This window comes from Megascapheus bottae, chromosome 13, assembly GCF_031878675.1.
Source record: "Megascapheus bottae isolate mThoBot1 chromosome 13, mThoBot2.hap1, whole genome shotgun sequence".
Lineage (NCBI taxonomy): Eukaryota > Metazoa > Chordata > Mammalia > Rodentia > Geomyidae > Megascapheus > Megascapheus bottae.
The window spans coordinates 21,774,925-21,881,280 of NC_143521.1; the positions used below are offsets into that span (position 1 = coordinate 21,774,925).

Sequence of the window (106,356 nt, forward strand, 5' to 3'; positions counted from 1 at the left end):
TTATATCTGAATGAAAAGTGTAGCTCACAGATTAAGTATCTTGCAAGAAATAAAACTCAAAGTATAGCTTTAAATTAATAAATTAATAAACTTGACATAATTATTAGAATGTAACATAATTTTGCAGAGAGAATTTCAACACAACTACTGAACTACTGAACATTGTGAGAAAAATCCAGAGAAGAATGAAGTGTAGCTTGTATTGTAAAGAAAAGGGAGTGCTAGGTGCCAGTGGCTCACACCTGTAATGCTGACTACCCAGGAGGCTGAGATCTGAGAAATGTGGTTTGAAGCCAGCCCAGTCAGGAAAGACTGTTACTTCCAATTAACCATAAGAAAACTGGAGTGGATCTGTGGTTCAAGTGATAGAAAGCTAAACTTGAACAGTGCCCAGGTCCTGAGTTCAAGTACAGTAAGGGAAGGGTAGAGAAAGGAAGGGAAGGGAAGTGGGGGGAGGGGAGAGAGAAAAACCCAGTTAAATTTTTGCTACATGATGTTAAACAACTACATTAATTTGTTACTCCCACTTATATGGACTTTTTTCTTATCCTAAACCAATATTACAATATTATCTTTAAGTAGCTGGATAAAGGGAGTTGCTGTTTAACAAAAGAGTTTATGAATACAATGCATCTTAATTGATATTGCCCCTTTCAACATTCTCATCCATCCCTCCCAACTCACACTTTCCCTTACTTTTCTTAATTTTGTAGGATGTACATTAATGTCTTGACTACATTCCATTCTCGCTTTTCCCCTTCATTTGTCTATCCCTCTCCCCTTAACCCATACTTGCAAGTACCCATTTTCTGGAATTTATTTTGTTGAAATTTCTTTTGTTTGTTTTTGTTTTTGCCATTCCTGGGGCTTGAACTCAGGGTTGGGCATTGTCTTTGGACACTTTTTGCTCAAGAATAGTGCTCTGCCACTTGAGCCACAGAACCACTTCTGGCTTTTTCTGAATATGTGGTACTGAGAAATCAAACCCAGGACTTCTAGGCGAGCACTCTACCACTCAGCTTCACTCCTTGCCCTATTTTGTTGAACTTTGAATTGCACTATTTCAGTGAGCTCTCCATTGAGTCTGCCATATTTCAATTAGCACATCTGTGTATACGTGCAACACCCCCCAAAATATTTACATGTAATTTTATAAGCTATACATAACTTTCACATATGAGAAAAGGAATGCAACCCTTGCCTATTTTTCCAAGTCTTTCCATTTTGTACAAATGGTACAATACCAATTTCATTCTAAAGGCTGAATAAAATTTCATTTTCTTGACCTATTAGTCCATCCAGGGACATCTGGCTGATGCCACTGACTATGGTGAACAGTGCTGCAGTGAACATGATTGTGCTGGTGGCTTTACTGTGTTCTGGTTGTAATCTTTTAGATAAATGTTCAGCAAAATAAACCTGCACAGGCATAAATACTCATCTGTATGAAACCATCAGAAAAACAATATGAAGTAAAAGAACCTCTAGCTTCATCTTGATAAAGTGTTTTTAAAATAGATTAAAAATCAGGTCATTTATCATTCTCCCCATTTTTCATCTTCATTGAAGCCACAGCCAAAAACCTAAACAAGTTGGAGTTTGAAACATCAGTGTAGCTACTGCCTTGAAACTAACATCAATGACACCAGCTCAACTCTACTCTCTACTACATCTCTGAAGCATTCCCTGTTCCATAACTCTCCTGTCCTCTCTTCATTCGTTCTTCCACACTCATCTTGCCACTTGGTGACCACTTCCTGATGATTATACCTTCATTTCTAACCTCAATCTTCCCTCTTTACAGTGGTACTGGCCAACCATTTCTGCTATAGAGAGGAAAGATATATATATATATATATATATACATATATATATATATATACATATATTTCAAAGCTTAACTAGCATATCAAGTTTTTAGAAAATACTAATGGGTTATTTTAAGTGAGTATTTGGGATATTACCAGATAATATTTGAATAAGAAAAATATCTTACCCTTTCCACAGAATAAGTAGAATCAGGTCCTCTATGCTTTTATTTATTTATTTTTTGCCCATCCTGGCACTTGAACTTTAGGCCTGGGTGCTGTACTTAAGCTCTTTCTTGCTCAAGGCTAGTGCTCTATCACTTGAGCCACAGGGCTGCTTCTAGCTTTTTCTGTGATTAGTTGGAGATGAGTGTCTCATGGACTTTTCTTCCTGGGCTTGCTTTGAACCATGATCCTTAGATCTTAGCCTTCTGAGTAGCTAGGGTTACAGGTGTTATGCCCAGCTAGAATCATGTCCTCTTTAGAGGAGGAAATGTGTTCTCTTTAGCATGGAGAATAGACTCTCCTTACATATTAATCCTTTTAGCGCCCCATTATTCTTGCTTAGGATTGTTGCTCTATTCTTTGTTCCTTTGCTCAATCAGAGCTGAAAAATATATTCTGTACTACTTCATTGGAATTGACAAAAATTTAATTTATTTCTGTTTTAATTTATTTAACTGGTCATCTGTCACATTTGTGCTGAAAGGCAATTTTTCAAAGAACATTAAACTTGTAACTAAACTAGCAACATGAAGGATAAGGGTTATGAGTGGTTCTCTCCATTCACAAATTTACAGATTTGAGTTGGGCATTTAGTTGCATGTCTATAACTCTTTACAGCATGGAGATTTATTGTTCTCTTTCTTAGGGCTCTCCATTTGTTAGAAATTTAGAGGACTGGGGTTGTAGTTCATTATTTAGAAAGAGTAAAGGACAATCATCGTATTCTTACTTTACTATCCAACGCTATCTGAGTTTACTGTTCAACCCTAACCATCTTCCTACATTTCTATACTCTTTAAAACTGTGCTTTAAAAAATGAATTGGACTATGACATACAAACCCTTAGCCTAATTTTGATTAAGTTCTAAATACGAAGTCCCAGTGATTGTAAATAGAGATTCCCTCCTTGAACACTTGTTTGTTAAACTTGTCATTTAAAATATGATGTAACAATCAACATTAATAAATTCTTTAAAAAATGTATAAAAATGACCACAATTATATGATGCAATTTACAAGGCATCATTACTGAATTAGTATCAATAAGACCATAGCAATGTCACCTTCAGGGGTGAGAACAATTGACACAGGGAGGTGTGAAGTAGGGAAAGGACAAGATTTTTACAACTACGTACCAGTGGAGGTCTAATGGACTTACATCAAAGTCACTGAGCTATTCACACAAAAAAGTATGCATTTTGCCCTTCGGTAACAAATATGGATAAAATTATCCACAAAGTAAAAAAAACCCACAATATTTAGGAATTTACATACACATATCTGTATGTGCATATACACACTTCGCCCTCTACATTGAAAACTACCATTACTGAGATATATTTTAAAGGCCTAAATAAAAGAAGGATATTCCATGTTTATGAACTAGAAGAATCAACATCATAAACTTATTGATTCTCATTAAGTGGAACTCTTTGCTGTTCCAAATCAAATGTTTGGCAATTTCCCTGGATAATTTGATAACTGAATTCCAAATTTCATATAAAAATGCAAAAGGCCCGAGACACTGAAAATAATATTGGAAAAGGAAATGAAAGCTGGACGGCTTCTATTTAAAGTTCTCAAACATCATTATAGGGCTCTAGTAACTAAGAAAATGAGGCACTGACTGAATGCAGAAAAACACATCAAGAAGCTGAATGTAGTACAGAAGTAGATCTGCACATGTAGGTGAACTCATCCAGCCCAGACATTACACCCATCCCTCCATATCCCTGCATCACGCCTGTACAAGTCAGTTCCCATGTGCTAGGAGTAGAAACACCAACACTAAACAACATGGCCTTTGTCAAATTGGCAAGTTTTAAATGAAACACATAACCACAAGCCATAAAAGAGATGACTGACAAACTAGACCAGAAGGGCCTTCCTTGGATGCATACAATGTTTCTTTCCTCCTTACATTTCTCTTTATCTCTTCCTTCCTTTTTCCCTCCCTTCTTGTTTTCTTCCTTTCCTTTCCGTCTCTCCTTCTCTCCCTCCTCCCTCTCTTGCTCCCTTCTTTCCCCCTTCCTCTTTACCTCACTTGCTTTTTCCCTTTTGTTTCATTTTCCTCCCTTCTTTCTTTCCCTCTCTCCTTCCCTCTCTCCCTTCCTCCTTCCCTTCTTCTCTCCTTCCTTCCTTCATTCCTTTCTCCCTTCCTCCCTCCCTTCCTTCTTTTCTTTTGGCCAGTATTAGGCTTTAAACTCAGGGTATCACATTCTAAAATGGTTTTTTCATTAAAGCTGAGCCTCTTCAGTTGAATAACACCCCCACCTCCAGCTTTTTGCTGATTTATTGGAGATACCTAAAAGTTTGACACTGTTTTTCTGCCTCCCCTGGAGTTGCTCATCAGATCTGAGTAGCTAGGATTAGACACGAGCTCCAGCACTCAATATGTACAATGAACTTAAACAAGTCACTCTATTCCATTCTCCGAATCCCCTCCCTCCCTTCCCTGTTTTGAACAGTGTTTGCTGGGTTCCATTGTGCCGCCTTCTTGTATATATACCCTTGTTTTTCAATCTTCTTCAACTTTGGTACTTTCTCTTTTCCCCCTCCCACTGATGCCCCCTGCCCAAGTCCCTGTCTTATATTTCTTTACAACCACATCCTCCTTTTTCTCCACCTCACCTAAAGTCCTTGACTAACACTCATCAGTTATCTAGTCTGAAAATGTGGTCACTTCAAGAAAGATATTACTTGGCCTTTGTGGACTGACTTTTTCCCCTATTCAGTATAATCTATTGGAGATTAAGCGAGGCTGTAGTCGGTATCAATTTCTTCCTTTTTATTGTGAGGTGGTTCCATATGCCATGTAGGAACCCAGTTTTTATAACCACCCACCTGAGGATATCCACCTGGACCAGGCTCTTGGCTGTTACAAATAAAGCTATTTTGAGCCATCAAAAGAAAAATGAATTGGACCAGAAGTTTGGCCTAGTGATAGAGTGCTTGCCTAGCATGCACGAAGACCCAGGTTTGATTCCTTAGTTCCACATACATAGAAAAAAGCTGGAAGTGATGCTGTGGCTCAAGTGGTAGAGTAGCTTTGAGAAAGGCCAAGGACAGCACTCAGGGCATTAGTTCAAGCTCCAGGACTGGCAAAAAAAATTTTTTTTAATGAACTAAGAGGGCTAGGAGTGTATCTAATGGTAAAGTGCTCACTTAGCCTGAAGACCCAGGTTCAACTCTTCAGTACCACATACACAGAAAAGCCAGAAGTGATGCTGAGGCTCAAGTGGTAGAGCTCTACCCTTGAGAAAGCCCAAGGACAGTGCTCAGACCCTGAGTTCTAGCCCCAGGTCTGGCAAAACTAATCATAATAAAATAAAAGAATTCAGAATTGGGGCAGCATTGCGATGTCCACTATGTCTAAACTAATAAGAATGAATATTGTATTTTCTTAATTGTCCTTCTGGGATTGTCTTAACAACTTATAAACAAAATACATAGGCATGTGTTAGGAGTTATTTTGGAAGCTAAAGAACTGGATTAACTGCTTGAATTGTGTTATCTCTGCATTAGAATAATTGACACATTATTTAGAATGGAATCTAATTATCAAATTGCATGTTCTTTGATTCATATGCTAATGTTGAGGGAACTAATGTAGTTATAATGTTTAACTGTTTAATACCATAGAGAGAATATAAAGAACTAGTCTCAAAATCACACAGTGTATTTCATTAAATATGACTGTTTTGCTAATAGGTTTGAAATATTGCTTGGTTTTCAAGGTATAATTCTTTGTGGATTTTATTTGAGCTAAATATAGTAAAGAATTTTAATCAATTACCTGTTGGTTTTGCAGAAATAAAAATAAGTTCTATGAGAATACAAAATGGAAGACTGGGAATTATAGATTTTCTTATACAGGCAAAAATGAAATATTGCATTGCTTTTCTTTGAAAGCAGGAAGTCAAGCTGGGCACCAGTAGTTGTGGCTTATAATCCTAAGAACTCATGAGGTTGCAATCTGGAGGATGGCAGTTCAAAGTCAGTCTTGAAAGAAAAATCTGACAGACTCTGTCTCTAAAATCACTAATAAAAAGCAGGTCTAGATGTGTGGCTTAAGTGCCAGGGTACAAGCCTAGCATGCATGAGGCAATGAGTTCAAATCCTTACGCTGCCTAACTCTTTGACTCTTAGTCTAGAATTAAATGGTATGTAATTGCGAAGCTACTAGCTTGCACTCTGATCCTCAAAAATTATTTTTAGGAAAAAGTATATCTGATAAGGAAGCTTGGGTTGGATGATCTTTTGAATTAGTCACTGATAAGGAAACTTGGCATTTGAAGGGAAAATTACAAGAATGACAAACTCTTAAACTTGGTTGTATGGCACATTCTAACCTACTCATTATCTCTTATGCATAGCCCTTTAGAATGTGATGGAGAGATTCTGGGACATGTTAATTTTGTTTATTTGATATGCAGATCATGTGAGTTGTAAGTGAGAACACAGTTGATCTTCTTTAATCTAGGACATTAATATCTTAATCATAGCTCCTCCCTCTGAACTGGATTTCAAAATAACACTCAAGTACAAACTTTTATGCCAGACAGCTTTATGAGAGGCTAAATGAATAATAAATAACATTCGCTGCTTCCTGAGAACAACTGCTGTGTATTTTAAAATACATATTGACATATTTAGTTATTTGTTTTGTCAGGATCTTCACATGAATGACGCATTCTGTTTGTTTTCTATCTAATATGTATCATGTGTCTTTATGTATATATGTACATACTTATTAAAATAGAGCTGTCATTTCATTACAAGTTAAAAATTCATGGAACTAAAAGCACTATATATAAGTAGCAATTTAACTTTTGAATAAGAAAGAATGGAAAAACTATTGAGGATTTTAGGAATAGAATACAAAAATATTTAACATCAAAATGGCATGTAAATGTTTTTAGAGGAGAGTATGACTAATAGTTTATGAATTATTTTTCAGACTATTTCAGGAGACAAAAACAGAATTAAAATAGTGACTAAAAAGCTAGTTCTAGGCTTTGAACTTAGGGCCTGAGCATTGTCCCTGAGCTTCTGTGCTCAAAGGTAGTGTTCTACAGCTTGAGCTACAGCTTTACTTCTGGCTTTTTGCTGGTTAGCTAGTGATAAGGTTGTCAATGATTTTCCTGTTCTGGCTGGCTTCAAATCTTAATCCTCAGATCTCAGCTATTAACTTTACACATACAAGACCAAGTCATCTAGAAACAATTTTCTTTCTTTATAATTTGAACAGCATTTATTTCTTCATCTTGCCTAATAGTTGTAGCTAAGAAATACGGCAATATATGAATTTGGACAGGTAAGGGTTATCATTCTTCCACTGTCATGAAATTTAAAAGAACCATTTTAAACTTTCTATCAGTGTAATTACTGTAATAAACTATTTTGAATTATTTTGATAACTTATGTCTTGAGGCTTCTTTTTTTTTTCCGGTCCTGGGGCTTGAATTCAGGCCTTGGGTAGTATGCTTGAGACTGTGCACTAAGCCAGTGCTCTACCACTTGACCAACAGAACGATTTCCAGATATTTTTTCTGAGTAGGTTATTGGAGATGGGTCTCATATATTCTCCTCCCTGGGATGGCTTTGAACTGTGATACATAACGCAGTTAGATTTCAGGCATGAGCCATGAGTGCTAGCTCAAGGCTTTTCTTTAAACCATAAGTAGAAATCGATTTTTTTTCCCAGGGCTTTTTTTAAAATTATATATTATTTATCTGTTACTTCTATCATTAATTTGTTTTTGTCACAATTTATTTTATGCTTATTTTATTAGTGTTTTAAACCAGAGACAGGATTATCATGCTTTTGTTTTCAAACATAAGAGATATGAATTTCTTTTATTCTTCATTCAGTTGATATGATCTGTCAAGCCAGGGTAAATTAAACAGCCTTTTAAGGTCATGATCACTATTTAATATGATATTAAGTTACTTGAGGGCAACCCCTTGGAATGAGTTTTATAATATACTAATTATTTTCAGAAATCCTAAAGTTGTCTCAATTTTACTCTCTTAAAAATTTTTAAATTTATTAAACAACTTCTTGGCAATGACACCGTTCAGACTTAATCTTTACAGATTTCCTAAATGTTCATGTTCAAAAGCCCACCTGACCATTCAAATTTATTTTCCTTGTGCTTCCTTTGTATCCCCTAGCAGTTTTATTGGGTACAGACACCAGAATTATGGCTTTATTTGCTTTATGTTCATTAGACTTTCTTTCTTCCTGATTTTCCTTTTTAATAGATTTGCTCCTTTAGGCACCCAGTTCTAAATTTTAACAATTGTGTACAACTGGGAGAAAAACATGAGAAGAGGTAGCAATGTTCAAGAAGCAATGTACCCACTACCTGATGAATGTAACTGTAACCCCTCAGTCAGACAATAAAAATGTGTACAACTACATAAAGTTCCACTACAAGCAAGGTATAGAATTTAGTTTCTTATGTACATTTCTGTTTTTTTCCTATAGTTTTGTCTCTTAACACAATATATCATTGAGATAATACAGTAGGAAGCCTTTCCATAATTTTTTTTATTGTAAGGGTGTGTTAGAAGGGTTACTGTTACATATGTAAAGTAAGGAGTACATTTCTTGTCAAACATTGTTACCTCATTTTCCATTCCCCTCATTCCCCTCCCCCCCAAGTTGTAAAGTTCATTTCCAACATAGTTTCTTGTGAGTATGGGTGTTGCATGGGTTTGCCCTTTGTCCTTTGTATGAAACCTTTAAAAAAAATTTTTTTTAAATAACATGCTTAGCCTAAAGTCACTGCAACTCACCTGTGTGCTTTCCTATGTTGAAAGGGTGTGTTTATTGGAAGGATTGTGCTCTTTATTGGTGAGCATTGCACATGGAACAGAAGGGAATGTGGATCATAGTGTTGCTGGGTGGAGCATTCTTTCCATAAATGACAGGAGAGCAAGCTGCTTGGTAATTTCCCGAGGCATTCTAGTTCCTTATCAATTTGTCTACTTTATCGCTTATTAAGCAAAGGTGTTGATCTGAAACCATATATGTGGATTTGTTTTTTTCTTTATCATTCTTCTATATGTTTCAAGTGAAGTTCTATTGTTAGTTGTGCAGTCACAACTAAGAGTATCATTTTATTGAATTTTTCTCTTTATCAGTATAAATATATGAACATATATATATATATATAGTTTTTCATTGGTACTTAATAGAAATTTGGATTTGAAGGTGATAGTTGTACTAACATACATAGCCACTTTAGTTTTCTTTTGATTCGTGTTGACATTTTATGTTACATATTTAAGTTGTACCTTTGTACTTAAAAGGTGTTGATGAAGTCTTTGTATAATTGGCCTCTTTAATTGGGATTTTTATGACAATTTATTCTTAGTGTAGTTACTATATGTTGGACTAAAATTTAAACTTTTTTCCTAATTGCTTTATATTAATTTCATCAATTTTCTGCCTCCTTTTAATTTTTCCATATCTTTTAAACTTGACATTTTGGATTGACTTAGTTTGGATTGATTCTTCCATTATTGGAGTGTTAGCTATAACTTTAAAAATTATTAAATCTACTCCATACTTGATAATGTACTTTAAATTATTAATAATATGCTTTTTTATTATATTAGGCTGTATACTGCCCAACTTCTCTCACTCCTTGGGCTATTTCTGCCCAATAATTTCAATAATTCAATAAATCCCATGTTCTATAAATATATTACACACTGTGTTGTTAGGAATTTTGCCTAATAAGCTCTATCACTTTTCAAAGCAATTACAAATAATGATGTTGTCCTTTCTGTAGGCCACCTCCTAGTTAGTACAAGTCACACTTCTGCTTCCTCTCATTACACACGATATTGCCTCTCCTCAAAAACCTTTTCCTGCCTTCTGCATGTTTCACTCATTCACTTCCTTATGGTCCTGCTCAGATGTCAACTTCTTAGTGAGAAGTTTATTATTTATTATTATTTTTCTTCCTTTTGAATGATCATTACTTGTCCAGCTATTGGAATTGCATTAAATTTCTAACTGTCTAACTCTACTGGATCCTTCTATGAAGGTGGAATTTTATCTATCATGTTCACTAGCATAGCTTAGACCTAAAGGTATAGTAGGACTAGACTTAATTTCGACTAAAATATTTTAGACCTAAAGCATATAACAAGTGGCTATTTGCTTCTTATATAAAATGTGGATCGTGAAGAAATTTTAATGGGACATTGAGTTAACATTTAAAACTTAATTATTTGTTATTGGCTCACAAAAATGTCTAAGCATCTATGACTCTCCTTCATAAAGTTCCTATGTGAAAATTCTAACCATCAGCGTGATAGCACTCAGTTTGATCTTTTGCAGGTGATTAACTTATAAATATGGAGTTACCCCAAATGTATTGATTGAATTATAAAAGAAACCAAGGGAGCTTTACTAAGCATGTCAGGAGACACATGTGTATTAGAATTCCAAATTAGATTCAGCAGATACTAAATCTGCCAGAATCTCCATGTCGACCTCCCAGCATCCAGATCTGTCAGGAAATAATTTCTGTTGTTTTAAACCACCAATTTTATGGTATTTTCTTTTAGAAGCCTAAACGATAGTGTAATATGTGAGTGCTTTGTTAAATACTTACTCCCCACATACATAGATTTCTTTTAAGTATAAGTAGTTCCTGCATGGAACTCGTTCAACCACTATGGAAAGCAGTATGGCAGTTCCTCAAAAGACTAAACACAGACCTCCCCTATGACCCAGCAATTCCACTATTTGGCATTTACTCACTTGCCCAGAAACAATGACATACTAAATCCATTAGCACAAGGATGTTTATTGCAGCACTATTTACCATAGCAAAGATATGGAACCAACCCAGATGCCCCTTAGTTGATGAGTGGATCAACAAGATGCGGTATTTATACACAATGGAATTCTATGCAGCTGTCAGAAAGAATGACATGGCCCCATTTGTAAGGAAATGGAAAGACTTAGAAAAAATCATATTAAGTGAAATAAGCCAGACTCAAAGGAACATAGGCACAATGGTTTCCCTCATTTGTCAAAGTCAGTAGAAACCTTGGGCTCTCCTAGCAGAGATTTGCAATAGAACAAAACCTAGATACATAAGGCCACATAGTATGATGCTAAATGAAAGGACCTCTAGGACATAGAAACAAAAGCCATATAATGATTGATTGTTGTCCTTAATGTACTATGTTATCTCTCATCTCTTTTGCTGTCCCTTGGTTATCTCATATTGTTATGGTATTTCACCTTGTTATCTGATATATTGGATATATGCGTATTTGGTTATTTGAAATTAGATAGGGAAGGGGGGAAACAAGATCAGGGAGAGGGGTGGGGGGAGGGAAATGGGGTCCAAGACATGAGAAAGGGTATCAATGTGTGTGAAGTAATGCACCTTCTATCTGGTGAATATAATGTAACCCTTCTATTAATTACAATAAAAATATATGGGAAAAAAAGAATTTGCTGCATGGCCCAAATATTGATTTTAATAGTGAAATGTCAGCATAGCAAAAATGAAACTAATAAAGTACCCATTTAATTACTTTTTTTTTTGCCAGTCCTGAGGCTTGAACTCAGGGCCTGATTACTGTCCGTGGACACTTTTTGCTCAAGACTAGTTCTCTGTCACTTGAGTCGCAGTGTAACTTTCAGCTTTTTCTGTGTATGTGGTACCAAGGAATCGAACCCAGGGCTTCATGCATGCTAAGCAAGCATGCTTAATCTCTTGGAATATACATTATTCCTAGAGGGGTAGGAAGCCAATTTGGTAACACATAAAAGGTCACCCAAGAAATTTTGTTGTGAAGTGTAAAAGCTAATTTTATAATTTCACAGCAATTTTTATATTATGCATTTCTATTTGAAAAGTATGCATTCAAATTTGGTTTTTATAAAGTAAGTTTGTAGACAATAAAACTTATATTTATGAACTTCACAAGAGATACACAGAAAACATCAATACCTCTGTTCTTTGAAAACTTACAATTTAAGAATGTGATATAACTATTAATATACTGTAAAAGAAAATTAATTGAGGTATATTTTAATGACCATGTGCTAAATTAAAAAATGAATTTAACAACTACAATGTGTCTGGTGCTGTCGACACAGTGGAGATAAAGCAAGGAGTCACAGCGATACTTTATGTCCTATTAGAAGATTCAACACAAGAGAAAGATTCATTTCAAACCTACAAAACTTAGAAGGTTAAAGATTGTAATTACAAATTATTACCCCTAATGAAAAAAAGTAGATTAGAAAAATAAGGTAAATAAAGATAACATATCTGTGTTTGAGGGGAATGGGGAAGATATTTAATTAACTTCCCACCTGATGGTTAATATAGCATGCATTTATGTAAAAATAGTCTAGTTGGTAGACTTTGACTTAAACAAGACATAAAATAATATGTGATGGAAATTCACTTAATTCTGTGTGTTTGAGAATAGCTACAGTTTTACTCATTATTTGCAACCTTAAATACCTTTTCTACCCACTTTATATTTAAAAGACAAGAAAATTAGTTCATAATGTAGAAAAACATTCCCTTGAAGTGAGAAAAAATCCCAAAGTCATCATACTAAAGAACAAAGATATCTAGATTTGATTATCATAAGAATTCAATATTTAATAGACAGCAATGATTTAATAACATTTTGGCAATGTTAATTACCTTTATTTAATTATGGCTTGGGCCTGTGAGTTTGGTCTAGTAGAAGAGTGCTTGCTTAGTATGTATGAAACCCTAGGTTCCATTCCTCGATACCACACACACACACACACACACACACACACACACACACAAAGCTGGAAGTGGTAGAACACTAGGAGAAAGCTCAGTGACAGTCCCAGGCTCTGAAGAATCATGGCATATTGAATGTATTCTCATTTTCATTTTAAGATTTTTCCCCCTCCTTCCTGGGTCTTGAACTCAGGGCATGGGCACTGTCTTTGAGCACTTTTGCTTAAGGCTAGCACTCTGCCACTTGAGCCACCGAGACACCTTGGGCTTTTCCTGTGTATGTGGTACCAAGGAATTGAACCTAGGGCTTCTCAGCAAACATGCTACCACTAGGTCACACTCCCACCCCTCATTTTAGTTTTATGAAAAACTTGTAAAGTAGGTGCTTTTACACTCATTGGCCAATGAAAATATGATGCATATTGAGATTAAACTTTATCTGAAATCACACAACCAATGCCAGATTTGAAATTTTAAATAGAAAAACTACAGTTTAGAATATATGATTCTAAAACACTATGTTTCTAAAACCACATTACTTCTCAACTCACATTTCTCAGGGCAACCTCTTTGTCTTTTAACTGCCCAACAGAGCAAACAATAAAGATTGCCCGTTGTTTTGGGGCTATTTCCCACTTTTCCATGTGTCTACTGAACCTTGAAGGGGAAGGATTGGAACCTGTGGATTTTGTTAAATTTCACTGCATCCTTTGTACATCTAAAATTACATTTAAAAATGAATATTGTTTGTTCTCTGTTGCTACTCCTCTTCATTAGCAAGTGTGTATCGCTCTGTGTGTGTGTGTGTGTGTGTGTGTGTGTGTGTGCTCAGATGTACTATAAGAGATTATTAACCTTGATTAACCTTGATTAACTCCTGATAAAGAGATGTTATTAATCACAGGCATACCCAGAAATGGAGACTTTTTTGGCAAGAAGTATAGAGGACTATGCCCCGACAAATATCTCATATCTATCTGTGCTCTGTGTTGAATACAAATATGTTAAAACATGTGTATGACCAAAAAAATTCCCTCAGGGATTCTTCTGCGAAAACATGTGCATAAACATTTACACTGTACATAGGATGATATAATGCATTTAGTTTGTATTTGGTTATTTACATTTCTTTGTTTCCAAGGATAGTCACATATCTAAATCCTCATCTTGATGAAATCAGTTATCTGATTGTTTGACTTCATTCAGCTCAAATTAATTTCACAGTGTTTTTGTATAAGATCTTAATGAAATTAGAAACAAACTCAGATATAAACCCAATGAGAAAGTCATGTAAGGGTTATCTTAAAGATCTGAATGACTTTTTCATACTTTATTTTAAAAAAGTAAAGCATTTACAAAATAACTTCTCATCTATACTTAACCTCTTGCCCGATACTTCCTTTTTTCATTTATTTGGTCAAACTAAGTGCTAAATTTATTCAATGCCAACACTTAGCTCTCTCTGTTTCTAATTTTGAGTTGCATCATTTTGTTGATTTTAAAACAATATTAGATTCCTAAATTCTAAATGAGCAAAAACAGACATGTAAAAAGTTCCTAGGGAGCTATGCCTTTTCATTTAGATTTACCTGCAATATTATCCCTATCAATATTTATCAGCTTGTGAAAAATGCTTTGTCAACATGTTTCTGGCATTTCCCCATAGCAGTAAGGCTGTGTAACCCACTGATTTGGTGGCTAGAGAGAGGAACAGTAATTGTACAACTGATTTTTATTTTTTTATAACAAATATCTTGTTTGTTTATTAAAGAGTAGTCTATTTCTAAAAGTGCCAAAATGGCTGGTCAGCATCTATTATAACACATGTAAATGATGGCAATGTGTGCCTAAAAAGCAATACAAGGCTAATCAAAGGTGTGAGAGGCTTTCTTAGGAAGTTAAGGGAAAAATATTTTAATGACTGGAAGTGTGGTTCAGGTGGTAAAGGTAAAACGCCTGCTAAACAAATGCAAGGGTTTGCGTTCAAACTCTAGTACTAGAAAAAATATATTTTAAAAATATAAATAAACATATTTTTAAATGGGTTTTAAAATAGGATGGTGATCTAATAAAGGATTTTTGTCATTACTGATTAAAGCATATGAACTGTAGATTATTTTTAACTCTTAATTCTGTGATTCTATGTAGGTCCTCAGTAAAAGCAATGAGAGTCAATAAATTCACAACCTCCCATGCTTAGAAATACATTTGTATGTTCAACCAACACATAATATGTCGTCTCACAAGGAGCAGGTCTTATCACCAATGACTACCTTGAGTACGTCTCAGTCTTTTCTACCTTCCTCTAGTTTGCGTTTTTGTTTACCTAAAGGCTGAGCTCCCACTTTGACATTATTGGAGGTGATGGAGCTTTGGGAGATGGTGATGGTAAGAGGAATTGTATTATGAGGTGGTGTCTTTAGGTCATCTGCCTCCTCCCCCAAATTAAACAACAAAAAAAAACAGCAAAAAGAAAATTATTAAACAGAGGCTGTTAGGAAAATGGAGGAGAATGGAAGAGGAATAGGCCAGACTCAATTGTCGACAGGTGAGCACTGTTCATTACTAGCTAGAGGCACAGACCTCCCTGGGGGTTTGGTGGCTGTGCAAGGGACTGGATTTGGGGGCCAGGTTTCTATGGGGCTTAACAAGGAAACAAAGGAGGAACAGTCAGGCTGTAATTACTGGGGAGCAAGGGCTGGGTATTTTTGGTTAGTTCCAGAGTGGAATGTCCTTTCTGGGTGATGGGGACTTTCAGCCAGGCCTAGATTAGAATAATCTGCCTGTAGACAGGCATGCTGTCAAGCCTGTTCCTGTGCACCTGGTGTCTGCCTTGGGGAAATAAGGCAGAATCAATCCTTTGGGTTGGGAGGGGAGAGGCAAGTCCTCCATATAGGATATTTGGATACCTAAAATTAATTAGGCTGTGAGGGAGGCCGTGGGGAAGGGACCAGTGGTTGTCTTTTTGGCTACTTACTGCTGACATGGGTGGTCAAGGAGTCATTGGAGTTGGGTTCTTCAGGGTCCAGGGCAGGGTAGTGTAAGCGAAGCCCCTGATTGCCTGCCATAATAGGATGGCCTTGACTTGCTACCAAGTGGCGTCCTGAGTGAGGGCTCTTATCCTATTAAAGAGATATTTGAAAAAGGTGAGATCAGGCAGAAGGCTGACAAGGTGGCAGGACAAGTTGATATGAATGACACAGGAAAACATACTCTAAGCACAAGCCAGAACAGTTCTATTTGGACTGTAATCCTAGTTGTGACCTATTGTGAGGAAGGAAGAATTTTCATATAATTGGACTATAGGTGTCTGGACTATTTAGTATGGATGAAAAATAGAAATAGCAGGTAACAAAAGCAAGAATGTAAGTTCCTGTTTAGTTAGAAGGTAGACAGCTATGGGTATTAGATAGGTATGCTTATTAAGTATTTTTTTTATCTCCCAGCTCTGATTAATTTTGAAAGGGTGACTCCATTTAGGATGTGACATCATCCCTTCTTATTAGAGGACTAACTTTTGTCCCAGGGGTCCAAGTGCTTGTTGCTAGGTGGCTTTTCTTAGTTGTCATCTTCTCTACTCAAGGCTAAAACTATACCATTTTGAGCCACAGTACCACTTCCAGAATTCTGCTAGTTATATATCTATGCTTTCAGCCTGGCTGAAATTCAATCCTCACATTGAACCAGTCTTTTCCACAAAATCCCTTTTTTATTTCCAATTAAAGCAAAAAGGAGACCAAACAGAAATCAAGTTATTTTTCATACAACACTTTAGGATATTAATTGAGGCTAAGACACTGTAGGTGTCGCTAAGCCTTTATGGATACGATTAAGAATGTAGAAGTTAGTGTCCTTTTGGATCTATAAAAAGGCAGTTTATATATTAAACAGGGAAAATGGCATTTGAGTTAAAAGGTCTTCATTTGAGGGACCTTAACATAAACAACACTTATATGAACTTTGGTTTACACAAACAATTGCTTTTATAGATGGATCCTGGGATCCCGATTTTACTTCATTGTATTAATCTTGACCTTATTCCAATCACGGCTAATTTAATTACATACCAACTTTACTCCTAAACTCTATCATTTAAGACACACTCATACCATCTGAGACATACTCAAACTTTCTGGGGTTTGTCCAAAGCTATATGGAGCATACACCCATAGAGCAGACACTTTCCATGTCTCTAAGCAGAGAATGAGAAGCTCTTGCACTGAATCACTATAGTGGTCCAAGCTCTGGAGCCTAAGATCATTCTTCCTTTCCAAATCCTTTCTTATTCAGAGGAAACTATTTTTTGTTTACTCAATTTATTTTCCAAGGTTTTCTTTCCCTCTTTCTTTACATTTTTTCTTAATTTATGTTTTGGATTAATTAACTCCTTTGACACAAGGTTCACATTAGTTATAATTGCAGTGCAAATGCAAATACATTTTACATAATGATGACATTACTTTGAACATGTTCACACACACACACACAACTTCCACACAAAAGCTTTAAGGCATGCTTATATATAAAAAAATGAAAATTGGATGTAAAGTTTTTGGAATTTCAATGACAAAATGGTGAAAGATATTTTTGCCCTCTGTAGAAGAGAACCACATTGTCAATGCTAGAAACACCAAACAAAATAACCAGAAAACCTTTAAGGCAATTTTGGTAAAGTTTGGTGGATGATTCCCAAAGACCAAAAGGATAGGTTTGTTTTGGTCTAACTGCTCCCATTATGGGACTTTGGGGTGGAGAAAAAAGGAGAGAAGAGTAAGAGAGTTACAAATGGAAAAAAAAAGACTTGAGCTTATGGAACCTCTGATCCAGGAGAGCTAGCCTTTAAGAGGGAACTTAGAAGGGGGTCCCTGGGACCCTGCCTGCTTCTCATTCCCAGGGGCAAGAGTCAAAGGGCTGTCAGCAGGAATGATTGTAATGGTGAATGATCTCTGGTCTGAAAGTCCTGGCTGGCAGGGAGCGGAGCGGGGGAGCGGAGATTGCTACAAGGCAAGGAAAGTTACCTTTCTAGAAGAGATAGCTGGGTGGCTTATGGCGAAGAAAAACTTGGTGAGCATGGCAGGAGAGCAGAAGAGGAGGCTCTAGAGCAGAGGTGAGAGAAAGACTTGGTGTACAGAACAGGACAAGCAGAGGGATCTCTGATTGGAGATAGAGGAGGATTTGGGTGTAGGGGTTCTTGGACCCCTCACCATTTCCTTGGAGAATGGTTTAACTCCGTAAGAGTAAAATCCAAAGTTTAAAACTCAGGCCAGTGGTGCTCTCTGCGTACATGACACTGAGGCCAGATTTCAGTAGACAAACGGGTCTGTAAATCAGTCTGCCCCAGACTCGTAAGATTAGACTTCAGGGAAGCCAATGGGCTGTCTCTGCGCCACAGTTTGGAAAATTTGATAGGACTATGGAGAGACCCATCCTGCGGCTTCAGAAATTCCCAGAGGGCGCTGGAAAGGCAAATGAATAGATCCCCCAAATTAGGAGAGGACATCCCCAAAGGTCCTAAGTAAAAGGTTTTAGGGCATCAGCAACGCATGATTGACTTTTGGAGTCTCTGGGGACCCCACAGACAGGAAGAGAGGGGACTCCTGGAGTCTCCAGGTCTGTGTTGGGGTACCTCCGCCACGGACCTGAGCTGGTTACCTTGTTCTGAAGGCTTTTAAGTGGTGGTAGAGTTGATGAAGCACCTGCAGATTGAAAGTCGGAGGGCAGGGTAGGGGAGAGAGAATGGGGGCCTTCTCTAAGTTTACACAGATAACCACTAATACCTTAAGCCACGGGGGTAGCCATCCAGGAGCCATGCACTACTTAATTAGGCAAAGGCCATGAGGTCATTTCAGGTGGCTGGCTAACCCAAAGGGCTCTGCCCTCCCGATGGAGATGGGGAAAGGCCTCCGAAAGAGAAGGTTGGTGAGAGGCAGCCTGGAGATATTTCCTCTCATGGGTCTTCGGCACCATATGTTAGGAAAATGGAAAAAGGAATAGGCCGGACTCAGTCCTGAACAGGGAGGACCAGTCACTGCCAGCGAGGGGCACAGACCTTCTCATAGGTTTGGAGGTTGTGCAAGGGATTGGAATTGGGGCCAACTTTCTATGGGGTTTAACAAGGAAACAGGAATAAAAACAGAGCTGTCATTACTGGGGAGCTAAGGCCAGCTGGGTACTTTTGGTTAGGTCCGGAGTGACTTAACCGGACTTTCACCCGGGCCTCGATTGGAATAATCTGCCTGTGGGTAGCCATGTGGTCAAGCCTGTTCTTGTCTTGTTCGACCTGGGGGAATAAAGCAGGAATCAATCCTTGAGAACCCTCTGTGATAGTGAAGGTTATGATGAGCTTACGCCTGTCCCCAGCCTCCACTTACATTGTTTGTGCTATTTGGGATTCTCACAAAGCCATGAAGGGCTTTCACCTGTCCTTTTAGAATGAGTATATTGAGGTCCAGAATTTTAAATCTCTTCTTTCACCCTATACTCTTCTCTTTTCCCCTCTCCTCTCCCTCATTCCTCCCTTTACCCCCTCTCCCTCCTCCTCTCCCTATCCTATCCCCCAACCCGATAAATCCTAAACTGACTTGTCTGTCTACTTGTCTACCTCATGATGACAGACAACTGTGTGATAATTGTCAACTCAATAACTGACTGAATTCTTTTGGATCCTCACATCCTTCTGGGTGCATTTCCAGCCTCCTCTATGAGCTCAGTCAAGGCACAGCCTTTAACATTGCAGACAACGTGGAAGAAAAAGTTTACAGTCTAAATTTTTTTTTTTGTAGATCATAAATTCTTTGGGGACATAGTCTCATTTTAATTAATTAATTAATATTTATTTATTGCCAGTCCTGGTCTTCTGCTCAGTGTCTGAGCACTGTCCTTGGACTTTCTCAAGGCTAGTGCTCTACCACTTGAGCCACAGCACCACTTCTGGTTTCTTTTCTATGTATGTGGTACCAAGGAATTGAACCCGGGTCTTCGTGCATGCTAGGCAAGTACTCTACCACTAGGCCAAACTCCTGGCCCTCATTTTATTTTAATTTACAGTTTTATTTCCAATAGTTTATTATTACTAATGGATATTTTTTCACATTCTTCCTCCTTCTCCTTCTTTTGGTCTTAGTTTTCATGAACTATTTTCTCTGTATTTCTTTTTCCACCTCACCAGAGTCTTAATAATACCACCTTCTCAGAATATCCTGACAGTCTGTGCCCTTTAAAAAGTGAATTACTCTGACTGCTTGTCTACTAATTTTATCACATTCATTATATTGTAAATAATTCTGTGTTTTTCTCCCTTTTTAAGATGTGAACGTCTTAAAGGCAATGATTATATCTTAAAATATTCACACCCCAGGGATACAGGGTAGTTTCTAAAACACTGTTTTAATATGATAGGCAATGTTCCAGGGGTTTTCTCTGCTTTCATTTAGTGAAAGAAAGTTAATGATCTACATTTGGAATTCGTTTTCCAAACTTCAGATTGCTTGAATGTCATCTGAAAATACAGTGGGGAGAAACCAACACCTACTGACGTGGAATGTCAGCATCAGTAGAGCTTTAAAATTCATGCTGTGATTGTGATGTTGGAGAGGATATACAAATTAAAGCCTAATGTTCTTTTTGCGTTTGCATATGATTTACTAATGGAAATAATACTGATTAAAAAATGTCACAAATAGACACGAAGTATAATTACAAAGAGTATTTTCTTGCACTACTCTTTTCTTTCTTTCTTAACAGACCAGTTAAAATTTTAGAAACTGAGTACCCACGAATTGAATATCAAAGAAGACAACAATTTTGGGACCCTATTCGACTTGCTCTTTTTACACTGGCAATAGCAGCCATCATAGGAATTACAATCGGTATTGTTACCCATTTCGTTGTTGAGGGTAAGTATTCAGATTTTATTTCTATTGCCTGAGTATTCTATAGTTTAGTATCTTCATTTTTATTATAAAACAGTATTTGCATACTATTAGTACTTTAATTATTGATATTTTATTGATGTTAAATTACAGTTTTCTCCTACATGGAGTATTTATCCTTGGTAAAGGTTCATATTTGCACTACCTTTGTAGAAAATCTTAAGAAAATATGAAAGAGAGCTGGGAGGTTGGCCTAGGGGTAGAGTGCTTTCCTAGCATGCATGAAGATCCGGATTTGATTCCTCAGTACCACATACATAGAAAAAAGCTGGAAGTGATGCTGAGGCTCAAGTCGTAGAGCTCTAGACTTGAGAAAGTCCAAGGACAGTGCTCAGGCCCTGAGCTCAAGCCCAGCATTGGCAAAAAAGAAATACAAAAGAGAGAAAAAATAATGAATGAAATTGTCTTAAAGATAAATTTACATGATCTAGGGCCTGGGAGCATGGTCTAGTGGTAGATTGCTTGCATAGCATGTATGATGCCCTGTGTTTGATTCCTCAGTACCACATACCCAGAAAAGACAGGAAATGGTGCTGTGGCTCAAGTGGTAGAGTGCTAGCCAAACAACAGTGCTCAGGCCCTTAGTTCAAGCCTCAGTACTGGCAAAAATAGAAAAAGTTAAATGATTTATTGAATTTAATATACTTTCCTAGCTATTTAGGAGACTGAGATCTGAGGTTTGCAGTTTAAAGCCAGCCCAGGCATGTAAGTCTATGAAACACTTATCTTCAATTAACTACCAAAGAGCTGCAGGTGGAGCTGTGGCTCAAGTGGTACAGGGCTAGTTTGGAACAATGAAGCTCAGGTGCAGAACCCAGGCCTTGCGTTCTAGCACAAGAAAAAGTAGTAGTTTTGATATGGGAAGATCTTTAAGGATTTTCTGGATGGGCCCTACAATTAATTACAATTGTATAATATTATGTCATAATTATAAAAGACAAAAAAGTCAAAGGAAGTGGAATTTAATATGGAGTTATGAGACAAATAATGAGAACAATATTTAGAAAAAGGCAAGATTTTCTCCTTAGACCCTCCAGATGGAACCAACTCTTTCGAACATTGTGATTTTAGCCTTGCCAATCTGACATCCAATTTTTGTAGGAGAATCCATTTAAGTTATTTTAAGCCAATAAACATCATTATTAAGAAATGATTCCAAATATTAAAACTTAAGTACTTGATAAATCTGTCATGAGAAATTCCCAGGAGGATAAGTGAAGAGTTGTTTGAGTAGATTTGCACAGTTAGTAAAGAAACAAGGCAAGCCAGGTACCAGTGGCTCATGCCTGTAATCCTACCTACCTAGGGAGATCTGAGGATCGCAGTTCAAAGTCAGCCAGGACACTAAAGCACTAAAGTTTGTGAAACTCTTCAGCCTCGAGCTGAGGAGCTCAGGGAGAGTGCCCAGGGCCAAGAGTTTAAACCCCACATAAGACCAAAAAAGAAAGAAAGAAGGCAGGATATGAAAAGGAATAAAGTTACAGACAAAAATAACACAGATGCACTTAAGCTAATATCCACAATTATATAAAGAAATAAAGATATTTTCATAATGTGGTAGAGACAGGGAAGAAGATGAAAATTTGTTTTAAAACAGTGCCTTTAAAGATTGTAAATATAAAAGTAGGAAAACTAGTTCAGCTTTGAAATAATTACTATAGAAATGAGAATTTTAGTGTTAGTGGTGAGTTGTGATGGAGTCACTTTGAACTTCAAGATTTTGATAAATATGAATGATCAGCATTCATTGTATTAAATTTTGACCTTGCATTGCCAATTAAAATGGCCTGTTTTAGTTTTGAAATCTGTTTGGCCTATCACTACTGTCTAATAAAAGGTTATAAGAAGTACATTCATGAACAATGGGGGCTCTGGGGCTGCTTATTAAGTGATTATAAGATTTTGCTTCCAGTTGAATGACAGGGAAGAGTTGAAGAAATTAGGTCTTTTCTCTGGTTTGTATCCAGAATGAATTGTAGTTTTGATTTTTTTTGTTGTTTTTTCCTTTATTTTGTTGTTTTAGAATATCTTGTGTTGGCTTTTTTTCTTTCTTTTTCCGTTTTGTTTTGTTTTTGTTTTTGTTTTTGTGTTTGTTATGTTGTTTTTTGTTTTTGGTCAGTTGTGGGACTTGAACTCAGACCTGGGAGCTGTTCCTCAGCTCAAGGCTAGTGTCTATCACTTTAATCCACAGTTCCACTTCCAGTTTTCTGGTGGTTAATTGGAGATAAGCATCTCAGGACTTTCCTGACCAGGCTGGCTTTGAATGGGGATCTTCAGATCTCAGCCTCCTGAGTTGCTAGGATTACAGTCATGAACCACCAGTGTGCAGCTTTGTGTAGTCTTTTAATTCATATTAAGGCGTGGTGTTATGTTTGGTCAGATTTATGTTGATATTTAAAAGAGTGCCAAGACCCATTTAATAATAATAGATAAGTTTCTAAGGGTTTGAGGATTACCTTTTCTCACTCTCTTTCAGGTTTTATACTAATGACTCTTAGAGATCATTTTATGTCATTTTGCTATTGATTTTAAATAATTTGTTAATTACTAAGTTCATAGTTTATTTTACATCACTATAACATAAGATTATACCAAAGGAAATTCCACTTTATAAATAAATACAAGAACATTGAAGGTTCTCTGAGGTTCATACTTGAAATTGTTGCAGAAGTCATTAACTTTGTTGAAGATTACTTGTTTTCATTATTGATAATACCCAGTTGTCTTAAACATGCCATAATTTACTTATGTAGGTATTTGCCTTGCTTTGTACTTTAGAAATTAGACCAGTTAGTCTATCTTCCTATGCGTATAGCTTGCCTAGGAAAGATGCAAACTTCCAATTAATTTTATATTAGTTATAATTCAGTGCTGGATAACTGAACATGTGTTGCTTTTTGATCTTCATGAATAATACCAAACTTTATTTTTTAGCACGTATGGAAATTCTCATTGCTCTGATCACCAACATTTCGTATCGTCAGCTTTGTCTTATATTTGCTAATTGGGTATAGACTAAAGTGCCATCATTGTAAAGTTAATTGTTATTGGCTGGGTAAACAATGATGCTTAAGACTTGTTCATACACATCAGTTGGTCATTTGGGTTTATTACAAAGATTAACTTAGGCAATTGATTTGTAAATTTTTTTTCAATTTTTATTTATTTATTTTTGCCAATCCTCGTGCTTGAACTCAGGGCCTGAGCCTTGTCCTTGGACTTTCTCAAAGTTAGAGTTCCAACACTGAGTCACAGCATCACTTCTGGCTTTTTCTGTGTATATGGTACACAGAACCCAGGTCTTCCTGCATGCTAGGCAAATACTCTACCACTAAACCAAACCCCCAGCCCTGATTTATAATTTTCACAGTGCCCAGAATTTAATAACTTCACACAAATATTTTCCATTGTAAAATTGGATTGTCTATAATGGCTTTATAATTAAGTTTGTATAAAAGCTCATTTTAGTTCAGTTTTCTTTCTGGTGAAATAAACTGAACAAATATAAAAAAGTTCAGCATTACTATAAATATACTTGTCAAAAGATCTTTTAGTATATTTAAGTGTATATTAAATTTTTTTGTGGGTCATGGGGCTTGAACTCTGGGCCTGGGTGCTGTCCCTGAGCTCTTCAACTCAAGGCTACTGTCCTACCCTTGAGCCAAGCCCCACTTCCCATTTTCTAGAGGTTAATTGGAGGTAAGAGTCCTTTTATGCCTGGGCTGGCTTTAAACCTTGATCCTCAGATCTCAGCCTCCTGAATAACTAGGATTACAGGCATGAGGCACCATGCCCAGCTTAAATTACTTATAGATCATTGGATGGATACATTTGTCTAATCAGACAAGTTTTTCTTTTCCTTTCTTTTCCTTTTTGTCAGTTGTGGGGCTTGAACGCAGGGTCTGGTGCTGTCCTTGAACTTTATTTGCTTAAGGCTCGTGTGCTACTACTTTGAGCCACAGTTATACTTCTATTTGTTTGTTTGGTGGTTGATTGGAAATAAGCATCTCTCAGACTTTACTACCTGTGCTGTTATTGAATCATATCCTCAGATCTCAGCCTCCTGACAAGCTAGGATTATAGGCCTGACCTATCAGTGCCTGGCATAATCAAGAAAGGTTTTTTGTTTGTTTTTCATCAGTGTGGGGCTTGAACTCTGCACTTGGGCACTGTTCCTGGACTCTTTAGTTTAAGGCTAGTGCTTTAGGCCACTTCTGGTTCCCTGGTGATTAATTAGAGATAAGAGTCTCCCAGACTTTTGTGCCGAGCCTGGCTTTGAACCGTGATCCTTAGATCTCAGCCTCCTGAGTAGCTAGGATTACAGACATGAGCCACCAGTGTTCGACTAGGAAAGTTGTTTTTTGTTTTGTTTTGTTTTGTTGTTGTTGTTGTTCTTTTTTGGCCAGTCCTGGGATTGAGCTCAGGGCTTGAGCACTATCCTTGGACTTTCTCAAGGCTTTCTCTCTACCACTTGAGCTTCAGCACCACTTCTGGTTTTTTTCTATGTATGCAGCACCAAGGAATTGAACCCAGGTCTTTGTGCATGCTAGGCAAGCAAGCACTCTACCACTAGGCCAAACTCCTGGCCCAAAGGGTTTTTTGTTTTGGGGGGTATTTTTAAGATATGTTACCATAAAAATTTCATTCTGGTTTGTATTTGGGTTGGGATTTGAGGAATGGATTTGAGCAAAACAGCAATCAGGTAATATATATAACACCCAGGTTTGATTTCTCAGTACCACATATATAGAAAAAGCCAAAACTGGTGCTGTGGTTCAGGTGGTAGAGCTCTAGCCTTGAGAAATCCCAAGGACAGTGCCCAGGCCCTGAGTTCAAGCACCAGGGCTGGAAAAAAAAGTAAGTACGGTGGCCAAAGGAGTGGTCAGGTTATCATTTCAGGAGACGTAAGATGACACCTTGTCATTAAGAAAGACATTGCTACTTGGGGATTAATTTTTACTCATATTACAAGGTATTTATCCACAAGCCCTTAGTTCTAAAATCCAAGTTGACCACAGAAGAGAGTGGCTCAGAGCAGAAGAGACAAAGGGAAAATGGAGGCAAAGCATTTGCTGGCCCAACTGAAGAGTTAATGCAAGAGCAATTTCTAAGCAGCTCTTACTAAATCCCAAATCCCCCATACCAAAGAAAAAGGAAATCAGACTAGAAAATGCAAATGAATATAAATAATTTGATGTGATTTCAATATGTATACAACAGAAAATATAATTAAATGAGAAGAAAGTACTTCAGTATGGAGTCTGAACATTAGAGGTTTTAGTTTGGAGGTTATCAGTTTAGTGTAGTGTTCTCCTAAGTTTCAGATTTTAAATAGGTGTCTATACTTTAGAAACGTAAATACATTTAACATGTGATGGAAGCAGCAATAGTTAACATCACAGCTACACACAAGTCTTTTAGTATTAACTTAGATTCTACTTCCAGGTCTTTATTTCAGTAGGATAATAGCTTTATAATACTGGCAAAAGCCAAAGCCTGAGATCTCTTATAACTTTTTGATGGTACTAGTGACCTAAACAAACTTATTCCCTGATATACATTTCAAATATACACGAGCAAAATGCTTATTTCATCAAGGCAAGAAGATATAGACAAGGAAATTCAAAAGGTAGTGTTTATAAAATAGAAATGTTACTAGTTACAAGGAGCAGAAACATCAAAACTCTTTTTGCCCATTTTATTTGGAAGGTCCAGATGCAATATCTATTTATCAAGGGTGAAGCCAATGACAAGATGATTATGTCTAACGCTGGATCTTTCACTTACTTTACCTTTCAGATGATAAGTCATTCTATTACCTTGCCTCTTTTAAAGTCACAAATATCAAATACAAAGAAACTTATGGAATAAAATCCTCCAGAGAGTTTACAGAAAGGAGTCATCAGATTGAGAGAATGGTAAGCTCCACAGAAAATGTTTTATAATCCATGCTTTTGCCATAGTTTGAATGTGGCTTCTATGGGAACTCAGTCTCTCTGTACCTCAATTTCTTTTATAGTAAAATAGATACCATAATTGTGTCATACAGTTACAAGCATAAAATATCACAAAATACTTAGGCTACTGTTCTACACCTTTACCATTGTCTGTATGTCCTAGATGGTCAAAATTGTGGAGTAAAGAACTAATTAGATACTAAAAAATTAAAACAGGTTGCCATGTGTTTAATTCTTTTCTTTTTTTAAATTTAGAACCAGTAATTTTATTTTATTTTTATTTTTCATTTATTTATTTATTTGCCAATCCGGGAACTTGAACTCAAGGCCTACCGTTTGATCCACAGAACCACTCCTTGCTTTTTCCTATGTGTGGAGTGCTGAGGAATTGAACCCAGGGCTTCGTGCATGCTAGGCAAGCACTCTACCACTAGGCCACAATCCTGGCCTTATTCTTTGCCTTTATTGTTTTGGACAGTACTGAGTTTGAATGCAGGTGCAGGGCCGACTCCTTTCTAGGCACTTGAACTGTACTCCCAGATCTTTTTGCTTTAGCTTTGTTGGTTTCTGTTTTGTTTTTCCAGATAGAAGCTTGGTTGGCTTCAAATCACTATCTTCCTATCTATTACTCCATAATGGGATTGTAGATAGGAGCCAGCTTGCTTTTGAGACAGGGCCTAACTGGTTTTGAATTGTCGTCTTTGTCTCTCTTTGTCATCCAACAAGTTGGGATTACAGGTTTGAGTCACAGAATCCTGCCCTGATTTTTTTTTCATATTTTTATTGTAATTAATAGAAGGGTTACATGATATTTGCCAGATAGGAAGTGCATTAATTCACATACATTGATACCCTTTCACATGTCTTGGTCCCCATTTCCCTCCCCCCACCCCCACCCCTCATCTTGTTTTCCCCCCTTCCCTATCCAGTTTCGAATAACCAAATACAAATATATCCGATATATCAGGTAACAAAGTGGGATACTGTAACAATATGAGATAACCAAGGGACAGCAAAAGAGAAGAGAGATAACATAGTATATTAAGGACAACAATCATTCATTATATGTCCTGCCCTGATTTTTAACTCTGGATTTGATCTTCTCTCCTTCCTTCCTGAAAAAAAACAAACACAAACTCTTTATTAGCATTCATTAGTTGTACAAGTTCAATTTCATTGTGGTGTTGCACATGTGGTGTGTAATGCATCCTGATCCGGCTACCACTTCCATCAACTCTCATCCTCCTCAAGCCATTTATTGAAACAATTTCCGCAGGTTTCATAGCCCTGTCTTCAACCATGCAGATCAAGTATTTCAACTTCATTCACCCTCATTCATTCTCTCTGTTGGCCTTCCCCACCCACATTGATGCCTGCTCACTAACAGAGCTATTGTACTTTCCTTTGATATATACTGTTTTTAATTTATATTAATTATTCAACAGGTTTCCATCACAATAGTTCACATGTGTGCAATTTAGTCAGATTAGTTTCATCTTGTTCTCTCTTTCCCATATTCCTCACATACTAATTACTGAGTTTATACTATCTTCATACACAGTATATCATTTGATATTATTCTTCCTCCATGATTCTTTCACTCTTCTTTCCCCTTCTTATTCTTCCTACAATTATAATCTGTGTGTGTGTGTGTGTGTGTGTGTGTGTGTGTGTGTGTGTGGCTTATTTTGCTCAACATGATTATTTTCAGTGCTATTTTCCTGTGAATGACATAACTTCATTTTTGTTTGTGGATGAGTAATATGCCATCCAATTTTTTTTGCCATATTTTCTTTATCTGCTTCATTAATTGTTTGGTTCAATTCTGAAATTTAACTATTGTAAACAGAGCTATAGTAAATATGGATATTCAGGAATTTCCCCTTCTACGTTGGTTTACATAATTTTGGATATATTGCAAGGTGTAATATCACAGGTCCACAATGTGCATTCATCTTAAGTTTTTTGAGGAAGCGCCATACTGATTTGCATACTTGCTGCACAAGTTTACATTTTCACCAGCAGCTTATCTTGGTTTGTTTACCCCTACATCCTTTCTAACATCTGTTATTATTATTTTTTGATGATTGACAATCTGAGTGAGGTCAGATCTTAATGTAGTTTTGATTTGCATTTCCTTTATGACTGAGGACCTTGAACTCTATGTCTGTTAGCCATTTGGATTTATTTTTCTGAGAATTATCTGTTCAATTCATTTGCTATTTTCTAATTGGGTTATTTGTATTCTCATTGTTTAATGTTTTAGGTCTTTGTATAGGCTGCATATTAATCCTTTGTCCATTGAATATCTATTGAAGATTTTTCTCCCATTCTGTAAATTGTTTCTTGATTCCGATAATAGTTTCTTTTGCTGTGCACAAACTTTTAATTTGATGTGTTCCCATTTGTCAACTCTTACTATTATTTTTTCTGGCAATCAAGGTCTTTTTCAGAAAAATAATTACTCATGCTTCTGTTTTCCAGAATTTTCCCTATATTTTTCTACAGTACTTTGAAATGTTTAGAGGTGATTTTATTAACATCTTTGCTCCATTCAGAGTTGGGTTTCATACTAGATAAGAAAGTTAGTTTCCGTATTCTGTATATTGATAATCAGTTCCAGTATCATTTATCAAATAAGCTATCTTTTCTTTAGTTTATGTTTTGGTTCCTTTGTCAAAAAAGTACTGGAGGGGCCAGGAGTTTGGCCTAGTGGTAGAGTGCTTGCCTAGCACGCACAAAGACCCGGGTTCAATTCCTCAGTACCACATACATAGAAAAAAGCCAGAAGTGATGCTGTGGCTCAAGAGGTAGAGCTCTAGTCTTGAGAGAACCCAAGGACAGTGCTCAGGCACTGAGCAAAAAAATACTGGAGCTGTGTGATCTTATTTCTGTATCGTCTGTCCATTTCGGTCAGCTATTTGTTTTGTGTCAGTAGCATGCAATTTTATTACCGTGTCTCAGAAGTCTGGTATTGTGATACATACATCATTGCTCTTTTTGCTCAGTATTCTGTTTGTTATTTGGGATCTTTCATGCTTCCATGTGAGTTTTAGGATTAATTTTTCAATTTCTCCAGAAAAAAATGATCTTAGGATTTTGCTAGGCATTGCATTAAATTGGTGATTTACTTTCAGTAATGTATCCATTTTCGTGATACTAATTCTACCAACCCATAAACATGGGAGATATTTCTGTCTTCTGATGTCTTCTTCAATATATTTCTTCAAGAAATATTTCTTCAAGTTTCCTTTGTAGACATCTTTCATCTACTTAGTGAAGTTGTACCTAGTTTTGTTTCTTTTGTGGCTAATGTAAATGGAATTGTTTTCTTAGTTTCTGTCTAAATCAGCTTTTTGCTGGGATGGATTTGATATTCTCTTCTATCTGAATCCTTTTGAGAGTTATTCTAGAACAAACAGGTAATGGCTATATAAAACAGAGACGGTATTAGTATAATTCTTTATGGTTAGCTATAAGTACTATCTTTTAAAATTAAAAGAAGTATTTATGGGATAACTAATATCCTATAAAATAATGCTTTATTTTTACTATCTGAGAAGAACCTCTTTTCTTATTAATATAAAAGGAGAGATTTTCTCATTCTAATTTTTTTTTTTTTGCCAGTCTTGGGCTTAAGCTCAGGGCCTGAGGACTGTCCTTGAATTTTTCTCAAGGCTAGAACTTTACCACTTGAGCCTCAGCTTTTTCTAAGTATGTGGCACCAAACCTGTGGAATCAAACCCTGGTCCTCATGCATGCTAGGCAAGTACTCTACCACTAGGCCAAACTCCTGGCCAGGCTTTGTCTTGTTTTGTTTTGTTGGGGGCAGGGGTCATAGGGTTTGAACTCTGGACTAGAGCTTTTCAGCTCAAGGCTATCCCTGGGCCTGGGTGTTGTCCCTGAGCTCTTCAGCTCAAGGCTATTGCCCTACCCCTGGAGCCACAGTCCCACTTCCCATTCTCTACTGATTAATTGAAGATAAGAGTCTCAGGTTCTATTGTGCCTGGGCTGGCTTTGAACCCAGCCTTCTGAGTAGCTAGGATTACAGGAAGGAGCCACCATGCCCGCTTCATGCTGATCTTTTTCTCATTGACCTTTTCTTTCTCAGTATGAATAAGGCAGGAAAAAATTTGCATGCATTTTATTCCTATTTACTTCTATATAAGATGTTTCTAAATGCTGAAAAAAAATCAAGGCACAGAATTCTTCTTTCTCACAGTTAATGTGTGATATTAAGAAAGGGTTTGCAATTGTATTACCACAGTTCTTTACCATTCAAAGAATTCCCTAATGTTAAATATGAATAGTTTTTATTGTCTCTCATACTTTGTTTAAAAACACCTATGTGTGAAGACATTTAAATCTTCTGGAAACTTCTTGCTTTCTGCTTCCCACACCCCATCTATCATCTAAGTCTACTTCACAAGGATAAACTGGCCAGGATGGTACTGCCTCATTGGAGAAGTCGCTGATTTTCCTGTTTGTTGTTGTTGTTGTTGTTGTTCTCTGAATTTTAAAATAATTAACGATTATTCTTTGTTAATCAATGCCTTTTATGAATGAGAAACTCTTTTTTTTCTCTAATGCAATTGTTTTCTTAAAAAATCTTGCTTTGGAGCCAGGAGTTTGTCCTAGAGGTAGAGTGCTTACTGAGCATGCACAAAGACCTGGGTTTGATTACTAAGTACCACATACATAGAAAAAGTGGTGTTGTCATTCAAGCGGTAGGTCTCTAGCCTTGAGAAAACCCAAGGACAGTGCTCAGACCCTGAGTTCAAGCACTAGGACTGCAAAAAAAAATTAAAAAAAAAAAAAGCAAACGAAAAGAAAAATCAAGCTTTTGCCTTTTGCATGAAGATAATGCTATGTAAAATATATTTGCATATGCTAACATACATGATAATTTAGAGATTTAATTTTATTTTCCACCTATGTAAGCAGTTTTCTTTGTTCTACAAACTGACTTTCTCCTAAACTGAGATGTCAAACCATCTTGCCACAAATCAGTTTTCGTCTTGTTTTCATTGTGTGAATATCAGCTGTCACACTTTAACCTCTTATTTGACGGTACACATTGGTACCTATTATTTTAATTAGACCTGTGGTAGCAAATTACTACACAATTATGTGGTTGAAAATAGCAAACATCTGATTTTTTCTTTTTAGCAGTTCTATAAACTAAAAACAGGAAATCAAAGTGTTAGGAGTCAGTGAGAAAGGCTGGTTCTTTGTTCTAGCTTCTGGGCACTTCACACATACCCTGATTTGTTGCTTCAAAAACAGCAGATATGTAGGTCTCCATCTTTACATGAATTTCCTTCTTGTCTCTGTGATTTATACTCTGATAAGGATCCTTAAATGCCTTTCTAGCTATATGACAGTCTCTTTTTGAGATCTTTGGTTATATCTGCAAAGACACTTTTCCACACAAGAACACATTTACAGATTCCTGGATTAGCTACATTTTTTTAATGGGGTCACCTTTTCAGACCAGTGCAACTAAAATGATTTCAGGTGCATTTGGGGTCTTCTTGGTAACATCCCCTGACCTCCACATACTGAGTTTTTATTTAACATCCTTAAAATCTACAAGCCTGTGTAGAAATAATTCACAGCTATAAGATTTCTTTCATGAATATAAATAAAAGTTCACATTAGAAAATATCTTACTTGCTGGGCACGAGTGGAGTGGCTTATGCCTGTAATCCTAGCTACTCAGGAGGCTGAGATCTGAGGATTGTGGTTCAAGCCAGCCCAGGCATGAAAGTCCATGAGACTCTTATCTCCAGTTAACCCCTGGAAAGCCAGAAGTGGCATTGTGGCTCAAGCAGTAGGCTTGAGCTGAAAAGCTCAGAGACAGTGCCCAGGCCCAGAGTTTAAGCCAATGAGAGAGAGAGAGAGAGAGAGAGAGAGAGAGAGAGAGAGAGAGAGAGAGAGAGAGAGAGAGAGAGAGAGAGAGAGAGAGAGAGAGAGAGAGAGAGAGAGAGAGAGAGAGAGAGAGAGAGAGAGAGAGAGAGAGAGGAGAGAGAGAGAGAGAGAGAGAGAGAGAGAGAGAGAGAGAGAGAGAGAGAGAGAGAATAAATATCTTAGTTATATATTTTATCATTGCTATTGGTTATCCTTATTGTTATTTTTTGAAGTACATTTTCTTACGAATTTTCTGTATTTGCTCATAACTTCTTTTACTGGTAGTTTTCAATCCTGCTCTGAATTTTAGAGCTGGTGGATTCTTTGAATGAGATACAGTGCCTTTTAGAAATTATCAATAAGGGGCAGTATTACTCTCCACATGGTACTTGGTGATATCTGACGACTTGTTTCTCTATAAGATTGTGGTGTGATTCCAAAAGTACAGCTTCAGCTTGATTTCTCTGGGAAATCTGAGGCCTGAATTTCATCACACATGTGGTTCTGAAGGCGTCAGAGGGTTGGGCTGTTTGTCTTATATCAGAAAGGACAGTCCAGGGAAGGTGGAGCAGAACTTCCCAGACTTCACTGGGTGTGGTGCTCAGGTCAGACAAGGACAGGCCTTTGGAGTGGTGCCTTATGTTTATATAGTGGATGTAGTAAATAGCTACTTTATGTTTATATTTTCCTGGATTATTAACAGAAGTAGCAAAACACAATTTTCTATAATTATCCTCCAGTGAATGTTTGAAGATGCAATCCTATTATTTAGTTGATTAGATAGTTAGTATCTCTTTCACAGTTTTGAAGATGAAACTGTGCCACTTTTGTGGAATGGGAATGGGAGAATGGAGAGTGGGAGAAGGAGCCATCTTTAACCATGTTTTAACACTATGGATAAAATTATGCCAGGCTTGTATATTCATTGTTCTACTTAACATTCCCACCTGGTTCTCTCACAGACTTCTCAAAGTTACCTGGTCTCCAGCTCGTGGTTCAAAATTGTTCCCTCTCCCATTCTCTCCCTGCTAGTGTTTACCCACTCAGTGAATGATATCACTGCCCACCAACTTGCTATCACACCTACATTTTCTTGATTTTCATATCTCCTGGCCCAACTATTTGTAGCTTGTTATCTCTCTGTGAGACCAGTTAGTGTATTCTCTCATATAGGCAACTTACCGTTCCCAGTGCTTCCACTCCAGAAGCCATTTAACACAGCGATTAAATTGACCTCCTCAAAAACACATTTTGGGGCTGAGAGTGTGGCTTAGTGGAAGAGTGCTTTTCTAACACACATGAAGCCCTGGGTTCAGTTCCTCAGTACTACATAAACAGAAAAAGTTGGAAGTGGTGCTGTGGGTCAAGTGCTAGAGTGCTAGCCTTGTGCACAGAGAAGCTCAAGGACAGAGCCCAGGCACCGAGTTCAAGCCCAGGACCAGCAAAACAAAACCAAAAAACAATCCACAATATTAACCTTTTACTCCAGATTTTTGGGATAATATCCAGGTTCCTTACCAAAGTCTCCAAAACACATGCTCTGGCTCAAATGACTCTTGCAACTCTACCCTTTCCCCTCTGGGGTCTACCCACATTATTAGCCTTCCTTTTGAATTTTTGTTTTTTTTTTACTTTCTGTTTCTTAGAATTAAAGAGTGCCTTCTGCTTACTGTTGCTGACCCTCATGGTCTACTTAGGAAAGTCATCTTTTAGGATTCTCCAGCCACCAACCTGTATTACTTTCTGTAGCAACTTTTCTTTTCTCTTTCTTTCTTTCTTTCTCTTCTTTCTTCCTCCCTCCCTCCCTCCCTCTCTCCCTCCCTCCCTCTCTCCTTTCTTTCTTTCTTTCTTTCTTTCTTTCTTTCTTTCTTTCTTTCTTTCTTTCTTTCTTTCTTTCTTTCTTTCTTTCTTTGCTTTCAAGCCTGGGGCTTGAACTCAGGACGTGGGCACTCTCCTTGAGAAAGCTCAAAGCTACCACTTGAGCCACAGTACTACTTCTGGCTTTTCCCGAGTATGTGGTACCAAGGGATAGAACCCAGGGCTTCCTGCATGCTTGGCAAGAACTCTACCACTAGGCCACACTCCCAGTCCCCATTTTTTTGTTTATAATTAATGTCTTTATGTTTCTTACTGTTTACCTCTCCATTTTGAGAGTAAGGCCCACACTGTTTTTGGTAAATGCCCCTTGCCTAGGTAGCTACGCTCATGCCTCAAACACAGAAGATGCTGTACTGATTGTGTTTTCAGTGTTAAGATTAAAAAGAGCTGGAGAATTAATCCATCTTAAAATGTTATATACTTAATTTATACAAGGCTATAAACATGCCAAGGGCAGTACTGTCTTTTCCTTAGAAGAGTTTATGGTCTTGTTTACATATGGAAGTTTATTCAGGGAAAAGAAAACAAAAAAGTAAGTAACAACACAATGGGACAATGTGAAAGCTGCCATACTTCAGCCTTAATTGTCAAAATACATGACTAGAAAGATTAGCATTTTCACTGATCAGAGGTGGAAAACTCCCCCATGCATTAGCCGGAAGCTTTCTTGAAGAGGTAAAGGGAAGTTTTGTTGCTACCTTGGTCCTCTGCTGGAACATAATCTTCTAACTGTAGCACAAAGTCTGTAGGACTGGCCTAACTTATTTTCATGGGTGGAACCCTGAAGGAATTTCCTAGCCGGAATCTCTAGCTGGCTTCCTGTCACTACTAATCTTTCTTAAGGACTTAATCTTCCTGCAGTTTGCAACCAAAGGGAAGAGGCAAGCTCAAGCCTGCAAAACAGCAACAGGGTAGGTATCAGTCTATCTGCCACATATTTTGGTTTGTTTTAGTGTTTGAGTTCAAGCCAAGGACTAGGGTATTATTTTTAAGGTAAATGTACAATTCTATCATTATCTCATACTTCATTTAATACAATAATTACTAGGTAAATTATTTTTAGGTTCAGATCATAGAAAAGAAAAGACAGTAGTTTGTACTATGTTATATTTCCCAGTTTCTGGTAAAAAAATACCAATACCAGTTAAAATTCTCCAGAAAATATTTCCAGCAATGGAAGAGGAAATTTCCCTTATCTTCCATTAAACTTTGAAGCCAAAAAAGAAAAGTAACCCACTAAGAAGTAATCATTTATAAGATACAGATTCATGGACAAAGAATTTTCTTCCTGTTTTTTTTTTTTGTTTGTTTGTTTAAAGTGGTACTAACAATCAAATCCAGGGCCTTGAACTGAGCTACATGCATTGTTCATTCAAAACACATATTTGAGTTTTTTTTCCTTGTTCTTGTTGTTGATAGTGGGGCTTGAACTTGGAAACTGGGTGCTATCAATGAGCTCTCCTGCTCAAGGCTAGCACTCTACCACTTTGAGCCAGAACACCACTTCCGGATTTTTGGTAGTTAATTAGAGATATAAGCGTCTCACATAAAATACAACTTAAAGAAAAGAAGAGTCTCATGTATTTTCTGGTCCAGGCTGGCTCTGAATGGTGATTGGCAGATCTGAGCCTCCTAAGTAAGTAGGATTACAGTCATGAGCCACTAGCACCCAGCTTTGAGTTGTTCTTTAGGAGCTTTTCTAGCCTAGAATATTCCTATTCATTAACAATACTTCTTTATTTGATCCAACTGGAATTAAGCTCATCTATGCAATTCAATTTTTTTTACATTTTTTATATAATAATTTATTAACGTTGATTTTTATATCATATTTTAAATGACAAGTTTAACAAACAAGTGTTCAAGAATATGCAATTCAATTTTAGCAAAATCACTGCTGTTGACTTAGCAAGATTCCCATCTCTTTAGTATGTGATCATCCTCAGTATCTGGCTCTTCTTCCTTCTGTTCTTTCAGGAGTCATATGATCCCCTTGTCCTGGCTTCAGCAAGAATCTTGTTAAGTGGGTTTAGCTAGAATCACTCCCTTAACCTATTGTTTTTCCTTTGTAACTTTAAATCCACAGACCCTCCACCCTCTTCCTTGTCTACAAATTCCCACTTGCCCACTCTCTATTCAAAGTTAAGCCTAATCTCTCTGTATTACTATGCCTGTCTATAACAATGATTCTAAAAGTCTTCCTGATCAGTCTTTAACAAGAGCCACCAAGGACTTTTCTTTCATACCCCAACTTCCAAACTGAACATAGTTTCAATCATATCAGAAAGTGAGTGTTATCAATGTCACTTAGTGTAGTTAACATAGGGTCTAAAGCCAGGTAGCCTGGGTTCATGATCCATATCCACTTCCTGTGCCACCTTAGACAAGTTTAAGCATCTAAGCATCTGTTTCTTCATGTGAAATGGAGCTTGTGAGACTAGTACTTTCCTCCAAATGCCATGTGAAATTTAATTGAAGTTCAATACCTATCATGACAATAAACTTAATACATGTAAACTAATATGTAATGGTCATAATAATACTGTACCAGAAGCTGTCCATGTTTAGAGATCAATAGTGTGGAAGTGTTGATCTGATCATATTTCTCTTTGAATAGTCTAAGGTTTTCTTTTTTTTTTTCATATACACTAGTATGATATGCTCCCAATCCTTCCTCTAAGTGTAGCAAGAATTCAAAATTTCAGACATTTCCCTAAAAGGATGGAATCATTGAAAATTAGCTGCTTTGAAAGCTGTAAGTAGGGGCCAAGAGTGCAGCCTAGTGGTAAAGTGCCTGTCTAGCATGCAGGAACCCCAGGAAGCCTGGGTTCAATTCCTTGGTTCCACATACACAGAAAAAGCCAGAAGTGGTATGATGGCTCAAGTGATAGAGTGCTGGCCTTGAGAAAGCCCAGGGACAGTGCAGAGGAAAAAAAAGATGGAAATGAAGTGAGCTTAGTGAAATCCCCATTAGTATGATTCAAATCTGACACCGGCCTATGGAATAATCATCACTGTGTTATCACTGTGGTATCTCCCACAGTCTTAGGGAATTACGTTTGCAAGTGGCAACATAATTTTCAGGTAAAACAATGTGCCACCATCTCCTTCCTTTTATAGCATTGTTGATTTTCAGCTCATGTTCTCAAATCATTCATTTATACAGTTACTCATCAGTTATGTAGTATTTCCTCTACCTTGGACAATGTATAGAGCAATGGAGATGCAAAAATGATCCAGACAGGGGCAGGGAGTTTGGCCTAGTGATAGATTGCTTGTCTAGCATGCACGAAGCCCTGAGTTCCATTCCTTGGTACCACATACATAGAAAAAGCCAGAAGTGGTGCTGTGGCTCAAGTGATAAAGCACTAGCCTTGACAACACCCAAAGACAGTACCCAGGCCCTGAGTTCAAGAAAAATAAAAACAGACACACTCATAGAAAGAAACACTATGATATGTATACTAGAATCACTCACGAGCTGCCAGGGCGGCCCAAGGAGTGATCCTCTCTGAAAAATGTAACTCAGTGTTAACTTAGTTACCATTGAAGTATCACTGATTTCCCCCCCTAAACTTGGGATTCTAGTCTAGACTGATAGTTTGTAACTTCTTTCCAGCCCTTTTCCATTTGGTTCACATCTTGAAGATATACTGCCATAAAATTACAGAGCATGTTTAGACAAAGGCTAGGTTGAAAAGGAGTAGAGACCATCCCAACTCCCATTAGATCTACCTATTCTAGAAGCTGAAGTAACACATGGAATAACTTTGTCTGATGTCAACAAATAGTATCCAATGGATGGAAGAAAATACATCTCCAGTGTGGGATGCCCAGTGGAGATGTCCTCACTGTGAGACAGTAATTTTATACTAGGAAATGACTTCAGCTATTTCTGTAGTTGTCTTTTCAGTAGGAATTTTACAAAGAGTTGCCAGAGATGTGGGTAAAACATAAGGCAATCACCAGCCTACAAATTAAGCTGCTGACAAACTGTTAAACATAGAACCTGACCTTGCTATTTGGATGAAGGTTTCATTTACTTATAAGTGGAAAATATAGGGGCTGGGAGTTTGGCCTAGTGGTTAAGGTGCTTGCCTAGCATGCATGAAGACCCGGGTTCGATTCCTCAGTACCACATACATAGAAAAAAGCCAGAAGTGGTGCTGAGGCTCAAGTGGTAGAGCTCTAGCCTTGAGAAAGTCCAAGGACAGTGCTCAGGCCCTGAGCTCAAGCCCAGGACTGGCAAAAAAAAAAGTGGAAAATATAGCAACCTTTTTGTTGATACTATATTTTTTGAGAAAGTGCATTATCTTAATGGAAATCAAGGAAGAGCTATAACTTTAGGTAAACTTAGAAAGTTTTTAAGTATGTAAATTTTATTTCCATGCTATAAATGTTCTTTGTACTTTCTCATCATAAAAATATCTCTCTTCAAGTAAAATGATTTATTATCTTTTTAAATTAAGTGGCTGTTCTTGTTTTGTTTATTTTTTTGTGTATAATTCTTGTCAGTGAGTGGGCACTGATTCCTGTTCAAGTTGTGTCTTCCATATAACTTTTTATAAATAAACACATAAAAATTAAAAAATCAACAAGAGATGGGAGGAATTTTAAGGTGGGAGCAGAGTAAGTCCAGGACAAATGAGGGGATGAGATTGTAAAGCTTCAACTGAAGAAGACTCTGGAGTGCAGTGGGAGCATCAATACCCAGTATTTTAGTTTAGAGCTAATATCAACTGCCAATATGGTGAGGGAACAACTGAGGGGAGAGAAGATATGGTAGAAAAATATAAACTTGACTTTTTGAGCAGCTGACTTTATATCATATAAATGGGATTGAAGCAAGAGAAGTGGTTTTGATTTCAGAAAGTGAAATCTATTCAGCATTGTCGTAGTTGAAGGGAGTCAGGAGGAGGATGCGTCACAATAAGGATGCAGTCTGTCTGCAGGAAGTGTGGGGCCTGTGGTTCTTATAACAACTTATGTGGACTTGTGATTTCTGACTTCTGAGTCTCTGTCCAGCCTTGCTTCATTTCAAAGCTGGTGCTTTCCTTAGGGAATCAAAACCTTTAGGGAATCAGCTTTATGAACATTCCAAATGCCTCACAGGTTCAGACTGGAAAAACTAGAGAATAAAATGATAGAAAGAGTGGTAAAACACTAGATCATTTTCTAGCAAGCATAAATTCTTGCTTACTTGCACACACACACACACACACACACACACACACACACACAAGTCAACCATACTGCTATCAATAATGGACTAGATGTCATACTCTGGAATGAGGATAGCAAGCAGGATAGACTTTCTTAGAAATGAGGAAGATGCTTAAAAAAACAAAAAATAAAAAGCAGCATATACTCTAGAGTTCTCCACCAGAGGATGGAGCTCAATGTTCTATTCCCTCCAGAACGCAGTGCTCCATTTCCTTCATTGTCAGGCACATTTAGGTGGTACCCTTAGACTTGGATGCTTGCTGCCCAAGGAAGTACAGACTGAGGTGAGGAGTGGGGGGGCCTGTGAGGATAAATGAAACCCTATCTAGTCCAGAGGCTGCAAAACTTGTTTCTGCCAGTAGTGGCTCTTAGTACACGAAGAAGGGAATTTTCTGAAGTCAGAGCAACCTAGAATTAGAGATCTGAGCAGTGACAGCACCCATCTTCAGTCCACATTCAGCATCAGCTGTATACACTAGAAACTTCAAGAGACTTAAGTTAGTTTTCCTCTACTTGAATGCTGCTGGACAGTAGATCTGTTTCTCTAACTATCTGGGTTAATGCTTGACTGCTTTGGTAGCCAGTCCAGTGGAGAAAGAGTGCAACTCAACCCTGCCACTCCACTATCTGACTCCTGAGTAATTAAGCAGGTGACAATTAGGGGAAAAATATCAAGTACTACAAGAACAACAAAATGAAAAATGCTAGGTAGCATATAATAATACCTCTGAAGGCTAATGGTCTCAATTCTCTAATCAATTCAGACTGTCATATTATATTAAAATGTAAGATCAAGTTGGGTACTGGGGTCCCATACCTGTGATCCTACTTAGGAGGTTGAGATCTCAGGATCTCAGTTCAAAGCTAGCTTGGGCAAGAAAGTCCTCAGGATTATAATTTCCAATTAATCAACCAAAAACCAAGAAATAGACCTATGGCTCAAGTGGTAGAGTGCTAGTTTTGAGCAAAATAAACTCAGGGACAGTGCCCTGGCCCTGAGTTCAGGATCCAAGACCAGAAATAAAATGAATGAATGGATGAATGAATGAATAAATGAATAAAATAAATGATAATCCATTTGTTGTTTAGAAGAAATGTACCTTATGGGCAAAGAAACACAGGTTAGTAAGAAAGGATAAAAAAAGATAATAATAAAGTCCAAAGCAAGGAGTAGAAGCTGTACTCATACCTGATAGAGAAGACTTCAAACAAAAATCAGTAGATGAGACATAGAAGATCATTTTATTAAGTTAACAATCCAATAAGAAGAGAAAACAAGCATAAATATATAGAGAGTGGATATCAGTGCATTCTATGTCACAAAACAAACCCTTCTGGGCATGATAGATCCCTATATAACAATGGAATATAATAGAAACAACTCATTCCATCTGGGCCCTGTGGCTCATGGCTGTAATCCTACCTACTCAAGAGGCTGAGATCTGAGACTCATGGTTTAAAACTAGCTGGGCACAAAAGGCTGTGAGGCTCTTATTTCCAATTGACCACCAGCCAATCGGAAGTGGCGCTGGGGTTCAAAGTGGTAGAGAGCTACTCTTGAGCTGAAGAGACCAGGTCCAGAATTCAAGCCCATGAACAGCCCCACCCCCCACAAAGAAGAGGGAGAAAGAAAAAGAGGAAGAAAGGAAGGGAGGGAAGGAGAGAGAGAAGGGGGAGGGAAGGAAAGAAGGAAGGAGAGAGGGAAGGAAGAAGGGAGGGAGGGGGGAAGGAAGGAAGGGAAGGAAGGAGAAAGGAAAGGAGAAAGGAATAATTCACTCCTGCTAATAGACAGATTGTCCAGACAAAAATTCAAAAGAAAAACTTCAGAATTAAGTGCAACTGTAGATCAAATGGGCTTTACAGACAAAAATCGAATGAAAATGAAAATACAACTTAACAGAGCTTTGGGGACACAGCAAAATGTACATTAAAAATCAGAATGATGCTGAGGACAGTGGCTCACGCCTATAATCCTAGCTACTGAGGAAGCAGAGATGTGAGGATCAAGGTTCAAAACCAGCCTAGACACTAAAGAAAGTGAGACTCTTCAATTAATCACTAGAAAACGGGAAGTGGGGCTATGTAACAAGGGTAGAGCTGTAGCCTTGAGCTGAAAAGCTAAGGGATAACGCCCAGACCCAGAGTTCAAGCTCCATGAACCCCCCCAATTGGAATGATTTCAAATCATTAGAAAAATAAGAAAAATTCAGAAAAATGGAAAGCAGTAAATGGAAAGCAGCAATATCAGGTTAGGAATTATGAAATGAATAATAAAGAAACAATAAAAATTGATCAATCAAGTAGTGAAAAGATGAAGCTTAACAAATCCTTAGTGAAACCAAAAGAGAGAATTCACAGTAATAAAAGAGAGCAATAATTTAAATTATTTGATAATTAACATTAATATAATCAAAAATTTTTTAGATACCAGATAAGGTATGACATATGTGATATAATATTACTTAACTATCAATTCATAAGTAAATTCTATGAGTCAGGCATTATGAGTACCCATCTGACAAAGGTGTAGGAACTTCAAACCGTTAAGATTGTGAATTTTTCTGGTGGGGAAATGAACAGAAAACCTTGCTTTATGTCTCTAGATAAATGAAAGAGTAACATTTTCCTTAAAACTAATACTTTTTTATTTCTATCAGATGTCTAGGATATTTCGACGTTCTTCTGGAGGGGGTCGATATATAAAATCTCACGTTATCAAATTAAGGTATGTAGACTTGATGTGTAACTTCAAATCAAAAATTTTGAATGGGGCATTTGATTAACTGTGATCATTCAATTGCACTGAGAAAATCTTAGTTGCAAAAGGACTTAAATATTTAAGCAGTGCAGATTCTGGTTTTTTCTCTATCACCATTGAAAAGATGTAAGGTACACCAGAGACATGACCTTCTTACAGAAAAAACATCACAGAACTTTAGGCATCAAACTAAGTATACCTTTAATCATTTTTACTTTTCTCATTTTAAACCAATACAATTTTCTCTTTTAATTTAACTTAATTTAATTTTATTGGAACAGTGATGTACAGAGGGGTTACAGTTACATAAGTAAGGTAATGAGTACATTTCTTATTAAACATTCTTATCCTCTCCCTCCTTTTTCTCCCACTTTCTTTCCCCACCCTAATACTCAACCCATCTCCTACCCCTTGTTAGTATCATTGATTCATTGGCTCATCCTTTGTTCTTTGTCTCACCATTTTGTTATTCAGTTCCCTTTCCCAAATCAGATAAACATTTATATAAGACTCAGGGGACCAAAATAAAAAACACTGAAAACAGGGAAAAAACCAAAGGGGGGAAAAAAAACAGAAGAAAAAAGAAATAACTTTACACAGTACATTAAAACAAAAACAATGACCAAAAATCACTTCTCATTTCCATATCTTGGAGTTTATTTCACTTAGCATCATCTTATATGTTCATATGTCCATAGCTATTGAGCTATTGTGATCCTCTTTGAGGACTGCCCTAAACATATACTAATTATCACAAATGAGGGAAACCATGGAGTCTGTTTCTTTGGGTCTGGCTTACTACACTCAATATGATTTTTTTTCTAAGTCATTCCATTTCCTTACAAATGGAGTGTTGTTGTTCTTTCTAATGGAAGCATAGAATTGCATTGTGTATGTATGCCACATTTTCTTGATCTGTTCATTTACTGAGAATTGGTTCCGTATCTAAGCTATGGTAACATAACATAGTTGTGCTGGCAGTTTTAGTGTGGCTTTCGTTGAGATCGTTTACAACCTTCTCTTTGAGAAGATTTTTTTTTAAAGTGTCAGTGTATTTTTCTTATTATTAAAAGTGATTCTTAACTTTAGTGAAAGTTAATATACATAAATGCATAGTTATGATTTGATATTAAGTTCAATTAATAGAATACATTATGGGGATTTTTTTTACATGATGGCTACAGGACCTTCATTTCATATAGATAGATAGATAGATAGATAGATAGATAGATAGATAGATATAAATATATGGATTACTATTTGTAATGTTTAGGTGTTTAGGCTTTTGTTTCACTCTTTCTTGGTGAATAAATATAACTATGATTAATTTATTTTTTATTTTTGCCACACGTGGTACATGAACTCAGGCCTGAGCACTGTCCTTGGGCTTTTTCAAGGCTAGAGCTTTGACACTTCAACCACGGCACCATTTCCAGCATTTTTTTTTTCTGTGTATGTGTTACTGGTACTGAGGAATTAAACCCAGATTTTCGTGCATTCTAGGCAAGTGCTCTACCACTAGGCCAAACTCCCGGCCTAAATATAGTTAAATTATTACTAAGGGGCCCATTTCTTTTCTTGCTTCTTGATGTTCCTTCTTTTTTTTTTTTTTTTTTTTTTTTTTTTTGCCAACCCTGGGCTTGAGTTCAGAGCCTGAGCTCTTGGACTTCTCAAGGCCAGAGCTCTACCACTTCAGCCTCAGCACTACTTCTGGCTTTTTTCTATGAATGTGGTACTAAGAAATCGAAACTGTGTTTTTGGGCATGCTAGGCAAACAATCTACCACTAGGCCGAACTACCACCCCCCACCTTTTCCCCTCTCTTTCTATTTTATCCTTCCTCCTTTTTTTCATTTCTTTTTCTTTTGTCCTCAGAAATCATTCTCAAAAGGTTGTTAGAATCTTTCTGGCACTACAAATCACAACATTACATAGTAAATTTTAACCATTTAGCTAATGATCTTTTTTCATATATCTTTTATTGTAATTATTAGAAGGGTTACATCATATTCACCAGATAGAAAGTGCATTGCTTCACAAACATTGATACCCTTTCTCTGGTCTTGGACCCCATTTCCCTCCCCCCACCCCTGCCCCTCATCTTGTTTTCCCCCTTCCCTATCCAATTTTAAATAACCAAATATGCATATATACAATATATCAGATAATAAGGTGAAATACTATAACAATATGAGATAACCAAGGGAAAGCAAAAGAGATGAGAGATAACATAGTACATTAAGGACAACAATCACTCATTATATGGCTTTTGTTTCTATATCCTGGAGGTCGTTTCATTTAGCATCATACTATATGGCCTTATGTATCTAGATTTTGTAAATCTCTGCTAGGAGAGCTCAAGGTTTCTACTGGCTATGACAAATGAGGAAACCATTGAGCCTATGTTCCTTCAGTCTGCCTTACTTCACTTAATGTGATTTTTTTCTAAGTCTTTCCATTTCCTTACAAATGAGGTGATGTTCTTTCTGACAGCAGCATAGAATTCCATTGTGTATAAATACCACATCTTGTTGAACCACTCATCAACTGAGGGACATCTGGGTTGGTTCCATATCTTCGCTATAGTAAATAGTGCTGTAATGAACATCATTGTCCTTGTTTCTGGATGATTGGGTAAATGCAAACTAGTGGAATTTCTGGGTCATAGGGGAGCTCTGTGTTTAGTCTTTTGAGGAAACACCATACTGCTTTCCATAGAGGTTGAACTAGTTTGCGCTCCCACCAACAGTATAGTAGTGATCCCTTCTGGCCACATCCACTCCAGCATCTGAGCATGGCCTTTCTAACTGGAGTGAGGTGGAATCTTAGAGTTGTTTTGCATTTCTTTTATGGCCAGAGATGTCGAACATTTCTTCATGTGTCTATAGGCCATTCTTATTTCTTCTTCAGAGAAGACTCTCTTCAAGTCTTTGGCCCATCTTACAATGAGAAGGTTGTTTCCTTGGAGATTAGTTTGGGAATGATTCAATTTTTTGAGCTGTTGATATATTTTAGATATGAGGCCTTTGTCTGTTGTATGGTGAGTGAAGATCTTCTCCCACTCTGTAGGCTTTCTAGTTAATTTGCTAGCTATGTCCTTTGCCATATAGAAGCTCTGCAGTTTAATGCAGCCCCAGTTATCCAGAATGTCTCTGATTTGTTGTGTTTCTGGGTCTTTATTAAGAAAGTTTCGACCTGTGCCAAGGAGACCTAGAGTATCTCCTATTCCTTCTTGTAAAGTTTTCAATTTATTTGCTCTTACCTCTAGGTCTTTGATCCATTAAGAGTTAATCCTGGTGCTGAGTGACAAGTAAGGATCCAACACTAGTTTTCTGCAGGTGCTTAACCAGTTCTGCCAGCACAACTTGTTGAAGAGGCTGTCTTTCTTCCATTCTATTTTTTTTTGGCTCCCTTATCAAAGATTAGGTGGCCATAGGTCTGTGGTTTAATATCTGGGTCCTCAGTTCTATTCCATTGGTCTTCAGGCCTGTTCTTGTGCCAGTACCAAGCTGTTTTGGTCACTATAGCTCGTAATAGAGTCTAAAGTTTAGTACTGAACCTCCTCCTGTGCTGTTGTTTCTACTAAGAATTGTTTTTGCTCTGCAGGGTCTTTTATTATTCCATATTAAATTTTGGATTGCCTCTTCTATTTCTTTAAAGAATGACATTGGGATATTGATGGGTATTGCGTTGAATTTGTAGATAGCCCTTGGCAAGATTGCCATTTTCACGATGTTGATTCTTCCAATCCAGGAGCATGGGAGGTTTTTCCATTTCCTCCATTCTGCTTTAATTTCCTTTTTCAGGATTTTAAACTTTTCATCAAAAGCATTCTTTACGTTCTTAGTTTAGTTAATTCCTAGGTACTCTATTTTCTTTGAGGCTACTGCAAAAGTAGTTGCTTTTCTGATTGTTGCCTCATTCCTCTCACTGTTGGCATAGAGGAAGGCAGTTGATTTTTGAGGGTTAATTTTATACCCTGCTACCTTGCCAAAGTTTTGAATCAGCTCAAGGAGCTTGAGAGTAGAGCCTATAGTGTTCTTTAAATACAGAATCATGTCATCTGCAAAGAGGGAAAGTTTCACTTCCTCTTTTCCTATTTGGATCCCCTTTATGCTTGTTACTTGCCTTATTGCTCTGGCTAGGAATTCTAATGTTATGTTGAAGGGGAGTGGAGAGAGTGGGCATCCTTGTCTCGTTTCTGATTTTAGAAGGAATGGCTTTAGCTTTTCGCCATTAAGTATAATGTTAGCTGTGGGTTTGTCATACACAACCTTTATTATACTGAGGAATGTTCCATGGATTCCTCATTTCTCCATAGCTTTTAGCATAAAGGAGTGTTGGATCTTGTCAAATGCCTTTTCTCCATCTATTGAGACAATCATGTGATTCTTGTCCTTGCTCCTGTTGATGTGTTAAATTATATTAATTGACTTGCGTATGTTGAACCAGCTTTGCATCCCTGTGCTGTATCCTGTTTTATCATAGTGTATAATTTTTTGATGAGTTGCTGAAGACAGTTGGCCAGTATTTTGTTGAGAAGTTTTGCATCAATATTCATCAAAGAAATGGGTCTATAGTCCTCTTTCTTTGATGAATCCCTGTCCTGTGTGGGGATAAGGATTATACTTGCTCCGTAGAATGAATTTGGCAAAGAGTCTTCATTTTCAATTTCGTTGAAGAGCTTGAGGAGTATTGGTGTGAGCTCTGCTTTGAAGACCTTATAGAATTCAGAATCCATCTGTCCTTGGGCTTTTCTTGGATGGAAGGTCTCTTACTGCCATTTCTATTTTAGTGCTTGAAATAAGTCTGTTTAGTTGGATTAGGTCTTCTTGATTCAGTGTGGGTATGTTAATATTGGCTAGAAATTCATCAATTTCTTCTAGATTCTCAAATTTATTGTCAGAAAGGTTTGAACAGTATTCCCTTATGATGCTCTTGATCTTGGTAATTTCTGTCCTGATATTACCATTCTCATCTGTGATTTTGTTTATTTGGGTATGCTCCCTACTTTTTTGGGTAAGATTTGCTAAGGGTCTGTCAATTTTGTTATTTTTTTCAAAGAATCCACTCCTTGTTTTGTTTTTTTGGACTCCAATTCATTTAATTCTGCTTTGATTTTAATATTTTGGTTTGTTGCTCTTTATCCAAGAGCTTAAGATATGACATTAAATTTTTGATTCGCAATTTTTCCAATTGGTTAATGTAAGCACTCAGAGCTCTAAATTTTCCTCTGTGTACTGCCTTTGTTGTGTCCCAGAGGAGCTGGTATTTTGTGTGATCCTTTTTGTTAAATTTCATAGGCTTTTGATTTTCTGTTCTGATCTCCTTCTTGATCCATTGGTGATTCAAGAATGTGTTGATCATTCTCCATGAGATACAGGGTTCTCATTAGTGGAGATTGGTGTTCAGTTCCAATTTGATGCCCTTGTGGTCTGAGAGAATGCAGGGAATAATTTCAGTATTTCTGAATCTGCATAGCTTTGTTTTATGCCCTAAAATGTGGTCTATTTTGGAAAATGTTCCATGTGCTGTAAAAAAACATATATTGTGTTGTTGCTGGGTGGAATAATCTTCAGATGTCTTTTAGATCTAGTTGGTCTATATAGTTGTTCAATTCTGAGGTTTCTCTGTTGAGTTTTTGCCTGGTTGATATGTCCATAGGTGAGAGTGGTGTGTTAAAGTCACCAACAATCACTTTGTTTCGATCTATGTGTGGTTTTAGTGAAAGTAAAATTTGCTTGATGAAGTTCGGTGCTCCGGGAATAGGTATGTATATATTTAGGATGGTTATGTCCCCCTGGAGGAGAGCTAATGATCCTTTTACAAGCTTCTCTTTTATTTACTAACTGAAATGTAAAACAGCAAAATATCCGTGTTTTAACACAGTAAAGAGTATTTAATTCCACAGCATATAACTCATTAGACAGTTTGACAATCTTCTAGAGAGGCTAAAAATATAGTCTGTGTGTTCAGAAGGTGAAGAACTATTTACTGGGTTTGGCAAACCAAAGCAGTATCTCTGTTGTGCACTCTGAAAAAAAAAAGATCTTGACTAAAACTTTTCTTAGAAGCCTTAAAAAAATAGTTTAAGTACAGGGAAAGCCTGATTTCATGATTTTCTAATCTCCTTCCAGCAAATAGTCTCAACATTGAGCTAAGAAAGGACAGAAAATCTGATCATATAAAATAATATTTATCAAAATGAACTCCAGGAAATGGAAACAAGAGATTTTTCTTTTTGTTTGTTGCTGTTTTGTTTCTTTTCCTTTTGTCTTGTTAGTTAGTTATCTGCTTTGGAGGGTAAGTGGGACACAAAAATGTGTAACAAAAGGTGAACAAAGCAGCAATGGTATTCCCTAAACGCTTCCCTGAAAAGGAGTGGCATTGTTCAAAAAGAAAGGTACTTTTTTCTGACTATGTAACTGCAACCATTCTCTATATCACCTTTACAATAACAATAAGGAAGTTATAAAAGGGAAAAGGGCAAATAATGGTCTTCAGGAATATGTCTTAGCATGTCTAGCATGTTTAGCCTGTTGTCTTTATTTTTTCTACTGTGCTCCTAGCATTCCAGATCATGGGGCATCCACTCTTATTTCTCTGGTCTAGAGATAATTTAAGATATATCATTCATTTTGCTGCTTTAAACTTAATAAATTGGAGATCAATGGCATGCTCTGTTTGCTGTTTTGCTTTTTAGTCCAGATGAAAAAGGCGTGAACATTCTATTAGTGCTCATGTTTCGGTATCCATCTACTGACAGTGTTGAGCGAATCAAGAAAAAGATAGAAAGGACATTATATCAAAGTATGAAGATCAAACAGTTACCTTTGACTATAAATAAGTCATCACTGGCACTCACACGTAAGTCAGTTTTTCACTTGCCACTTTTGTAAGTACCTCCACTTGTCTTTATTTTTCATTGGATTTGGTAAATTCATTTTCTATTTTATTATTTTACCACTAACAAACAGATTGGTGTAGAATAAAACTAATTTAAGGGTGTGGGAGGGGGGAGGGAAATGGGTACCAAGACATGTGAAAGGGTATCAATATATGTGAATTAATGCACCTTCTATCTGGCAAATATCATGTAACCCTTTTACTAATTACAATAAATAAAAAAATAAAACTAATTTAAGTACTTACTATGGGATAAAATTTAGTATTAGATTATTTCTATTTTCCAAACTAGGGCTTGTGAGAAAGTTTAATTTACTTTTCATGTATGAAATGAGGTTGGATTCTTACTAAGCTAAATAGAAAACTATTATTTTCACCATTTTATGGGCAAGGAAGTTTAAAGACCTTTCATGACGAAATCCCTTGGGACAAGAATTAAACATGGATATTCTAAACCATAGATGTCTTTACAGGTCAATTCTGGGAAATAGTTTTTATGATATCAAAGAGATACTATGTAGAGGTTTATTGCTGTGGGAAGTGATATGAACTACAAAGAGGTCCTACAGTTTATTTGCAACTTCTTCATTATTTCCTTATTTCATTGCCTATCAAAGGAAAAAGCATGAAAAGGGAAACATATTACATGCCAATTAATTCATATATTCATATTTTTCAGCTATTGACAGCAGAAAGATGCGAAATCTTCTCAATAGTCGTAAGTTCAAAACTCAAAAGTAACTGTGAATTTCAAATAAAGACAATATTTAAGAACTTCAGGAAAGTAGTTTAACTCACCAAGCATTTTTTGATTGTTTTATGTTTTATAAATAATTCAGTCTTTTGAGTATCTTAATATTTAATGTATTAAATTTATAAGTTTATACCAAATAAATATTCTGCATATTATTATTCTTTTTTGTTTTGTTTTCTCATTATAGTTTATTTTGAATTTACTTGCCTTTATAAACCATATAAGCATTTAATTCAGTACTTGCTATGCAAAATACCAAATTACTTATTTTTTGTGTGAATTACTATCACATATTATTATTATTTTTAAAAAATTTGCTTCATATTCTTTCACAATTCATAAAACAATTTAAACTAATAATGAGTGAAGAATTTTCTAGCTATTTTATTGTTTCCCATTTTTACAGAAATATTTAATATTCACTGTTTTAACACCACTAATTTACTTTGAAATCTATAGGACACAGGGCCACTGGTAATAATATACTGCACCTTACATTTTTCTAAAGCACTTTTTAAAATTAATTTTAATTGCTTTTATGTCACCAATATAATTGATATGTAACAAAATATAATCTGTGAAGAGATTGTATTTCTGTTAAGTTTAAATCATAGAAATATTTAAAACAAAATAATGTAAAGAGGAAGTGAATGAGTTAATATTGTGTAAAGTCCATAATAATTGTAATATATAAATATTTACTCTGCAAACTTTGCTAAATTCATGACAAATGTACTAATGTTGCATATCTATAATGACATTAACTCTAAAACTAGAATTGTAGGTTTGAACTATATAAACACATATGTTCAGCTCTTGATGCTTGAAATACCTATGTTGAAGAATAAAGAAGCAGACAATACAAATTTTTAAAATTTAAACAAAAAGAAAGGAAATATTTGATATGCATATTTCTTCTTCTTTTGCCACTTGTCTTCCAACACTTCAGCATATTTCAAATTTTAGTAAACAAATATATGCCTACTAAAATATGTGAAGAACAATTCTTCCTTTCTATGTATGTATGACGGTAGAACAACAAAATCTATGGAAATTGTCTTGCAGAGAGGAGATTGATTGGGTATGAGGGAGCATGACGGAGGTGAATTTGATTAAAATATATTGTCTGCAAATAGCCAAATAATACAATGAAATCCCTCATTTAATAGTACATGCCAATAAAATTGTTTGTTGAGGACTTGACACTAAGGAAAAAAATTTAGAAAGCTTGCTAGGCGCAGTGGCTCACGCCTGTAATCCTACCTACTCAGGAGGCTGAGATCTGAGGATGGAGGTTCAAAGCCAGCCTGGGCACTAAAAACTGTGAGATTCTTATCTCACTAGAAAACTGGAAGTAGTGCTGTGGTTTAGGCACAGTGCCTCGGCCCACAAAAAAACAAAGATTTTAGAAAACCTGTTTTTAACTTATAGAACTCAAGGAATATAAGTATTGTTTAATGTACTATTTTTGCCTTAGAAAAAAATAGTAGGTTAATTCTCTTTAGCTTTGTGAAAGCCTGTCTCTCCATTTTAAGAGTAATATTTGCTGTGGTTGGCATGAGCCTCCTAATTTTATGTTATACATAAAATTAGAAATAATGTAAAGTCTCTTCCAAGGTTTAGTTTTCCCGTCCAAAGGGAAAGCTGCCAGAAATGTATTTCAAACATGTAGCAGAGGATCCATATATTTCTGAAGCTCAATTAATTATCTATTTATAAAACAAAAATCAAAATAGTTGTAGGATGAAGAAAAATCCCTTCCTGCACCTTAGGTATGTGCTGACAAAGGTGGATTCCCAAAAAGGCATTGCTAGCAAAGAGAACAAAAACCACCAGAGGGAATTTCAGTTAAGATGTTTGGTTGACATTATTCATCTGTGGATGTTTTACAGAAACAGACATCAATGTTTACACTGAATGCTTAGACTCAACACCATAAGCAGGCTCAGATGCTGAGTGATACAAATATGTTAGAATGATGAAGAACAATGGATTTCCTAAGTAATTCTACCTTATACAAATCAGAATGCTTCTGTCTCTCTCTGAGAACAAACTAGCACCTATTTGTGTGACAGGTTGTGGGATAAGGATGACGCCTTCAAACATGCCATTACCAGCATGGTCTTCTACTGAACGCATTGTCCAAGGAAGAGAAACCGCCATGGATGGGGAGTGGCCATGGCAAGCTAGCCTGCAGCTCATTGGCGCGGGCCATCAGTGTGGGGCGACCCTCATCAGTAACACCTGGCTGCTCACAGCAGCTCACTGCTTCCGCAAGTAAGTGCAATGGAACCTTTGTGAGTGTCCTTCTCCATGGCTGGTTTGCTCACCCTTTGTCCCCCCATTTCTGTATAAGGGAAAGTTTTATATCTACATAAGAAAATGATCCGGATTGTTGAGAACTGTGGCTGGGGAAACAATTCTTGACAAAATTGTCAAACCACCTAAACCATCTGCCCAGTGACCCTATCCACAAAGCATGTTGAATTGTCCCTGCTTTCTAAAGGCTTTCTCTCTCATTAACAATGTGTAAAGGGATAGAACAATTTGGTTTTCTTGATAGTTTATGAGCTCTAAAATAGGAGGCTTATTATATTATTATAAAATACAGGAGTCTAATATCCATTGTCTAGTTTTGAAGTGGGTTCTAGACAATCCTAAGACGTCTGCTTTGACTAAAATGTTCCCTTTACATATGAATAAGTAAAACGTATGACAGAATTCCCTCTTCTGTCTCTGGGCCCTGCTTGCTCATCTCTGGGGAAGTACTTTAGAAACCACTGATGTTTCAGGATGTCATTATTCTTAAAAGATGATGATTCACCAACACTGGAATCTCTCACAAAAGAGGAAATACCTTCATTTAAATTGTTTTGTATGTATGATTTCCTTCATAATTTTCCTCCACCCAGAAGACTTGAAGTGTGTATATTTGTCCTATTTTTTTTCATGGGAATATATTTTAGAAGCGTGAAATGGCTTTTGGAGACAGATTAGGAGGTACAAGAAAAAAGAATAGATTTTGCCTGTGACCTAAATTGTGGAAGGGCAAAGTGTCTGTGAGAGTAGTTCATAAGAGAACAAACCATTCTAGGTCAAAGCAGAGCATGACTTATAGTTAGGTCAGCTTAGCCTTAAATAAAAGGGAGGGGTATGGGTGTAGGTGAAGACATAATCATGTGTACAATGAGGGCTTATGAGGCAGACAATGCCAACCTAGCCTCAAAAAGCACAGTACAGACTGGTAAACAAGAGCCAATAAGTCATAAAATAGAAGGATTTGATACAAAGGCATAATGCATTGCAATTGTCATAGTATTTAAAACACCAAAAAAAAAAAGATTTCTGTTCAAGTCACTGAAATTGAGAGCTAGGAAAGAAAGTAAATCAGAAGAGTTTCAAACAAGATTGGCACTTAATGTTTGAAAATGAATAAGGCTATCTAAAGAAAATGTGCCTAATTATTTGTGTTAATAGTAGGATGTATTTTCCTATACACTCATCAGGTATAAAGTCTATAATCATAGGGCTCTCTCATGAGCAAAATTCTAACAGTTGAGAAGAAGTATAATCTCAAGTTTGCTTTGTTAAAGGATATCATGAAGCATAACAATTTATTTTTTCTTCCAGAAATAAAGACCCAAGCCAATGGGTTGCTACTTTTGGTACAACTATAACTCCACCTGCTGTGAAACGAAGTGTGGGGAAAATTATTGTTCATGAAAACTACAAACGAGAAACCAATGAAAATGATATTGCTTTGGCTCAGCTCACTGGCCATGTTGAGTTTTCAAATATAGTCCAGAGAGTTTGCCTCCCAGATTCATCTTTGAAGTTGCCCTCAAAAACAAGTGTTTTTGTCACAGGATTTGGATCTATTGTAGATGATGGTAAGCATTCAACCTAATTCTGTTAGTACAAAATTGTTGGGTGGCTAAACAAGCTTTTCATAAAAATAATGCTAATTCTTCCAAAATATGTGTCTTTGGGTAGAGCAGGAAACTATAGTTCAAATATAAAAGAGATAGAGCTCAATCTTTGTGTTCACAATTGGAGTAATGGAGTCATGGTAAGAAAGGGGAGAGAATGATACAGAAGGAAAGGACAGATTATATCCTATTATATCAGAAAGAACAAAACGTTATGGGAGTAACTAATGAAAAATGATATATTTCCTAAATACATGTTTTGATCAGCATACACTTTCAGTCACTTTCTTAGCAGTAGGTTTTTTGTTTGTTTTAATCATTTCTCATTTTAGTAAGCATTTGTGATGTTCATACATGAAAATAGGTTATAAATATTTTTTAAAATTTTATTTTTGTTAATGAACTGGACCTTCATTTTTTCCCTTCCATTTCAATTCTCCAGCTGTGTTAAAGGCATCAGATCTGAGAATGTCATAAATTGAAAGCCTGATCTAAAGGTTTAGGTTTATAAGTACTAGTTCATTCTTCTCTAAGGAGAGGAGCTAGTTGAGTGCTCCAGAATAGAAAATAGGCCATCCTGGAGGTTCTTTTAAGGGCATGATGGAGAAACTGGGAGACAAGTATTAAAATATCATACTCTTAATCTAGCCCTTTTAAAATTTTGCTGTACTGGGACTTGAACTCAGAGCTTTGGGCACTTTCTCACTTGAGCTATACCTTTAGCTCTGCTTTCTGCTGGTTATTTTGGATAATCACACAGAATTTTTCTGTCCAGGATGGCAGGACCTTCAGGTCTCACTGGCCTACAAGTATAAATCAACAACACTCTGATATATCTATATATCATTATATATCACATATAATATATCTAATAAACTTATATATAAACATATAAATCTTATAAACATAATTATGTGACGTGTATGTAATATATATTTTGGACTTCTGCCTCTGAGAATATACAGTGTATCTGTCTTCAATGTCTTATATGCAATTAAGACACTGCTTTTTCTATGTGTATGCATATTTGTGTAATAGGACCAACACAAAATAAACTCCGACAAGCCAGGGTAGAAACCATAGGCACCGATGTGTGTAACAGGAAGGATGTGTATGATGGCCTGATAATGCCAGGGATGTTATGTGCTGGATTCATGGAAGGAAAAGTTGATGCATGTAAGGTAAGTTCAAAGTCAAGGTCAAAACTTCAAAAGAAATGCTACTTACTTTGGCATATAGTTTATCTTGGAGGAAAACTGATGACATCTATTTCACCAAGTGTTGAGTTCATTTAAGAATCCTAACAACTATCCTGGTATTGAATGCTTAATGTGAATCAAGCAAAAAACAAAACACTTCCAGTTATATAGAGGGATGCAACTGCCATAATTATCCCCATTTTTCAAATAACAAATGAGCCTATGACTTCCTAGTCTTTCCTTCACATACCACTTTTATGCTGTATTGTTTTATTAAGCAAAATATTACATATTCTCTCATAAGCAAGATCTAAACTTTAATATAAGAAATGGCATTAATGTAAACAGGGACAGAAAGAGGACAAATTGTAAAAGAAGAGTATAATAGTGTACATATAATTGGATGTGTATATGTATATATACATATGCATGCATATAAATATATCTAAATGTACCATAAAACTCACTTGTACAATTTATGTATGCTAGTAACATTGCTTGTTGAAAAAAGCATCAACTTCTAAACAAGACCCAGAAAGCTCCACAAGGCCTGTGATCCCCTCCTACCTTTCCCATCCTTTCGCATAGCATTGCCCTCCTCTCTTACTCTTGTCTTTCTAGCCTCCCTCCCTACCTTTCAGACTCTGGGAATGCCAGGTTTCATCATCTCTTCATATTGGCAATAGTATTCCATCTGCGTGAAATGTACTTTGTTTCCATTTTCATTTTATTTTGTTTTTATTCCAGGGTGATTCTGGTGGCCCTCTGGTCTATGACAATCATGACATCTGGTACATCGTTGGCATCGTAAGTTGGGGACAATCATGTGCTCTTCCAAAGAAACCTGGGGTCTATACCAGGGTCACTAAGTATCGAGACTGGATTGCTTCCAAGACCGGCATCTAATGTAGATGGCCCCGTGAGTTGTATCTACGAGTCATAGAAAGGAAACACCTGCATATTGTATAGTATTATTTCGATTCACATAGGTTGAATCAGTGTTTTTGCTAGATGTCAGTAAACTCTTCATACCTGGACCAATTTAACATGAGGTAATCTCTTTGTATGAATAAGACCAAACTCTACCACAAAGGAAGAAGACATGGCAACTGACAGGAAGCACTGGTTCCTCACTCACAAGGCAAACTGTGACACCTCTCAATGAGATGAATACCTTCCAGAAGTGGTTTCCCTCCACGGAAGACGGAGAACATCATTTTCCATAGGAAATGAAGAGCTGCTAGGCTGCCACAATCTTACCTCAGATGATACATAGAACACCAGGAATTCTTCCTGTAAATAGGAAACGCCAGTCTTCCCTGAGGATTCAGAGCTTCATCATTTTAGAAGTGATGACACATCCATTGGGTAGAATGAAGGAGCACAAAGCCTGCCATACAACTTGAACTTATGACCTCAGTTTCTGTGTGACAGTACAGAATGTTGTCATTAACCTCAGGAATTGCCATTGATTTTAATATGTCTGAACTTGCCATCAATGTTTTTGTATGCCCGCAAGCATCAGCTTTGGGGAGCATATTGTTTGTTTTAAAAGTACTATTTTTGTCAGTTATGAGGCTTGAACTCTGGGCCTGGATGCTATCCCTGAGCTCTTCAGCTCAAGGCTACTGCCCTACCCTTAGAACCACAGCCTCATTTCCTATTTTCTAGTGATTATTAGAGATAAGAGTCTCACATTCTTTGGTGCTTGGGCTGGCTTTGAACCATAATCCTCGGATCTCAGCCTCCTAAGTATCTAGGATTGCAGGTGTGAGCTACCCTGCCAGGCTTAAAAGTATTTCTGATTTACTCTTTAAATAGTATCTTTCCATTCCTACATTAAATTAAAGCTAACCCCAGAAAAAAAGAAAACAGAAGACTCTTTGCAGCAGGTTTTCTATGAATGTAAAAAGTACATGAAAAAAAAAGGGGGATGAGGCAGAGCTGGTCTCAACGATTACTATCAGGGAAGAGTGTGAGATTCTTCCTGGAAAAATCGCTCTCCAGCAATTTATCTAGAAATAATATCAGCCTATGGGCACCGGTGCTTTTTAATGTCTTCAGCTGTCTGATGGGTTGAGTGTACATTAGGTCATGAAGTTGTGTGAGCTTTGTGCAAAAACACTATGTTTAGTGACTGGCATACACAAAGTGCTACGTAAATAAAAACAAATGAATGCATCAACAGGTTTTAAAGTTCAAGGACTCAATTCAGATAAATAAAGAAATGACCTTGGAGCTTACCTGTATCTGAAATTATAGTGTTGGGCCTAGTAAGAGAGAGTACAGACTGTCTTTGAACTAAGCTTATGGAATTTGAACCTTGTGTGCCACGTACATACTGTGTTCTCATGCAAATCACCTAACTCTGTTTTCTGGCTTGGAAAATGGCAATAACACAGATGCTACCTCACATGGTTGTTATGAGGATTGAATGCATTAATAGAAGTAAAGCACTATAACCATGTTTGTAAAGAGCAAGCCCTCAAGATGGATAAGCTTTGGCCTCAATAAAACTGATTATACTTAAAAAAAAACAATCATTTCTTGCTCCTTTAAAATAACATAATTGACTTTATCACATGTTAAATGGAATTGTAAAAATATAGACAAAGTATTAGACTTCCCAAATCACTGTCATGACTCCTTAACTTCCTTTAAAATACATGTACTCCGAGGCAAGTGGTCTACAGAAAATCATCTGACTACAGAAATGCACAACTTGTATACACTTTCTAGCCTACAAAGGGGAGGCCAAGAATTGTGGCTAGGACCTGTCAGTGAAAAACCTGGCCTATCCATTTCTCTAATGACTGAATGTTTTGTTGGTTTACATATATATATGGGCTTTTATATAATAATGTATACAAACAAATAAATGTAACTTAAAAGTCTTCTACATGTTACTGTGTATATCTCAATGAGATGTAAGCATAGAAATGTTTTGCATGTATACTCTGTGTGTGTATGTGTCTGTGTGCTGGTCCTGAGGCGTGAACTCAGGGCCTGTGCACTGTCCTTGAGTTTTTTGGCTCAAAGGTAGCATGCTACCATATGAGCTACAACTCCACAGTCAAGAAATTTCATAGATTTTTGAGTTAATTGGAGTCTCATGAACTTTCCTGCTTTGGCAGGCTTTGTACCACACTCCTCAGATCTCAGCCCTCAGTAGCTAGAATTACAGACATGAGACACTAGCATCTGGCCACCCACCCCTTTTAAAGAGGAAAAGTTCTGTGTTAATGATTAGTAATAACTATCATCAAAAAAAGCACAGTAAAAACACATTCTTATGCTTCATTTGCTTAAGTTCTTATAGTCTGAACATAGCACAGAAATATCTAAATATTTCTAAACAATTTGGCAAATTATAGATGAGCTTGATTGACGTTGGATGATATATATATATATATATATATATTTAAACTAAATACCTCTTTTGGTACATAGAGGAAAGCAAATCTGTCTACTAACAACTTAGCTTTTTAACTTCTAAAATAGTTGATGTATGCTTTTGTGTAATTTCATAAGACTGTGATAATGTTTTATACTTTAAGTTTCAGTGAAAGTACACATACTGATTTAAATATCTCCACACCTAATTAAATTAAATGGCATTTTAACACAAATGAAAAGAATATGAAAGGCCATAGGAAATCCAAGAAATTGAAAAGAAAATTTTTAAATGGTATTTGGAGTTTGGTATTTCTCCTATGGGATGATGTTATAAGAATCATGTAGTATCTGTTATCTTGTATTTTATATTTGCTAAATGGAATAATAAACTATAATGGCATTGTTGTGGGGTTTCTGATGAATAATACAGTTAAAAAGTCAAAGATGTTTAAAACCTGCTCAGAAGATATAATGTATATTATTGTATTAATATAGATAATAGTGAAGACACAGTCAAATTATAAAAATCTTCAGGGGCCAGGAAATTGGCCTAGTGGTAGAGTGCTTGCTGAGCATGCAGAAAGACCAGGTTCAGTTCCTCAGTACCACATACGTAGAAAAAAAAGGCCAGAAGTGGTACTGTGGCTCAAGTAGTAGAGCTCTAGCCTTGAGAATGCCTAAGGACAGTGCTCAGGCTCTGAGTTCAAGTCCTAGTAGTGGGGAAAAAAAGCTTGATTGTGCTTTTCAAGTGTTGGCATTTATATTGCTTTGTGATTTTTGCAAGTGAAAATGTGGTAAAAAAAAAACAACAAACATTAGGCATTTACCACCATGAAACCACACTGTAGTATTTTCATGGAGCTCTACACTCTTTCATATTCATTGTTTTCAAAGACAGATCTGTTGCAATAGTAATGCAAAATAAATTCCTTGCATAATCATGGCTGTCCTGAGAATGGTTAATATACAAGTCTGGAACAACATTGGACAAGGATTTTTCATAGTCAATCATTGTTCTGTTTTCATTATTCAACAACATGAAGAATAATATATTAGCAGGAATTTAGATTTTCAACTGAATAAAGTGTGTGTGGGGGGGTTGTGTGTTGGAGCTTGAACTCAGGGCCTAGATAGATAGAGAGATAGATAGGTGGATAGGTCTATAGATGAATAGATACAGAGACACACAGACAGAAGGATGGGTAGGAAAAATAAACAATACCAGAATAAAAATGAAGGATTAGTATTTGACCTAATTTATATTACCTCAATAGTGAATATGGGCTCATTGCCACCAATTCGTCCTTATTAATATATTTTTTCTTGATTATAAGCATTCTCATTTGGATGCAAAACAGTATAAAGGTTACTCAATAAATAAAAACAAAATTTCCACATGGTCCAGTTATGCTACTTCTAGGATAGAAGCCTGAAAGGATCTGTATCACTGTATCACTGTAGACATATGTACACACCCATATTTGTTACAGTGCCATACCTAATAACCAAACTATATAGTCAATCTAGGTATTCATAAACAAATGAACAGATAACATATTTATGCACGACAGAAGTGTATTCATCTGTGAAGACTGTGTTTAGTGAAGTAAGCCAGTCTTAGGAAAACAAGTATTATACCTTTTCTTTCATTACATCCTTTTCTCCATCACATCTTTCATCTCAGTAAAAGGATACCGAAAATGGAGATGAGATAAGAAAGAATTACAGAGGAAATAAATATTATTAAAGTATGCTTCATGACTATGTGGAAGAAATGTTGCAATGAAACTTCTTACTTTGTTCAATTAATATGCTAATAAAAAAGCTACAAAATAAAGATCAAGCTACAAAATAAAGATTAATCTATTGAAAAGATGGATGAAAATTTTCTTAGAAGCAAAATTGCCATGTTTCAAATTAAAGGTTATTTTTTAAGAATTAATTGAAATGGATGATTTTCTCCTTTGAAAATAATTCAAAAGTAAATAAAACATATATTTATTGACAGAGTACCAACTTATATCAACTTAAACTTTTAAAGATATTGTATTTTTTAAAACTTGCATATGAATAAATGCATTACTAATTGATATAATAAATGCATGTAGTTATATACTATTCTACTTTAAGAATATGTTATTTATATGCACATATTAAATATCTATTTTTGGCTTAGTCATCAGTGTTAATGGCTACTTTTGAGTTGGTATATTAAGTAGTTATATTTTAGAGACTTTACCTAGAACATGAGACTACCCTAGCAATTTACTTTTATACCAGGGTCAGGAATGCTAAAGCAGCTCATCCCTTTTGCCATTCCACAAACCCTCTATCACTCACAAGATGACAACACTTGTAAGCCCTGATACCCACCTCTACTCTGCCTATGTCCCATCAAGTGATTTTCCCCTTGCTTTGTTTCTCCACTGGTTTAGCATCTCTCTCTTGCTGTTTTGTCCAGCTCCAGCTGATTTCAGAGTCCTCCCTGTTCCTGTTTATATATTCTGATAGAACATTCCCTCCTCATCATGTAAAAGTCTAGATGTAACTTTATTTTTAATTCATATTTATGGTCATTATGATGGTGATGCATACAAGGGTTAAGATTGCATAAGTTAGATAAAGGGAATATTTCTTTTTGGATGTTGTAGGTGTAACTTTGTTTTGTTAATCATGGAACTTGAACTCAGGGCTCAGTCTCTGTTCCTGAGCTCTTTTGCTGAAGGTTAACATTCTAGCACCTTGAACCACAGCGCCATTTCCAGTTTTTCATGGTTATTTGGAGGTAAGGGTCTCATGGATTTTCTTGCCTGGGTGGGCTTTGATCCTTGACATTAGCTTAGATTAGGCCCTCTTCCTCATAGTCACTGTCATTACCCTGGGATTTCTTCTGTCCATTGCTGTCATTACTGTTCTCTTCAGATTACCATCATTCCTTGTTTATCTGAAGAATCTCAGATGAGTTTTCCTTCTTCATTCTTGACCCTTTGTGTTCAATTATCCTGAACTTGTTTCAGATACCTGAAAATACCCTGATATGATTTAAATGTACCCCCAAAATTCAGTCATACAAGTTAGGCCATAATGGGAAAGGGAATTATTGGGACATGTGGTGGAGACTTCATGAATGAGTCAACATTATCAAAATAACAGGTCAGATATCACAGAATGAAGGGCTGTAAAAAGCCAGATCAGGGTCATAAGTTTGGCCTAATGGTAGAGTGCTTGCCTAGCCTACACAAAGACCCAGGTCCAATTCCTCAGTACCACATACACAGAAAAGGCTGGGCATGGTGCTGTGGCTCAAATGGCAGAGCTCTACCTTTGAGAAAGCCCAAGAACAGTGCTCAGGTCCTGAGTTCAAGCCCCAGGAACAGCAAAAAAAAAAAAAAAAAAAAGCCAGTTCAGTCTCTCTGGCTGCATTTTCCACACATGCTCAGTTAGCTCCCTTTCACCTTTTCCCTTGGGATGATGCGATGTTGCTACCTGCAACCTGGGACCACATGACAGAATATTGGAGCTGAAGAAATGAGAGAAGAGAGAGGGAGGGATGGAGGAAGGGAGGGAAGGAGTGTGAGAGAGGAGGAGACAGACCATGAAAAAGAGTGACAGAGACAGAGAGACAGGGACAGAGAGTCAGGGACAGAGAGACAGAAAGTAAGAGCCGTACCAGGGGTTTCAGCACTCACTGGCTTCTGAACCCCCACATCCTGTAAGCAAGCTTATTTATGAGTTTCAATACAGGGAATGTTACCATGGCTACATGCAGAAAACAAAGCATTCGTACTGTTATTCTAATCTTAGAGACAAAACAGTTTGTGTGACTAACTGGCTCCCTTATTGGTTTGGGAATGAGACTGAAATTCAAACATGTATTTCTACCTTCTCTAGCTTTGAAGTTTCAGTCCTCAGCCCTTCCAGTACAGAGGAAGGGGGTGGCATTCCAGGCTCTTACCCTCTCCAGTTCTGTCCAACCTTTCCAAGGCCAGTTCTCAGTGCTGGGAGTACTGTCAAGGAGGCATCCCAGCCTCTCCAAACTTTTCCAGGTCTGCCATCTCAGCTTCGGAGTTCCCTTGCCAGATGCCAGCCAGACACCATCACCATAACCTTGGATACCCCAGATGGCAGAGCTATAAGCCATGTAAACTTAAAACAAAACTTCCCTGTCTGTGGTGGTGTTATGGAAAAAAAACAGTTAAGTTCAGAAAAATACTTAATCTTAAACTTACATCTACTTACCAAAAATGTATCATTTCTTTTCAATTATAAATAGGCACACAGAGAGAGATATTAGTTACATTAGTGACTTTGTTAACCAAGAGCAAAAGCTAACACTAGAAGCTTGTTCACCTGTCTGGTTTGTGGAAAATTGTTCAGACAATGGGAAAATCAGAAAAGCACCCTGGAGGAAGTTATTTTAAAGAAACCTGAAGGAGTTTCAGGGTAACTGGATCCTATGTGGACAAATTCTAAAAAAATGACTAATACTGAAGTGAATTTTGAGTAGAGAATATAACATAAAGAAGGGAGAGACATTTCCCACTTGTAGAGCAAAGACTCAATGGGAGAAAAAGGATAAACTAAGAGAAAGTTCAATTAAATCGAAGAGAATAGAGAAGATGATGTAACTAAAAAAGATGAAAGGCACAGAGAAGAGAGGTGATATCCGTAACTTCATGATTAAGAGGGTGACCATCTTAACCAAAATCTATTCTGCTTTTTCTGTCCTTTAGAGCAGACACAATGAACTTGTGTCAGATGTACTGAGCATAGGTACTCTTGCAGTAAGCAAGGCTAATCAAGGGCAATCAAGTGTTTCCTTCAAACCTCTGATCTCATTTTAGGCTTGCCCCTGACGGAGATGAATGGCTGGACCTCAGGCTAGACTTGTACTGACTCAGAAGGAAAAGTGCTGCCCCTTGAAAGACAAACACAAAGTTTCTCAAAGTATCAAGGGGTGTGGCTTAAGTTTGGGACTTGATATTGTTTCTCACTTCATTTTAATTAGCCAGAACCGGGAAATTCTTATTTCCTGAAACAACGACTTATCAAGTGATTCCACACCTCAAACCATATTGTGGATTAACATTTACCCATCCCAACCTGTTCAACAAGTTCCTTTTTAATCCTTGTGTTCTCCCCTTTAGTCAGCATACAAGTCTGAAAGAATACGCAGGATACTGCTCATTTGACAAGAAATCACAAAGCCGCACTGAAGAGGTGGAAGAGTTTCTAGCCTCGCCAAGTGTGTGATGTATCAGTAAGTTTAATTCTATTTCATGTTTGAAAGATTTGTTTCATATCTGGGCTTCCAAGTAGCAAATTGGAAATAATTCGGTGTTGGAAATCTAATCATGTTCTCTATTTTTTAGCTAACAGTTATCTAGTAATATTAATGCTCTGTCTCAGAAAACCATGTTAATAATTTTCTATCTGGGGTTAAAAATTTTAAACTGACAGTTTCATGTTGGATTTCAATTGAGAAGTTTTATGTGAAAATAACATCATTGTAGATGGGAAGGAAAAACAGAAATCTGCAGAAATTTGTGCTCCTAGGAAAAGAATGAAATGAGGAAGGAAGTATTTTTCAGTCTCACTGAAAACTTTGGAATACATAGTACTGTAAGTTATGCTATAAATTGGTATATGACAAAGAAAGGAAACATCTAAGTTATAGAGAAAGTACTATACTTTAATAACCCCTTCTGAAATGAGTAAATATGACTAAAACTGAGAAACATGAGTGAGAATTTTAATTTCTCTTAAGAAAAATGCAAAGCAGCATAAAACAATTTCTCTTTAAGTATATAAGTAGCAAATTAGTGGCTAGAAAACTTTTTGCTTGTATTATGCTAGGTATTGAAGTCTATAGTAAGTAATTTTAAACAATTTTTAGTTCTCATTATCATGTTCGAGCTATTGTGTATTTTTGACAGCTTGTGCCATTATCAAACATTAATTATTCATCTATTATATGAAGTGAATGAGAACAAACTGTCAAAACAATGAGAACCTTTTTCTGATAAATTTTGTCATAGTGATGGTTTAAAGTTGAACCTTTTATTTTGTCAACAGTAACTGGATATTTATGTATAAAATTCAACTAACTATAAGTAGATTTCTAGACCACAATTGCTCTAATACAATTATTTACAGTCATTCAAAATGGTGCCCCTTTTATTTGTTCACATTATAACCATAAATTAAGGGTGACAAACTAACAAAACAAAACTCTTCACATTAATTGGCTTTATTTATAGAATTGGTATACATTATGATTTACTTTAAAAATAAGTTATAATAGAAGCAGATTATTAATATATCTTATCATTTAAATCATTTTCAGTCTCTAGGAATAAAATTTTATCATACCAAAAAAAGCAAGTCAGGGAAACATCTTTTAAATCTTAAGATAATAAATATCTGGGCATTTATTTATTGACTTGTTTGTCAGAAAACATTCTTGATATCAAAAAGCATAAGGTTTGATCCTGCCCTAGAAACCCCCACCCAAAAATCATAGCAAGTAACTGGCACATCTGGGGCAGTTATTGTGCCTTTCTTTGAGGTCATATACTGGAGCTCCCAGATCATGTCTCCCTTGGACCATAGGAGATTCCAGAATCTGAGATCACATCCACATCTGTGGTGGCATCACCTCCTCCCTGATTTCTCTACATCAACCCAGTCCTGCCATGTGTTCACCCTACCCTGCTCAGCTTTCTCCAGATGTAGGCCAGAAGTTTGGATAAGAAATTCTCTTTTCTGCCTAAAAAAAAGGCATAAGTTTTTGAATGAAATTGTTATTAAGATTATCAGAAAGAGTGATAGATTAGATCTGATCAACTGTATTATGCACATGCACAGAAATAGCATAATAAAATCCCTTTGTATAATTAACATATACTTTTTTTTTGACAGTCCTGGGGCTTGAATACAGGACCTGAGCACTGTCCTTGGGCTTTCTCAAGAGTAGAACTCTATCCTTGGAGACACAACATCACTTCCAGCTTTTTCTATGTATGTGGCACCCAGGAATCAAACCCGGGTCTTTGTTCATGCTACGCAAGTACTCTACCACTAGGCAAAACTTCCAGCCCACATATACTTATTTTTAAAATGTTGCCAGGCATAATTACTGAAGCCTGTAATCCAAGTTATTTGGGAAGCAGAAATGGGGGAATCACAGCATGAGGCTGGCCAGTGAACTAGGCACAAAAAAGTTCGTAAGACTCCACCTCAACAAATGTTTGGGCACAAGTGCCCCCAGCCTGGTATCCCTGCTGTAGAGGAAGTGCAGAAGGTAGGTGCAGGGACATACACCTGTCAAGGCCCTAAACTCAGGGAACCATAAGTAGAGCCATCATCGCCCAGGTTGGCCTGGGCATAAAATGATACTCTACTTCCAAAATAACCCAGGTAAAAAGGATCTGAAGCCATGCCTCAAGTGGCAGAATGCCTACCAAGCATGTGCGAGGACCTAGATGAATCCTCAGTACTGAATAAACAAATTAAATAAATAAATAAGGAAGTGGAGGTGTGGCTCAAATGATAGAATGCCAGCCTTGAGTGAAAAAGCCGAGAGCATGAGGTCCTGAGTTCAAGCCTTAGTACTAACACAAAAATAAATAAATAAATAAATAAATAAGTATCTATTAAGTTATATGATAGTAAGTTCTCTAGTATAGTTGAGTAAAGACAAGAGAAATCTACCTTCAAGTTAAGAAAACAAATGATTGTGACACTGATGGAGAAAAACAAGTAAAATCGAATCATGATAAATCTAAGGAAGCATGTGATCCAAAGATTAAGAAATTATTTAGACTTTTATATTCCTGCTCCCATTGACATGATTTTCAAAATTGTCCCCTCTACATTCAAAATTTCACAGTCCTATTCTCTATTGAGATAACACGTATGGATCTGAGCACTGGAGGCTCATACCTGTTATCCTAGCTACTCACAGGTTGAGATCCAAGGATCACAGTTTGAAGCCAGCCCAGGGAAGGAAAGTCCCTGAGACTCTCATCTTCAATTAACCACCAAAAAGCTAGAAGTGAATCTGTGACTCAAATGGTAGAGCTCTAATCAAGCGAAAAATGCTCAGGGACAGTGCCTGGTCCTGAATTCAAGCCCCACAATCAGCATACAAACAAACAAGCAAAAAGTAGTAGATGGCCTGGAGTTTGGCCTAGTGGGACAGTGCTTGCCTAGAATGCATGAAGATACAGGTTCGATTCCTCAGTACAACATACATAGAAAAAGCTGGAAGTGGTGTTATGGCTCAAGTGGTAGAGCTCTAGCGGTGAGAAAGCCCAAGGTCAGTGCTCAGGCCCTAAGTTAAAAGGGCATGACTGGCAAAAAAAAAACCCAGTAGATAATTTATATGCCAACTTTATAATATTTTGTAGAATTGGTTGTTTTTTCTTTTGTTTCTCAGCTTTGTGGCTCAGAAGGAATGGTTATAAGAGGTATGGGAAGGCCTCTCTAATCTTTCTATCAGTCAATGACTCAGAGTTTTCTCTGCTTTGAAATACATAAATAGATCATTTTTTGGTCACCAGTGAGTGATGTGAAGTAAATGTATCTATTTTTTCATTGTTTATGTCATTATTCAATATGCTGCTTGGCACATATGTGAACTGAATCACTTAATTGTTTCAAATTTATTAAAGACTGAGTGACTTCTAATCAAATCCCATCAGTTCCTGATCATCTGGGTCTTTTTGGTTTGACTCCATTTGTGTAACCTGTTTTGTTAGACAGAAATATTTTACTTTTCTAGTAAGTATAAATATGTATTTAGTATTTAACTCACATTTGTATCCCTAAAAATGAATAATTAGGAAATATATTTTTCCATATATTTTTATTATAATTAATAGAAGGATTACATTATATTCACCAGATAGAAGATGCATTATTTCACAAACATTAATACCCTTTCTCAGGTCTTGGTCCCCATTTCCCCACCCCCAACCCTACCCCTCATCTTGTTTTCCCCCCTTCCCTATCTGATTTCAAATAACCAAATACACATATATCCAATACATCAGATAACAGGGTGAAATACTGTAACAATATGAGATAACCAAGGGACAACAAAAGAGATGAGAGATAACATAGTACATTAAGGACAACAATCACTCATTATATGGCTTTTGTTTCTATATCTTGATGGTCCTTTCATTTAGCATCATACTATATGGCCTTATGAATCTAGGTTTTGTTCTATTGTAAATCTCTGCTAGGAGAGCCCAAGGTTTCTACTGATTATGACAAATGAGGAAACCATTGAGCCTATGTTCCTTTGAGTCTGGCTTACTTCACTTAATGTGATGTTTTCTAAGTCTTTCCATTTCCTAACAAATGGGGCCATGTCGTTCTTTCTGACAGCAGCATAGAATTCCATTGTGTATAAATACCACATCTTGTTGATCCACTCATCAACTGAGGGACATCTGGGTTGGTTCCATATCTTTGCTATGGTAAATAGTGCTGCAATGAACATCATTGTGCTAGTGGATTTGGTATGTCCTTGTTTCTGGAGGATTGGGTAAATATCAAGTAGTAGAATAGCTGGGTCATAGGGGAGCTCTATGTTTAGTCTTTTTTTCATATATTTTTTATTGTAATTAATAGAAGGGTTACATTATTTTTGACAGATAGAAGGTACATTAATTCACATACATTAATACCCTTTCTCATGTCTTGGTCCCCATTTCCCTCCCCCCCAGCCCCACCCTTCATCTTGCTTTTCCCCCTTCCCTATCCAATTTCTTTTTTTCTTTTTTTTTTTAGCATATCATAAAAGCTCAGTAGACTCTTGCTATTTTTATGGTTTCTAACTTGAATAAATAATGTTCCATACAATTTGGAGCTGAGTAACATGCATTTTTGTTCTAGTAAACTGAAAAAAAAACTAGAAAACAAATTAGCTTATTTTTATCTCATTTTGTAGCTTTAAACAATTAATCATGGTCATTGCAAATATTTATCATCATCCACAAGTCATTTTTGACAATGCTCTAAAGACTGTGATTTTGATCTTTATCTCATGAATCAAGATCCTTTGTTCCCTATCCAATTTCAAATAACCAAATACACACATATCCAATATATCAGATAACAGGGTGAAATACTGTAACAATATGAGATAATCAAGGGATAGCAAAAGAGATGAGAGATAACATAGTAAGTTAAGGACAACAATCACTCATTATATGGCTTTTGTTTCTATATCCTAGAGGTCCTTTCATTTAGTCTTTTAAGGAACTGCCATACTGCTTTCCATAGTGGTTGAATGAGTTTGCACTCCCACCAACAGTGTAGTAGTGATCCCTCTCCTCCAGCATCTGTTGTTATTAAATTTCTTGATCCTGGCCGTTCTAACTGGAGTGAGGTGGAATCTTAGAGTTGTTTTGATTTGCATTTCTTTTGTGGCCAGAGATGTCAAGCATTTCTTCATGTGTCTATAGGCCATTCTTATTTCTTATTCAGAGAAGATTCTCTTTAAGTCTTTGGCCCATCTTTTCATGGGATGGTTGTTTCTTTGGAGATTAGTTTTGGAGTGATTCAATGTTTTGAGCTGTTGATATATTTTAGATATGAGGCCTTTTGTCCATTGTATGGTTAGTGAAGATCTTCTCCCACACTGTAGACTTTATGAAATAGATTTTTAAGATAATCTTATTCTTACAATGAAGTTCTGAATAACTTTACATCTCTCTTTTTCTCACATGAAAATATTAGACTCTCTTTGCCTATAGTAATACCTGTCAGTGAATTTTACTTCATTTTTCAGAGGCTGCTAAAGTCATGTTTTGGTTTTATAAGAGTATGAATTAAAGGGTTCTGTCAAATAAAATTATACCAATATAGAAAACAAAATCTAACAATTTAATTTGGAGACTAAATTTATCATTCAAGTGAGATGCTTCCCTTATCTTTCATTAAAAACTTAAAGCTTTAGTAGAACACATATGCATATACAGATATATGTATTTATATAAATACGTGCCTATATGCAATATGTATATTATATATGCATTTGCATTTTGTATGTCCATCCTAGGGCTTGAACTAAGGGCATGTGCACTGGCACTGTTATTTTTTTAAAATTTTATTGTCCAAGTGATTTACAGAGGGGTTATAGTTACATACATAAGGTAATGAGTACATTTCTTGTCAACCATTGTTACCGCCTCCTTCATTTTCCTCCCATTCCCCTCCCGAAGTTGTAAAGTTTATTTCAAACATATTGTCTTGCAAGTATTACTGTTGCATTAGTTCATACTCTGTGTTTTGTCTCACCATTTTGTTGTTCCCTTTTCCTTTCTCAAATCAGATAAACATATATACAAGACACAGGGTACCCAAATCAAATGCATGACAATAGGAGATTAACCAAAGGGGGGAAAACAAAAGACAAAATAAATAAATTCACACAGTACATTAAAAATAACAACTTTTTTTTCTGTATCTTGGAGTTCATTTCCCTTAGCATCATCTTATATGTTCATATATACATAGCTTTTGATATTTTGTGATCCTCTGCTAGGGCTATTTTAGACACACTCTACTTATTACAAATGAGAGAAACCATGGAGCCTATGTTTCTTTAGGTCTGGCTACTTCACTTAATACGATTTTTTCCCATGTTTTGCGCTCTCTCTCTCTCTCTCTCTGTCTCTCTCTCTCTCTCTCCCTCTCTCTGCAGTCATGGGGCGTGAACTCTGGTCCTGGGCTGTAGACTTCTTTTACTCAAGGCTAGTACTCTACCACTTGAGCCATTCCAGCTTTTCTGTTTATGTTTCTCTAAGGCAATCACTACCACTGAGCCACATTCCCAGCCCCTGATGGAAACATAAAGTTCCATTATGTATATACTGTTCTTGACCTGCTTTTACTCAAGGCTAAAACACTTGAGCCATGTCTAGGCTTTTGGTGTATACTCTGAGATGAGAATCTCATGGACTTTCCTTTCCAGGCTGGCTTTGTACTGCAGTCCTCAGATCTCAGCCTCCTGAGTAGCTAGGATTACAAATGTGAGTCACCTGTGCCCAACTGCATTTATATTTTTAATCTTGTAAGGTGTTTCAGATAAGATTTAAGGCAGAAACAAATCTCTGTTAATTTATAATTAGGTACATTTCCAGAAAAAGATCATAAGAATCTTCAAATGCATTCCATTTTTGTACATTTTTTCAACACATACCGAAGTCAGTATATATATTTGAAACCTATATTGGAGGCAATATATCTGAAGTATCATTACCTATACTAATAGACATTCTTCTGGCCAGCTTTTATGAATTGTTCACATAAGACAAACAGTGATGTCTGGGTCCTAGTGCCTTGTGTCTATGATCCCAGCTACTCAGAAGGTTACGATCTGAGGATCGCTGTTAGAAGCCAGCCTGGACAGGAAAGTCTGTAAGACTTATCTCCAATTAAGCACCAAAAAGAAGCTGTGAGTGGAGCTGTCTCAAGTGAGAGAGTTATAGCCTTGAGCAAAAAGGCTCATGGACAAAGCCCAGGCCCTGAGTTCAAGCTCCAGGATCAGTATATAAGACAGATGAGAGAGAGGGGGGGAGGGAAGGAGAGAGAGAGAGAGAGACAGAGACAGAGACAGAGACAGAGACAGAGAGACAGAGAGAGAGGGACAGAGAGAGAGAGAGACAGAGACAGAGACAGAGACAGAGAGAGAGAGAGGAACAATCATGAGATTCCTTCAGTACATGTTAATCACTCAACCATCAGGATTAGGCACACATTGTAGGAGGAGAAAAAGAACACTCCTCTCTGATAGATATATACATTTATATATACATATATATATATACACACACATATATATATATATGTCTGTGTTTGTACAATGTGTACATGTATATGTCTACATACATACATGGACACCTGGCTGGAACTTCTTGCACAAGGAATCATTTTCATTCACTTTTTATCACTGTTTCTTTTGCATACAAATAATCCTACTATGCTGAAGAAAAAAATAATTATTGCCTTAAGACAAATTCTTGCCTGTACATTTTTAGAATTTCTGAATTGCTGTCATAATATTTATAAGGTACTCCACAGTCTAATTTTTTCATCAGCTACGTTCTACATTCCCCTTAAGTGATTAAAATTTAATTCTTTCCTTAGCAATATAATTCACTATGGTTATCTTAAATAAAGGTTGTTCATCTCCTTGTATTCTAGGACACTCTAGGAATTTAATCTTTGTCCACAGTATTGTATTAGGCCATTAGGTTCTGTGTTTATAAAATTGCCTTGTTCCTTTGTGGTTCACAGAGTTCTATTTTCCACCTTCTTCCTTCCCTTACTTCTACCCTCAGAACTCCCATGAGTATGTCCTTTTTATTACCAAAAACTTTTGTGCCTTTCTATCTCCTTTTCTTATATTATGTCCTACATTTATGCCAGGTAATATCAGTATGTTTGTGATAGATGTTGAATACTGTAGTTACTTATTTCCTTGATCTTCTATCCATGTGATTTTCTTTCCAAATACTACTCTCATGTCCATACCCTGGATTTTTCATTGCATGGTACTTTCTTATCTGAATCATAACTTTATACTTCTAGTACTATTCTAAACTTTCTCCTTAAAACCTTTCTCAAACATCTATTTAATACTGTAATTTCCATGTTTTTCAAAACAAAAAAAAAACTTATTTGTTTACTCTATGCTGATCTTGGCTTCATGGCACCCTGGTAGCCTTCCAAGTACTGTGATTGGAGGCATGTGCCAAGAAGTAGGCTAACTTTTGTTTTTCATTGTATTTTTTGTTTTATTTGAGACAGGCCAATCTAGAACTTATGATCTATCTAGGTTTACCTTCTGAGCTCAGTGATTATAGTTATGCACCTCCACACCTGTCCAAACAAGTGTTTCAGCAGCACCTTGAGCCCCACAAATATATTTTGCTCCTTATCTTTTCCATTATTCATACTATGTTCTAGGGAAAATGTAATTATCTGAAACCTGGGCTACCTCTTCTAGTACTACCATACAAGTACTTTAAAAATTTACCCATTCCAGCCTGGCATGGTGGCTCACACCTGTAATCCTAGCTACTCAGGAGGCTGAGATCTGAGGAACAAGGTTCAAAGCTAGCCCACGAACAAAAAGTCCTGAGAATCTTATCTCCAATTAACCTCTAGAAAATGGGTAGTGGGGCTTGGATCAAGGGTAGGGCAGTAGCCTTGAGCTGAAGGGCTCAGAGACAGTGCCCAGGCAGAGTTCAAGCCCCATGACCCACACACACAAAAAGAATTTACACATTCCAGCTCACAACTCTGCCCAGCATCTTTATTATTACCATTGTCTATTTTCTACGGTAACCATTCAAACTTTCCAGCCTCCTCAAATTTATTATTCCCCTCCATCTTCTACCATTTTGATTAGATGAGAATTCCTATAGCTGCTTCATATTCAACCAGCAGAATTTACCCACATCCATCCACATTCTCAAGAGGATGCCTAGTTGTCCAAGTCCCTCAATATATAAGGTTGAACTATGTGACTTTATCAACCAATATACAACCACTTTACCTCCATGTGAAGAATGGATTTATGTAGTGAAAGGAATAGTTTATGATCACTGATTTTTCAAACATCTTCTATACTCAATCCCCCTCCCAACTTCAGAATATTAATGACTATTTTTTACAACTGTAAAAATCTATAAAAATAGGCTTAGTGGCAGTGGTTTATACCTGTAATCCTAGCTTTGGGGAGGCTGAGATCTGATCATCTTGGTTTGACTTGGACTCCCATTTGGCTACCTAAGAACAGACTCAAAAGAATAGCTTAAGCTGAGAGCAGCAGGTCACGCCTATAATCCTAGCAATTCAGGAGGCTGAGATCTGAGCATCAATGTTCAAAGCCAACCCAGGCACTAAAGCCTGTGAGACTCTTATCTCCAAATAACCACCAGAAAACAGAAAGTGGGGCTGTGACTCAAGGGTAGGATCAGAGCCTTGTGCTGAAGTGCTCAGAGAGCTCAATTCTCACACTGATAAAAAAAAGAAAGTAGCTTAGTGTAGTTTATTTTTAAATGGATTAACTCTTCATACCTCAATGCTTTACCTTCCTCAAGAGAAATAATTATTTCCTATTTCCTAGCTTTGGCTCCTTTGGAACCCCTAGAAGGTCACTGCTAAACCGGTGTCTCACTCTCTTTAGGCATCCACCCTGTGACCAGATGTGATTCTTGGATCATATGCTGGACAGCTCCCCAGGCAGGCCTTGGTAGCCATGGCAACTCTGCCTAATAGCAGTTGCAGTTAAGTACTATTTTTATGTGCCTTGGAGTTTTTTTTTAAGAGTTTCAAATCCTCATATGAAAATAATACAATTTGGTTTCCCAGGGTAATTCTGCTCTGTAAAATTTATTCTTTGTCCTTAAGTTCTATTTTTGTAATACATGCCATTAGTTGTTGCTGTGGTAATCTTGCATTAGAACCTCTACTATACAGAGTAAAATATTACAAATAGAAGATATTAAGGTAGCCTGAACTCAGCACTAGTCTAAATTCTTAGGGAAATCTCTCTAGCCTCAGTAATAACCATAAGAATTTCACATCGATGTTGAGTAAATTTCATTAAGGAATATATACCTTTATAAATATCAACTGTAAAGTTTTATGTAAGTGAAAGCTGTTGTCAATGTAACTTTGTTTCACCCTAATGTCTCACCTTTTGTTCTCTACCTTGAAATCAAGGGTACAGCCTTGATTTAAGGACTGCTCTAAAGTCATTCCCATCAGGCTTTTGAAAGTACACCATGAAATGTATTAAACAGGAAAAAAGAGCCTCAGGAAGTAAGGAAGCTTACAGCATATATTCAAATGGCATTTATATTTAGTTGAAGGAATATAGTAGAAAGTATATTATTGTAAAATATTTTCTATGTCAGTTTGAAAGTGAGAGAAGAGAATTTTGTAGACAGGAATCCTTTGATTTCAAAGATTATCAGGAAATTCCAAATGGGAAAGACATGTATACCTCAACTACCTGATCAGAGAGCTATCAACTTCTGCCATTATTAACAGTCTCATTGTGTTCAGAAAGAGCATTTTGTTCAATTTAATCTTTTAAGCACTCAATATTAGTATATTGAGTACTTCTACCTTTTTGTCCTCAAAATACTAATGTAGAAGTTGTCTCTATTTTAAGACTAACCAACTCAAGCTGCAATAAGTGAAATAATTTTACAATGTATCTAGGGATTAAGTCTAAATATAAAACAGGCTTTTTCTCCTTCATATACAGGCTCTTGGAGCACTATTGAAACTGTTGTGACAAAATTCTGAAGAAAAAATAAAATGAGACATGCATTATTTTCCATTCATCCTTATGTGGTTTGTACGGGATTGACTGAAAAAGGCCAAAATATCATATTAAAATTCACTTATTTTTCCTGTAACTTATTGATACATAAAAGAATCTATTCAAGCTGGGTGCCAGTGGTTCACACTTGTAATCTGAGATCCGAAGATCATAGTTCAAAGCCAGCCCGGGCACAAAACCCAAAAAAGTCCATGAGACTCTTGTCTCCAATTAATCACCAGAAAACCAGAAGTGCTGCTGTGGCTCAAAGTGGTAGAGTGTTAGCCCTGAGCTGAAGAGCTCAGGGATAGCGCCCAGGCCCAGAGTTCAAGCCTACTACCGACCCTTCCCCCAAATATATATATCTTCATTAAATATGCCTCATGATAGTACTCAATGTATACAGTCAGATGAAACCCAATAAATCTGTCTGTAGTAACTACTCATATATTATATACTTGAAATTGCAGAGAATAGATGTTAAATACTTCCAACAGACACAGCATAATGGAAATTTGCTGAGAAAGTAGATCTAACAAAATAAGAAATAGCAGCTCTGTGTAGTGACAGCTATGCAAATAAACTCAATTGTGGTAACATTTCACACTGTACACTTTTATCATATCATTTACCTTAAATATTTGTAAAATTTGTCAATATCTTATAAAAACTGAAGAGAAAACAAGAAAACTCTAAAGCAGCATTTTCAGAACTAGTGGAGAAGATTATTTCTGGCCAGTTGTCATCAATAATCTTTTTTTTTTTTTCCAGTCCTGAGGCTTGAACTCAGGGCCTGGGCACTGTCCTTGGACACTTTTTGCTCAAGGCGAGGGCTCTGCCACTTGAGCCACAGCACCACTTCTGGCTTTTTCTATGTATGTGGTACCAAGGAATGGAACCTGGGTGTTTGTGCATGTTAGGCAAGCACTCTACCACTAGGCTGTGCTCCCAGTCTGTCTTCAATATTCTTGACCAATGGCACATGCATTATTTTAGTTGTTATCAAGTTTTAATTCATAAAGCTTTGAAAAGTAGCACTCTCCACCCTTCCTTACTCCCTTCTGAACCCTTAACTACTAAAACAACTCATTTGTATCACATTTGAATTATAGTATGGCTCATCTTTCCAATTACAAAACATTTGTCTTTTATATTTACATAATGTAGGTTTACAAAAATAAGGCATATAGCATATCAGAGTGTGAAGAAATACAAAACAAAAAAGAAATAACATTTTATTTCCTAGATAACTTTTAATAATAGTGCCCAAATTACCAGTTTCATGAAAGTCTCACTGTGTAAGGTTGTAAAATGAGATTGATTATCATTATCGTTAAGTATGGCAGGTTATTACATATTACAATCCCATCATCTCCAGGTATTTATGTGATAACTTTCTTCCTGAATTAGTCTCTCTTCTTTAGTCAACGAATCAGTACCCTTAAAGAAATGAGTTACCTATTTTATTTTACATTTTCTACATCAAGTATCTTTGGCCAATAATTCATTTCTTTGTGGATGCTCCAGAATTCATTTAACATGAAATGAATACTTCTGAAACTGAACCCTCGAACTGACGCTGCTAACCCCTCCCCCAAGCTTGAAATGAGTAGGAAAAAAAATCCATACTATGTTGGAGATTACATAGGACTTACTAGGCTCACAGGTCTTTAAAACAGTGGGACTTCACGTTGAGAATCACTTCAGATTCCAAAGTAGTGGGAGGCAGCAGCCACCTCCAGTGCTGTCATGAGCAACTCAGCCAACCACCTCACACACCCTTCCTACCAAGAAGAATCCTCCTGGTGAAGGCTTATCCTTTCTTAGCTGCTTTGAAAAAATCAGATTTTCTGAGCAATAACAATAACAAAGTAATCCGTCAGCACAGAGTTTCAGTTACTTATGCAGCATCCATTCATCTAGCACCTGTAATAATCCCACCAAGTGAGCATTATCATTCCCATTATACTGATTAGGAGCCAAGGAATGCAGAAGACAAAGGACTGCCTCAGGTCCAGCAAGGAGAGGTTCAGAATAAGAATTCAGATGGGACACCTGCCCAGCCTGCACTCTAAACTACCAAGCTCAATAACCTCTGTGAAAGCCTTTTTTCCACTATTGTAGCCACTGTTGTGATTGAAAGAAACCCCATTGTTCTTCATCTCTGAATAACTGAGTGAGTTTCTGTGAATTCCCACGATTAAAGGATGCACGCGCGCGCGCACACACACACACACACACGCACATGCACACACACACACACACACACACACACACACATACACCTAGATATTAGGAGATCTATCCAAGGGGAAAGAACCTGAAATACTCTTTAGTAAAAGACTATAATGACAAAAGAAAATGTTTTGCAAAGATTTACCTCAGTGAGATATTATAGTCAATGAATTTGAATTTAAATGGAGGTAAGGGAGGGAATGAAGTGAAAACAATGCTTTGACTCTTTGTGAAGGATTCTTCTAGACTGATATGAAGAACATACAGTTTCTGTCACTGTGTACCTTCCTGGTGGCTGGAATGATGGGAAGTGTGCGTTTGGGAGGGGGGAAGATAAAAAGAAAAAAGAATAATCCTTCAGCAAGTTTTAAGAATAAAATTGGCGATTGTGTTTAAATTCCTTTAATGACTTGTCTCCTTCTCCTCTCATGGATGAAGTTCATCCTCAAGTCAACTTTCTGGTTTTGTGTCGCAAATGGTGTATGACACATTCTTTTTGCAGATAAATATTTACCAACTATGCATGAGGGACCTGCTTCCACCTGTCTAGAACAGCTACCGAAATTAGTCACTATCTATATTAAAATGGGGTCAGTTCAAAAGCAAATAGGAAGAAAAATATTTTACTTAAAAATATAGGCCCGGTGTGGTGGAAGACATCTTTCATACTTGTTTCTGGAGAAGTGGAAATAGGAGTCTTTGAGCCCCTTCCAAAAAATTAATTCAAACGAAAAGAACTGAGGTGTGGCTCTTGTAGGAGACTGCTTGCTTAAAAACCCCGAGGCCCTGAGTTCAATTCCTGGTACTATGGAAAGAAGGAAAGAAGAAAAGGAGGAAGGGAGAAAGGGGGAAAGAAAACATTTTGGAATCTGTGCTTTGGAGTGTATCTACATGGTTTAGGAAATAAAGTCAAACAATTTCTGATTTATGAAATACTCATAAGACAGCAATTCGGTCACAATAATGATTCTAGTATTAGAAATGGAATGATTCAAAAGGTAACCATATCATTTTCGATATGAGAATTTTGTAACCAAACAAGCTCCACTTTATGACTCATCTGACTTAGAGAGGAAGACAGTGAAATGATACAGCCAGCCTTGTTAAGCTTCAGAACTTTGTTCAGTCACCATATCTCCTGAAAAGGAATCATTAGTTCTCTGAACTTATAGCACTTTTCTGCACTCTGCTAGTAATTTGGGTACAATGACACCAAAACAGTCGTTAGTGTTCAATTTGTTTCTCATACACATTTGTCTCTCCAGGCCAGCTCCCTTGGGAGGTCGAACAAACCCAGTGAAGCCATGGATGATAGCACTCACTGTCACAGCTGTTGTGTTGGTGCTGGCAATAATCATTGGTCTCCTCATTTATTTTTTAGCATATGGTAAGTCTGAGTCTTATTGATTAGTTTGGGAAATTTAATGGCCCTTTCAATTTATTTCAAAATCTTCATATTATCCATGCTCCAATTTTCATTTTTAAAATTTTTATTCAAAAAATTCTTTTTAGCATTTAAAGCTCTGGTGTGGTTTGTATCTTTGTACCTTTGGAACAAAGCAAAAATTTCACACGCTAAGGTAGTTTATGATATAATATTATGCAATACACTGGCTGTAAGATACTTTGGTTGAATATATAGCTCTAATATTTGTAACAAGAGGGTTTTATTATGATATTTCACTATCGGTATACAGTGTATAGTAAACCAATTGTTTTCTCCATCATATTCCCATTACTACCTTTCCCTCTGCCTCATTTTACAAACAGCGTTTGTTGGGTTTCATTATATATGTTCATATAACATATGAATACATGTAAATATCTTATACATACATGCATGTGTTATCCTCCCATCCACCTCTTCCTAGACAGTCCATCTGTTGCATTCACAAACTATTTCCATGACTAGCATCATGATCATCATTATCATTCTAAGTTCTATAGTCTAAGAACAGGTAAGAACATGAGTGGCATTTGGTTTTAGATCTTGGCATTTCTCCCTCAGTATGATGATTTTTCTGGTCATCTGCTTTCCTGAAAATGATGCAATTTCATTCTTCTTCCTGATAATTTGTCCATGAAGACTTGTGTATCCCATAGTTTCTCTACCCATTCTTTGATTGTTGAGTTCCTTGGCAGATTCCACAGTTTGAACACAGCTGCAATAAATATGGCTATGCAAGTTAACTCATGTATATATATTTACTTTCATTCACATATATACTCAAGAATATGGTATGGTGAGGTCATAAGATAGGTAACTTAAAATGATTTTTTTTGAGGATCCCACAAATTGATTTCTGGAGTAGTTATAGTAGTTTACATTCTTATCAGTAATATAGGAGAGTTTCTTTTTTTCTGACCTGTTTGTTATTTCTTTTCATTATGTCATATATTAACACAACTTAAATATATTAGAGAGAAATCATATGCTTCTATTTTTCCCTCCAGATCAGAGGTCTCACTATTACCAAGCTTCCTTCCAGATCCCTAGTATGGAATATGATCCTGAGCTTTCTGTAGAACACTCAAAAGCTAGTCATGACTTGAAAGAAAAGATTAACAATGAGGTAAGCCAGAGTTTTCCAGACATCATTCCTACTCAGGAAATTCTGATTAGCTCATGTGTAGAGGGAAATGGCAGAGCATTTTGATATAGGAAACAATAGTTTGAATTAGAGACATCTCAGTATTTGGAGTCAGAAACATCTAAATACATATTCCAATTTTGTGGATGGTAATAACTCAGTTGAGAACATGTCCAATTACCTCCATGTTAAGCTTGCCAGATGAAATATGCAATGCATATGTAAGTTTTTATTTCATATCCTATTATAAGAATGAGTTCAAGACAAGAGGGTTATTATGCCTAAGTGAGATTTTCAGGGATACTACTAACAAGTGTTAAAGTAAATAATATGTGTATCACAGAAAGTTTTCACATAAGCAATTTGTAATATGTTGAAATATATATAATTCATCTTTAACAAAATTCTATTTTTTTTCCTTAGATAGATCAGATGTTTCAAAGATCCATTTTAAGCCAACATTACATCAACTCTCATGTTGTCAACTTTAGGTAATTCTAATTCATTTATATAATAAAATACCACAAATTATGACATATAAAATATTAATGTAGGCTCGGCCTATATTACAGGCTCATGCCTGTAATCCTAGCTACTCAGAAGGCTGAGGATCACCATTCAAAGCCAGCCCAGGTGCTAAAGTCTGAGAGACCCTTATCTTCAATTAACCACTAGAAAACAAGAGGTGGTACTGTGGCTCCAGGGGTAGGGCGGTAGCCTTGTACTGAAGAGCTCAGGGACAGCACCCGGGCCCAGAGGTTAGAGCGGCAGACTTGAGCTGAAGAACTCAGGAACAACATTCAGGCCCAGAGTTCAAGCCCCATGACTGACAAAAAAGTATATAATTGCATAATTATTTCATGTAATAATTCATTCTCATAATAAATTTACATAATTATTTCTATAATTTCTATAATTGTTTTATAGTATTCTGCAATTAATATTCTTCCTGTATGGAGAATTAATAAGTGATAATGAAATATTACTAGGTACCATTTTTTTTTTTACCAGTCCTGGGCTTTCTCAAGGCTAGAGCTTTACCACTTGAGTGACAGCAACACTTCTGGCTTTTTCTATGTATGTGGTACCTAGGAATCAAACCTGAGTCTTCATGCATGCTAGACAATCACTCTCCCATTAGGCTAAACTCCCAGCCCTAGGTATTTTTAAGTACTTAGCATGTCAATTGAAGAGTCCTACTATCACATATAAATGGTGCACATATAATGGTGCCAGAACTATTTATTTATTTATTCTAAAACAAACCAAAATTTTGCACTTGCCACTTTCCCTTTTTTGAATAAGCAAGGAATGATTCAAATATAACACAGGTGTGGTACATTCAAGGGGGGAAAGTCATGTCAATAGAATACCTTTGTTGTATTTGTGTGGGGGGGTGGTGAGGGGGTCATGGGGCTTGAACTCTGGGCTTCAGCTCAAGGCTACCACCTTATACCCGAGCCCAGCCCCACTTCCCATTTTCTCGTGAGTAATTGGAGATAAGAATCTCATGGCTGTGAGTGCCCCAACCGGCTTTGAATGGTGATCTTCAGATCTCAGCTTCCTGAGTAGCTAGTATTACAGGCCTGACTTGCTGAGCTCAGCCACTGTTGCATTTTTTTCAAGTTATGTGTAATATTTAATGTAATATTTCTGTAGCTATGACTTCACTCAGTCTTGTGTCTTTGTTTTTCAGGTCAACTAATAGGGGTTTGAAAACAGATGTATTGTTTATATTTCAATTTCCATCTGCCAAAGCAGACACTATCAAATGGCAAGCTGACAATATTTTGCATGAGAATTTGAAATTGAACAAGAGCTTCTTGAAGATAGATATTTCATTACCTCGTCTTAGAGGCAAGACATATTCCTTCTTCTTTTTTTGTTATAAAGATTTTTAACAATCTTCATGAGAGAATGCTTTCATCACGAAATGAAATCATTTTTCAGTTGTAAATGTTATACTAACTTGTGGATGGACAAGTCATCATACAATCAGCATGAAGAGTTTGTGGCTTTGGCTAACATACAAGTAATTATAAAGCATGAATGATAGGGCTAGAAAAATACACTAGGACTTCTTCCCTTTGTAGAACAATTATTTTATTATTTATAATTATTATGTAACTTTATTACATAAAATTTTGTATAAATTAACTATATTATTAATATTTCACATAAGGAATTATTGAACTAAAATATCACATCTTATGGGCATGGTATCATATATTTTAATGTTGAATCAATTACCAATCATTTGTGTTTGTTTGTTTGTTTTTCCAGAAATGCATGGAGCACAAGCAAAGCACATTCTGAATAGCTGTGAGTTCAAGGATATCACTGAAATGACCATAAACCAAAGAATAATACTACAAAATTTTCAGCCTTGCTCTATTTCCAAGTCCTATCGTGTAGAAGAAAAGTTGGCAGGGGGTTAAATGATATCCACTAACTCCAATATGGAAATTGATATTTGTACTATAGTAATGTATTTGTACTAAATTAATGCATTTTAAAACTGTACAAATGATGTCTTTCTACAGTACATAGTGTATGACTAGCTCTCAGAAACATCAAATATCGTTGAGTTAAAGTGCTTCTCATATGAACATGAGAGATATGAATAACAAAAGTTAGAGGAAGTTGCTTCAAACATACCAAAGAAAGTGTTGAATGATCTTTAAATGTTTAAATTTGATAGTAGGAATACTCACATTCTATCAATATTATAGAATTTGAATGATCTTTAAATGTTTTAATACAATAGGAGGAATACTCACATTCTATGGATATGATAGTATTCCACAATATGTACTATTTATTCCAACAGACATTTTAAAATATCAATTTTATTTTATTGTTGGGGTGATACAAAGAGGGGTTACAGTTACATTCATTCGGTATTGGTACATTACTTCTTGAATACTGATGCCCCTTCTCATGTTTTTAGCAGTGACATCGGCATTTTCTTAGTTGACCATTGCTCACCATATTTTATAGCTGGAACTCACCGTCTTCTTCCTTTGTGACAGGTTGTGGTTTAGGAATGGAGTACCCACCCATGGAAAGAATTGCTGGTGGCAAAATTGCAGATGTTGCTGCCTGGCCCTGGCAAGCCAGCCTTCAGATGGATGGCAGCCATTGGTGTGGGGCATCGCTGATCAGCGAGGAATGGCTCCTGACTGCTGCTCACTGTTTTGACAAGTAAGTCCTGGATCTGCACCCACAAGATTGCCAGTGCCACCTCTTGTTCTCACCTTCACATCCAGTCATCACCTTGGGTTTTTTTGTTGTTTTTGTTTGTTTTGTTTTTGCCTGTTCTGGACCTTGAACTCTGGGCCTGAGCATTGTTCTTGGGCTTTCCAGAGCCCCTTTTCTGGCTTTTTTCTACATAGAGGGTACCGAGGAATAGAACCCTGGGTCTTTGCTCATTGCTAAGCAGGTACTCTTACCACTAGGCCAAACTCCCGGCGCTCTCATCTTCTTCATAAACATCTTAAGCCTCCCAGTGATTGCACGCAGGACTGTCCACAGGCCTAGGAAGAAGTGACGACTACTTAAGATTAATGGACACAATTAGAATGTCTTCAGCTCCAGCCAACAACATACTCTGCTTTCTTATGAATGAACAAGCCAATGGTGTCAAAAATGGAGCCAAATTTACCAGTTTTCTAGAGCTATGTTACAGACTTTTTCAAAACACCAACATAGTACCCCACAATTATACTTTGTTACTCCAAGATTTTTAGGGCTGAAGAATGCTGGGGCTGTGGAGTTTGGCGTAGTGGGAGAGTGCTTGCCTAGCATGCACAAAGGCATTCAATTCCTTGAGTTCAATTCCTTGGTACCACATACATAGAAAAAGGGAAGAAATAGTGCTGTGGCTCAAGTGGTAGAGTTCTAACCTTGAGAAAGCCCAAGGACAGTGCTCAGGCCCTGAGTTCAAGACCCAGAAGTGGTAAAAAAAAAAGAATATATTAGAAATGGTTCCATTGCTCCATTTTAATCTTAGTTTTTCATTTTTTTTGTTTTTCTTCTATCTCTCTCCATAGCTACACACACATAAATTTATATATATGTATATGCACATAGAAACATATACAATATATAACTCCAGGGTTATGGGCATGCATGTGTACCTACATGATAATATGTAGATAAATATATTTAATGTTTACTTGTATTTTCTTCAGTGTATCTGTATTATAGAAGAAGTCCAAACATGCCTGAAGGGGAGTATTTGATACTACCTTGCCATCAAGGGGATTGGTTATCAATGAGGCAAAAGAAAAATAGTTCTGGGGGGGGGAAGTGTTGAAAATTACTTTAAAAAATTAGCCCTCTTCCATATTTATGTCCCATGCGCATTCAGAGTTCTGGGCAACTTAAACTCAGAATGACCCTACTGTGGTCCTTTTCATCCGTGATCAGTTCCAGAAACCCCAAACTATGGACGGTCAGTTTTGGAACAACCCTCAAACCTCCACTGATGAGAAGAAAAGTGCAGTCCATTATTATTCATGAAAACTATGCCGCCCATGAGCATGACGACGACATTGCTGTGGTGAGGCTCTCCATGCCTGTCCTCTTCTCTGAAGATGTGCATAGAGTCTGCCTCCCAGATGCTGCTTTGGAAGTCCTGCCTAAGAGCAAAGCGTTTGTCACTGGATGGGGAGCATCAAAAGTAAATGGTAAGTGTCTCAGGAAAAGGATCGAGGATTGACCCATCCTCCTTCTACATGGACAAATACACAACAAAATGGAAAAGCAGAATATAGAAAAGATGAGGAGAAATACAAATGTCTATTGCACTAGACAGAGAAAAGGAAAACATAAAACCAAGTAGGATGAATTATGAAAACTCTTCACTATTACTAGTACAAAGTATCTATTTTTGATGTGGATTATTTTTGAATTTTGATAGCATTTTCTTTAAGAAATAATGAAAGCATATCATTTCACGTGATATGCTTCTTTTGGACTGTAGTTCATATGTAGAGATTCTGTATGGCTGCCTTGTTACTAAGGTACAGGACTTGGTTGCTGCAAGATTAAAGAAGATTGTAGGAATAAATGGGCCAAACCCAGTATCTATAGTAAAAGTTTTTTCCCAAAAAGTTTCCAAGAATCTAGCTCAGAAATTTATAACTCAAGATGAATGATTGACCATTGATCTGCCTCATGTGAGACAAAACAACGATCATAACATGAAAGCTGAAATTCTTCACTTATTTATTTAATTTTTTTCTTATTTAGGTCCTTTCCCCAATACTCTACGACAAGTTGAAGTAGAGATCATAAGTAATGATGTATGTAATCAAGTTAATGTATATGGTGGTGCTGTATCATCAGGAATGATATGTGCTGGGTTCTTGACAGGAAAACATGATGCTTGTGAGGTAAGAATAGGTACAAAGAAAAAAAGTGACTGTTGAATAGTGTTGGGCTTAGCCACTGGTGTGTTAGACTTTCATTGCCTTTGTCTAAGACTTGTGAGAAACACATTCAGTCATCTCTGGCATGCTCCATCACAGTTAGGCTGTAAGAAGTTACAGTACTGTGCCAGGAAAAGAACAAGGGATGACGAGGGACCAAGAAAGAGACTAAGGAAAAGATATTGTCCCCATGCATATGACTTCAGGGACTTACCTACTCCAACGAGGCCCATGTTGAGATATGCCCACCACCTCCAATGATGCCATTAAATCAAACATCCACGAATGGATCCATTTATCCATTAGATCATAGCCCTCATGTTCAAAGCATCTCTCAGTGATTGGACTGACCAGTTATGGACCACCTCTTCAACCAATGAACCTTCTGGGACATTCCATATCTATGTCATAGAAATGACAATAGACCAAGGTTATCTCACTGGATTCTGTGAAATTAATTTGTGGAGGCGAGAGGAAGTAAATGTAGAAAGAATGAGTGGAAGGAGTCCAAGACATGTTCTTTATTTAATGTTTTATTTATCCATTCTGCTGCAAAATAGAACTCTAATTGGAGACTAGGAAGTAGTAACCAAATGGAGAACAGAAATAGTGACCAAGACAATAAGCTATTTAATCAATGCTTTAAGGAACAGATATAATCAACAGTCAGGTATGCAGTCCCTTCTAACTGAAAGCTGTGGTGAGATGAACCCTGCAGATGTCTCCACAGCCAATAAAGTTTTATTTCTCTAGTTTCTAAGGCTTTTACTTTAAAAAGTGTAGATACATATTGTAGAATATGTGACCTCCCACTTGAATAAAGGACAGACAATATATTTGGATCATGATATAACTAAATCACATGACCTAGAGAAGAAAGAGATATTCTGTTTTCATTTGTTTATACTTCCTTGCTACCTTGTACCATTAGCATAGTAAACTAAGAGGAACTACATTAGGATGGATACTCAGGAGTGAGAGGACAGTTTTGGTATACAAGGGTTTCCACACTTTGTGCAATTAACACACAGAGCAATAAAAATGTGGAAAAAATGGAAGAGAAAAAAAAAGAATATTAAATCTCCTTAACTAGTGAGCAATAGAAAAGATCACTGGGTTGGAAAAAAAATGGAAGAGAAAAGAGTTTAAGGCATAGGACTCTAAAAACTCATACTTTCTTCAAATAGGATCATTTCTGTGATATACAAAAACTTGTGATAACTTCCGCATTATATTACTTTAAAGTAATGTGTTTATTTCTAAGAGGAAAATTGAAAATACTTTTATTAATCTTGTCTCAAAGATACAGAAAATTTCTAATGGTTAAGGAACTGTAAGCCAGTAGATAATGATTAGGGATTCCACCTTCATTTGAGAGAAATTTCATTTTATTAATAACTTGTGCACAATTGATACAATGTGTAGGATAATACATTGATATTACTGGAACAAAGTGAGACTTTGATTCAACACAGGATATAGTTCCTGTGCTAGGAGAAACTTAATGTAAGAAATGACACGTTACTTGAATACTTACTTCATCGCTTATAAGAAAATTTGAGACTTCCTGGACTTAAGTTCAGTTTCTGGTCTCTGTTTAGACAAAGAAATACTCATTCACAAAATCTTCCAGAGGAAGACACTGAAGAGTAATTGACTCCAATATCCTAGTAATACTAACAATAAGCAAAATAAATTGTTTTTACATATTTCAACTCAACATACAGATTTATTAAACATCTAAATAAAAATGGAATTTTATTTCCACACCATTTGATCCATCAGACTGATTGTTTCTTCTTCTTCCACAGGGTGATTCTGGAGGTCCTCTGGTTATTACACTTGATAGAAATATCTGGTATCTTATTGGAATAGTAAGCTGGGGTATAGGCTGTGGAAAAGAAAACAAGCCTGGACTTTATACCAGAGTGACTCATTATCGGGACTGGATAAAATCTAAAACTAACATCTAATATGTTAACTGCCTTTACATCCAAACTGTAAAGTGTCCAGGCCTTGAGTTCATGATGTTTGGTCTCCAGCCAATCTTGCTTAGTGTGTGTTGCCATAGGAACTGTCAATGCCAAGTTGAAAGTGGGTGGAGCCTTATGACTTCTCTCCTTCAATATGAGGAGAGAAGACTTTCACTTCATCAGAAGTGTTTTGCTGATGATAAGCACAGAAGACCAGTGTCTCTCCAAAGATCGACCATTCCTCAAAGTGTCCTTCCTTACCGCTTGGCTCATCCTTCAGTCCCTAACACTATCTGTATGTAATCTGGCATTTTAATGAAGCAAATCCTCCTTGGTTTGCCTTTCTGCACTTGTTTCCTGACAAACATGCATCTCCTCTGTAGTGGCTCCATTAATTGTTGATTTCCTCATCAGACAATCTACCTAAGAATCTATTGTCTCTCTGAGTAACAAGGCAAGATAATCAGTTTGGTCAATGTTGTCAAAAATATTGGAGGGTACACTAGACGTGAAATTAAGAGTGAAGAGATTGTACTACTGTGAATCAATCCTTGCCCTCAAGTGTGCCTTTAACCTCCCTGAAATACGAAAGTTTGTCATTATTTATATCTGCATCCAGTGGGAAGACTTTAATGTTTTCATGATGTTGGTGCATGTTTTGTCTTGGAGCTATGTAAAGATACTGTTTAGAGCCAGGTGCTGGCATCTCACACAGTAATTTTAGCTTTTTAGGTGGCTGAGATCTGAGGATCATGGTTCAAAGCTGGTCTGCACAGGAAAGTCCATGAGACTCTTATCAACAGTTAACCACCAGAATACCCAAAGTGGAGCAATGCTGTAAAGTAGAGTGCTAGCTTTGAACAGAAAAGCTCAGGGACAGTTCCCAGGCCCTGAGTTCAAGACCCATGACTGACCAAAAACAAAAAAGGGAAAAAAAAGAAAAAAAATGTCTTTCATTACTCAGAAATGAAAGGCCAACTTTCTTATTCTTTAATTTTAATTTCTATTCATTTGAAATATAAAGAGTCCAGAATGAGAAGAAACTCCTTTCCAGCTCCATCTCTAAAAATGATGGAAGCTTCTTTTCTTGTGTAAATATGCTTTTCAGTTGCACTCCATTATCTAAAATGTTTTTTAAACAGTTTTATTTTTGACAAGGTTTAGAACAATTTAAGGACCTGAAGAAGAATGAGAAAGTGAATGCAGACTTATGTGTATTATATATTTATAAGCAATTTATATGAGAAGCCAAAATAAAGTAAGACATTCATAAGCAGTATGATATAAGAATTTTGAAGATGTTTTAAAAAGATACTTGGGAAAGTATAAGATATTATACTTTTTAACAAATGTAATGCTTAAATTTATGTAAAAGATAACAGTTTTTGCTGGTTGTTATTTATAGAAAAGGTTCAGGTAATCAAGAAGACATCTTAGGAGAGCTTAATATTTTTATATGATTGTTCTTTTCATATGTATTACAGGTTTTCTAATTCTGTATATGACTACAGACTAGTATTAAACAAAACTCAAAATCATTGTATTTTATTCCTTTTAAAATTGTTAATGAAATAACCACTATTTTTAAACCACTAATACTTTAAATTTCATTTTCAAATTTACTTGTACAAAGGCATTTTCACACAACAACATAGTATATGAATATAATTAATCTTGATCAATATCAGTTTTTTCATCTTTCTCACCCATCCCTAACTCTACACAGTCCCTCATTTTTTTTACTTTTATAGAATATGCATTGAATTTTATGACTGAATTCTTCCCCTTTCCTGTCTTCATATGCTAAGACTTCCTTTGAGTTTTACAACAAATAAGGATCTCTCTTACCTCCCACATAATATCATATTACATATATTAAAATATGTCTGTGACAATAAACGCAAATCAATTCTCCTTGACGCCTCACTAGAATTAAGACTTCTCAACCTTTGTGCAAAATGACAAACTTGTGACAGTTTGCCACAGTAATTCTCTTCTGAGGAAGGAGACTGTCCTGCACACTGTTCAATGCCTAGCAACATTCCTTATCTCCATACACAGGATTCCAGTAGATTACCACTAAGATACATCAATGAAAAATGACTCTAGACATTGCCAAGTGTACCCCTCAGAGCATCACAGAATAGGCAACAGGTTTAAACATCATAAACTCACGAGTTCCACACATATATTTCAACATATTCCCTCCCTTTTTATATGCATTGAAAATGTCAAAAATATTATGTACAATCCTAACCAGATGAAGATTATTTGGAAACTGAAGTTGGTTAGAGGGCTGGGCTTCTACAGAGAGATTATTCATTCACCCAAAATCTAAATAATGGATTTATTCATCAAATGCCTAATTCCTGCATCATTGAATCAAGTACATCTACTTAATCAGAATGCATAGGCATCAGCTGAAATGGGGTTTCTGAATTCAGCTGAGGCACATAACTTACTAGCCATGAAATGTTACAAAGTAAAGAATTTTAAGTTGCAGAATAACACTAAGCACTAACACCCAAAATGACCCACATAGTAGCTAGCCACTAGCCAGCTAAGGCTATTTAGATGTAAATTAATTTGTTATTATTTAATAAATTAAAATTTTATTGTTTCTATCACACTAATCACACCGCAAATACAAGGAAGCTATTTGTAGCTAGTAGCTACTATGCTGACCAGCAAAGATCTGGAACAGTTCCATCTCTGAAAGTCCTGGACATCACTGACCAAGAGCATTCAAGGAAACAACCTACATAGTCACTTATCAACTTATCTAACAAATCATTTTTGTCAGTCATTAAATGAGCAGTATACAAAAGAATCAAAAAGGTTTTCTTTTGATATTTCTCATAATCTTGGAATATGAATTAACAGCAGATCAACCAAACTTACACACATTAAACATAGCAAATGATAGGTTAAGGAAGAAGTCAAGCCAAATAAAAGAAGAATTTAATTACATAATCCATTAATGTACTTTGATCATAGCTAAATGCAGAAAATGGACAAAGAGCAGGTCACAGTAACCCACAATTGTGCAGATGAATAGTAGTGAAAACATTTTCATGGAAAGTGCTACTGTACTGCCATCTTCTGGCAGTTGAGGACTGGAACTCAGGGCCTGCATGCTGTCCCTGAGGTCTTTTATTCAAGGTTAGTGCTCCATCACTTTAAGCCACAGCTCCACTTTTGCTTTTTGAGTGGCTAACTGGAGGTAAGAGTCTCAAAGGGACTTTTCAGCCCAGGCTAACTTCAAACTACAATCCTCAGATCTCAGTCTCCCGAGAAGCTCAAGTTATATTTTAATACAATTATAATTTTCTTTCAAGCTATATGAGCTTTTTCTCAACATGGAATACTACAGAAAGAAATCTTGCAATCACTCAATGTTCTCGTAAGTGGGATCATGTTCTTAGTGCATTGGTGCACTGTGTATGCACGTGTATTTGTTTCTGACTAAATGAGGAACAAGAACAGGACACTTGATATCTTCTACAAATCAACAAAAAGAATCAAACAAGGGTTCTGACAGTACTGTGAGATGGGATATCCTGAAATGGAGTGTGGAGGAGGAAAGATGGCTGAAGCCTACATTGGATTAAAGGAAAGGAAAGGTTGATTTTACATTTTACTCACATGATCCCTAAAGCTCTACTTTGCCCTTTATTTCCTCGAGACAAGTTTTACATGATTGTTGTACTAGAAACTAATCTGGAAGCAGAAAGATATCTCTTAAGGAAAGTAATTTCTGGAAGTGGTAGCACTAGTCCGTCACACCTTTTCAGTCCTTCCTTTCATTTGTTAAAAATGAAATGTTTTCAATTCCTTCTCTGGCTCCTTTGGACTGGCACATCAGAATCAAGGGAAGCAATTTCTCCTGGTGCTACATTACTCGAGGAGTTTATCAATGCTGTTCCTACAGGAAGAGTTGGTTACTGAATAAGACATTGAATAGGATGGAGGAATAATAATTTTGTGGCCTGCAGGACTCTCTAGATGTATCCCTAACCCGTCCCTTAAGATTCACCTCAACACAGAAGTCCTGGTCTTTGGTCTTCTATAGTTCACACTACCAGTCTAAGCAGCTACATCCATGAAGCCTGATCCCAAAATAATGTATTGAACTATGCAACTTCCTCAAAAGAAGCCCAGTAGATTAAGGTAATACATATCCTTCAAGGCAGAAGCTGCAGAATATGCATTCTAATGGCATTAGAAGCATTGGAATAGAATGTTATAAAAATCAACATGATATTAATAAAGATATAAAGAAACATACAAGCCATTTGTCTTTGTGTACATTGAATTCAAATTGAGGAGCCCTCCTAGAAAAGCAGAATGAAAATAAGTTTTAACAGTTTCAGAGAGACAAAAAACTAAACAAACCATACCACTCCTAAACAAAAAACTAAACAAACCATACCACTCCTAGGCATCTACCGAGAACATCACAAGCCAGGAGACCATAAAGACACATGCAAATCCATGTTCATTGCTGTGCTATCACAATAGCCGAGTAAGGGAAATAGCCCAGATGCCGTACAGTGGATGAATAGATCCAAAAGAATGCGGTACATATACACAACGAAATTTTACACAGCCATTGGAAAGAATAATATGTCATTTGTAGAGAAATGGATGAACCTAGAACAAATCATGTTGTTGCTGTTGCTGTAATTGTTGGGACCAGTCCTGGGGCTTGAACTCAGGGCCTGGGACTCTCCTTGATCTTTCTCAAGGGTAGTGCTCTACCACTTGAGCCACTGCATCACTTGCAGCTTTTTTTGTGTATGGGGTACCAAGGAATCACACGTAGGGCTGTGTGCACACTAGGGAAGCACGAGGCCACACTCCTAGCCCCCGTGAGATTCTTATCTCCCATAAATTGTTCAGAAGAGCCAGAGGTGGTGGCTAGAGAGGTAGAATGCTCTCTCCTTGAGCAAAAGAAGCTCAGGGACAGCACCCCAGCCCAGAGTTCAAGTCTCAGAGCTGGCAAAAAGAAAAAGTCTTTTTCTTTAAGAAAAAGTTTTAAAGCCAAGTGACAGTGGCTCATGTTTATAATCTGGCAACTCGGAAGGCTGAGAATAGGAAGACAAAACAAAAAAGTTGGTGAAAGCCTCTTCTCAACCTGAGCAGAGCACAGTGAGTGTATGCAAGCTGTGAGGAAAGACAAGATTGAGAGAATCAAGGCTCCAATCTAGCTCATGAAGACATTCACTAGCCCTCATTGTCATGGACAAAGCAGGCTATGGTTGTCTGTGCCTCGTCATCCCAGCAATGACAAGAAGCCTAAGATAAGTGAGTCCCAGCTCAGCAGCCTGCTCAGGCAGAGAGTGAGAGCCTATCCTAAAATGATGGATGAAAGCAAAGCTAGAGAAAGCCTTTTTCGAGCACCAGCCAAGCAAATGAAAGACACTAAATTCAAACCCAGTACCACCACCACCAACTAATTTCTTAAACAGCTCTCAAAGAGTCAGAAAGAAAAAGGAAGAAAAAGCTAGTACCTAAGTATAGTAGACTTTAAACTATTTAGCTACCAGAGGTTACTTATAGCTTATTTAGAAAAAGGACTTGTTACAAGTAAGAGTAGTCATTACTTTTCACAATATCACTACTACAAGGCCTCAGGTTTGATCAGTAAGCACACAGATAACTGAGTCTCTGGCTTATCAGTTGAGGAAGTAGATATATAACTTGATAGGGCATCAGTTACCTTATAGGAGAAAGAAATATGCAGCCTGCAGCCTCTTTCAACATGGGAGAAAATCTGGCTCTTAATAGACGGGAAGTATTTTTTTTTCCTTTTGGCCCAGGCCAAGACTTGAACTTAAAGACCTCACACTTACCAGACTTGCTTGTTAACAGCTGTCTCTCTACTACCTGAGCCACACTTTGTGTGGCTGTTTGTGTTGGTGGTGGTGATGATTCATTGGAATTAAAGTATCTTGAACTTTTCTGCCAGGAAAAACTTCAAACAACTATCCTTCATTTCTCAGTCTCTTGAGTAACTAGAATTATAGGCAACCCCTGTTCCAGGGCACAGATGAAGGGGGAATCACTTCTATAAACTAATGACTGTATGAGGGTTCAGAGACTCTGCAGAACATTCTCAAGATCATTCAGTTTTCATATCTTACGTTTCAAATTCATGTTTTCCTGATCAGGGTCTTGACCAAAGCAAAAAAACATTTGCTTGGATTAAGCATTCAAACTCTGAGGATCTCTTAGATCTTCATTGTATTATGATATGAGGGGATATAAGAAATGATCTGGTTTGAATGTTTACTCAGATTTGCTCTGACTATATGATATGAAAGTTTCATGAGATGATAATATAAATGTATATTCTGGAATGTTTTATATTTGTTAAGGAAATTAACTCTGATAGTTCTTTGTTCATTTCTTTGTTGGTGTTCAGTTGTTTGGTTGAGTGGTTGGTTGGTTTGGATATTTGCTTATTGGTAAGAGTCGGGTATTTTAATTATCCATTGTTCTTAGATTGGAGCCTACCTCTCATTCGTATGTTCCATGGTATTTGTTAATGCAGTTTAGTGCCCTGATATTTAGTGAATGTATACTTATAATCACGATATTTTCTTGGTAGACTATTACTTTTATTACCATGTAATGACATTTTTGTCCTTCTGGTTTAAAGTCTGATTTGTAATATATCTACCCCTCTGGGGGATTCCATTTGCTTAGAAAATCATTTTCCCTCTTCTCACTTTCAGTCTATGTGTATCTTCGCTAGTAAAGTGAGTCTCTTATTTTTTAATCAAATCAGCCAGTCTTGAGTTCTTTAATTGGAAAGTTTTGATGATGCGATCAAGGTTATGGATGACACTTATGTATTAATTTTGGTGGCTTATTGTTTTTCTTTTGTTTGTTTCCAATACTCGCATTCTACCCCCACCCCATTCCTCTAGAAGGTTTGATAGTTTACTGAATTCCTAATGTTGGACATTTTCCTAATTCTCATTTTCTTAGCTATTGTTCTTATTTCTGTGAGGGTTCAGAGCATCTGAACATTCTTCATATTCATTCTAAAGCCATCACAATTCTATATCTCTGTCATTCTTTTGTGTTTATGATTCCTATAGTCATTTTTTTGTGTTGCTCTCTGTTTTTTTTGTCAGGGTGATGTATATAGGGGTTACAGTAGTAAGTTCATTACTTCCTGAACATGGTTACTCCTTCCTGTGCTCTTCTCCCACTCCCCCAAGTGGTAAAGTTCATTTCCAACACACTGTCCTGTGAACATCACTGTTACACTGGTTCTTCCTTTGTCCATTTTTTCATAATCTTGTTGTTACCCTTCCCTTCCTAATTCAAATAAATACAGCAACAACAGAAAGGATAAACCATAAGGTAAAAAGAAATAATTTCACCTAATACATTAAAAACAACCAACACCAAGACAAACCCTTGTTTCCATCTCAGATTTCATTTTGCTTAGCCTCATCCTGTATGGTCATATGTACATAGCTTTTCAGCTGTTGCGATCCACTGCTAGGAAAATCCTAGACCCATACTAATTATTACAAATGAGGGAAATCATGGAGCGTATGTTTCTCTGGTTCTGGCTTACTTCACTTATATGATTTGTTTTTGTTTTTATTTCTGTGATTTTTCTTTTTTATTTTATTGTTGAGATAATGTATAGAAGGGTTACAGTTAAATTCATCAGATAATATCTGTAGGCATTTTATGTATGTATTTATACTCTTAGCTTTTATGTTTTCTTCTGAGAAATTCACTGTTATTCTGATAGGCTTGTGTTAGTAGATGACTTCAGTATGTAACTCAGCTTAACCTTTCCCTAGTCTCCAGTTTTTACTTTCTAACATGTTCCAAAGGACATGTGCCATGGTTATAATTTATTTTTACTACTACCTGAATGTGATAATTCATCAACTTGGTCTTCAATCCCTTATAATTTTTTCTTTCTCTTCTGATGAGGGTTTCAACTCAATTATCTTTTTTTTTACTTATTTAGATGTTGATTTCTATTATTTCTCTGTGATTATTGTTTATAAATCCCTACTTATTTTTTAACTTCTCATTCGTGTCTTACATTGTCTTTCATTGCATTATTCTTTTTTCCTCTGGGAAATAACAGATATTTTCAAAAATTATTCTCTTGAATTCTGTATCTGGCATTTTAAACACAACATTATCTTTGGAATCAGTTATTAGAGAGAAATGAACTTTTGGGAGAGTCATAATCCTTTTTTTCCTTTTATTTCTATGTGAAGCTTTCAACATCTGTTAAAATGGATATCTCTTCCACTTTTTTTGTATGTGTACTGGTCTTGAGGATGGAATTCAGACCCTGGACACTGAACCTGTTTTTTGTTGTTGTTATTTGTTTTGTTTTGTTTTGTTTTTTGCTCAAAGCTAGTACTACACCACTTGAGCCACAGTTCCACTTCTGTCTTTGTGTGTGTGTGTGTGTGTGTGTGTGTGTGTGTGTGTGTGTGTGTGTATGTATGGTGGTTAATTGGAGATAAGAGTCTGATCCTCAGATCTCAGCTTCCTGAGTAGCTAGGATTACAGATCTATCACCCTATCTTCTTATGAGACTGCATTCTATTGACAGTATTCTAAGAAATACTGGATTATGCTATGGTGTTGTTTAATTCTAAATTCATCAAACAATTGTAAAACAACTAACTTTCTAGTTTCCTTTATTTCTAGTTTCTTCTTATTTTATGTAGTGAGTTCTAATTCCTATAGTGTGTCAAAACCTGAGGGACCTCCTTTGTCCAGGCAGTTCCATATATGAGTTACTATGGTTATTATGTGGTTTGGAAGAGTGTGATAGAGCTATGCCAGCCTGTCATTCCAGTTTCCATCCTTTTCCCAACAGAGACCCATGGAGGGCTGGTTTTTCTCTGTTTCTAGAGGTCTTCTTTTTTTTGCCAGTCCTAAGGTTTGAACTCAGGGCCTGAGCACTGTCCTTGGGCTTTTTCACGGCTAGAACTCTGCCACTTGAGCCACATTGCTTCCAGCTTTTTCTATACATGGTACTTAGGAATCTAACCCAAGTATTCACACATGTTAAGCAAGCACTCCATCACCAGGTCAAACTCACCCCCCCACACACACACCTCTATTCTTAAAAGGAACTACCTTCCTGTTTCCTCCTCAAGGCAGCCCATAGTTCTCCCCGAATAACCCTATATATACCAACACTGTCCATGTAACTATTAGTCTCCTGGACACACTGGCTTGCAGGATGACCATCACATTGAGATAGTGAAAAGGAGAAGCCATGGAGATTAGAAATATTGAAACACAGGGGCTTCTGACCCTCCCTCCCAGTCAATAAGATCAGATGGTAGAGCCCCTCAAACACTGGTTCTTCATTAAGGCACTTTTGTGAGTTTCAGATTTCAGAGGAATCTGAGAAGATTTTGTTCCTAATAAACTGTGCTTGTCTGATTTGATTTATCTGTATGCAGGACTTGTGAGAGACTAACTCAAGATAGTAGTTTGTTTCTCTTACCTAGAACACTTTTCTTTCTTTCTTTCTTTTTTGCCAGTCCTCGGGCTTGAATTCAGGGCCTGGGCACTGTCTTTGAGCTTTCTCAAGGCTAGTGCTCTACCACTTGAACCACAGCACCACTTACACCTGTTTCTGTGTATGTGGTATGGTGGAATTGAACCCAGGTCTTCATGCATGCTAGGCAAGCACTCCACCAGTAGGTCATGCTCCCCGCTCACCTAGAACATTTGAAAGCAGAGAAACAGATGCATGGAAGATTAAAATGCCAATTAACCAGATGAGTGAAACAATAGGCACATTGACTGCCTGGAAAAAGAAGTTAGGGAGTGAGATACTTTAGGGAATTATGGCTTAGCTAAAGTCATGTCTGTACATACTGGGGTAATGCAACATCATTTACATGCCCAGATGCCTGTGTAGAAAAATCTGAGAAGACTATTAGCTTCCGTGTCTGCTGTTCTTTAGCTTCAGTGAAAACAGGATGTAAGGCCTAAGGAAGATCTGAAAATGGCCTGGTTTTATTGAAGGAATACTCCTACATATAGGTAATTTGAAAAGACCTGAGATTTTCTTACGTTTTGGGGATTTTTTCTTTTCTGTTTGTAGGCTCCAAGTATTTGTGGAAATCCATTACCTTGGCTGTAAGCTAAAGGAATGAAGATTTCAAAAACTACACATGGTGAAGAACATTCTTTATAAAAATAGTTTAGAAAAGTCACCACACACAATTAACCACAATAAACAATGTTAGCAAATTGAAGAAAACAGAGATATTCTGATTTCTAGAGATATCACATCATAATATTCAATCCATTTTCAAGAAAAAAGTGTAAGGTACACAAAGAAACAAGAAAAATAGCTCATTCATAAGAAAAAAAACAATTAGTAGAAACAGTCCTTGATAAGTACAAACATTAGGCTTACTAAAGGTTCTAAATCCTTTCCAATGACTTTCAAGAAGTATACTAAAACCTGATTATTTACAAATATGAAAAATATTATCTTATTCTATGTATAAAAGTTAGGACTAAATAGCTAAAACCAAGAGGTAAAAGTACAAAAGTCCTAGAAGAAAATGTCAAGAATGTTAAATTGGCAATGGTTTCTTGGATAAGGTACCAAAAAGCACTGACAATAAAAGATGCATTAGGCTACACCAGAATTCAAAAGTTTTGTGTGTCAGAGAACTCTATAAACCAAGTGAAAAAGCACTTACAAATTATGTATCATAGAAGGACTTTTAGATATAAAGGACTCTTACAACTCAACCACTAAAAATCAAACAACACATTGCTCATTTTGAGCAAACTACTTGACTAGACATGTCTCCAACAGAGACAAAAATATGATTGTAAGCATGAGGAAAAACATTTAACATCATTAATGATTACAGAAATAAAGCAAATACATGGTAAGATAGGACTGCAGACCTGCTTTCGTCTTTTTCCTTTCCATTTACTTTCTTTAAATATCCAAGTTTAGTGTTTTATTAGTGTTTTGTTAACAAACAGAAATTCCAAACAGCAAAGTGCAGGTGCTGGCGCTTCCCTCCTCAGCTGTGTCTGACTTATCATGGCTGCTGGCATGCTAGTGCGCCTGTGTGTCAGAGAAAGTCAGCTCAGACAGAGAGGAGCCAGGCTTACTCTCCTATAGCAGTGTCCTCATGAGAACCAACCAGAGTGACATGGGAACTACGGAACTACGTCAGTTCTCCCCAATCATCCTCTATCACCTAATTGCTTCCAACTAGGCACTACACCATAAAGATTACAATCACCTTCCAACACCTCACACTAAGAACCATGCTGCCCATGTATGAAGCCATGGTAGACACATTCAAATCATATTCAAAATGCAGAAGCAGCCTTTAGCATAGGGGACATAGCAAGTGTTGTCACTATGTGGAGAAATTAGGGTCCCTGTGCACTGCTGAGGGGAATGGAAAAGAAGGCAGCTTTTGTCAATAATAGCATGACAGTTGGTTCCGTTTTTAAAGTAGCCAGACTGTACACCTCAATTATAACCCCCCTTGGACAAGCTTTTGAAGTTCAGAAATAAGAACAAAATAAAGCAATTTAAAAATTAATAAGAGAAACACAACCTTTTAAATATTCAGATTTACTTATAATAAGAATGTCTCAGGGCTGGGAATGTGGCTTATTGGTAAAGTGCTTGCCTAACATGCACAATGCCCTGGGTTCAATTCCTCACCACCATATACACAGAAACAGCTGGAGCTGGCACTGTGGCTCAAGTGATATAGAGTGCTAGCCTTGAGCAAGAGAAGCTCAGTGAGAGTGCCTAGGCCCTGAGTTCAAGCCCTGGGACTGGCAAAAAAAAAAAATTGTTATCATTTGGTTGTCTGGTTTCTTTGAACAATTTAAAAAAATGGCTGCGTGTTTCTCTCAGTTGTGAGAATATGTCTATAAATCTGCAAGTAAACACACTGATTAAAATAAATACATCTCTCTATATATACACATATAGGCACCCTCGACATTCACACACTGAGGTAAAGGAGTCTATGCAGAGAAGTAGTTGACAAAGGCTCAATAGCTATGTACATATGATCATATAAAATAATATTCTAGAAAATGAACTCCAAGAGAGGAAATAAGAGGTATTTTTGGTTGCCATTGTTGGTGTTTTTTTTTTATTTCCCTGTAGTCTTGTTTGTTAGTTTGTGTTTGGGAGGGTAGAGGCAAGCACAGAAAAGGTGGGACAAGGGTGAGCATATACAACAGTGATTATGTCACTCAACACAATGTGGAAAATGGATCTTGTGGGTGGAAATTAGAGGAATAAACCAGGAGAAAGTGAAGGTAGGGGAGGTGTTGTTAAAGAACTGTACTCATGTCTCATTATCTGATTCATGTAACAGTAACTCTCTGTATATCAATTCTGCTATAATAATTTTTTAAAAACTGCTTACTTATTAAATAGTAAAAAACAAATAATATATTGAACTAAAAAATATCTTCCTAGGAAGACAGAAGCAGAAACTAGATTTATCAGACCCATGCTAAGAAAGTGGTGTTAGCAGAGCATAAGAAGCAAGAAGTAAATCTCTCCCTAGAGGTTTTGGACAGAATAAGGCCTCATTGACTTTGTGGCATTAGCCTTTTGCTCTTCATCTTGGTGAAAGAATCAATGCTTATTGTTTTGACAGATCAAGTTTATAATAATTATTAATGCAACCATCACAAACCGGAGCAGTTATGTAGGACCCAAGAGCATCAGCCTAGAGAAAAAAAGAACTTGGGGAAAAGAGTTTAAGGAGAGATGAGAAACAAGAAATTATTGGCGAGCAGTAGGGGAAATGAATGTCTTTAAGGACTATAACGTGACTCCCTGCAGCAATTGAAGTCCAATTGATCTCACAGGAATTTTAAATTAGTTCAAATGATTTTCTCCAGCCCTGTTTATCTGCCCTATACTGCAGAACTACAGAAAATGGAAGTCATCTAAAGTTATCTTTTCATCAAAGGAATAAAAATTAAAGGGCTGAAAGAATGGATGAGAAACACAACAAAGTGATTTCAGTAAATTGTCTTTATTTTACTTTTCTGATTCCAAGTATATCTTAGGAAAGAATCATAAGAATAGTGAAAACAGTGCATTCCCCAAAGACATGACATATATTTTAACACATCTGAATTCTCTGAAATGCCAAAACATAATAGTCAGACTTACTATGTGTGTTCCCTTCTAACCAACGTAATATCTTTTGACTCTTCTTTTTCAATATGGTGATATCTGTCTAATATCAACTTTATCATTTTGGTATACAAAATGGAACAATAGCACTAGTTGAAAAAAGTCTCAAGCAGAGAAATATCTTCCATCTCCTCAAACAAGGCATATTGCGATTACCTCATCACATGACATGCTACAGTAGTTTCTACCATAGATGCATTATCTTTGAAATCATAGCAAATCAGAAGCGTGACTGTGTAAGTTAGTTACATTGACCATTAATAACAAACTTAAGAAGATTTTTCTGTAGTATAAATATAAATATAAGTTTAGGTATAATTCCACATAATTTCTAGATGGTATGACTTACTGAGGCCAATTGAAATAGATGACTAAAATGCAACATCAATTTCTTCCATAACAAAAATGTGATTGGCAATAGTCAAGAGTGTTTACATCTTTGTTTCAACCATATCGGAAAATGATCTGGGACACTACTTGTTTAAGGTGGTACCAAGGTGAACCAAGGCAACAGCAATACTCACAAGATAATGTGTTTGTTGGACATGAACTTTACCACTTGTGGGGAGGAAAGGGGAGAGTAAAATTTGGGAGGGGTAACAGTGTTCAACAAAAAAATGTTCACACACTATTTTACATATGTCACTGTACATTACCTCTGTACATTACCCTGACAATAAAATTTAAAAATTTTAAGAAAAAGTGATACAACATTAAAGAGAGAATAGTTGAAGGTTTTTGGTCCTACCTCCAAATTCAAGGTCTGCTCCTCAGGTCTGGAATTTATATTTATAGTCCCTCATTTCATTTTCTACCCTTCTTCAGAAAGTGAAGAGCCAGGTGATATCAGAACCAAATTTTATTTCTTAAACATAAGTGAACAAATTCTAATAATACTCATGAATAGTCAATATCTTATGCTGTGTCCATTGGAAGAGGTGTTAAGTATTTTATACCAATATAATATTTTTAAATAAGCATATATATGCTTCATTATAAAGTAGTTATGATTATACATATATATGCCTAAGATCTTATAAAAAAGCATGTCTATAAAGCATTAATTCATAAGACACATGTGTACATAGTATATCTGTATAAAATACTTAGCACCTCTTCCAATGGATATGTACGTACACATGTGTATATGTACATACACATGTCTCTGTGTATATATATACATGTGCATACATATATATGCTTATTAAGTCCACCAGTACCTTACAAAGTAATTATTAGTTTAATTTATATTTTATAGGCATGGAAACTGTCAAAATTTGAATGTGAACATTTTGATATTAGAGGATCTCTTCACTTTAAGTACTGTTCTGTCTGAGATGATTTCAGCAGTGCCTTCCTCCCTAAATGTCAAAGCCAACTTTGGTTTAGAGTTACTGTTTCCCTTTACATAGTAACATTTGGTTACATTAAATAACTTCAGTAACTAAACATTAAATAGCTGAGTAGTTCAGTAGCCGCCTGCAATAGAAAGTTCTTTGAAAATATAAGTGAGCAAAAGCCACACTGATATTTTAAAATACCTTAAGGATTTTTGTCTATGGATAGATGTGTAGTTCTTAGAATATTCTATAGAAAGATAAATATCTGTGATAGCAGTTGCTTCTGAGCAGGAAAGTAATGAAGACAAGGTCATAGTCAAAAAGGATTTTAATCTTATTTCTGAAATATTATTATTCACTAAGAGCATATATAAATGTGTTCATTATTTTTCAGTTTTCTTGCTATCATAAATGTATACCATGTACTATTATACTATATTATTTGTATTATATTTTTGTCCTTTCAGGAGTAGGTATTTTAGAAGTCATTTTTATTTCACTATAGTAATGCCTTTCACTGAACACAAACTTAAGCATTATTTCTTATTATTTTAGGAATATATTTGCTTTCACTGAGAGTTTTTATGTGATTTGTTTTAAGATTATTGTCTGCCTATAGTAACCTACCTTAAAATTCTTAATCCCACGGCATTCCTAAAATATTTCTCATCCAAATCCTTGCAAACAGTTTATGCTTCTTTTACAAATGTAGTCAAACACATTCTCCCCCTCCCTCTCCTCCCTCTGTCTCTCTCTCTCCCTCTCTCTCTCACTCTTATTGGGTCTATGTTTTCTCTGGCTGTTTTCTTCAAGCTTTTCTATGGGCTGAGGCTTCTCTGTTCAGACTTGTTGAACTAGTTTCATTTCAACAACTCATAATTTGTTTCCTTAGTTCTTCCAGAAGTATATCTCCAATATACTTAGAGATGACAAAGAGTTGATTGGAAAGTCAAGTCAGTAGGTACAGAGCTACAAGTTCCTATTCTTCCTGTCAATGATGTTTCGGTAAGTTCAGTTTTGTTTTGTAAATGGATCCTTTCTGTTATTGTATGGTTTGTCACTGTCTGGGTTACCCATGGATGCCTGGGGAGTTATCCTTAATGGATTCAAATTGCAACAAAGCTGGTGAGGTTTCTAGAATTTTAGCAAACTGGATTCAATAATACCTGTGGGGATTTTTTTTTCCAAATGAGTTTTATATAAAAATCATTGTAGGCACTGTTTTACGTTGCTGAGTTCAGAAGATAGTTCTTGAGATTGTAGAAGTGATTTTAAACTGAGTTCAGATCAATCCTCATTTGGGAGGGAGGTGTTCATTTTAAGATGAGCTTCCCTTCAGCAATTTCATAAAACTTGTTTTCTATGACTTTTTTCTTAGCTGTGTTCCTTGTACGTTGTGGCCTATCCTTGTGGATTAGTACACAGAGAGGGGCAATAGCTTCAGACACCTGTCTCCTCAAACTTCCTGTGGGAAGACTGAGAGAATGGGAGATCAAAATTGGGAAAAGTACTCTCTCAAATTTCTTCTATTATATATCTAAGAAAACAAACCTATGAATTATTTGGATTTTTCCACATAAGTAAAATTACTCAACATCACTTGATATGCAAGTAAAATATTGATTTTAAGCATCTGTGATGACAATATTTATTTAGATTTATGTCATTTTCAAAAAGGTTTTATTTATGTAATGTTTTTAGGAGCCAAGGGAGTCTGTGTGCTTTGTGAAATAGAAATCACTATTCAAAAAAAAAAAAGACTAGAAAATTCTGAGGCCATCTTCAGGTCAGCAGGGATGTCAGATGTCAGAATGAAAGCTATAATTTATTATCCATCAACTCCTGAGTTCAATATTCTTGAAAGAACTTATTAATTTTACAATTAATTACTTCTCTGGGTGGCAAGATTACCACCCAGGGAATTTCAAAATGAGAATTTGATATGATAGTTACTAATTTACTTGCTAATTAAATAATTTCTCTGGATTTACCTCTCATTTATAAAATATACATTTACGTTCAGTCTTTTAGAGAGGACACAGTAATCATTAAAGGACCTACCAGGTTCTAAGAATGTGTCTTCACTGCTTCCTACAGCAAACAACCATAAATATGTAACACTAGTGTTTTGCTTGTATGTTAAAATGAATGGAATTAGAAAATTCATCTTATGTTTATGGAAATCACATTAGTATGATCTCACACATCTCACATTTCACCTTCTCTACATTATTGTTTTTAAAACAGTAATCTTATAATTTTATACAATCTTATAATTTCATGAAATCTTACCATGTCACTATGTTAAAATACATAGTAAAGGATAACACAGTAAGCAGGCATAGGAATACTGAATGGTTGTAGTTTCTTTAAGACTAATTCACAGTGTTCCAATCAAGAATTTGGAGGAGTTTCAGGAAATAGCATGCAGGTGTAAGGATTAAGGAAAGGTGGCGTCTAGTAATTAGTATCACATCCTAAGTCTGATCTCCACTCATTCTGGGAGATCTTACACAGTTATGCTGACTATTCTTACTTTACCATTGACAAAAAAAACACAATATGGAAAGTTTGGCAAAAATATATTTTATTCATATTTATGTTACCTGTGATATTGTGATCTTTGGGTCTCTTCTCTGTAGATTTGGTGCCCTTCTGTAGAATTTAGATTGGTTTTAGTGTGAAGAATGTGTGATCCCCTTTGCATTTGCATTTAGAAAACTTCTCCATGCATGCCTATCTTTTCAGATGCTTTCTTGGATGATTTACTCTCTTTAAATATCTATTTTATAAAAGATAAACTTGTAAATGAATTCTTAACCTGAGATAATTGAACTAGTTTCAGAAAACAACATCTCTCTTTCTGTAACTCTTCATTTGAAAAATAATTGTTAAGAAGAACAAAATTATTTCTCCTCTCATCTAGGAGTAGGCAAGTCCTTTGCCACACACTCATGCATTTTAACTTGGGGGAATTTTTCTTTTAATTTACTAATTCATTGAAACCAATCCCATATATATATATATATATATATATATATGTTTGCCATTACTGGGCCTTGAACTCAGGGCCTGGGCACTGTCCTTGGGCTTTTCTCAAGGGTAGAGATCTACCACTTGAGACACAGCACTATTTTTTTCTATGTATGTGGTACCAAAGAAATGGAACATGCATGCTAGGTCTTTGTGCATGCTAGGAAAGCTCTCTACCACTAGGCTAATCTCCCAGTCCCCTAATATATTTTAAAGTTATATCACAACAATTAAAATTGAAATAGGAAAATAAACCTCCTTATCTAGCCCTTATTTGCTTTTACTTGTTTTTCAGGTAAGTGTTTTTCCTACAGCTAGGCTCAGACTGGAATTGACCTAAAGACTTTTCCTATGTAGCTCAGAATTCTACATGAATTGTCATGCCTGGCTTGTTGGTTGATATGGAGTATAATTAATCATGTCATTGTCTCAGACCACAATCCTAGCAATACCTGCCTGAATAGTAAATTTTTCTTTATGCGCTGTTTTTCTGGGATACACTTTTATTATGTTAGAAATTATATAGATTTGTGGGTTGGCCTGGGAAACTGCACAGCAACTTTTTATATCAGATAATGTATTTTGAATGTCACAAAACTGTTTTCATGTAAATGGGCAATTCTGTGATAATATGTCTGAGTGTCTGTAAATCACAATGTGTACTCTAAAAACATAAAAATGACTTTGAAAAAAATAAATTTGGAGCTTGTAGATAAAATGGTGAAGAGATTTTTAGGGAATAAAGTGACTTCTATGGCTAAAGAATTCATAATATCTTTTACTTAAGTCATCTTATGATCTCATGAATATGAAAATCACTGAGGATTTGGGAGTCATGACCCATGTCTATAAGCATAGCAACTTGGAAGTCTGAAAAATCAAAGGATTATGATACAAGACCAGCTTGGGGGGTGGGGAAAAAAAAGAATGAGACCCTTAACCAATAAAAAGCCTGGTCATGGTGTGAGCCAAGCCATTGTGGGAAACTATAGACAGGAGGTTTGAGGTATAGGAAAAAAAGCAAGATCTTATTCAAAAAATGGCAAAAGGATGGGTATGTATGGCTCATGTGGTAGAACACCTGCCTAGCTAGCTCAAGGCATTGAGTTTAAACTTAGTACTAGTACTAAAAAAAGGGCAAGAAATAAAAAAGAAAAGTTGGGAAGGAAGGGAGGGAGGAAAGAGAAAGAGAGAAAGAGGCAAGGAGGAAGGGAAAGGAAGGAGAGAAGGAGGGGGAGGGAAGGAAGAGGGAGGAAAAAAAGAAGGGGAAGGAAGAAACTGAAACTCACTAAGGAACTTCATATTCCAACTCTTATAATTAATGAGTATGTTTGCCACTTTATATATTCTTCAATTGTATAGCTTTCAGCTGGCAAGACTGCAAAAAGAAAAGTCACAAATTTCACTCAATTGCACCATGTCCTTTTAAAGTATTTTGTAAATAATTTCATGAATACTAACCTGCCAAAAACTAAATAATAAAGTCTAATAAAAGTATACTGGGTATGATAAA

At 36.5% G+C, this 106,356-nt stretch overlaps 2 protein-coding genes across 2 annotated transcripts; both read left to right on the plus strand.

Moving 5' to 3' along the window:
• Positions 1–18,688: 18,688 nt before the first annotated feature.
• Positions 18,689–56,155, plus strand: LOC150055681 (transmembrane protease serine 11F). The gene is made up of 11 exons (XM_090343149.1): positions 18,689–18,720; positions 20,112–20,171; positions 20,549–20,700; positions 26,536–26,654; positions 42,362–42,429; positions 49,165–49,328; positions 50,047–50,085; positions 52,197–52,398; positions 53,752–54,011; positions 55,089–55,231; positions 55,997–56,155. Exons 1-11 carry the CDS (start codon positions 18,689–18,691, stop codon positions 56,153–56,155), a joined length of 1,398 nt encoding a protein of 465 aa, XP_090199275.1.
• A 141-nt stretch (positions 56,156–56,296) lies between these two features.
• LOC150055682 (transmembrane protease serine 11G-like) lies at positions 56,297–87,236 on the plus strand. Its single transcript, XM_090343150.1, has 10 exons — positions 56,297–56,301; positions 78,503–78,624; positions 79,692–79,810; positions 80,252–80,319; positions 81,525–81,685; positions 82,112–82,150; positions 82,861–83,032; positions 84,260–84,519; positions 85,085–85,227; positions 87,075–87,236. Exons 1-10 carry the CDS (start codon positions 56,297–56,299, stop codon positions 87,234–87,236), a joined length of 1,251 nt encoding a protein of 416 aa, XP_090199276.1.
• Positions 87,237–106,356: the final 19,120 nt, after the last annotated feature.

Bases quoted from the DNA above. Each gene is read 5' to 3' on its own strand.
- LOC150055681 (XM_090343149.1), top strand. From the start codon at position 18,689: ATGGAGATGGGGAAAGGCCTCCGAAAGAGAAG. The intron at 20,172-20,548 runs GTAGTTTCTAAA...CTTTCTTAACAG, and splicing joins TCACACCCCAGGGATACAGG to ACCAGTTAAAATTTTAGAAA. The intron at 49,329-50,046 runs GTAAGTCAGTTT...CATATTTTTCAG, and splicing joins GTCATCACTGGCACTCACAC to CTATTGACAGCAGAAAGATG.
- LOC150055682 (XM_090343150.1), top strand. The intron at 81,686-82,111 runs GCAAGACATATT...TTGTTTTTCCAG, and splicing joins TTCATTACCTCGTCTTAGAG to AAATGCATGGAGCACAAGCA. The intron at 85,228-87,074 runs GTAAGAATAGGT...CTTCTTCCACAG, and splicing joins GAAAACATGATGCTTGTGAG to GGTGATTCTGGAGGTCCTCT.